The sequence below is a fragment of the Melospiza georgiana genome, chromosome 8, assembly GCF_028018845.1.
Source record: "Melospiza georgiana isolate bMelGeo1 chromosome 8, bMelGeo1.pri, whole genome shotgun sequence".
NCBI lineage: Eukaryota > Metazoa > Chordata > Aves > Passeriformes > Passerellidae > Melospiza > Melospiza georgiana.
In genome coordinates, this window is record NC_080437.1 from 1,242,895 (window position 1) to 1,385,263 (window position 142,369).

Below are 142,369 nucleotides of genomic sequence, written 5' to 3' on the forward strand. Positions count from 1 at the left end.
CAGTAGCACCACAGTCAGGGAAGGCAGGAGGTGTTGGCTTCAGCTCTGTGTCCCCAAACCCACAGAGAGTGACACAGCACACAGCACTGCACACTGCACACAGGGGACTTCAGTAGATTGTCACAACCCCAGCTTATATAATCAAGTAAAAGGGATCCAAGTTATGATAAAGGCTAGCAAGTATTTTAAGAAGAACTAGCATAAAAATAGCATTTTGGGTAATTTTGTGAGATTTCTGGGCTGGCCATTACCTAGAGGTACAAATCTTTTAGCACGTTGTCTTTGTAGACAGTGTTGGGCAAAGGACAGCCAATATAAGGAAATATTTCAAACCTGGTAAAACCCAAGCAGGTCTGTTGAACCTGTATTTCTAAACTAAGAACATCTGGATGTTACTGGCCAGTATGTGCACAGTAAGGATACCATGAAATTAATTTCAGATGATTGTACAAATCAGTCACTTGCTGACTGTTTGCTTTTATTTATACTACTGCCCCTTTATGCTCTGATCAGTGTGGTGGATACCCCAAAGGATGTAAGCCAAAGTGAGCTCCACTTAGGGCTCCTTCACCCTCCCAGTGCAATGCAAAGGACAGTAGCACAAATGAGAACCAGGGCCTCCATTCTTGCTTTAAGACAACTCCCCAACCCTAGACCCTTTTCCCATTACAATATAACAAAAATACAGATATACATGTAAAATATTGATCAGTCACAAAACTTCCCACGACAGCATTAAAACGTTCTGTGACAACAACTGCACGACTGAACACCCAGAGCAGCAGCTCCCTGGCCCCAGGGCACCAACAGGGGCACAGCTCAGCTGCTCTGGGGGGAACTCTGGAGCTTGGTGCCACCCTGCCCTGCCCACAGCTGAGCAATGTCTGCAAGGGGAGCAGGCTGTGGCCAAAAGCACCACTGGTGTCACACCAGACCTGTCACCCTCAGGTAGTGAGCACCCCAGCCCTGCACCCACTGCAGGGATGCTGCTGGAAGATGCTGGCATTGGAACTGAAGTGTGTGTGGAAAATGCCATATGTATGGCCCAGCAGAAGAAAGGGAAATACACTGTCTGGAGGAATTAAGGGTACAGCACCAAGAAACAACTTGTACCTTTTACAACTGAAGCTCAGCAGTACAGGGTTGAGCACCATGAGCAATTGTTGGGATGGTGAACTGGGAGCTGGATTGGAAAAAATCCCAAAGTCCTCATTCTCAGAGAGACAAAGAAACAGCAATGCTGCCACCTCAATACCCTCTAGTAAAAGGCAGTAACCACCTTCTTTTCTTCTCAAGCTCCTTCAATTCCATTTTTTGCCAGAGGAAGAACATTTTTTCCAAGCAGTCCTGTGTTAGTTCAGGCATTTAACATACATTGGATATCTCACAAAGACTGAGCTAAGGTTTACAGAAGATGCAAAGAAACACTCCTGCTCTTGCAATCATGCAGGGCTGCAGCAGCTGTCTGGTGTCAGGAATGGAGCAGAGCTGTTAAAAGTGGCTCAAAAGACAAGAGGACTCAGAGATGCAACCCACATGAAGAAATCCTGTAGTCTGAGAAGGAATGGCTTTTCCTTCTCAGGGGATGATGGTTTTGCCAAGTCTTGCAAAGTCTCTTTTGTTTGGCTACTTGCAGATACAAGAACAGATTGTAACAACTACACCAAAAAAAAATCTGAAAATTAACTGGAAAACTGATTATTTGATTTTAAAAAGTAAGAAAACAGTGACTGTGACAGATTATGAACTGGACATTAAAAAAATCCCACCTGTAATATTCCAGGCTCTGTATGAGAAAATGTCAAGTAAAAGCCCTGGAACCGTCACATCCAGAATACAAGATCAAGGAATCAGACTGGTGTGGCTTGGAAGGGACCTTACAGCTCACCTCCTTCCACCCCCTTCCACCACACCAGGTCACTTCAAGCCCTGTCCAACCTGGCCAGGGACACTTCCAGGGATGGAACATCCCCAGGCTCTCTGGGCAGCCTGTTCCAGGATATAAAATAAATGGATTTCAGGGGGAGAGTCCAAGGAGAACAGCTCAACAGGACACTGCTGAGGTGGAGATGGCTGATTTCACAAGCAGGACAGAGTGCAGGGGCTTCAGTGACACTGCTGAGGTGGAGGTGGCTGATTTCAGTGTGCAGGGGCTCCAATGACACTGCTGAGCTGGAGGTGGCTGATTGCACTCCAAGCAGGACAGAGTGCAGGGGCTCACGGGCAGGCTGGCAGCGCTAGTGCTGCTCATGCCCAGGGCTGAACCAGTCTGTGAAGGGAGAAACCCTTGAAGGAGTTACAAGCACTGCAAGCATCCAGCAGCAGGTGACAATAACTGAGCACAGCTGATGGTTTGGAAAGAGCTTGGAGAAAGGTGGCCAGAGAATCCAGTGTCAGCTGTACACAGTAAAAGTGGTACCCACTAATCCACACCAGCCACGTTAAGTGTTTTTCAGGGACACAACACAACATCATGTAGCACTAAGGCTTCATAATTCAGTCAAGAATGTGACAGTATTAAAAAGTTCTGCCTGTTCTCTAAAAGCACCAGAAAGGCTTTAACAGGGAAGTACAAACACAGCACATATTCAAGTGATCCATATGTAGCCTGGTGCCTGATCAGGTTCTATTAGAAATCCTTGGCCTTTCAGGAAACCTCAAATGTAAAACTCCCTCCTTGTTGTAATTATAATTTTGTAGCAACATCCTAAAGCAGAATGTGGACAACTTGTAAAGGCTGGCTAAGCATCAGGTAATCCCAGAAGAGACTGAAACCACTTCCTGAATTGCTGAGAGTAAGCAGCCACATTCTCTAGACTGCTGACACTGGCCACTGTTTAGATTCAAGGAGAATGTTAAGTGTGTCACAGACAAAATAAGCTACTGAATTTAAAGTCAGATGGCCAAAAGAAGTGTCAGTATCAAGAAGTACTGTGGTAACTACATGTACACAGAAGGCTGACTCAAAAACCAGCTGTACCTTCACAGCTTTGCCTGTGATTTAGCTGTGCTGTGCAGAGAACCACCAAGGCTGGAAACGACCTTGGAGACCATGGAGTGCCAGCAGCTCCAGCAGCAGCTCCAGCAGCACCAGCAGCTCCAGCAGCTCCAGCAGCTCCAGCAGCACCAGCAGCTCCAGCAGCACCAGCAGCTCCAGCAGCAGCTCCCTGTGCTCCCTGTGCTGGGGCAGAGGGCAGCAGGCTGCCCATGACAGCAGCACTTGCTGCCTTGTGTGTGTGTGCACATTGACAATGGGGGCCAACTCTCTCCCTCCTCTGGTGCTTTTGTAAACCAGACTATGCAGGCAGAGACCAAAGGAGAGATTTCTGCCCGTGGAGGAACTGTGGAAAGGGGTGAATTTGTACCCAATACCCACCATGAAACACCTCACTGGCCAGAGCAGTGCTGTGACACTGACATTGCAGGGCAGTGCCATACAAAGACATTCCCTCCACACCTCCCCCTGTAAGTCACATCAACACCTGCTAAAGCAGGAATTCCCAAAAGTGATGCACTGCTCCTCATCCCTAACTGCTACTGAGAGCAGCTCATCCCAGCTGACAGCTGGCAGACCCTTCACACAGGAGATCAAACCCAATTCCATGGAGCACACATCACACACACCCTAAGCTGAATTTCAGTGACCACAATCAGCCAGAAGGAGTTGGTCCCACACTGCCTGAATGTGACTGGTGTTAACACACACCAAGCATGCAAGTGGCCATGCAATTGAGTTTTCTCTATCTGAGAGCACAGCCATCTCCTTCTGATAGCCTAGAAATGACAGGATTTCTATGGAAAAGGAACAACCAAATGTATAAATGGATCACAAAGCTGGTGACTGCTTGATAAATGGAGCTAATTTCAACATTAGAGAAGCTACATGGGAAGTGAAAGAGCAAGAGTGACCTCTGAGTTGGCACAAATGTTGCTCCACTGTTGCCCACATCCATCCAATTGAAAACCTCATGGATGAGCCCTTTGCAGTCAGCAGGGCTGCAGCACTGTGAACAGGACCCAGATTTAATCCACCATATTCAGATAATACTGCAATGAAATTACAAAGGTCTTTAAAAAACCCATACAGTTGTATGGTAGAATCTTGAGTACTAGACAAGTTGTCATTTAGCCATGCTTAACACAAAATGTTGCTCCAGATTAACTGCAGTTATTTCTGTTCCACATCTAGAGGAGCACTGTCATAGGTAACACAAGGACTTTCACCAGCAGTTAGGATTCTTAGAAAGTCCTTAAAAAATCTGAATACAACTGTTACAGGTTGGAAGCTGCAAGTATTTGTAAGTAGTTAAAAAGCTCCTTGGATCTTGTGACTAAAGTATGTATAGAAATATTCCTATTTCCCCAATACACCAGCATGTGAGCAATCAGTAAATTCACTGTTTAACTGGACACAAGTGCAGGGAGTCCCTCAGGGAGCCAAACAAGCCCTGCTCCTCCCTCCCAGTGCAGGTGGGGCTGTGGGACTGGCCCCAGGGGACAGAGGGATGAGACACAATTCTGGCAAGGCAGAGGTGCCCTGTGCTGGATCGTGACAGTTTTTCCTGGCACACTGTAAGAACTGATCCAGAGACAAGCACACCCCACTGCCAGCCCACGCTGAACCCATGGGCAGGTTTTCCACCCAGAACATTGTGCCAGCTGATGGAAACCAAACAGAACATGCAGGCCTGACCAAGCCAGCTACCTTCATTTCTGATCCAGCTCCTGGTCTGGCTATCCAAGAAGGACTTGGGTTAAAACCCAAGAGCAAATTACAAGTGGTTGTGTGGGCTGCAAAGGAAAGAACAGACCCACAGAGTTGAAGATTTCAAGAGATAAACACTGTTATAAAATGATAACCTTACTGAAAACAATGCAATTTGTGTACAAGACTGATAAATATCCTGAAGTGTTACAAGAAATAGCACAGAGTTGTAGAAGCAGTAAACATTTGCATTTCCTATACTGCAGTACAGAACAGAAAGGATCAGCTTCTCAAAGCACAGCAGGAAGTGGAAGTGCCCAACCTGCCTGGCAGGAGATGCTGAAAAAGCAATTTAGGTGAAAGCCAAGGAAAGAGCACCGTGGGTGATCTGCTATTGTGTGGGTGATACATTTCTGTCATGTAAGTAACATTAATGAAGTAGTAACTGTGACTTTAGCACCTATCAGTTAATAGTATTAATTACGTTAAGATACACATTTCTTTGTTAGAATTGCCATTTCAAAAAAAGGTAGAGCTGGGCTACCTGTTTGAAGGGATCCTTTTAGATCCACCTTTCAGTGCCTCACTTCTTAGAGGGAAGCTGCTGGTTTTTCAATGGAACATTTTAATCTGAAGTTTCCAGTAAGTTAAATGTGGGCATTTGCAGGAGAAGATTCAAGTAAAAATGATCCACTTTAATGGTATGAACATTTTAAAAGGTAGAGATGGCTCTGTAGCTTACCAACTTTGTGTAGGAAATCTGTCACACCAGAGTGCTGAATCACAGCATTGCAGAAACTGAAGCTGTCAGGCCTATCAGTGAAACCAAGAAATGAATCTCTGCATGGTGGGACAAGAACATGGCTGAGCAGCTGTGGAATGTACAGCACCACTGACTGCATGGGCAGCTGCAATTCCTGCTCATCTTCGGCTCACCAAAAATATACAAGTTTGGAAATGGAAATCTAAGGCACACAAAATACCATAATGATTTGATGAATACTGTATATTACATAGTCAATAAGCATAAAACTGCTGGTACAAAACAATGCCATAATATTGGTTCTTTTTCATCATTATTTACAATCCCTTCATATCCTCTATCTGAACTAATATTAAGCTTTGAACTAAGATTTGCAGCATAGCCGGTTTTTACAGGTTTTACTTCAAACAGGTAAGATCCAAAGAACTGGTTCAATTCCTCCACCCTCTGCCATGAACAGCTTTGTCAGCCTGGCCAGGAATGTGCAGAACTGGAGCCAGGATCATGCCACAGGGATTGCTGCTGCAGCCCTGGCTCCAGAGGAGTCTCCTGGATCTGCCCTGCACCAAAGGATTTGTAGCACCAAGGTCCTGACTGGCTCTGCGTGTCAAACACCGACGCACCTCGTACCAAACTGCAACGGAGCTGCTGCACTTCAGCTCCTCTGGGGAAAAGCACCTTGTCTTGAAATGAAGCAGATCCAGACAGCTGATACTCCTCTGGACAGCACCACTGCAGTATAACTGTGTCAAGTATGTGATTAGCCCTGTGCCTGCAGGCCGAGGGGACAGCTGTGGCTGTGGCCGTGGCTGAGCAGCACCAGGGACCCTGGGCCAGGGCTCCTCCTGCCCCCAGCCAGCGCACGTGGAAGAAGCTGCAGGATGAGGTCAGTCCTTAGCTATGTTGGCATTTGGTAATTTGATTCAATAAATAAGTTTAAACAAGAAATACATAGGAGAGGAGAATCAGAAAGAAGAGTGGGATGCTACAGTATTTAAAAGCAATGGAGTGTCTGTTTTTCCTCTGGTTTAGCAAATACTCCTTTTGTGATATGTCACTTTCTCAACAGAAATGAAGAGCATAAATTTCAAGGAAGGATGCAACCTTTTCCATGTCAAATGTATAAATTGCTTCAAAAATTTACAAAACATTTTTGTAAAAAAACTGAACTCAGAAAGTTGGTGAATATAACAGATAGGTAATTTTTAGCAAAAACTTTGCTGCTAAATATTAGAAATTTTATTGTTTTCCAACACTTCCTTTGTATTTTTCCCAAATTAATTTTTTTTTCTATCAGAATAGATAAGGCAACTCTAGGGGGTAGCTTTTTATCCCAAAACAATCCTACCCCTGAGGCATTAGGAACATTTGGTTGCCATGTTAACTTAGAAGGCTGGAAACAAATGAGACTGATGCACTTATTGCTCATAGAAACCATAACAAATGCTGCCTTAAAAAACCAGGTAATATTCATAACTCCCAATAGCAACACACAGATTGACCAGACATCTCCTCTTCCACGTTTGTACACTCTCTTGGAAAAGAATAAAAAGGTTCTATAATTCATAACTGCTTGTTTATATGCAACATAAAATCTTCAGTGAAAAAGGGCAAGTTGAAAACAACCACATATGCTGTCAGCATACATCCTGCACCTGTAACACCATGGAACTCTGCACAGCAAGAACAAAATCATTCCTTCTGTAGAGTATGCACAAACCTTAGACAATATGATCCTTATACTATACTATTTCAAGTTAATTTTAAAAATAGAAAGTGCTTTTAAAATATATATTTACAGCTTAGAAACAACTTCCAGCCATCATTACCAATAACTTCATTCTACTGACGAATCTAAAGAACAAAATTAGTTGGTTTTCTAAAAGATTGGTCTGTAATTTGGACTATACAGCAATGGTTGGAAGTTGTTAAAGCAATGGCACCATGAAGTAATAATTCAGCTTATTTATTTTTAACTGTTTGATGTGGTTAAGCACCAAGAGCTGTGTAGAGCTATAACTGTATAACTTGATTTAACACCATAAAATGTGAACCTGTTAAAATAGCTATAAATGATTTTTGTAGTAAACACACGATTTAAAGCACCAAAATATAAATTCCTAAAGGTAATAAACTGAATGATTCAATCAAGGTTAATAACCTAACCAAAATCTTTCTTTAGAATGTATTAAAACTATACAACTTTTTTTTTTTTTTTTGCTTAAAATGTGCTTGAGCACCACCAAATGTTAAAGTCACAGTTTAAGAAGAAATCCCCCCCTTTTTTTGTTTTTACCTCAGCCTTAGAATGGTTGAGATGAGCGAAGAGCGAAGGACACGAGGCCTGTTCTGTGTGAGCCCACGCTACGCCCAGTGGTTGTAGGGCCCCGCCACTCGTGTCAGGGCGTACGAGGACACTGTGATCACGTTGTCCTTGGTCACTGTCAGTGCTCTGCGGGATGGAATTTGGTTGAACTCGTTGTTTTCATAAAAGATATCTCTGTTTTCACCTGGCTGCTTTGCTTTCCTGCTGCTGGAGCCCAGCTCGGCGTTCTCCGTTCCCACTCGTTCCGCCTCCTTTTCTTTCTCTCGCGCCCTCTCGGCCATCTTTGCTTCCCACATGGCTAAACCATGTTTTGGCTCATTTAAATTTTTGTGTTGGTAGAAAACCAAAGAAATTCTGGTGGGATGATTGCGGTTGGGTTTTTTGATCGGTGTGGTGGCGTGGAGCTCACGTCTCGCACATTCAATTAAGATAGAACCGTGAGAAGGGGCCACAGCAACCCCACCAATGTCATCATCCAAAAAATTGTGCTCGCTGTCTGACCATAACTCCTCAGCCTTTTCTTCAGAATCAGCTGCCTGTCCCAGTGCACTGCTTTGCTTTACATCAGCACAGTCCAAGTCACAGCTCTGTCCCCCATGGGAGCTGCCCCTTTCCACGGGGCACCCATGGGAGCAGCCGGCCGCAGGTCCGAGGGCATCCTGTGCCAAGGAGCTGGGTGGGAGCGCTGGGTCACAGGAGCTGACCTGCTCTGGGGGGGCACAGGTGTCCAGCTGAAGCTGGCAGCTCTGTCTGTCTGGCTGCTGTTCAAGTACTGTGGGCAGGGGCTCTGTGTGGGCCGGGGCGCCTGGAGCAGTGACCTCGGGCAGAACGGGCGGCACGCCGTTCACCTCCTCGTCCAGCACAATTCCAGTATAATCCTTCACTGACACATCAAAGCTCTTGCAGCTAACATAAGGTGGCACGTGAGGTTGCTTGGTACTGCATTCAAAATACCCGTAGGGAACTGAGAAATCCTGCTGAATGTTAGTCACTGCAGTTAGGCCAGACTTGTGTGTGAGAGATGGGTAAGGATGTAAACCATCCACCTTAAAGGGGGAGGAGGCCGTGTACTGCTTCAGTAAAGAGCAATTTTTAGTAGTGTTTGAAGTATGTTTCATGGCATAAAGGTGGTTGGAAGGCTCCATTTTTATTCCAGGTTTTAAAGCATCTGGTTTGTTCCCTAGAAGAAAGAAATGCACACCAAAGTTGTAAGTACTTCTCAATCAATAAAATACCTCTCTTATATTTGCATACTTGCTTTCTAACATGAAAAATGCACACTGATACAGATTTTTCAGAATTATTATTTTTAGCTTTCTAGGAGTATCTCTATGACTGTACACATCTCTCTTTATATAAATATATCGCATACATACACACACATATATTTATCATATATATATATGTATACACACACACACACACACATATATATATAATAATCTTGCTCAATTAATGCCTTAACCTTTTCCAGTCAGGCTGCTGGTATATAAAATAAAAAGGTATTTCACTGAGGGATGAAGAAACTAAACAGAAAAAATTAAATAATCAATTCACACAGCCCAGGCTTACAGAAATGCTTCCCAGCAGCTGACTGCTGGCCTTCAGTTTTTACATAATTGATGAAATTCAGTCTGAAATTCAGCCTGTGAATCAGTTAAAATTCTGGCCTGCCTTAACCCCACATTATGATCAAAGGAAAAAGCCTGTTTATGGATCTTGTCCATCACAGCAGAAACAGTTACTGCATTACAATGACTCATGCATTCCAATACTGACTCAGAAATTGCCTTAAAAAAAAAAGGTTTCTGCCAACATGCTCCAGGTAAACCCATCCTTAGAAAATGGATTTTGAGTCACTGCAAGGCAGTGATTTGGCTGCCTTGCACCTTCCCATCTAACTGCCTCACTAATTCAGGTCTCTGTGCAGGCATCCTAGTGCAGTTTGTGCCAGCCCTGAACCAGTCTGCAGCCACGGCTGGGCTGGGCTGGGACCAGGCTCCTCTCAAGGCTGCTCTCACCATGGGCAGGTTCACAGCCCATGGAATGAAGAATTCCACTGACTCTGCTGGCTCTGCACCCTGCCCTGCCACGGCTGTACGTGTGTTCTGATGGCAGCTGGCACCCACACAGCTCTTGCTTCCTCTCACAGAGGACTGTCAGTGTTTCTTTATTCCCTAAATACACAGAATTGTTAATTGTTTTACACAGTGTAGAAGCATAATTCGTTCTTCTACTCTGTCTCCTAGTAATTTATAAATCAGTGATGAATTAAAAACATTCCTCCCATAGGAATGCAGAAAAGTCAAAGTGGGATAATGACAGGCACAACAGTTAGTATGCAGAAACTGAAAGCTCTATGGGGACATGAGGAGGCCACACCAACTCTATAAAAACCTTTCTGTGAAATAAACCACAAAGTGTTTAATGACTTTAACAGCCCTCACCCCAGGACCTCTGCCCTAAAGACTTTAAACACAGCATTTGAGCATTGCATTCTCCATCACATCAGGAGAGAGACAGTTCTGTGAAAATAAGTTTTAACAACCCTCAGCACTCAGTTATGGAAGTGTAACAAATGCATTTTATTTGTTTTTTAAACGTTATTCCCCCAAAACAAAGATACTCTTTGAAACATTTACCTGTTACTCCTCCCCTTAAAAATGCTACATAGGTCTGTGTTCCAGCTTGCAAGGCAAGATGTATTTATTACCACCTGTGTGGCAGTTCTCTTTTGCAAAGTGGGCAGTTTGCCTTATCTCCCTCTGAGTGACCACAATCACTCATCTATCAGGAGGGGACACCTGCTGATAACAGCTATTGAATGTCACTGCATGGCTGATAAGAACTATAACATCCCATTGGGAGATGTGAGCCCAGGGGGAGGAGCCAAGCATGGCTACCCAGATATAATCCAGGGGGAGGAGCCAAGCATTGCTACCCAGATATAATCCAGGGGGAGGAGCCAAGCATTGCTACCCAGATATAATCCAGAGGGAGGAGCCAAGCATTGCTACCCAGATACAATCCAGGGGGAGGAGCCACGCATTACTACCCAGATATAATCCAGAGGGAGGAGCCAAGCATTGCTACCCAGATATAATCCAGGGGGAGGAGCCAAGCATTGCTGCCCAGATATAATCCAGAGGGAGGAGCCAAGCATTGCTACCCAGATATAATCCAGGGGGAGGAGCCAAGCATTGCTCCCCAGATATAATCCAGGGGGAGGAGCCAAGCATTGCTACCCAGATATAATTCAGGGGGAGAAGCCAAGCATTGCTACCCAGATATAATCCAGAGGGAGGAGCCAAGCATTGCTACCCAGATATAATCCAGAGGGAGGAGCCAAGCATTGCTACCCAGATACAATCCAGGGGGAGGAGCCACGCATTACTACCCAGATATAATCCAGAGGGAGGAGCCAAGCATTGCTACCCAGATATAATCCAGGGGGAGGAGCCAAGCATTGCTGCCCAGATATAATCCAGAGGGAGGAGCCAAGCATTGCTACCCAGATATAATCCAGGGGGAGGAGCCAAGCATTGCTACCCAGATATAATCCAGGGGGAGGAGCCAAGCATTGCTACCCAGATATAACCCAGGGGGAGGAGCCAAGCATTGCTACCCAGATATAATCCAGGGGGAGGAGCCAAGCATTGCTACCCAGATACAATCCAGAGGTTTTGAGACACCGGCACGGCTTTCTCCATGGGATTCCCCAGAGGAACAACAGCTGCCTCTCCTTCCACTGGATCTTCAGAGGAAGAATACATCCTTCTCTACAGATCCCCCTGCTCCAACAGAACCACCCCTGACACTGCAGGAGGGCTGAGCCACATTTTCAATGGGACTGCCACCAACACCCTGACCCACAGGGTGTCAGGTTGGGTTCTGACTCTGGCAGTGTTGGTTTAGTTTACTGCATTGTTTATTCTATCTTTTTATTCTCTTCCCTATTAAAGAACTGTTATTTCCTGCTCCCATATTTTTGTTGCCTGAGAGCCCCTTAGTTCAAAATTTATAGCAATTGGGGGGGGGTTGTTCATTTTCTCCATTTCAGGGGAGGCTCCTGCCTTCCTTAGCAGGCACCTGTTTTTCCAAACCAAGACAGTCTGGATGTCTCTTATGAAATGAAATTCAAAATTACAGCAGATGGGCTCGTTTCCCTCTCTTCCTCCTAACAGGCTGTGCTTTAATTGTATTTATTTTTCATCAGCTAATCAGAGTTTAAGTCCATGGCTTCTTCCATCTCTTCCTTCTTTTCTGCCTCTCAGGACTGGCCAGTCCCATGCAGCAGCCCTTCCCAGGAGGCCTGACCCAGGATGTGACACCAGGCACAGCCTGGCACAGCCCAGCCCTGGCACAGCCCTGCACTGCCCATAGGCACAGGGGGAGCCACCAGGGCCTCCTGGCACCTCCCTGGCTGCTGGCAGCCTGCCCTGCCCTGCTCCTGCCACAGCCCTGCAAGGGACAGGCTGCAGTGCCACTTGATAAAACCTGGGGTTTTTACACAGCTCTTGCTGGGCAGCAGTGTCCATGCCATTGCCAGGACAGGGGCGCAGCTCAGTTCTGAGAGAGCCATTGTCTGCCACAGGAATGGGGAACTCTTGTACTTCAAAGTGACAAAATTCAAGTGCTTATTTAGGTCAACATTCCAACAATGTTCTTTCAAGATGGTCAAACTGTCATTATTTATTAGAATAAGGGAACTTGGAAATACTTCACAGGTGTTCACAGACCACCAACAAACTATTTTTGGGTGATCACCTGAGGTTTATTCTGCCCCATGAGACAACACTGGCTGCAGTGACTTTTTCATTACCCCTAAAATGCAGAATATACAAGTGGTTTATTTTAAAGGGGCTTTTCCCTCCCATCAGATGTGTAACAGAACACAGAATCAGAACAGACTGGTAGAATTTCCCAAGTATCACTCACCTAAACAATGCAAAGCGTTGCCAAGATTTTCTGGGGCTTCAGTTTTCAGTTTTACTGGTGTTGAATACTTTTTATCTATTAATGGCTGCTTTTCACTCGGGGTCCTCCTTGTGTCTGGTTTCTTTTTCTTGGTAGCTCTGAGAGGCTCAGCCAACATCCTCACTTCCCTGGGGAACGCTGTGAGCACCTGGATGGCTCCGGCTTTGATCTTGGCCTCCAGGCCCTCCTCGGTGCCGAACTCGTCGGTCTGGGAGATCTTGTACAGCGGCAGCACGTGCAGCTGCTCATCGCTCGGGATCACCCCCACTCTCCTGTTGTCTTCCTTGGTCAGGGTGCACACCTGCCAGGGGCACAAGGGCCACAAATCATCCACAGCACAAAGCAGCAGCTAATAAAGGCTCAGGCACTCATCCTGGCCTCCACTGCTGACTCCTGCTCTGAGGCATCAACACCAGCGGGCTTTAAATGCAAACAGCTGACAAATAATTGGACAAATTATTTGTCAGACAAATAGCATCATCTGTGATGACACAGAAAAACTGTTATACTTTAAGATCAAGGCACATGTCTTGGACAAGAAAGTGAAATTTTGTCTCAGCTTACAGTATGCCAACCTTGGTAAATATAAACTCAGCTGTAAATATACTGTAAAGTTCCTAAGCATTCTGATTTTTTTAAAATATGTAAATACATCACTGATGTTCAGATTAATTCTAAAGGATTATAAAATATGAAAAATTATTTTTGCATTAAACAAAAAGTGTCTATGATCTGGAATTTATTCCATTATTTGGAATTGGTTTTGGTTTTGGTTGGTAAAAGAAAAACCCCAAACCAGCACAAACGGTCACTCATACTGCTCTATAGATTTTGCAAATCTCAGCTCTAACTCTCTCCCTCTCTCAACATTTCCTTAAATCAACACTCCACTGTAATTAACTCACAGGGCCCAGGAAATGTTCTCTTAGGCCACTGCCCTACTTCCTGTTATTCTGAGCTGTGAGATGCTGGAGCCCAGAGCAGACTGCTGATTATATCCAGTTTGATGAGCTCACATCAGAAATGTAATAAATATTCCAATTTACTGCAATAGTTTTCTTGTTGTCATTATAAATGCTGAACATTTCCAGCACTACTTGAGTTCCAGCTGTTACCAACACCAACCCATCCCCTAGAGAGCAGCACTGATACTGGCACTGCAATCCCTGGGGTCATTCCCAAGGGATGGCAACAGCTCTGTGTGCCTGAGCACTGGCACAAACATTCACCCCTGAGCACTGTCACAAACATTCAGCCCTGAGCACTGGCACAAACATTCACCCCTGAGCACTGTCACAAACATTCATCTTCTGCAGCTTTGGCACCTCCATTCCCAAGGCTGGAAAGCCATACATGGATACCATGGCTCAGGGAAGCTGCTGCCCCACAGGAGTCACTAACTACACACAGAAAGGAACAGGAGCAGCATCCAAGGATGAGATTCTATTCCCTAAATGGAAGCTTAGCATTCCATCATTCTGCAGGCTCAATTTGACACCTATCATAAACAGTCAATCCAATTTCCCAATCTTCTCACCATTCCTAACATTCCAGGGGAGAAGAATGTTATTATTTAGGGGATGAAAAAACTCAAACATTTTTTATTTCATAGCACAGCTTTTGCATAAAGGCATCACACAATTATTTATAGAAAAATAAAAGTACAGAAACACAAACTAAAAAATCCTGAACCAAAAACGTGGTGGCTTGGGCTTTATCAAAGCTCTATGCAAAGCTTGGCAGTTGCAGAGCAGCAAAAGGAGGAAATCTGGGGGGCAGAGAGGAGGAAGAGCTTTTCAGGAGGCAGTGGGAAGGATGCAGAGGGGCTCCAGGGCAGTTAGCAGCTGCTTTGTAGCACTCACTGAGGTACTCACCTCCTCTGGGCAGCCTCTGCACTAGGAGGCGGATTTAGAGAAAACAGAAGTTGTTCAGTGAGCAGGACTGGAACCTTGCTGCCTGTGGGCTCTGCCAGCCACGTTCCCACAGCCCAGGCCCAGCAGGGCTCCTGCTCCCCCCCTGCCTGGGCACCTCCTCCCTGCATGCAGCCCCCAGCTCAGCCCCAGGGACACGGCACAGCCCATAGCAACAGCCTCCAAATCCCAAAGACGATTCTGCTCCTGCCAAGCTCAGTGACACCAGCCTGAAACTGGCCAGCAGATGCCACTGTGTTCAGGGAGGGTGAGAGGGCTGCACACACAGAGAGCAGGATTATATAGGAGTGGTGTTTTTACAGAGCCCAGTGCACTGGCCGTGTGGGCACCCAGGACATCCCTCTGGCTGTCCAGGACAGCCCAGACCCTGCCAGGGGGCTCACAGACCCTGGCACAGAGCCCAGAATGCCCCTGTGGGTTTGATTGTGACCCATGGAGCAAGTTACCAACCTGAGATGGAGATCAGCAAGCCACAACAGCTTAGGTAGAATAATAATGAAGTTATCATGGGGTGGAAAAATAGATTTTAGGGGTTTTTGGTATGGGGATTCAGGGGGGCAAGATGGAGGGAACTGGGCATGTCCAGCCTTTCTGCTGCTTCTTCTTGGCCTCCATCTTCTGCTGTGATGTTGGCACTTTGGGATTGGTTTAGAGTAGAAGCTCACTGTCTAACATAGGTGATAGGTATTGGAAAGTGATTGTAAATATTGTACATGTAGTTTTTAGTATAAAGACATAACACCACCCCAGGGCAGGCAGAGTGCCTGGAACTGTCCTGCTGGATGGACCTCAGCAGGGCACGAGAAAATCTTTTATAGATAAGGAACAATAAACAACCTCGAGACCAAGAAATGAAGAGCCCTGACTCCTTCTTCAAGTGCCAGGCTGGAAAAAGAGACTTTTAACCTTCTCGGGGTCGCAGTGACCCAGAAAGACCCCAAGGTTTCCCCTTCTAAATGATAAACAAAAGCAGTAATAAAGTCAGCAAGGAGGGGCCTGGCTCCCTCTTGTTTTCACCAGAAAATGGGCAGTGGTCTCACAGAATACCATGTCCAGCCCAGGCACTAGTCTGAAAGAAGTCTCGAAGATTCAATCCACAATCTTTTTTATTTTGAATATTGAGACCCTCATCCAATTCACAATTACAAATTTCCAGGCATAGCCAACACCCTGTGGAACAAGAAAGATGAAGAACTGTTCTGAGGAACTGAACAAGATGAGAGCTGTACTGTATTGACACAACTGTGGTGCGAGTACTGTCAACTCCAGCACACCCTGGATATTAAATACTGACTTCAAATACATATTAGGAAATTAATGTATAACCAAAATGGTATCCAGATCTGAAGACTAGTACATCTACAGCCTAAATACCATAACACCAATTTTAATATATATATATACTTTCACAGTTAATGCCCCTTTAATATATTTTAACATAAAAGTGAGGGTGTTAGGGCAAACAGATAACTGAAAATAATGATATGAGAAAACCAGTCATAAATTCAGGTAGTACAGATTAGCTAAAAACTTACAGCTAAAGGGGGTAAATCATCAAATGAGAAACTTCTGCTTAAAAACTACTCCAATATTCAAATCTGCGCAAAATATTCCATTAAGAACTTAGGAGCCATTGCTGAGAAGTGAAAAGCAGAATTTTCCATTGGTGCTGACACTGCTGCAAACTGACCAGAATGAAACACAACCATGAGAAAGCCATCAAGTCTGCTAAAGGCCATTTACAGCATATCCTGAAGCTGCATATCCTGCTACTCTGCTTTTTCCAGAACAGGCAGCTAAACCATCCAGGATGCTCAAAGGCCAAAGAAGTGTTGGCCAAAAGGTTTGTTTAGCTTTCCAATGTGCTTGGTGATCAAACTCATCACCTATTCTGGGTTTAGTGATGTCATGGTAAAAGTTGCATGTTTATGAAACTTGATTATGAAACTATTCCCTTCATTTAAACTTCAAATGCACCAGGAACTCAGTGCAATCCCCTGCAGACATCCATGTGTAGCCACACAGCTCCCAGTGTGTTATTCTGGCTCTCTTTGATGTGCCTGTGTCCTCCTGAACCCCACATGTAGCAATGATGCAGCTTTTGCACTGTGTTGTAATAACAGATGGTTCCCATTCAGGTTTCAGCAGCCAAACAGCCTTTCCAAACCTGGGAGATGCAATCAGGCTCCTGCAGCCCTCCCTGAGCAGCTGGAGACACAGTGGGTGCCCCTGGGGGCTCAGGGGCTGCTGCAGCCCTGCCCACCATCATGGATAAAACATCTTTGCTTTTCCTTTGCAGCCAGGACAAACCACGTTGTTCTCTTGGCCTGCTCTACCCTGAACAAGAATATGCAGGTCAAAACTAGAGCAGGGAACCCCAAACATCTCTTCCTTTTGCCCACTTGATGGCCCCAGGCTGTGCCATCAGACACAGGTACAGCCCAAAATGCTCCCTGGGAGCTCAAGGTCAGCAGAGTGACCCTCTCACATTTCTCCATTTGCACAATAGAAAAATCAAACAGAAATTCCTCTTTACAGGCCCAGGGATTCATCCTCCTCCTGTCTGTGATAAACTGAAGCACCAACTGAAGCACCTGGAGCTGCTGCAGCCCCCAAAGTGAGCAGGGGGTGCAGACACTGGTGTGACCATGCACAGCCACCCTGTCAGCCACTGCAAAGGCCTGGAGCCCCCTGCCAGTGCTGTCATGTGCCAAAATACACCCAGGCATGGCAAAAGCAGAGGGTTTGGGGGTTTCCTGAACCCCAAAGAGTTTGTGGACAGACTGGTGATTATCAGTACTTAGCTCTACTGCCAGTAATGAATGACATATTGTGGGTGCCCTCAAAGCACAGATTTATCTTCCTCCCCTTGCTCCCAAAGTCTGCTGCAGAACTGCAGCTGGTCTGTCCTTCCTCAGCCCAGCACCAAGGGCCCCTGCCCCAAGGATGAGCAACACCCACACAAACTGCAGAACCAGCAGCAGCCTTTGTGCCCCAGTCACTTCTAAACCCCAGAAAGAACACTGCCAGTGCCTTAAATGGATCCCCACAGCTATGAAGAGCATGGCCCTTCACAGCTAACCTGATAAAGGAACAGAAGTCCTCACATTTCACAGGCTCCATCAATAACTACAAAGCTTTTATCTGTGTTGCCCATTTAGCTTCACATCCACAAGGAGCAAGCACCCTACACTGCAGCTGTAACACACATCAGTGGCCCTCAGGAGAACTTAAGAGATGGCAAAAGAGTCTAAGTAAAAATGAATGGTACATTTATTGCCTTAAAGGTTCTTTAAAAACTCACTTTGTAGGCAGAAATTATTTCTGCTTCTTTCAGACAAACACATTAGTTTACATCTCTGTAGAATTGTCATTGTACTCCAGAGCAAGCAGGGAGTGTTTGTTTTTAGCTTTCTACCAGAAGCAGGGTCAATTCAGAGCTTGACTCTGCTAGCCAGACACAATGTTTAGCAGCTCAAATCTTCAGTGCTAATTACCATGTAACAGCAATCCCCAATTTGTGTAGGTTAAGGTCTGCTATTCTCTCCTGGATCTCCAGAGGGCATTTCCAAGACACTTCCACTGCTAACACAAACTTTACAGGATGATTAATTTTCAGAGTCACATACAAATAGTGCAGCTGATCTAACACACAAACTGAGAAAAATGCAAGAATGTTTTAAAATATATTCTTTTAAGTGTACAGGAAACTTAATCCTTATTATTAACCTCATTTAAGTCCTTTGTTGAACTTATGACTCTGCCTGGTTTAAACAATTTGAACAGACTCTGGCTTTCTTTTTCTTTGGGTGGCCCATGCAGAATTCCTGTGGTACTTGCAGTAAAGGTGATTTACCAATGATGAAGGGAGAAAATGAAAAGGTGTCACAATAACAGAGCCGGCAGCATTTGCAATTATCAACTCACAAGGCATTTACTTCAACCTTTTTAGCCTAGAAGAACTTTAAATTTTATAAATAAAGATTTTGTGTTCCTGTAAGGGGAAAGGGAAGAAATCTTAACAACACTAACAAGATGACAAGTACACCCTGTAGGGACCTTAAAATGTAAGCTGTGACAAGCAGTTAAAAAAAAAAGTGAAACATAGTAAAGTGATGGATGCTGGAGGTTTCCAGTGCAGTGCAAATTGTTCTCATTCTGTTCATGACCACATGATGAGAAAGCAATCTCTGGGAGAACTGTCACCCCAGAATTGTACCTGCACTCAGTACATTTTACAGACAAAATGTAAATGTCCCCTCCATCATGATCAGGGATTTATAAGAAATCATCATGGATTTTAAGCCTTGTAGGCAGTCCCACAGCACCTTCTGGAACCAGACAGGAATGCAGGAGGTGCTGGTATCACATGCACCAATTTCTTTTTGTGTCCTAACCACCACATTTCCTATGGTATTACCAGACTTGGTTACAAGCCACAACTAACAACCCTAATTTTGATTGTCATGAAAATCTGGACTGAAGCAAGCCCAGCCTGTCCTGCCACCCTGCTTACAAAAACCAACGTTTTCTGCTTTAGGCATCCAATTCAAGTGAGTGTAACTGTGCACAGACAGGAACAGCAGACACAGCCCCAGCCCTCACTGGGGAGGCTGCACAGACCATGAGGAACCTCCCAACCCCAACTCACCCTCATAATGGCCCAATTCAAGCTGGTAAACTCGAGTGTTGAGACTTACAGCTGGTTTCTATTTACAAACAGCCCCTTGCTGCAAGGATACTAAAATAAAGAGAAATCCTATCTAAATAAAGAGAACACAGGTGTGCAGTATTAATTTGTGAGTGAGCTACCCATGAAAACCATACTGCAAGGCAGAGTATTCAGCAGTTATAATCAGTTGGTCATGTTCTGCAAAACTGAAAACATTTGGTAGAACTGGGTGGAAAGTGATAGTGATGAGCACACAATGACCCCACACAAGTTGTTCCATGTTTCTGAGATGTGGAACCACTTGCAAACACACCACACACAATCCACGAAGCATCAACACCAGCAAGGACCATGTGAAGCTGAAATGGCAGCAGGTGCTTACAGATAAATGCAGTTGTAGAACTATTCCCCAATAATTCCACAAAAAAGGTTTAATTGTCCCTCCAGCTGCTTCTGGCCATAACTTATGACTTTTTTGGGATCCTTTATGGTAAAATGAGTAGCAGACTCAGCTGCCATTTTGTCTCTAATTCAGGACGTAATGGAGCACTCAGAACATCTGAACTAAACTTCATCAAAAAGCATATAATATAGTTTGTCTGACAAGGAGGTCTCATTTTCAAGTTTAGAATCTTTAAGGGCATCAAATTCCTATGCTTCAGAAGCAATTTTGCAATGCATACTGCCAGCACTAAGCAAAAATAACAGTCAATTGATGACTGCATTCCTGGGATTCCCAGAGCTGCTTCCATACTTTAAAGGAATGGACCTTTGCTCCCCTTACAAACACAAATTAACATTAAAACAACTCTACCAGTCATTTCATTGCTGTCACATAGAAATGGTCAGTGTTAACTATAGATGTAAATGCAACACTTTATTGAATCACAGCAACACAGTAATTCAGTTTGCATTTCCAAAAACAAACAAACAAAAAAAATCTAGAGTAAGCAGAGATTTCAGATAATTTTTTTGCAGATATCCATCCTTTGATAGATAGGGAAGTTACTGTTGTTACCTGCACTGCTGTACAAGAAGTCATCCTCACTATTCAGAGCACTGGGATGCTCCAACTGCTCAAAGAACATGCCAGTTGTATCTTTTCTGCTTTGACCTTGTCCTTCTTCAACACTACGGTGTTAATTTCTCAAAGATCACTTAATTGAGTAATTCCCAACCAATTTTCTCACTGGCAATCCATCAAGGCATATAATACAACCACACCAATCTGTGGGTTTTCCTTTCATACTGAGATTTAAAGACTGTAATGGTCACCTGGCTCCACTCCAATTGATACTGTCTGCTTCCTGACCTGTATCTACACTAACATGGAGCCTGGTAGGTGCCAGTGCAAGAAAGAGTGAATTTGGTGAGCCTGGGGGAGGTAAGTTACTAATCAATCAGTTTGCTTTAGCTCTCCCTCTACAGAGGTCTGTACAGCTCCTTGGTTAATCATTTCCCTTTAGCATCAGCCCTTTCCCAGGAAAAACTGACCTGCCCTCTGGCCAGGCCTCTCCAGAGGACCAGCAGTCTTCAGAGAATGAAGGTATTTTGTAGGAGGGATCACTCCCATTCCCTTTCTGACCTTTTATGCAATAAAATGAACTCATGCCCTCTGTAGACAGTAACAAATGAGTCTTTAGAGAATGAAGGTATTTTGTAGGAGGGATCACTCCCATCCCCATTTTGATCTGTTATGCAATAAAATGAACTCACGTCCTCCGTAGACAGTAACAAATATATACAAACAAGATGAGCATCGATAATGGCAACAACCTGCAGTTAATTGTGAAACCCCTGCAATGAAGTGAGCCCCCAGCAGCAGCAGCAGCACTGGGTGAGAGCACAGTGAGGAGGGCAGGGTACGTACCACGGTGCTGCCGTTGTGCATGTTGTGCGTGTCCTTGTGGGCGTGGGCACAGAAGTCGATGCAGGCGGTGACACCCGAGAAGGGCCGGCCGTCCTTGCAGCCTAGCCGGCAGTCGGGGCCCATGTGCTCGTTTTCCACCTGCAGGGAGAGAGAGCAAACTGCAGACACTGAGAGTGCTGTGCAACCCCACCAGGCACCCACAGCCCTGGGACACCATCAGGGCAGCCAGGCAGACTCAGGGGTTTATGTTTTCCTATGAAACATGCAACATCTGTGGCTGGATGCCAACAAGATAATCAGGTCAGCCACAATCAAATGTCTTGGACAGAAAAACATTTTATTTACAGCATGATCTCTCAGCATTTCTCACAGATAAAAATATGGTGCTTACTTAAGCACCATGAGTAGCCTAAGCAGCTCAAGTAAAGAGGGGCAGTGTGTGGAAACCTGCCAAATGCACCAGGATTCCAAATGCAAAGCCACCAGGAACACCCTCTGGGGCTGCTCCTCGGATTGAAACTGTTCATCAGAGCTGGATCTCACACACCCACCTGGTTCTGGAAAGCTTCTGGAGCAAGCTTCTTATAAACCGGAGCCACATCAGTAGCCAACGTTTGCAAATTGTTTTCAAGAAGTTCCTCCTGCAGGGAAAGGCAACATTTGGTGCTGCAGCTTGCTTTGAAAGAATCTCAGCCAGTTTAGACATGCCCAACAGGTCAGCTTCTAGCCCATATTTTATTAAACTGACTTTGTTCTGCTGCCCTTTGTCACCAACCATAAATGCCTGCTTTTGCATGACTAACCCATCAAAGCTGTTAAACAGAAATCAGCCAAATAACAATAGAGAATACCTGCTAGGTCAGAGCAACCCAGCACTCAGGAACTGATTTCTGCATCACTTTCCATATGCAGCCAAGGAGTGAGGTGTGTTGCACACAAAACCACAGAAGTAACATCCAAGGAGAAAAATCACACCCCAAGCTGAGTGGGGATGGAAGCCCAGGCCTTCTGTTGGCGTTTTGCTTATGGGGCCTTAGTCTGTGCTGACACCATGTGAGAAACTGCTAACAGCATTTATCTTCAGCTCTTAGGTCTTCTCTCAGGCACTTTTCTCATTTTCTGATAACTGTTTTGTTCTTTGGAGGGGCAAAAATCAGGACTTAATGGAAATAACTACTAGATTCAGAAATAACATTCCCTTTATATGGCTAATCCATATAAACACAGAATTAGCTAGGTGGGCTTCTACAGCAGTGTCATATTTAAGCTCTTATTTGTAGAAACAATCCCTAAATTCTTATCCTAAGTTTTTGCTTTTCCAGGAAAATCACCAACCAACTGGGAAAGCAGAGGGCAGTGACAGACTCCCTAATTTCTTTTCCTCCCAGGACCAAGCTTTGAGAGAACTGCAGCTTCAGTTTCCCACAGTGCATAGTGGCAAAATGAAGCAAGCTGTTATTTTTTATTTAAAAAAACCCACTTATCAGCACACACTGTAAACACCAACATAAACACCAGCAGACTTAGCTTTTTTCAATGGGATGTTACATTACAAGATGATGCTGTATTTTTAACTTGTACTAAAGCCAGTTTTATCAGCTGTAAATGGCTACCACAAGGTTTTCTGAACCACATTGAAGCTAATGTGGTTAGTTAATGTGGTTAATTATCCATCCTACCAGGAGGATATCCACCCTAAGAACCATTCTTTCCTCAATATATTACACCCTTAACCTCCTCTCATTCAGCATCAGAAACCTACAGAGAAAATGCATGCACAGAATGCTCCATGCACAGCATTAGACAGGGGATAACCTAAACACACAGGCAATGGCAAAGGACAGAGAAGGAACAGGACCCCTAAAATGCAAGGATGCCCAAAAAATACATTTTCCTATTAAGTGGAAGTTTATAAAACAAATTCCCTCTTGTGACAAGCAGGGCTGGGTTTGGCTGCAGAGCCTCAAGAAGGAGCTCAGTGAGGAGGGCTGAGGGGCAGAGTGCTGTGCTGAGGCAGAAGCCCCCCTCAGCCCTAGTGAGGTTTGTGAGTACCCCAATGAGGTTTGTGAGCACCCTAGTGAGGTTTGTGAGCACCCCAATGAGGTTTGTGAGCACCCCAATGAGGTTTGTGAGCACCCTAGTGAGGTTTGTGAGTACCCAATGAGGTTTGTGAGCACCCCAGTGAGGTTTGTGAGCACCCCAGTGAGGTTTGTGAGCACCCCAATGAGGTTTGTGAGTACCCCAATGAGGTTTGTGAGCACCCTAGTGAGGTTTGTGAGTACCCAATGAGGTTTGTGAGTACCCCAATGAGGTTTGTGAACACCCTAGTGAGGTTTGTGAGCACCCTAGTGAGGTTTGTGAGTACCCTATTGAGGTTTGTGAGCACCCTAGTGAGGTTTGTGAGCACCCTAGTGAGGTTTGTGAGTACCCTAGTGAGGTTTGTGAGCACACTAGTGAGGTTTGTGAGTACCCTAGTGAGGTTTGTGAGCACCCCAATGAGGTTTGTGAGCACCCCAGTGAGGTTTGTGAGTACCCTAGTGAGGTTTGTGAGCACCCTAGTGAGGTTTGTGAGCACCCCAGTGAGGTTTGTGAGTACCCTAGTGAGGTTTGTGAGCACCCTAGTGAGGTTTGTGAGTACCCTAGTGAGGTTTATGAGTACCCTAGTGAGGTTTGTGAGTACCCCAATGAGGTTTGTGAGCACCCCAATGAGGTTTGTGAGCACCCCAGTGAGGTTTGTGAGTACCCTAGTGAGGTTTGTGAGCACCCTAGTGAGGTTTGTGAGTACCCTAGTGAGGTTTATGAGTACCCTAGTGAGGTTTGTGAGTACCCCAATGAGGTTTGTGAGCACCCTAGTGAGGTTTGTGAGTACCCTAGTGAGGTTTGTGAGCAACCTAGTGAGGTTTATGAGTACCCTAGTGAGGTTTGTGAGCACCCCAATGAGGTTTGTGAGCACCCTAGTGAGGTTTGTGAGTACCCTAGTGAGGTTTGTGAGTACCCTAGTGAGGTTTGTGATACCCCAATGAGGTTTGTGAGCACCCCAATGAGGTTTGTGAGCACCCTAGTGAGGTTTGTGAGCACCCTAGTGAGGTTTGTTTGTGAGCACCCCAATGAGGTTTGTGAGTACCCCAATGAGGTTTGTGAGCACCCTAGTGAGGTTTGTGAGTACCCCAATGAGGTTTGTGAGTACCCCAATGAGGTTTGTGAGTACCCTAGTGAGGTTTGTGAGTACCTCAGTGAGGTTTGTGAGTACCCCAATGAGGTTTGTGAGTACCCTAGTGAGGTCTGTGAGCACCCTAGTGAGGTTTGTGAGCACCCCATTGAGGTTTGTGAGCACCCCAGTGAGGTTTGTGAGTACCCTAGTGAGGTTTGTGAGCACCCCATTGAGGTTTGTGAGCACCCCAGTGAGGTTTGTGAGTACCCCAATGAGGTTTGTGAGTACCCCAATGAGGTTTGTGAGTACCCTAGTGAGGTTTGTGAGTACCCTAGTGAGGTTTGTGAGTACCCCAATGAGGTTTGTGAGTACCCTAGTGAGGTTTGTGAGCACCCTAGTGAGGTTTGTGAGTACCCTAGTGAGGTTTGTGAGTACCCCAATGAGGTTTGTGAGTACCCCAATGAGGTTTGTGAGCACCCTAGTGAGGTTTGTGACCACCCTAAATGAGGTTTGTGAGTACCTCAGTGAGGTTTGTGAGCACCCCAGTGAGGTTTGTGAGTACCCAATGAGGTTTGTGAGCACCCACACAGCCCAGGGGAGACTGAGGGCTTGCACTCAGGTGCATGAGAAACACCTCAGAAACCCTTTTAGGACAAGTCAGGAGCTGGGAGCAGTATTTACTGCAGTGAATCAAGTGACATCTCTCAAGAAGGGATGTCTCACACTGTGTGTACACAGAAAGATTTCTGCAGTGTAACCCCAGGAGTGCCCAAAACATGCCAGCTGTGCCAGCAAAGATGTGGCACTTTTACCTAGGAGATCCATAGGGAATGGGGTTGCACACACCTACAGTCACAACAAAAGGAACTGTGGAGTCACCCTGAGAGTCTCTGTTCACCAGGCAGTAGTTACCAGCCCACAACACCTTTATTCCTTCTTCAGAAAAATATTTCAATGTAAAGTAACTAATGTGGTTGGATTTTTTTAGAGGTTTGTTACTTCACATAAACCATCACTGCTTTCTGTGCTGCCTCACCTTTATGGCATCACTAACACTCATAAGCAGCAATTTTGGTATCATTTCACTGCACTTCATTTTAGTGTATTAATTCCTTCAAAACTATTTAAATAAAATATGCTGTCCACAAAAAAAAACAGTTTATTCTTGGTGACAGAGGGGAGCCCAGGCTGTCAGCTGGTCCTACAACAGGAAAGCAGTGCAACCCCAAGGTACAACATTTTCTGTTCCAAGGCAGAAGGCCTGAAACCCTGAGCTGCAGGCTTGGCCCTTAGAAAAGGCTGTTACTTACAAAGAATTAAAATTTCACACAGAGTTACACAGTGAGCTAAACAGGCATGCACAAAAGCATTCAGAATCATTTTATGGTATATAAATACATAGTAATCATTCCACTGAATGAAATCTCAGTGTCATTTATTCTAAATACTACAGTCACAAAAACTTTGTTGGTCAGTTACACATACATGTGGGAGAGAGAAGGGGTGGGGAATGTCTAATTCTGAAAATCATCAGAAAAGGCATTTTGAGAAAAAACATATCTTACTTGTTTAGGGTCATCAGTGAGAAGCCTAAATTTCCTGGGGTTTTTGCTCCTGGCAAACTTACAGCCATTGAAATACATACTCCATGAACAGCCAAATGAGAATGATGCTCCACAAGTTTCTGGGTCAAGTCCTTGACATGCACAAGAACGACTAGAAAAGGAAATAAAGACATAGCAGGTCAGCTGGCAACACAGCTCTTGGGTCTGGGTTTTTTTTAGGTCAGTGCTATTTTGCTATTTCTTTCATAACACAGAGCATAACAAAGGAATTTGTGAAATTCATGACTTGACCAGGTATTTTCCATTAAGAAAATACTCCTGTGTAGAGGGCTGACTTTTCTCCATGAAGACAGTCTCAACTTCCCCAACAGCCAAATTTGGGACAGAAATATAAACAGTTACAGCTATATAAATACAGCCATGCATTCATTTTGACTTATCCAGTTGGATAACATCTTCAACCAAGAAAATAGCCCTGCTACTTAACATTACCCTAAATCCAATAGTTCTTGTTTTATGTGCAGCAAAATAATTAACTCCAAATTGATTTGACTTTCTGAGTAGACCCTTTAAGAGCACAACCATTAGATTCAGGTTCCCTACAGCCCTCAGTCTGTTAAACGTGGGCTACACAGCAATCAGCACACAGGCAGCACTGCAGCTGCAGATATTCTCTAATCAATTTAAATTCCTCTCAGAGGCACAGAGGATGATCCTAATTTTGAGTGTTCAACCTCATATCTACTTTACCAAGTCCCCTTTCCTGGCAGCTCTGTTAGCACTGCTGTGAGCACAGGGCACACTGGTGCTGTTTGGGCAGAGCCAGGAGCAGCTCATGGCCACTGAGAGCCGTGGGCATGGCACACACAGCTGCCATGAGAGCCCTGGGCATGGCACACACAGCTGCCATGAGAGCTTTGGGCATGGCACACACAGCTCCTGCTGAGAGCCCTGGGCATGGCACACACAGCTGTCATGAGAGCTTTGGGCATGGCACACACAGCTGCCATGAGAGCCCTGGGCATGGCACACACAGCTGCCATGAGAGCTTTGGGCATCGCACACACTGAGAGCCTTGGGCATGGCACACAACTCCTGCTGAGAGCCTTTTCTCCAGGAAAGGCCAGCAGTGAGGTGTGATCCCACAGTGACAGCACTGCTCTGGCACTGTGGGTGTGCCAGCTGAGCTCCCAGCACTGCTCTGGCACTGTGGGTGTCCCAGCTGAGCTCTCAGCAGTGCTCTGGCACTGTGGGTGTCCCAGCTGAGCTCCCAGCACTGCTCTGGCACTGTGGGTGTCCCGGGTGAGCTCCCAGCAGTGCTCTGGCACTGTGGGTGTCCCGGGTGAGCTCCCAGCACTGCTCTGGCACTGTGGGTGTCCCGGGTGAGCTCCCAGCAGTGCTCTGGCACTGTGGGTGTCCCGGGTGAGCTCCCAGCACTGCTCTGGCACTGTGGGTGTCCCGGGTGAGCTCCCAGCAGCGCTCTGGCACCGCGGGTGTCCCGGGTGAGCCCCCAGCAGTGCTCTGGCACTGTGGGTGTCCCGGGTGAGCTCCCAGCACTGCTCTGGCACCGCGGGTGTCCCGGGTGAGCCCCTGTCCCTGAGGAGCAGCACTCACTCTTCGTTGAGGGCGCAGCGGCGGCTGGTGGGACAGCCGTACTTGCGCAGGCTCTGCCTCAGCTCCTCGTACAGCGTGTCTGCCAGCAGGTGTGGGATGCCCTCCCAGGCCAGGATCAGGATCACGATCACGGCCGTCTGGCAGTGGTGCCCCGCGCGCTGACGCACCAGGCACAGCAGCTTCTCCTCGTCGCTGCTCCTCCGGATCACCTGCAACAATGGCTGGGTTACTGTGAGCACGGGCATCACTGCAGGGGCTGCTCTCCTCTGGGACAAGGCACGCCTGCAAAAGCAAGGAGAAAAAGAAAGAGAGAGAGAGAAAGAGAGAGAGAGAAAGAGAGAGAGAAAGAGAGAGAGAGAAAGAGAGAGAGAGAAAGAGAGAAAGAGAGAGAGAAAGAGAGACAGAAAGAGAGAGAGAGAAAGAGAGAGAGAAAGAGAGAAAGAGAGAGAGAAAGAGAGAAAGAGAGAGAGAGAAAGAGACAAAGAGAGAGAGAAAGAGAGAAAGAGAGAGAGAGAAAGAGAGAGAGAAAGAGAGAGAAAGAGAGAGAGAGAGAAAGAGAGAGAGAAAAAGAGAGAAAGAGAGAGAAAGAGAGAGAGAGAGAAAGAGAGAGAGAAAAAGAGAGAAAGAGAGAAAGAGAGAGAAAGAGAGAGAGAAAGAGAGAGAAAGAGAAAGAGAGAAAGAGAGAGAGAGAAAGAGAGAGAAAGAGAGAAAGAGAGAGAAAGAGAGAGAAAAAAAGAAAAAGAAAAAAAAAACGAAAAAAGATAAAAAGAAAAAAGAAAAAAAAAAGAAAAAAGAAAAAAGGAAAAAAGGAATGCTGCCCAGAGAGTGTCCATTGCTAGCAGGACTGGGACAGCATCACACACTCATTTCTGGTGTAGTTTCTGGTGTAGAACATGATTTTGTGCTTTTTTTATTCCCTGCAGTAGAAATAGCAGTACATTTTACAGGAGGAGTAATAATTTAGGTGTTGTACACAAACAGTAAAGAAGATGCATTACAAGGAAAATAACCTCTAGAAGGACAACAGATCACCTGAGAACCCAACATTACCTTAAAAATGTGACAGAAAACAGTACCAAACATTCCAGAAGGCTCATACCTATGTGAAACCACACTCCCAAAGCACACACAGGCATGTGCTAGGGCAGCTACCACTGTTACAGATATCTAAGATGGTTCCCACCTTGCAGAGAAAAATTAGAAAAAAAAAATTATGGAACAGACTGTGCTCTTAGTGAGGGAAGGAATGTGACTTTTCAGAACATATCCCCAGACTACCTATATTAAAGTTCTTAGAGTGCTGAAGCTACCTGTATGATACACAGAACAACCTTATTCCTCACACACACACTAACCAGCATGGAACAGTACAGTACACCACTGAATAAAAATGGGAAAAATTATAGTCCTACCTCCACATATGTTTTTGCCACCATCTGAAACAGAGCTGCATTTAAGACCACCAAAAATGCATTAAAGCTAGGTAATACTAGAACACAGTCTTTGAAAACAGGTTTATGTATTCATCCAATGTGTTTTAGCCTGCACAAAACTTACAGCAAGTGTCTCTCTCTGTGCTCCCCAAGCCCTGCCCTGCAGCCCTCTGTGCAGCTGTGCTGCAATGCACCTGCTGCAGGCATGCAGCTGCTCAGCCAGGCTTCACCCAGCACCCTGCAGCAGGTAACAAACAGCACTGCGCACGGACCATGAAAGCAGGAAGGCAACAGCTCACCTGCTCTTTCAATACCTCCAAACAGCTGAGCCTTCAGATTCCCTATTGGACTGGTGTCACATCTGCTTTGCTGCCAGATGTGCAGCTGTCACTCATGTGTGACCCTTAGCCTGATCACCTCTGAACATCTAAGGCATTTGGACCCATCAAAAGCAGGGACCAGAGCACACTTGCAGTCCATCTGTAAATGAAAAGGTGTGCAACAGATGAGCAGCTGGAGAGAGCATCTGTGCAGGCTGAGCAGGAAGAAGCAAGCTTAAAGTTTGTGTCAGGAGATAAAGCATGGCCCCTTTAAAGTTAATCACATACTCTTACAATAACCTTAGGATTAATGAGAATATGAGCAAATGCCTCTGATAGACCATTCCTCAAAATGAGTCTCGGTTGTGACTCCCCAACAGTTCAGTATGTTTTATAAAGACAGAAAAGCAATCCAACTCATTCACCTTTAGGTGAGGTTTACAGAAATCTGTTAGGGCTGATGCACAGTACAGGTTACTATGTCAATGTGAGTTTTACATTGCTGAGGCAGCACAATTCCTTCAAGCCAGAACAATTTAATTTTATTACTCAGTGTGAAATGATGCTTTTACTTCTCTTTTTTAATTTAAAAAAAATTTATTTCTAGGCTGTAACTTCAGTAGCACAGTGTGGTACTGTACAACATCAGGCTGCCCTTTTGAAGTTCTCTTATACCTCTAAACTAGAACGTGTGTCCAGGAAAAATAACAAATGAACACAAAGAAAATTTATAGTTTCCTTTAAACCAAGACCACACTCTTCTGGAGTTCAACGTAGCTGGAATTTGCTTCATTATGTATGGAGGGGCTTGACAGCTGGCCTGCATGCAAAGCTCAGTTAATAGAAGAAATAATTCATGTTTTTTAAGTGCATCCATAGCAAGGAAGAAGACAAGGCCATCTGCATGGAAACAGATTAGAAAAGATACATGAAAATTTCTGTAAACTAGACTGTGTGCTTAAGTAGATGTGTATATGTGCCTTATTAAATTTCTGTAAAACTTTTGCCAATTATATTGATGCTAATTGCTTTGCACCAATGAATATTATAGGTTATTGTGATGCAGTTAATGACTTAAGATCACACTTTGTTAAGAGTATATAAGCTGGAGAACATGCAGAATAAAAAGCTTTTTTCTTCTTGGACCCTGATCACGTGTGTGTATGTCACATCCAACCTAACAATAACAATTGTGTACAACGGAGCTCTGAACTCTGGAACAATGCAGAAATCAGCTGGCAAACCTTGTGTCCAAAGGCTTTTGGTATTACTCATGATTTCTGTGATGTAGTTAGCAACAGTGATAAAGTAAATAACTTAATACTTCAGTTTGTTTAATTTTGGTCCCTAATGAATTTAAAAGGCATGAGAAAGTAATCATTTGTTAAGTGGGGGACCTTAAAAGCTAGGTTTTTAGAATGGGAAAATGAAAACCTTTCTCCTGCAATTGCTTTTCCACACAAGCTAACCATGACTGACTGTCTGACTCACACTGAAAAAATAACATAATCAACAAAACAGACTCGTAACAAGTTTGTGAAGCATTATGTAACACTGAAATGCAACTACAGCCTCAAGTTGACCCAAGGAAGGTTTAGATTGGCTCTGGTGCTGTAGTTGTGCACCCACCCCACCATGTCCTGCATTCCTGCAGCCATCCAGGTGTCCTTGTGGATGTGTACATCCAAGGGAAGGCAGCAACTCAAGTAATTCAATTTATCAGCTAGCCCAGAGGGGCTCAAACAGAACCTGAGAACATGAGCAAGCCCTCAAGGTGAGCCACAGCTAACTGAGACACAAACACAATCAGCAGCTCTTAGGGCAACACACCACAGCTACATCTTCTTCTACAGCCACAAAGGTCCAAGCTTAGCCACTTTTCTTACCAGAAAGCATGAGCCAAAATCTACAGCATATTTATTGAAAAGGTGCTTTATCCAGCAGAATTTGTTCCAGCAATTCAGCATCAAGTTATGGGATAAACAAGAGAAGTTCAGCTTGTTCACACCTGTGCATAAAAGGATAGTCAAGAGACAGAAAGGGATTCTAAAAACTGCAGAGTACAAGAATGAGGTCAGAGCAGCAGCCTGGCCAGCCTTACCCTGACCCTGAGCCTGGCCAACAGCAGCTGCCCATGGAGGAGCAGCAGAAAAGGCACTCATGGGATGTGAGATGGGTCTCAGGGAGGGCAGGCACATCCAGCCACCCCCCAGCAGCTCAGGGGATGTGCTCTCTCCCAGCTTCTTAAGGATTTGCCTTTTCTGCATTTCTCCACTCATTTTTAAATCCATGCAGCAATCTACCCCCCACTAAATTACCAGGAAAGCTTAGATACAGATTATGTGCAGGAAAAAACCATTGCCTTTTGCTCCTGCATAGCTCTCCTGCCAGTGCCCTCTAGCTCTGATCTCTGAGCCTGGCTAAGACCCTGCTGTGCAGCTCTCCACAGAGCCCTGAGAGAGAGAGCCCTGCTTTCCTCTCCCTTCCCAGTCCTGCTGGCCTCTCTGGACATGGGCACCAGACCCAGCCAGCCTGAGGCACAACACAGTCTGCACAGAGGCAGAACCATCCCATGGCTTCTTTGCTCCTCCCCAATGATTCCCAGCTGTTTGCTTTGCTGCTTCCATCACAGCTGAACAAGCTGATGTCTAGTGAATAGTTATCTTGAGCATGAACAGTGCTCCATCACTGTATATATGAAACCACAACACTGGTTTTTTGTGGGACTTTATATTTATTGAGTGAGTTTTAGCTATTATTCTAATGGCCATTTGTTGTGATTGCAAATCCTTCCTGCTCTTTATGATGCCTGTCCCTCCTCTTCATTATCCTAAACAACTTTTTATCATCAGCAGTTTGGCTCCTGTCTCCCACCTCTTTCAAACAATTTCTAAATGGTTTGCAATGAACAGCATCAGTAAAGTTACACTATCAATAAAACCTGCTTCAGCTGTCCAAATGCTCGAGTTCTACTTCCTTGGCAGGAGCTCTAGGACAAGGAATAAGAACACTGTGAATAAAAATGTCCTGAGACATAAGCCAGTCTATGTAAATTAGCACGTACAGGACTTGTGAAAGTAGCTCAGAGCCAGCCTGCAGAAGCTCAGTGCCCCAGATGCTGAATTACCACATGGATGAGAAATTACTTCCCAATTACCATCACCACAAGAGCTGTGTTAACTTCAACATGACAGAAACCAGACACTGCTAGCAAAGAGCCCAAAATTTTAACTGTGTTAAATACTCCTGTAAATTACTGGATAAACTCTCCCAAAACAAGAGAACCAACAAAAAGGTCCTTTTAAGGTATTTTTCATCTCCATGTGGCTCCACTGTAGTATTCCCTTCAACCCATTCTGAATCCCTTCAGTAAAACAAACTATGTCTGCTTTGCAGGGTACAAGCAATTGATTTGAAAGTGAGAACATACTTTGATGCTCCCTGTAATTTCCTGAAATAGGAAACTCATTTACAGCACTGTGCCTTCAAGTCTTCTAACCTGCAGATTTTGCCTCTGTACAGAGTCTGTGTATGGAGATCCCTCAACACAGGACAAGACCCTCCTAATTCCTTAATAATTAATAATACAATTCCTTCCACCAGGGCAGGGTGCTGTCCAAAACCTGCTGCTGCTCTGACAGACAGAGAACAAATGGCTCAGCTTGTCACAGAAGTGAGTCTGCCCTCCTTTTCCCTAATTGCCCCTTAAACATACACACTAAATCACATTAAAACTCTTTTCTTAGTGGAAAATGTTACAGCCTTTTATTCTCAGCATGTCTAGGAGATATTAAAATGGAAATAAGCTCCACTTTGCTGAATTTTCTCTTCTCGGTGCTGGCAGACTACATCAAAGAGTTGGCTCTGCACAGCTGCTGTCATTCCAATCCTGTAAAGTTCCTTAGTCATTTCTGCAGGAGTATCACTGATGTGCAATATCTGCAGCACTTCTGCAGCTGCTCCTGGCACTGCTGCAGTGCTTACAGATGAGCAGAGTGCAGCACACTCAGGATCAGGCATTTTGCAGTGGTTACAGATGAGCAGAGTGCAGCACACTCAGGGTCAGGGATTTTGCAGTGGTTACAGATGAGCAGAGTGCAGCACACTCAGGATAAGGCATTTTGCAGTGGTTACAGATGAGCACAGTGCAGCACACTCAGGGTCAGGGATGCTGCAGTGGTTACAGATGAGCAGAGTGCAGCACACTCAGGATAAGGGATTTTGCAGTGGTTACAGATGAGCAGAGTGCAGCACACTCAGGGTCAGGCATTTTGCAGTGGTTACAGGTGAGCAGAGTGCAGCACACTCAGGGTCAGGGATGCTGCAGTGGTTGCAGATGAGCAGAGTGCAGCACACTCAGGGTCAGGGATGTTGCAGTGCTCACAGATGAGCAGAGTGCAGCACACTCAGGGTCAGGGATGTTGCAGTGCTCACAGATGAGCAGAGTGCAGCACACTCAGGGTCAGGCATTTTGCAGTGCTCACAGATGAGCAGAGTGCAGCACACTCAGGGTCAGGGATGTTGCAGTGGTTACAGATGAGCAGAGTGCAGCACACTCAGGGTCAGGGATTTTGCAGTGGTTACAGGTGAGCAGAGTGCAGCACACTCAGGGTCAGGGATTTTGCAGTGGTTACAGATGAGCAGAGTGCAGCACACTCAGGATAAGGCATTTTGCAGTGCTCACAGATGAGCAGAGTGCAGCACACTCAGGGTCAGGGATTTTTCTGTGATCACACCACACTGCAGAGGTGAGGACAAAACCCACAGCTCAGCTCCCTGGGCCCTTCCCCTCCTCACTCCCCTCAGGCTTCCCCTTCTGCCACACTGCAGCCATGGAGAGCAGCACCTGGTTTGGGAGGGATGTTTGTTCAGAGGTCACATTGCTCTAAATAAACAGTGATAATATCAAAATTCTTGCTGCTTAATAATACTTACCCTTGTTTGCCTTAACATAGTTTTCTACTTCATTTTTACTTTATTACTTCTGCTAAAGAACAACTTTACTTCAGATGATGTTACAAACATTTCTGTCCCAAATAAACTCCTCTAATTCTGTATTTAACAGTGAAAATAGTGTCTGCACAGCTACACACACTCTCATAATGTGGCACGACACCATGGCAAGAAAGTGATGCTCTAATAAAACACCATGGAAAAAAGTGAAAAAACCCCCACCAACCACCCTCTCTATCTGCTAAAAATAATTTCCTTTAAGATTTCTCCTATGGAGTACATCACTTCATCACCAAGACAGTTCAAGAAATGCAATAAAAGCACCAAGTACAGCAGGCTGTTTAAGGCAGAATGGAACTGCACATCCCACCTACACCTGTGTCTAGGGGACAGTCAGTCCACTGAATTTACCTTGAAGTCTTTTGCAAATCTATTGTAGAAATTCCCCAGTCATGTTCCAAACTGCATGACAGCTTCAGCATCCCCCACCAAGCAGGGCTGCACCAGAACTCCTGAGCCCTGAACTGCCAAGCAGGAACAGAAATAACCCTCACAGAGCCATTTTCCTTCAATGGATTACTAATACCAATTAATAACTAAGAGTACTATAATAATAATAATAATATTAATACTAACAGTAACAGAGAGCCAAAGCAGGAATAACTTCTCCATTTCCTCACTTTCTCAATTCCCATTTTCAATGACTTTCTCAACTCAAACCAAACGACCAAACTGAAAAAAAAAAAATCTTCTCTGCATCTCTAGAACAGTTTATTGTTATTGAGTGTCACTCAGCACTTCACAAAATGTAGTTTCTGGCATTTAGTTACAAATTCCTACTGGTTCTGTGATCTAGAAAATCTTGATTATAACAGTGGGCCATCAAAGCATTACTCTAAAAACATTACTTTTAGTGGCTAATATCAGGTTTGTGTTTGTATAGGACTGTAATGAGGATTTTTATCTGTTCTTATTCCACTCCTATTTTTTTAATACAGCCTACTAATAAACAGCCAGCATAAAGAAAATAAGGATCTGTCAAGCTATAAATAAAAACTCAAAAAAGGCAAACAGTCCATGAGTGAAAGAGTCTAAGGAACAGCTTCCAAAAGGCATTAAAGCACCATAACACTGTATTTTCAAAGAAACTAGGGCTACCACCAGTATAACAGAATCTAAAAGGTCAACAGATCATCCAACTGTTAATAAAAACCTAAAAACAACCAAACAAACAAACAAAAAAAAAACAGGGAAAAAAGCATTTAGAGAAGATAAGGCTCAGATGTTCACAAACAAGAAGTTTGCAAAGATTCACAGGGGACACCCAAGAATTTTTTCCTGCAGTTAAAGCCCTGACAGAAGTGGTTAGAAGACAATCATAAAAAACCCCACAAAAGCCAAACTCCCACTCCCTGCCCCCAAAAATCAGGAGTTTGCCAAGTTCAGGTGACGCCCACAAAAGAAACTCAAGGATGAAACAAGTGCAGTATTAAATGTGATCTGCAGTTTTGATTTTTAACACCTTATTTAACACCAGAGGGCCTGCAGATTGCCAAGAGGAGGCAGCCCTGGGAAAAGCCCTGGAAAAGCCCCTGAAGCCATGCTCACATCAGCCTGGGCTCTGTGTGGGCAAGGCAGGCACCACTCAGCAGTGCTGATGCACAGGGACACTCACACTGCCCAAATCAGCATTTCTGTGGCTCTGCTTTTGGACACAGAGGGGCTCTGAGCTGGGCATTACCATGCAGGAATGAGACTCTGGCATGAGGATGGAAAGGGCCATGGAAATGCCAAATCACTGCTCTGCAACAGTGAAAAGCAAAAACAACTGCAAGGAATTGCTGGGAGTGGAGCACTGGCTGAAATCACTGCTGCCTGCACTTTAACTTGCAGCACAGGGAACAGGAAGGAAAGGGAGAAGATGACATTTATACAAGGCAGCTGAGCACAAAACCACTGCCTGCAGCTCAGGGAAGCACAAAGCTGTGAATTACTGCAAACCAAGTGAGTCTTCTGGGAGGGAACTGCCCTGCTCCTGCACCTCTGTGCTACTGATCAGCCACAGAGACACAAGATTGGCAAAAAGAACCTCGGCCTGCCCTGGAGGGCTTTTCTCATTTCTTCTCCCTCTTTTTTTTTTTTTTTTTTTTTTTTTTTTCCCAGAGCTGGAGCCTTAAAAATTGCATTGCAACTCCAAATGAAGGCAAAAGATAGCAATGATACCTTAGGTGATCCACGGAACCCACAGGAAATGGATTTAATCCAAAACCCAGCAAGCCCCAAATCTCATCCCCCTTCATTTCTCTAAAATACTACACAGCAGGATGATGAGCTGGACAAAGCACCAGAAACCCAGACACAAAAGAAGGAAGCATCCATCTACCCCAGCAAGTGTCCCAGGATGGGAAGCTTTTATTTTCTGACCACACACCCACACAGATATGCACACATTAGGAGTCTGTGGCAAAACCCTATTAATTCTGTTTTGACAAACAAATGAGACAACACAATTTGGGGTTTTTCCTTCTCCCCATCAAAGGTCAAACAATGTTGTTGCTGCCTCGTGCAGTAAAAACAATCAGAAGCTCATCTCCAAATCCATGTGGGTGTCAGTCTGACACCTACACACTGAACAGGCACAAGGTTTCCAACCCTGGGCAATATTTGCTAATATTTAACTAATAGGAGCATTCTTGTTCATATCCAGAGGGGCAAAGTATCACCCTAAAATATAATACATTAAAAATGGACTATATTTTGTAAAAATATAATGTATTGTAAAATAAAATCTATTGTAAATATACTGTATTGTAAAAATATAATGTATTGTAAAAATATAATGTATTGTAAAAATATAATGTATTGTAAAAATATAATGTATTGTAAAAATATAATGTATTGCAAAAATATAATGTATTGTAAAAATATACAAAATGTATTGTAAAATATACAAAATGTATTGTAAAATATACAAAATGTATTGTAAAAATATAATGTATTTGGAAAAATACATCTCTTTTGCATAAAAGAGATGCTTGGTATTAAAAGAGTGACAGAAGTAATTCTGCAAATTTATGGCACCCTGAAATCTAAGAAAGGAGCCTGTCCCAAAAGGTGTTTAGCACACCAGGTGCATCTTGGGAGTCACTTAAGAGAAAATAACTTAGGAGAAAATCTGTATTATGGAATATGGTCATTAACAGAAGAATGTATGGACACAGGTGTTTCAGAAAGCCTCCTTTAATTTTAAAATGTTAAAATATTTCTATTAAATCAAAAGGATAAAATAATCTAGTGAAAATAGGAAAAATTAATTGGGAAACAATAGTTTAATGTGATCAACAGGTTAAGTTCCATTCTTCTGTGCTGTTTGCTCCAGCAGAGCTCCATGGCAGTGCTGTCAGCACTGAGAGTCCCTGGGGAGCCCCAAGGCAAGAGCAGAGTGACTCTGTTCAAAGGGACACTGCAAATGAGTGAGTGAAAGTCCCCGTGCAGCTGCAGGTACCAAAGTACAGCAAAACTTTTCCAGACACTCTGAAACAAACCTCACCATCCAGTTTCTCTGGTTATAGCCAAAATACAAAATATGCTCCATAAAAGGATTAAAAATAGCACTGCCTATGAAAAATTAATGCAACACATTGAACTCAAAATGTGCATGTTACAGAGATGAAACAGCTCTGGAGATGTCAGGGATTCCTTCCCTCTCCTGTACTGCACAGTCACACACAACAGCAGACTTGGGAAAACATTCTTCCCTTTAGGTGTGAACCCACACCAGAGAAAGTCACTGCTCCCCAGAATTTCAGTTACAGGAACACTAAAGCTGGCTCTCACAAACATTTTACATGCAGCAAGGTGAAAATCTGACTGGGAGCAGGTCCCCATAGCTCAAACCAGCCCTCTCCATAGGCACCCCAGGGGTGTGTGACTGTCACACTGCTCACTCCTGTGGGACACCTCCAACACCACACACAGCACTGGCTGCAGAAAAATCAACCTTAACAGTTACCTTTAAATGCCTTCCTCCTTTTAGCTGCTCACAACTCTGTCTATGGTACAAATTTTAGCTCCTGTCCCCTGTTAAAACTAAGTGTTTTACTTAGCTGAAGCACTGAGAAAAATCTTTCCATTCTTTTTGGGTCAGTTGCTTATGAAATTAGTTTAATATTTTTTTTCTTGGATACTGGATTTGGTATTAAATATGAACTGAAGCACAAGCCATATGTGATTCCCTTCTGAAAAAACAGTTTATGTATTCAGGATAAAAAACACATTTTGACTGTTCCAAGCACAAGCAGTAAATGTTTAACATGCAAATTCCCTCACACACAATATGCAATAACCTTATTTTGCCACATGGTTACAAACACTGCCCTACCAACTGTACAGCTACCTTCACAGTTTTTTCAATCAACTCTGAAATCCCTAAATACAGCAATACATATTTTCTTTTAACAACCAAGTTCTTTCATTATTTTCCAAAACTCAAGTTTACAAGATTTCCAGTCTACTTTTTACCTCCCTCAGTGGTTTCAGCAAAGATTAAGGACAATCAATTCTTTCCAAGCTCTCTCCTGGAGCTTGTGTCTGTTACCTCATTTCCTGGCTCCTATGAAGCAATGTGAGACAAGACTTTGGTGAAAACTATCATCATAACATTTGCATTTTCAAACACTGAGTTCAGTTCCTCAAAAATAGTAATGAACCCCTTGGCATATGAGACTGAAATTCTTCCATCACTCTCTTTTCTTCAAGTGGTCACGCAACTGAGAAGGGTTTTAAAAACATTCCCAGAGAGTTTTCCAACTGCCCCAAGCAACCATCTCTTCTTTTCCCTCTTTCCCAACTCCCAATGACATATTTCAGAAAACACTCCAGCTCTCAGGGTGTTTCTACCCTTGTTCATCCCTGCTAGCTCTGTTAAGCCTCTTCCTTTCACACTCATTCAAACCACAGTAAATAACATACAGCACCATACCTTAAATTTAAAGAAAAAAGAAAAAAATTGTTTTCCTTCATCATTCAGGCAGGCTTTTCAATCAAAATCAGATCTTCATTAAAGATCAGATCTTCAATCAAAATCAGATCTTCATTAAAGATCAGATTAGATTTGAGGCCAAGGACCACAAATCATTTGAAGCCACACAAAACAACTTTATTGATTTAATATAAAAACTTACCCACTTGGCAATTGGACACCCCTGAGAGCTTTTTCCTTCCTTTCCTGTATAAACCACCACCTCAATTCTTACAGCACTTCCTTTTGCTCCATACCTGCATCAAAAAAAAGCTCATGACTAAAGCAAACTACTGTAGGCAATTTACAAAGATCAAACATTTTCAATAAAAGATTATTGAAATTATTTTTACTTAGAACAGAGAAAAACAAAGTATTTATAAAGCAAAAAAAAAAAATCCTTTTATTTAAAACCCTACTTGCAAGAGTAGTTTTTGACATCTCTCTTCTGATAAACTTCTGCCACTAAGGAAATGTTATCTGCATATAAATCCTAGTGCAATCAGTCACTATTATGACCTTTTTTTTTCCAGTTTGCCACAGCTTCTTTACAGGTAGGACACCAGAAAACCTTACTCTGCCAGCTGCTGATCTCTGTCCTTCCTATTGACTTCAAGGGCACCTCAGAACTCACTGCACTTGACCTCCAGCCCTGGGCTCAGGGAAGACACACGAGTTTGGACCTGCAGTGCTCATGCTCACCTCATGACATCTGAACAAGAAAACACTTTACAAATGAGTACTGACAAAAGTGCAACAAAACAAAGCTAAACACAGCACTTCCTTTCTCAAAGCTCTACTTCTTCCCTGTTTAGACAGCCAAAACCACAATGGCATTACAAGCTGGGTTTTTCCTCACCTGTTCTCCATAATTTCTCTCACAGCAGCCACACTTGGTCCTGTCCCGAGGTGTGTATAATAGGGGCCTTCATCTTTTTCTATAATTTGCTCTGGAAACAGGTAAAGAAAACTATGTTGGCACATCCAAAAATTGATTTACCCCATTAAAAGTAAACTTAGAAACAGTTTACAGAAATGCCTTCCAAATTAAATTAGAACACAAAGTTTGAGCCTGAATAAAGAGTATGACAGGCTTTTCTCTTCAGACACTCTGAAATTATTTTATGCTCCAATGATTGTGCTAGCATTTTTTAATGTTATAAAGTAAAACCCTAATTAAAGAATGCAAAACATTGCTGTAAAACTTTCATTAGAGGAGCTGCATGTAGTGACTACATAAAATTCCCAATGTCCTTGTTGGTAGGAACATTATTAATTCATTTCAGACATAGAGGAATTGAGGGCAGTACAACAAATCAACTGATAGTCATATCCTACAGAACAGAAACCATAACCCAGGCCTCTAAACAAGCCCTCTGTTGATTCAGAGCATGGAAGCCAGGTGACAATCTGCCTGCAGCCCATTTGCAGTGAGGCTCTGACCTGTCCCTCCATCTGGGTGCCTCCATGGTGACAGCACAGCATGTGTGACACCCTCAGCCTCAGCCAAGCCCTCCATCCAAGCCCAGCTTGCTGTGACACCTCCTGCTGCAACAGAGCCACTCTGCTCTCCCCACATGGCCAGAGGTGTCAGGAGCCTGGGCCTGGACTCTTCCGAGCCATCAGGACTGACAGTGGCAGCAGCAAGGCCACCCCAGCCATGCTCTCCTGCTTGTCCAACAGATTTAAACAAGAACAATACACTGGGACACTGCTGCCAGCCCACTCAGGCACAAACCAGTTCTAGACCATCAAATTCATGACCTGAAACAATGCAGGGAAGTGCACATAAAGCACAGGTCAGCAATGGCAGAGCAAGGAACAAAAATTCCCCTTCCTCCAGGTTTAAATTTCACTGGAGGATTTAAAGCTGCCAGCTGCAGTACAAACCTACTCAATTGTGCTGTGCTCTGCAGGCCCAAAGAACACCAAGCAAAAGTTGCAAAGAGGGGAAAGAAAATTTCCTCCTGTCTTCCACTGGTGAAACTCTGATCCCTGTGCAACAGCTGTCACATCCACTTCCTCACAAGAGAGGAAGCAACGTGAGCACACCTCCATTTGAAACGTACAGGCAAAAGTTAGCAAAACCACTTACCAACACAGTCACAAGTTGGCAATTCAGATTGTCCTTTTTTGGTAGGTGTGTCTATTAAATTTTTTGTAGGGGTATCAAGAAACTTCATGGGTGATTCAAGGAAACTGCTGAGCGTGTTTTTTGCTGGGGAACACCCTGAGTCGCCTGTGCTCGGGGCGTGGTCAGCACCCAATGTGGTTGATGTCAGAACGGTCACCTCACCCACACACTCCACATTGCTGAGAGCTCCAGCAGCACCGGGCACCTGGGCCCCAGCACGGGGAGCAGGCAGCACCTGGCACTTCGGCTCTACCTGCAGTGTGACCTGCTGCCCACGGGCTGTGCTCTCACTACACACTTGGTTAGCTCTCAGGTTACACCGGTTAACGCTTGCTGGCAAAGGAGGCGCCTGACTGACATTTGCTGTTTGCTGTACCTGAGAATTACATTTTTCTGTAAACATCTGTAGGTTTTCAGTTGGCCTTTTCAACAAGGATGCTGTTTTCAGCTGAGAACCAGCCAGAGGATTACGGGAGGACAGGTCGCTGTGCTGGCTACGTGCAGCAACTTCATTTTTCATTGGATCAGCACCTAGTGGGTCACTGGAGCCCACAGTTTTCATTTGCTCATTCACCACTTCACAGCCAAACAACCTGTCTTTTTTTTTCTCCTGTGGTGCCTCAGGTAAGCACCTGTGGAATTTTATCTGTGCTTGTGGAAGAAACAATCTAGTTTTTTCTTGTGATGCTAAAGTGTTTTGACTGAGCGCTCTCTGTACTTTGGTTCTCGGAGATTTTTTTTCAGATGGAGCTACCCTGGAGTCCTGTGGCATGGTCTGACCAAGCTTATGCAGTTTTGATGATATCCAAATGTCCTGCAGTTCACTATGCTGGCATGACAACAGCTCTAGCTGGTTTTGATTATTTTGTTGATAGCGTGCTTCTTGAGGCTTCTTTCTGTGTCTCTGTTTCCATGGCACACCATTTCCTTTCTTATTGGTTGCTTGCTGCTGCTTTAACAGCAAGGAACTATAATTACGCCTAAAAAATACAGATTCTTTTTTCTGCAACACTTCTTGGTTATATTTTGGCTGCCTCTCATGTGATATTAGATTAAGCAGGGATGCCTTTATGTTGTTCTTGTGCTCTGGATTCGTCTGGTTTGATTCAATCAGGGCTGCCAGTTGAGTTAGCTGTGCAGCCACGTCCTCTTCATCCTGGCTGTGAATTCCTCCTTCTTTAACCAAAGAACCACCTTCCAATTTCACATCACCACACGATGGCTTTTGCTCTAACTGGCCAGGAGCTCCCAAGTTGTTCCCTGTATGCTGGACATCACATGAAGCACTGCAGTACCCTGGGAGGGGGACTGGATCAGGAGCACAACTTTTGCTGGAATCGAATCCCAAAAACGATGCTGCATTAGATGTTAGGTCAGATAAAGGTTTGGTATCTCTTGAGGGTAGCTGTAATTTATACACCTCCCCAGCTGGATTGGCAGGTTTATCACACAACTCAGACACTGAACTTTGGCCATTGTACAACACTGCCTTATTAGGGAGCTGCTTCTGCGGGTGGGCACAGTGAGCCAAGAGCGGCTGCTCATTCTGTAAGTAAGTGTCTTTGATTTCTTGTAATGCAGAGGATGTAAAGGAGGATGAGATATCCCTTTTAAAACTGTGGAGCAAGTGGGAAGCTGCTTCTCCTGTGTGTTCAGTACTTTCACTTTTAGCTGGTGAAGTTGTTTCTAAAGGAGCTTCAGATAACTGTGTTAAAGCTTCAATAGCTACAACCTGCTCCAGAGTTAAATTTCTGGTTTTAATCAGGGACAAGAAAGTGGGCTGGAGTGCAGTATTCTCAGGCTGTGTCTCCACACTTGGTACTGTAAGGCCATCCTTCCCTGCCTGCAGCTCCCCTTCAGGCAGCAGAGGACAACTCAAGCTGTCTTGCACATCCAAGCTGGAACCTGTCTGCAAAGCTGACTGATCAGAACACTCAGAGATGCTGCAGGTGCAGTTTTCCTCTTTCATTGAAACATTCCCTTGGTTTTCTGGGTGAACGCAGCCAGTGCCACCTGTCAGAGTGCTTACTATGTTACTCAGAGTGCCACCCGTTGGCCACTGCAGGTGGGAGCTGCTTGTCAGGTCTGTCCTTTCCTCTGCAGGTGCATTGTTCAGTGAGGGAACTGCTTCTGGTGGTGAATAATGCAGGGTGCTGATGCCATTTCTGAAGGGGTGCACCACGGGCTTTTTTGGCTCAGGGAGGTGACAGGGAGGGGCTGCCCTGTGGCTGTGCTCAGCGTGGTTCAAGTGTTGGGTGCCTGTCACAGCTCCGGGGATGTCACCATTGACCTGGACACCAAAGGATGGCTTCTCTGCATGTGCCCACCTCTCTGCTTCCAGGCCAGTCATGCTCTCCTTCTCCTCACACTGCACATTCTCAATGGGCACTGCTTGGCTTGTCTTCACCCTGTATTTTTCACCATGACCACATATACTGCATTCCATGAGTTCTGGTCTGCGGCCATTGACTGCTTTGTTTTCTAAATTTGCCTATAAAACAACAATAAAAAACCCTTGTTGTAACAGCTGTTCAGAGCACATTCAAAATAAGAAGCTTCATATTTACAGCAATTAAACCCTACTTGGACAGATACAAGGAATATCCCAATTAGGCACAGACACTGGAAAATAAACAAAACAGGAAGTTATAAAACAACCTGAAGGCTAAAGACCCTATCAATTTTTAGAACCATTTTTCCCCACTGCTGAGGGACAGAGGAGGAAACTGGCTCAGTGTGGTGGGGTAGACTAATGAAATGGACAGCCAGATAAAGGATGCTAGCATTTAGAACGAGATGTAAGGATTCCATTTTGAATTCACTTGCATGAGCAGATTAAAAAAGGGTAAAAAAAAATGATGTTAAAAGTAAGACTGAAATCCAAGGCATTACATTACAAAGTTCAGCAGTAATTTGGCATAATTGCATTCATTTGGCTAGACCAATAAACTGGCTTAACCAATACCTCTTGGTTGGATACTCTAGCTAATCCTGAAAACCAACCATTCTTGCTTCAAGTCCCTAAATAATTACAAACCTTAATTTCATTAAGCAGAAATGACAGAAAGCCAATTTACATCAGCTCACTTGGAAGTTACTCTTTAAACAGTTGTTTAGCTTCTGTATTTAGATGGAAAATTCCAGGTTTCTCCACAGTCTCTCACGAAAGCTATTCAAAACTGTATTTTAAATGCTACATTTTAGTGTTTTGTTAAATATGTTCTTCATCTTCACTGATATTATACAGTTCATGTGGTTGAAGCAATGTCAAAATCTAGACAGTCAGAACATTGTGCCCTGGAAAGAATACATATATATATAGATTTTAAGATAGTATTATGGATATGAAGTAAGGAGTTATACAAAGTAAAAAGAAAACTAATTAAGGCAGAAAGTTATGCAGAACTGTAATTAAGGCAGGAATCCAAGTTTTCTTATGCTATTCAGATTTTATTTATATTACATTTCCTTTAAAAATAATTTAAAATCACAGTGGATAGTGCTGTTCCTTTATCTGATTGCAACATTTAAGAGTTCTTCAGTCCCCTGTAACCTTAAGCTACACTTAAAAGAAAACCAGGACTGCTTTTCAGATCAAATATCAGCACCAGGAGGAGCTAACAAATCCTATGTAGGCACAGCACCTCACAGCAGTGCCCAGAAAATCCCACCACTATGAACCACTCAGTTAACTCAGAGATGGTTCTGTGCTCATACCAACAAAGGCCATGGACTTCTGGCAAAACTCAGGAAAATCAATGCAAAACAGATTTATGATTAATTATAACCATAGAGATGGAACTGTCACTTAACTTCAGAAAGAAGTAGAATTGTTGGTCTTTCTTAAGCAAAAGTACATCTAACATCTCTACTAACCCAGAAGATTCCCAACCATGTAAAATTTTTATTAAAAATTATTTAATCAGACAATGAGGAGGCTGCAGGCATAAAATCAAAGAGATGAAAACTAACTCCCCATCAAGTGTACATTTTCAACACAACACCACATTTTGTGTTCCATTCATCATTACAGGGATTGTTCACTACATTGAAGAATCTAATAACTCAAGTCTGGTAATTTGGGAGTAATGAGAGGCATAGGGAAGGAAAAGGCTTCATCCACAATTAGCAGACATGAGAAGATCTGATACAGAATCCACTGACAGCACTCAGTACAAAAATGCCACCACATTCCTCCCAACTAGCCTGTTCCTCAGTAAAGTACTTTATCTGATCAAAAGCACTGCTATGCTCAGAAATACTCAGGATATTCCATGATCTGCTAGTGCTGCACAAGTGCAGTGCTGTGTCCCTACAGAACTCCAGGGATCCCAGCAGCAAAGGTAGGCTTGCCTAAAAATAATAAAAATCTTCATACTTTGTATTTTCCTAACATTACTAGAAGCTGCCCACATGCAATGAGGAAGGAAAATCCCCAGATGAATCACATCACTGGCATGAGTCAGTTATTTCACATTCTATTTTTCCACACGAAGGCAAAATATTGTCATTAAATCAGCTGTTATTGTTTTAATTAAACCCTGCCTTTCCAGCACTGTGCTGCTTTATCTCCTGTTACTGAACTGCAGAGGATACTAAAAGACACATTTCTTTTCCTCACAAAGAGAAAAGGCCCCTGGATAGTCTGTTAGCACGAGCAGTTAGTATTTCCAGCACAGAGAGAAGTGCAGACACACTAGCAGGGACAGAGCTCATTTGGTTCTTCCCCTCTGCCTAGGAACAATCAGTCCCCAAGTCCTGAACCTGCATGTGAAAACCCCAGTGAGAAGCACAGGCAAGGATATCACAGCCCCAGACAACAGTGACAGCACTCCCAGAGGTGAGCACAGAGCTAGGAACAATCAGTCCCCAAGTCCTGAACCTGCATGTGAAAACCCCAGAGAGAGGCACAGGCAAGGATATCACAGCCCCCAACAACAGTGACAGCACTCCCAGAGGTGAGCACAGACCTGATCTGTTTCTGAGCCTCTCACACAAATGCAATGAAAGCTGAGGAATAAAGCAGATCAATAGCAGTCATTTCCTCTCTCATTAAGGAAAGCTCTACCCTGCCAGCAGACACAGCCACTCACACATCATGCTCAAGCTCAGGCTCTGAGCTAGTTTGTGCCATTGGGACAGGAACCACAGAGCTGCTGTGGCCATGACTCTTCTACTGAAACTCCAACCAAATTCTATCTCATATATACACACACAAGAATTCCTCTGTGAGCTAATGCTTCAGCACACACCTACAGCCACTTACAGCAACCATCTGACATTCTGAAGTTGGATTTACTATTAGAACTTCTCCTTTAACACGTGATGCCCCCGAGGTAATGCAGAATTCACCAACTCCCAATCAAAATGCAATGTTTAAGTTAACCCAAAGATAATCCCATATCTGAGCAGCAAGCAGGCCATTGATTTGTGTGTCTCTTTTCAGACCTCCACAGGTGATAACAACACACACTCCACTAAAGGACACCACCATGATCAATTACTCTCATAAATGAGAAACAACAGATGATGCCCTGTCCAACTACTGATAAAATGCCTCTAGAAGCAAGTCTTGATGAGTTACACAACTGTGCCAAAGCCCCCAGCCTGCCCTCCCTGTCAGATTCTGCTCAGGTCCCAACAGCCCAAACAATAACTGCACCCCCTGCTTGTGCCAAAACTGGGGTGACCCAAAAGACCCAAATCTTCCAGGGTCACCACATTCACCAGAACAAAAGGATGAGCGGGTTAGAAGCACCTGCCAGCTGCAGTGCCACGGGTAAGCCTGGATCCTGCTGCAGGGTCTGCAGCCACACAGCCAGCCCCATGCGTCCCTCCAAGCTGGGACAGAGCTGGCAGCTCCTCAGAGAGCCAAAAGCACAATATAATGTCAGTGCTGTTCCAGAAAAACTGTTTGGAGAAGACCCCAAATGTATTTAATCTAACATTCAAACAAGGCGTTTGGCTCACGGTCCAACAGTCAGGTATCACTGCCTCGCCAAGAGACAAGAAAGCACCACCCAGCTGAGCAGCAATTTACTCTTCTGGCATTTATTCCTGCTGTCTTCCCTGGTACATGCAGAAATTCCTGCAGAAATTCAGCAGAATCAAGGACTTGCACTGGACAGGCCCAACATACAGGGACAAGGAGACAGGACAGGCACCAGGGAGAGGCAGCTGCTTCTGCCAAGGGCTGTGCAGGAAGCCATGCGCTGCTTAGAACACACAGATGTAAGGGGGTGCTGTGGGAGCTGTAGGTCACCTCCTGAATACAGCTCATTTTCTTCTTGGGTTTCTTTTAAATTAAAGGCAGATACAGTGATACAACTCAGAACAAACTTCTGTTTGTGCCCCCATGCCATGTCTGATACTGCAGTAATGCAGCCAGCAGCTGCATGCTATGGGTTGCTGCCCAAGGCTGCAGCCTGAGCAGGGTGTCCAGGCAGGCTCCCAAACCAGAGAACAGCAGAGCAGGGGCCAAGCTGAAGCTGGGGAATGTTCCCATCCATCTCACCACAGGAATACACCAGGTACCAGCACGCTGAAGGAGTCTCTCAGGGTCCCACACCCCTGCAGTGCCCCAGCTAAGGCACATTTTCTATAAATCTAAATGCACAGAAACAGATTGAAGCCCTTTGTTAATGTAACACAGCCTGATGTACGAGGGGCTTTGTTCTGCAAGAGAGCAGTGTTCACAGATGGCACTGAGGGACAGCACAGCACTGGGCAAAACCATGTAGACAAGTTTTACCACAGAAGCTGGTCTAGACAGAAACTCAGAGAACAAGAGGTTCTGCAAATCTGGGGAAAGGAACCTGACCTGGGGCACAACATTCAGGCTTTCCTGGAGGCATCCCACTCACTTCCAGCTTCCCTGAGTATCAACCCACCCACTCAGCAACCTGAGCATCACAGCAGGGAGTGTTTCACACTGGATCCTAGTACAGCTGCAGAGTCTGCTCCAGCTGCTGTTGCTTTTATATCCATATTTCTAGCCACAACAGCAAAGAACGTTCTCCAAGCTGCAGCCTAGCTCTCAGTTTTGTCTCCATTTAATCTACATTTATATTCTCCTTGCCATGTTCTTGAAACACCAGCCAACCTCCCCACCAGAAAAGCTCCTCATTGTCTCTTTCCAGGAGGAATTAGCACATTATGGCCCCAAAGTCTTTATACCTTTGTTCTCTTCCTTTTCTCTCCTACACCACTACCAGAGCAGAGCCCTCCCACCCACCCAGTGCAACAGCTTCAGTGAGACCGCTCAGATCTACAGTATCAGACCCCAAAGGATACACTTACTACAAAATTAAACACTGCAGGATACTAATTCTGACTGCAAAGGCTTCAAATGGTGGCTCCCATTGAAATGCATTTATTGAATGACTACCTGGAAAGGGGCTCTCTCAGCCACAAACTCAAATTGTTGTTTCCATCAACTCCTGTATCTATCTTGTAAAAGCTACAAACAGGAGCAAGGAAAAACAGGGTGAAGGAGACCCCATTCTTCTACACAGGCATCCAAAGTTGATTTGTTAAGAAAGAAAAAGCCCCAAACATTACAGCACTTTTTCTGCCACAGAAGCAAATATAAACAAGCAGCTTGCCTGGTCATTTTTGTTTTCCTTGGGTTTTGGGTTTGGTTTGGTTTGTTTTTTACTGGTGTTTTGAATTACTCAATCATTTGTCATCAACATTGAAACCAAGCACTCAAAGAGACCCTGGCAGCTCTGGAAAATATAGCACTCAATTAAGCCAGCAAAGAAAAATGATACAATCTGCAACAATATGTATCCCTAAGAGAACTTTGCCCCAGTGTGCTTTAGCTCTAAAGCAGAGATGAAAGAAACTCAGTCTCTGAATTTGCCCACCCTAGCTGATGTCTCCTGCGGTTCACTCATTTATGAAACCATCAGCGCAGGGTTCAGGAAGAGCTGCCCGGCCCTTCCTGCAAATGGAGAATCACCAAGTGCTCAAAGAGAGGCTCGGGAAGCAAATCACAGCCACGGGCAGCCCCCTTAGCAACGATCTGACAGAGCAGCCAATTAACACCTAGAAAACAGCCAATCGTCCAGAGACAGACATGGTGCCTGGTAAATGAACCTGGCAGGCCAGCCACCTCACTACAGCCAGAGGGATGCTCTGTGTTAGCAAGAGCCTGGGACTGCAGCACAAAAGGCAGGTTTGCACCTTGGAAAGCAGGGGGACATTAACATGGGCAATACAGCTGCACAGTAACTACAGAAACTCCCGCACAGCCTTATGGCTGAAAGGGCTGCTGAGACCCTTGGGTGCATAAATAACAATATCATCAGGAAAAGAGTGCTTACTTTCAGGCCTGCACTTGGCACTTTTGCACCTGCTGGCAGAATAAAGCATCCTGCTCTGGCATCCCCAATTCAGGCAAGACATTGATATGCTGGAGAGGGCTCCCAGGAGCACAGCAATGACAAAGGACTGAAACATCTTGAAGTGAAAGCCTCAAGTTCACTCTCTACTCACTCTCTCCAATTTAGCAAAGAGAAAGAAAATTGAAAAGCCACAAACTCCTGCTCAGTCTATGTGGAAAAGAATGCTGATAACAGAGGGCTCCTTGTTCTAGCACACAAAAGTTTAACAAGACTCAATGACTTTAAGTTAAGGCTGGAGAAGTCTGCCCTTGAACTATGGTGCACTTTTTTGCAACAAGACAGAGAGAGTAAAGCATTTTTTAAAGCATCTTGTTAGATGTTTGGATACACTTTTCATCCATGGGCATGTTCAAATTCAAGTCCTTTCAGCTATCTTTTTAAAAAGTTATGTTTAAGCCAAACAAAAGAATACAGTCTTACAACCTCCCAGCACAAGAACAAGTGTTCATAGTGGTCTTTCCTGGGTTTACCACATGTGAACCAAACTGAGACAATTTCTCTTCAGGTTCAGGGCAGTGAAGATCCAAACTGCTGAACTAACAACATAACTTTCCACAGTTCCTGTAGTCTAAGCAGAAGATATTCAGCTCTTCAATTCAGGACCACAGTCTGTGCCCCACCACCTGTTGTACAAGCAATCACATCATTTACAAGTTGGTAGCAGCTCTCAGACCAAACTGCTAAGGACACACAACACCATTCCAGCCTGGTTTTAAAGCTGATGAGGGGCCACAAGATAAAAAGGAGTAACATACTCTTTAGAAATAGAAAACTCAGTGACAGGAGCAGCTTAACTCAGATTAAAAAAAAAAAAAAAAAAAAAAAAAGAAATAGTCATGCTGACCTCTTAAGGCACCAGGCTATGAGGAAGGCCTATTCAGGATTTTTCATCTATGTTTTGCTTACTCTCATGAGGAAAAAAAGCCTAAAAAAAGGCAAATTGTGTTTCCTTTTCTGCCTGAGAGCTTGCTCACCTATGGTTTAAGTAAAGCTGAAGGCAGAATCTGCACTGTAACTTCCACTTGCTCTTCACAGGAGCAGCAGCTTTCACTGCAGGCTGGGACAGCAGCACTGCAGGGCTCAGACAGGATCGTCTGCCACAAAAGTGAATGCTCTGCATTTACAAACACACAGCACTCTGCCCTCTTATTCACGAGTCCAGCAAACCCCTTCTCTTAGGAAAATTAAATGTACAGCCCCATTTTACTATAGGGCACTGCTTAAACTATAATGCCATACAGACAGCACCAACAAAACACTGAGAAAGGAATTCATCAAGACACAAACCACTCAATTGTAAGTCAGCTCCAAAAACCCCTAATATTCTAGAAGGCTTTAATATTAAAAGTTGTTAGGACAACAAGGACAGCCTTATTGCCTATAGCCTATAAATGAATTTTACAGAAATGAATGAAAAGGGATTATTGTTAGTTGATTAAATGCTGCCTTCCTTTTTCTTCATGTCACTTAAGTTTCATACATTTAACATTTAAAAAGAAAGCATGAATTCTTCTTACCTCCCCAGTGAAATCCTATAATTAAGAATTTATTTTAGTACAAATCAGATCTCTTGGTCTCTAGAAAAGCAAGGTTCCTGCTAATGCCAGTGTGCTGTCACAGAATCAGTTAAATTAACTTTCCCATAATCAGTAACACTAAACAAAACTCTTGGTATAACATGGCAGAAAGAAAAAAACAAACCACAAATGTTGAGTCTGCTGCCACTCAGGTAAGTTTAGGGCTCCTCCATGCTTTTCTCCCACATCAATTGCTAAAAGCAATAAACAAACTTGCTTGGCAATGTGGTATCAGATCCTAACCAGGGAGCAGCCATTTCCAAAGGATTTTTTAGGTGTTACTGTCAATGAAGGTATGGCCAGCAGCACTCTGAGAACTGATCATGGCATTGGCAGAGCCAGCTCAGTTATTTCAGTGTCTGCACCACACACAGCAAGGACAAGAATGGAATAAAGCTCATTATGCAGTACTGAATGCAAACAATACCAACAAAGCAACACAGCTGGAAGAGAAACCCGTGTTTATTTTGTAATTCCTCATAAAGAACATCTAAACAATGTATCAATCAACACACCTACACAACTGACCTTCATCTCCACATGCCCGCTTTCCTCCCTTTCCAAAAGCAATGCTACTTCCACTGGATATTTTATGACACTTTTGATCACAAACACATTTTCTAGTTTTTCAAAGCTCCACTTCTAAATACAATGAAGTATTCAGAAGGAAGGCCCTACACTAAAAGAGACCATGAGAGTCAAGATCCACAAATAAATCCTGATTCAAAACAGGCCAAGCCCTCCAAAGCCACTGTGATGGTGAGGTCCAGCCTGGCCTCACCCAACACTTGCCTGCCCTGAGGAGGGGCACTGTGCTCACAGCTGCTCTGCCCCAGCAATGGAGGAGTTAAACCAGAATCCCTGCTCCTCCCTGGCCCCTCTCCAGGGCAGTTCTCCTCTCCTCCCTCAATGCTTTGGGGAGCTGTGGGGCAAACAGCAGCACAGGGACATGGAGAGGGAGCTGCACAGGATCAGGGAGCCCGAGAGGAATGGGGGCAAAGGCAGCACAGCATCTCTGCACACCAGGAAAGAATTCCTAAGGGACAGGAGTTCCCACTCCACCAGAAACCGGGAAAATCGAGGATTAGAAAACAGAGTAAGACTAATAATTTACAGATCACTCACAAAGGCTTTCTTTGTTAGGGCTCTATTCAAAACCATCCACATCCATGAGTGGTGCTGGCTGAACTGCACAAACAACATGCAAGTGCTTCACACGTCCATGAGTGCACTCATGTGCAAGTGCTGGAAAGCTGAGGGGCAAATGCCCTGTGCTAAACCACAACCACAACCGTGCCTGCTCACATCAAGGGGTTGCATGAGGTTACCAAATGCAAAAAAAATATTAAAGATTTAATCCCATTCTGACAGGTGTACATTCAGCTCGATAAAGGTGAAAAAGAGAACATTTCTTTCAAAAAATGTTGAAAAAAATCCAAGTAACAGCTAAGTTAATTATCTTATTTTTAAAAATACAAGTGAACTGGTTTGCGTAGAATGCTTTGATACCAAAAGTAAGGCCTACCTATCAAAAAACAGGAGCAAAAAGACAGGGAGTAAGAAACAAGAAGAAACTTTCAATCCATACTCAAAGCAATTTCAATTGGGATTTATTGAAGGAATATGCTCCAAGGTGATAAAGTCTATTAAAAGAAAACACCACAACAAATATGAGAAGTCCTTTCCAATTTGTATTGTACCATTCTTCCTTCTTTCCCTGTAAAATTCCACTGCAGTGCAACTCCATCCATTGACTTGCTCATATCTCAGTTCAAAAGGGAAAAAAGTAATAAAATTTAATTTCATCCAGCTAAAAATTTTGGCAGATATTATACACTAAAAATAAACACCATAATTCAGAATAAATGTTCCACATCAGTTCAATCCTTGCTCACTCCAAGCATCATCATGAAATTTAGCACTTGTATTCCTAAACCTTGTTAACACATGTATGACCTTGATCAAAAAAGTGTATTTTTAGTTTCTTTAAGCTGCAAAACTAAAACTGCATCATAAAAAGGGCAACAGCAGGTCTGCCAAGCCAACTTAATGTTTTCAAGTTGCTTTTTTACAAGACTATGCTTTGCACATCTGGAAAAGAACAATTAAGAGGGTGCTCAATCAGCTATTTGCAGCCTCGATGGAAATAAAACTTTGATGTTCCTGGAACGGTGTTTATAAACAGCCCAGAGTTGTGGACACTGAGTCATGCGTGGCTTTGGCTTGCCCTCAGCTGAGGGGATGCTGCAGAGGGTGAGCAGGCACCGTGGGCACTGCTGCAGGGTTGATGCACAAACACAGCTCAGGCTGTGCAGGCAGCCACAGCATCACCCAGCACTGCACACCTCACTCGGGGTTTCTCCCAGGCTCCTCCCTAATTTTCCCCTCCCTTTCTTTCTCCTTCCTTTTGCTTTGTTGCTGTTTTGGGTTTCTTCAATCTCCACCAGGGCCACAAACCCCGGCAGCCACCCAAAGGCAGCCCTGGCTCCCCAGAACCCCGGGAGTTTAATGCCAGGGATGGTGTCTCATTGATCCTCTGTGGGCTCAGAGCTTTCCTCACCTTCCTCTCTGCTCCTGCAGATTTCCCTGACACCACAACACATGTGCAACTGCCCCATTCTTCTGAGCTCTGTGGTGATAACGACCTTGGAAGTGACTGCAAGCATTTCCTAGTCCTTGGGAAGAGGTGCACTGCACTGCCCAAACTCAGCCACACCACCAGTAAGTGGCTAAAAAGGATGATGTTAAGTGAAGCAGGATGTAAAATGTGACTCTGGAAACACAGGCAAATTAATTTTTAAGTATGAATCCCTTCTATATAGGTTTTCCATTAGCAGGAATAAAACTAAAGAAGTGTCTGCTCAGCTGGGAAAAGAACACAATATAAACCCTAAGGAAAACTAAGTATATTCCTTCCCTTGTATCCATTACTGGGAGCTTACAAAGCTTCCTTTCTTTAATGAGCACTTGCCTGCTAGAAGTGATGAATATTTCAGATGCTCTTTCAAAATAAACATGGAGAACCTAATACAGTATTTATGGCACAGATGAATTTCCCAAACAAGCTGCCCAATAACCAGAAAGGAGAATTAAGACATGAGTATAGAAAGCTATAAATACTACACAAAAGGCACAGTGTAATAGCGTGCATCACTTTTAGTCCTGTTTGTATCTGTCCAACCCATTTGCACCTGGAAAGCACTGCTGCTTTTCCCCTGTACAGAATTTGGGAATGGCCTGGTCCTCAGCAGCACAGTTAGAACATGAACCCTCTAAGTAAATAAATGTGCATCTATCAAAACTTAGGAGAGTTAGGAAAAACCCCAGAGCTCCATGTATTATTGGAAGAAAGTACAACAAATCCTCCTTTAAGGAGCCTAAGAATAGTACTTGAAGAAAATACAAATTAAAAAGGACACATCCTGTTTGAATTTTGAAAATGTCAGTGGTCAGATGCCCTCAGCCACAGCCAATCATAAAATCAAACACTGAAGTCATAATTCAACAGAGAGAACACCATCACTTTTCATGGTCTTTACACGGTGTCCCAGCAGCAGCAGAAACCAGCTCAGAGCCAGGTAACACAAAGCCACACTTGTAAAATGCCCTAGGAAAGAAGTGTGCAGAGCATGCAGCTTCTTGGAAGTTTGCTGCAGTGGAACTCAGGTGCCCGGCCTCCCTTCTCCCATCCAAAACCAAAGGCAGCCCCATGCAGCATTCCATGAGATGTCTCAGAGCTACTGTGCCCTCCTGCGTGGATGCAAGGAGACAAACTCTTAGGAAATACACCCCAGCACCACAAAACAAATACAAATACCAGAAAACACAAAGCCAGTACCTAAAACCAGAGAGGAACTATCACAGAATCAGCTCAGCAAAGAAAAAGTCAAACACAAAGCAGCCCAGGCCCAACGACTGACATGGATATTACACACACAGAACCAGACAAGCCTTTCCATTCAAGAGTCAAGGGTGGAAAAAAACTCTTCAGAGGCTTTTTGGAAAGGGCAGGAATGACAGACTCCTATTACATAGCAACCTGCTGGGCCACCACATCACAAACAGTGGCAAAAGGCGCTCCAGAGGAAAATCTCGAGACCAACTATGAGCCACGAGTGCAGACAGACACCCATCTGTCTGTGACCAAAAACCCACATTTTCCACTCTTCACACCAATTACACATCATAAACTGACTCCTTTACAAACACTCCTTATTTTGCATGCTACTGTCAACAGCACAAAAGACAGAATGAGCAAACTCTTCAAGTTTTAGCTACACCCATGTGGTACATTACAAAGAGCAGCAGTATTAAAATGAATAATTAAAATCATACCCAGAACAACAAAAATACAAATATTTCAATGGCTGATTTGAATGCAGAACAAGCCCACTAACATTTGCCAGTGTTGTAAAACCACTGCTTGCACAACTACTCCACATGAAAACACAGACACCCTTCAGGTTGGACAAGTTATCTGCTCCTTACTTAATCTTAACTTTGGTTTGTCTTACCAAACTTTCTGTAACTGTAACAATGACAACACAACTGTTAAGAAATTGGGATGATTTCAAGTAAAATGATACTGCAGACCAGTCAGCATTTATAAATACTATATCCAACAATTTCTGAAATGTGTACTGAAACAATACTAAACTATCTTATTACATTTAGCTAGAATAGTTCAACAACATAAGTTTAACAACATACTTTTTGTTTGAATTTTCACTAGCTTCATCTTACCCACACCATCCATCTTACTTGTCCCATTCACCCTCCAACATGTTAGTTTGCAACACAGAATTAATGACTTACTTCTATTCAAAACAGTCTAAAGATTAACTGAGAGAAGCAATATCAATGTACTACCTGTTACTCAAAAAAAACAAACCCAAACAACCCAAAACATTAGCCATGAGTGCAGCGAGTCTGTATTTTGGTATGAAAACTAAGATATTGGCATTTGCAAGACCAATCTTTTGTTATCATGAAAGATAGCCATTTTAAAAGTGTGGAAGGAATATGTTACCACTGAAACTGAAGGCTGTTGTAAGTTTACAGGATTTTCAGTTTCAGTTGAGGTATTCTAAAGCTTAAAGAAAGGGAGAATATCAAAACTTCAGTAAAGTAACTGTAAAAATTCCACTTTTGTTAACTTGGCTCGCAGTTTAACGTTGACTTCCCCCATGAAATTTCAGCTGCCATAAAACCTGTATGCTAAAAACATTTAACTGTTACGTTTGAAAGTATAAAACTAGGAGCAGAAGAAATTAAAGGGAACGTTCAATGCAGGGGAAAGCAAACTTTTGGTCTGCAGACTTGTGCAGGGAGGTTCAAATATGTCTACAACATGCTGGAGAGAAAGAGGAAAGAAAGGACATGTTCTGTGCTTTTAAAATTAGCTAATCTGCTTAATAGCTGGAAAGCGCCGCTACCCAGCCTTTAACCCTTTGCCTTCCTGGGCCGTATGACAAGAAAATGCTGCTCAAAACGGGAGGGGATAAATATCAAAGCAATCATCGGTTACCTTTAAAACTCTTTGCTTCCTCCTCTGAGGCCTTTTGTTTTCTGTTAGGACCTAAAAAAACATCAAATTGCAGAATGTAAGTTGTGGTCACAAAGGCAGGCGGACACCTCCGATTTTTATTATGGAACAGCGATTTTTCTGCAGTACCCCGAGTGCTTTACACGCGGCCCTCGCACGGGCCGGCGGCGGCTCCCGGCGGCCCGTCCGCCGCCCCCGCGGCGCCCCTCACATGGCGGGCGCCCCGCGTTCCCCCTCACGGCGGCGGCGCCCCTGCCCCGCCATCTTTGCTTCCTGCCGCAGCGGCGGCCGCGCGCGGCCCCGCGGGAGCGCGCAGCGCCGCGCAGCGCCCCCCGGCGGCCGCGCAGCCGCCCGCCCGAACAAAGGGGCTCCGCAAAGGCCGCCCGCAAAGGCCGGCACGGACCCGCCGCGCCCCGGGCACAGCCCCGGCGGTGCGGGCCGCCCCTCGCGGGCACCGGGGCCGGGGTCGGTGGGCTCGGCTGGGGCCGCGAGGAGAACGGGGTCAGCCGAGGACACGGGCCCCGCGCACCCGCACGCGTGCGCACACGGGGCGGCGCAGCCTCGACCCTCCCCTGAGCGGCACGGGGCGTGAGGCACCGGGCACCACAGCCGCGACCCTCCCCTGAGCGGCAGCGGGCATGAGGCACCGAGCACCAAAGCCCCGACCCTCTCCAGAGCGGCAGCGGGCATGAGGCACCGGGCACCACAGCCCCGACCCTCTCCTGAGCGGCAGCGGGCATGAGGCACCGGGCACCACAGCCCCGACCCTCTCCTGAGGGGCACCAGGCACCACAGCCCCGACCCTCTCCTGAGCGGCAGCGGGCGTGAGGCACCGGGCGGCATAGCCCTGGCCCTCTCCTGAGGGGCACCACAGCCCCGACCCTCTCCTGAGCGGCACCGGGCACCACAGCCCCGACCCTTTCCTGAGGGGCACCGGGCACCACAGCCCCGAGGCTCTCCTGAGCGGCAGCAGGCGTGAGGCACCGGGCGGCATAGCCCTGGCCCTCTCCTGAGGGGCACCACAGCCCCGACCCTCTCCTGAGGGGCACCGGGCACCACAGCCCCGAGCCTCTCCTGAGGGGCACCGGGCGTGCAGCATCGGGCACCACAGCCCCGAGCCTCTCCTGAGGGGCACCGGGCACCACAGCCTCGACCTTCTCCTGAGGGGCACCGGGCGTGCAGCACCGACCCTCTCCTGAGGGGCACCACAGCCCCGGTCCTCTCCTGAGGGGCACCGGGCGTGAGGAACCGGGCGGCGCAGCCCCGACCCTCTCCAGAGCGGCAGGGGGCACCACAGCCCCGACCCTTTCCTGAGGGACACCGGGCACCACAGCCCCGACCCTCTCCTGAGGGGCACCGGGCGTGAGGCACCGAGCACCACAGCCCCGACCCTCTCCTGAGCAGCACCGGGCGTGCAGCACCGACCCTCTCCTGAGGGGCACCGGGCGTGCAGCACCGGGCACCGGCGGCCGGATCGCCCTGCCAAGAGTGAAATCGCCGCTGCCCGGTGGAGTTCGCAGCAAAGGCCCTGCCTGCACCTGCTCTCCCCAGCCGAGGGGCCGCGGCTGCAGCAGCCCCTCCAAAGTCCCAGCCCGGGGCCGGGAGCCCAGCGCCCACCGCAGCCCGGCTCCAACAGACTCCTCTCGCTTCACCTGCTCCTACAGCACTGTGAAAAATGCGAATTTTATGATTGGCTTTTGGCAAATATTCAAATGAATATTATATGTGTTGTGTTAGAAAGTAATGCTGTATTAATTCACTTAAGTAGCGTGTTAAATATAGTTTTGGGTTATAAAAAAATGTTAAAATAGAAACTATGCCATGTAGAATACTTTTTTTAAAGAAAGGACTTGCAGCGAGATAGCAGCCACAGGACACCTGAATCTTTCAGAGAAAAAGAATTTATTGCCCTCTTATTGAAGAACCGAACTTCTTCCCTCCTCGAAGGTGCTGTTAGGATTCGGAGGAAGAAGCTGACAGTGCCCAGACAGAATCCTGTGTCTGAATGGAATTTATGCACCATGGATGAGGTGTATGAATATGCAACAGGCTGTTGTTTTTAAGGGTTAATCCTCTGTTTACGGGGGTCGTGCTGCCCAGAAAAAGGTACCCGGCCGTCCGTAACTCTTTGTCTCTAGTGTCTCATATTGTCCTAATTCAATTTGTCCAAATTATTATTCCTCTAATTGTATTACTATTTTTATAACCATTTTATTACTATTAAACTTTTAAAATTTTAAAACCAAGTGATTGGCGTTTTTCACAAGCACCCAACAGAACAAATTACTGCACACGGACTGCCATGGAACTGGCCACCATTTAAACACCAAATACAATTGTTTTCCCCACAACTCCACCTGCTGCACACATCGGAGGGATCACAGCGAGCCCTCACTCCCTAACCAGGGACAACAAACCAACCACAGCACATCTCACACTGCAGGCACCCAAGCACTCCCTGAATTCCCAACGATTGACATCTAAACCAGAATGCTGGCCATGGATTTATGCACTAAAGATAAAAACCAGTAAGAACACCTTCTCATCAGCTACAAACTGCAATCTGTTTTCTTATCTAATGCTACACCCTGATGTAATTATTGTCCACTTATTGGTCCAAATCAATTAAACAGCAGAAATGCTCACACAACTCATTCCCCAGTGTAGCAATTAAACCAGAGAAAGCTGTCACCCATTTTTTGTTGTCTGATGCTACCTTGTATCTAAGTTCTTCATTAGTTGCATCAGAACGATGCATTAAATAGGATTTAGGGTAAGGCAAAATTAAAATACTGATTTGTATTGTTCCCCCCAAATTACCCACATCTGCAAGGGTCATTTTTGCACATTAAGAATGAGAGAGTGCAAATCACACACACTTAGTGATCTGATTCTTCTTGGTAGTTTTGGCTACTTGGATGCCTTTCAATGCAGGGTGAAAAGGAGCAGTATTTTGTTTGCTCAGAAACCCAAGACCCCATATTGTGATTGAGTTCCTGGACAGCAGTTTCAGGTTTCCTTGCAACCTCATGTTAGAGGTCCTCAGACACAAGGAAGGAAAGAAATCTCTTCAAATAATTTCCCCTTAAAGGTTTGAGAACCTACACAGAAAATAAGGAGCAGTGAAGAGACAATTTTTGTTAAATACAGCCTGTGAAAATAACTGGAGCACACACTGATCCTCCTCACTGTAATTCAGCCTGCATTATGGTCCCCACCCAGGAGCACAGACACGGCACAGGGCTGGGAGCTGTGATTGTTTCACACTCCCACAGAACGAGTGTCAGTGTAAAACACAGGAGAACTGCACAGCTCCAGCTCCCTGCCCTGCAGCTCCGCTCATTGCACCTTCCCAAACTCCTCTGGCTCTGTGCTACCCCTCACAAAACTCTCAAGTATCCTACTCAGGAGGGCTTTTATGTGCACTCCTTTTAAGATTCAACTGGCTTAAATATTTCTGGAGTCTATTGTAAAATAAATACCACAAAGTCTAAATTTCTTGATTATAGCTGGGCCTGGCTAGAACACAAGAATTCCATTTTGCTTTTTTTTTTTTTTTCTTTCAGATTTCAGCACTTGATTTTGTTCCAAAGCAGAGCAAAACTTTCAAAATTCAAGAAGAGAAAGATAAAACATGGGAGACCAAAGTCCAAGCCCCTGGTCTGCATCAGGCAAAAATCCCTTACCACCAACATGTTCTATTAATTCTCATGCCCTTTTTAAGTTTTAAACAGAAATTTCATTTCTCAAGCCTCGAGAAGCTTCCCCAAAAATAGTTGCATTAAGACAGATAGTAGCTGTGAAAGGTTCCTGTTCATTCAGCATTTTCCATTCAAGGAATGGCTGCTGGAAAGCTCCCAAGCAACTTGAATTGCAGCATCCTTTTTCAATATGTCTGGGTTTTCCAGCAGCGTGTTAAACACCCACGGACAAGCAGGCCCTTACTGTTATTTAATATTTCATGTTACTCAGATTACAGCAATTAAATAAGATGTCTCAAGACACCTTGGGCAACCCAAGTGAACCAACACTCAGTGACCTCATTTTTTTGGCCAGTTTGTTGACAGTTTGTTTAGGTCCCCCTAAATCCAGCTATTTAGTTCTAACAGGAATTAAAACTCTCCCCAGCGGATAATTTCAACCCAAGAGGGCTCCCTGCTTAGGCAGGACCCTCAAACATGGGCACCTTGCTTTGATAAGCCCTGCAAAATGATGCCTCAGGTTTTAGCTTTTATATTTTTCACATTCTGTGCTGCTTTAGTGTAGTGGAACAAAATAGCTGTAAAAAGCCCTCAGTAACTGCAATGCTGTTTCAGAAAACAGCAGTCTTTAAAGATAAGACCAAAATGTGGCAGCATCATAATCCTGTGTGGGTAAGCATCTCAAACTCTTCACTGTGAAGTATTCCTGCATTATTCATTCTGAGAGGGACAGTAACCCAAGATAAAGCCTTTTCCCTCTTCTCATGAAAGCTTCCTTACATTTTATTTACTGGGCCGCCCTTTCAAAAAATTCAATAAGCAAGAAAATGTTTTTCCCTTATATATTTTAGGATTCTTCTTTACCAGCTCCAAACCAAACAGGCACAGTGGGAATTCCTCAGGAAGAGGGGCATTATATGCAATGATATTGCTCCACACAGGGGCTGGGAACTAGAGCCCACCATGCCTCATATCCAGACTCTCATGATGTCACATCCCTGCAAAACCCATTACACTCAGGAAGGTACAATATCACCTAATGTTTATATGGCTGCTATTTTTAAATGGCATTTTTAAATCCAATACAGTTTTCAAATCTTTATCTGGATGATGTGTGAATTAATGAAAATAACAGTAACCTAACTATTGCCAGCTCCAAACATGCAGCTGATACTCTCCAAGGGCTAAGTGCTGGTGCACACGTGGGCATGGGTGCTGGAAAATGCACTTCAGTTCACATTCATGGCTTACACCAGCCAGGCCTTACTCCCTGACACTGGAAATCCACCTCAGATCTTAAAGAAAACCAACACTTGTCCTTTCCTAAGCAGCAGGTATGGACTGCTTGCAGTTTAGGAAAGAAAAAGTGTTGGTTTTCTTTTCCACAGTGGCTATGAAGCCATTTGTTGCACACAGCTCTCACTGACTTCACCGGGACTTTTGCATTTTTTAGTTAGAATGGGGAGAGATAATTCCTTTAAGGCAAAACAGCAACATTTCAACTATGCTCCTGCTCTATCCCCCCACACCCTCCTCCCAGTGAATCACCTCCAAAAAATGCTTACATTCCACCAACATGAGAGAAAGCATGACTCTTCTGAACAAGGAACACACTGAAGCCAATCTCATTTCATTATTTATGTTCACTTTCCATACCATGGACAGAGACCTCCAGTTTCAGGTTTTCCTCAGCTGCTTTCTATTTGAAACACATTGCTGCCACAGGAGTCCCAGTACTACCAGCCTGGGAAAACAATGGAATTCCCTGCAATCTTATCTAAAGGACAGCTGCTAAACTGAGTGATAGCATTCCCCATCCCCCAACACCTTGAAAGAGCTGATACAACACTGTAGAAATACTTTCTCATTTCCTCACAGCACAGTTTCTAGAGACTAAAAATGAACCAAGGCCTCTTTCTAGGAATATCTGAAAAGACACCAGGTTTCATTCAAATACAATTTTGTAAGAAAATACCTGACATGTTCTTAAATGTCAGGAATACTTCATTTCCTCCATGCAGCACCCTGAAATTTCATACAAAATTTCACAAGAAATGAAGGAGGCTTCTGGTGCAGCTCTGAATGTATCATACAGAATGTGGCCACTCAGATGAAATAAAAGCAGCCAAAGGAAAGAATAAAAACAAGGAATCTCTCATAAAGAAAGTAAAAGGAGTGCCCAGAGAGGACAAAGGTGAAGAGGCAAAGCTAATCTGCAAGGAGTAGGTCAGGCTGAGCAACAAGAAAAGCAGTATGTTCAGCCTGGAAAACAAAGGCTGACAGAGAAGCTGGAGTGCTTCCTTTCACTGACCCTGCCAAAACCCTTTCTAAAACATGGCTTTTAGATCCCTTCCTACCTCAGCTCCACAAACCCTCTCCCATGAACTTCTCTTCAATCCCACTGGCTAAATACACAGAAGGACAATGTCACTACTCTCTTGCTGTAAAAGGTCAGGATGAGTCTCTACCACCTTTATTGTTTTAATTTCCATCTGAAGTCACATTACAGCTGTCCCTCTCCTCGCTTACTTTTTAAGAGCATTAAGGAGCAGCTGATACAGAAAGAGGTTTGTGAATGAATTCTGAGCCAAACTGTTTAAGCACACTTCCCTGAACATCACACCTTAAAATACACTCCCCCCACAAAGGGGAATACACCATATCCCCTCGCTGCTCCAGGACTCTGCTTTGTGCTCACCTACCTGAGAACAGAATGGATTTCTCTGCCAAGCCTGGTGAGCACAGCACAGAGCAGGGCAAGCAGGAGCTCTCCTGAGGCCTCTGCAGCTGACAGGAATTCCTACCTGCTCTAAGAACACAGCATTTCCATGGAACTGCTCCTCTCAGAGCACAGCTGGTGTGCAGAGACTGCAACCTCAGTCTCCCACATCCCAAGGCAGATGGGATTTAACTACCAAGACAGCCTCTCCCCTCTGTGCTTCAGGTACCATTGGGTGCCATGAAGAGAACACTCCTAGCAGGACCCAGCACTGCAGAGTCTCACTGCAGCTCAGAGGTCAGGGAATTCAGCTGGGATGTGGGGAATCTACCTTCAGCTCCCTACTTACCTGATTTAAAGCCTGATCTTGAAACTGAAATCCCTCAGGAGCTCAGTGCTGTTATCACATGGGCATACAGACTGTCTTTTCCCCTCCTCTTTGTTCCAAAAGTTATCACCTGGGTTATAAAAGGCTGATGGGTCAGAAAAATGAGTGAGAAACACAGAAAAAGAAAGGATGTATGGGGAGTGTTGTAAAAGAGAAAGGGAGAGAGGAAAGAGAAGTGAAATGAGAGAAACAGAAGAACAGACAATTAGAAAGGCAGAGAGATGTGAAAGGGGAAAATGCAGCTACAACTTGGTCCTGAAGTTTATAAATTGATTTCCACCAAATCTGTCATCACAAGCAAATTACTGTAACTGAACCAAAGAGCAGAAAACATGCCTTCCTTAGCTTTTAGCCTTCAGTATTTTGAAATACCAACACTCTCCCTTGTAATTCACCATCTCCTAAGACTACCCTCAGTCTCCCTCCTTCCCGCATTCCGTGCCTAAATCTTCCTCATTTCTTTATGCACTCCAATTGATCCATTCTTTTGGCCAACATACCAACACCTGGAACACAGAGTTAAAGCCACATTTACCTTTGATTTGACACATTTATATAACAGGAACAAGACTGACTCCAGCTCACCCTAACCTACAGCTCTGTAGATGACAAGAGGAAGTTACTGCACAACCTGTTAGCACCAACGGGAACCCTGACTCTCTGAAGCTGTCATGTGGCCAGCACTTCCCTTTGCACAATTTTAAGATGCACCTCAAGCCTCAGAAGAGCGGCTTAATTTGCAACTCCTTTGCCTTACCTCGAAAGGCAGCATGACCGGCGGCGGTGGCTTTTTCAGCTCCTCACATTTTCTCTTTTTGCATATCCGGTGGCTGGTTTTGCGCTTCCTGCAGCAGCTGCACTCCTCGCAGTTGGTTTTGCGCAGACAGGGCTCGCACACCCCGCACCGCCTCCGCTTCTTCTTCTCCAGCATGGGGAGCAGAGATGAGTATGGAAGAGGGCAACCACCAGCTGGATTTTTAACAGAGTATGGCCCTGAGGCCTCAGCTGCTCCAGTGCTGTTGCTCACGTTGTTGTCCTGAACCAAATTCAAGCTTGCTCCGACACTTCCCAGCTGTGATGAATAATCATTATGCTGCAGTCTTGAGTCAGCTGGCAAATCTGCATTTATGGCTTTTGCTGAGGCAAGAGCAGAGATTTCCATGCTTGAAGGCAACTCTGAAACAAAACCTGCAGAGAATTGTCCAGAGCTTTCAGCAGAGATTTTATCAACTGTGCTTTTTCCTAAATCTGAAGATAAAGTGGGGACATACCCTGAATTCAAAATTAATGTCTCTGCATCAATACATTTAACAAGCTGTTCAATGTCCTCTACTTCAATGTTGTTTAAAGAGGTATTGGAGACTGGTTCACATACTCTAAATATGTTCTTTGCGTCAAATTCTGAATTCTCTTTTGTAAAGCTCAAATCTGAATTTGAATCAAGCTCTCTGTGAATGGGTACAAAATCCACAACCAGTTTCATGGGGTACTCTGCAAGTGAGCTCGCACCTTCAAAATGTAAAAGCAAGTTGGATTCAGAGGCAGCTACAGAACTGGAATTTGAACCAATGTCTTTATTCTCAGATTCCAAACCCCAGCCTGCCTTCAAGCAGGAATCTGCCAGTGACCTTGCATCTTCTAATAAATGTTCTTGTGAGTTAAACTCAGAGGTAACTAGGGATGCAGAATGCAAGTCTTGCTCTTGCCTAGGTAGCACCATGTCCAACCCCGCTCCAATGTGGAATTTGGCAAGTGTGACTGACTCTATCAGCACTGCAGAGCTGAGGCCTGAGGTATCAACAGAGCTGGAGTCAGGTTCTGTACTGTTGGGCACCACATTGAAGGGAGCCTCTGCAAGCACCTTTGAGTTTGATTCAGAGGCAATTCCAGAGTCAGAAGGAGAAGATGGAAGCACCAGGGCAGCACTTTCAACAAATGCTTCAGCCAAACTACCTGTATCAAGGTCACTGAGTATCTGCTCACAGGGCAGGTCTTCAAGCTTAGCTTTCATCTCTGAGGCTTCTGTACCATCATCAGTTAGGTGAGTGTTTGGAATGGAGTCATCTGTTTCAGATACTTCTGCCTCCTGGTGCTGGCTGGCACATGGGATTACAGGCTCCTCCTCACCTGCAGCACACAGCCAGCCCTCCACAGGCAGAGCAGCTAACTCCTCTGGAGCTACACCTTCTTTCAAAGCTCTTTCACCTGTTTCAGCACTTTTCTCTTCTACCACTGCCAGGGCATCTTGTTCATGTTTTTCCCTTGTTTCCAGCCTTTTTTGTGCTGCAGCTTTCCTGGGCTTTGCAGTTATTGGAGTTTGGGCCAAGCTTCTGGAGAAGGATCGGTTCCGGAGAGCCATGGTGAAGCCATTGATGCTGAAAGAATCCTGGCTGTGGAAGAGGATACTGTCAGCCTTCTCCAAACTCACCCAAGAGGCTCCAGACAAGGTCACATTGCTCCTGAGAAGTCTACCTGAAGAGCTCATGATTGGTTTCTTTTCTTGCTGTTTTTTCTTAACATCTTTTTCTTGCCCTGGCTTTTTACCTTTTCCGGAACTAACAGCTTTTGTGGAAGCCTTTGTGCTTTTCTTTCTCACTTGGCTAGATTTCTTTTTGCCCTGGTTAGTTTTCCTTTTGCCAAACTCTTCTTTTTTGGCTGATCTGGAAGGCCTGGCATGGTGAGCCATGTCTGTGGAGCAGGAGCAATGTCAAGAGGAGAGATGGAAAAAAATCATGAGCTCTTGAGAGACCTCTTCAGTAGGAAACTGCATACTCCCATTGCTGCCTTCTGTGCTCATACAATGCCAACTCTGAAACAGAAAAAGATACAAAACAGCATTAATAGACTTCTAATTTAAAAAAGGTGCACATATATTCAGCTCACCATTTTTGATATTAAAAAATACGGAAGTAGAATCAGAAATAGCAATATTGGGTGTTATGTTCAACTGGCACAAATGCTTTTAAAATATTAGCATACTATAAAATAAAAAGGTTGTCTAAAGACCTGTAACACAAATAAAAAAGCAAACTGAACTCAACTGATCAGGCAACACCACATATTTACTATTTTATGTCAGCACTAAAAAGTTTGAGTTTCCTCAATTTTATTAACAGTTCATTAACCAATACACTTCCCCTGACTAAGGAGAAGTTAATATTTATCAGTGTAAGGACACTGAGGAACAAAAGAACAAAGCTGAGTTTATTTTTTGTGCATACTCAATATATCATCACAGGGAATCCACCATTCTTTCACCACCCACTGGCAGCCCACCATGGTGAATTTCCATATAAAATGGGATAAGTAGCTCCCCAAAGAGATCAACCTGCGATTTTTACAGGGGAACTGGACTAGGGAAGAATGATCTTTCCCAGTGTTACCTTCCTCAATACCTTCACAATGTATTACATTCCAGCCCTTAATTCCATACTGTGCCTATATCATGTTTTATGCAAGGCAGATGTCTCTGCTTCATCACTAAGACTTAACTTGCCTTCAAAAAACCACCACACATCTGTCCCAAGCTTTTATCCCCAGTCACAACTGCAATGCACAGGCCCCCCAAACAAACTGAATCATCTCAAAAGATACAACAAAACCAGTGCCCACCCAACACACAATGAACAGGCTGAATCAATAGCATCCCTCCTCCACAGCAACACTCCCAGCCTGGAGGGACCAAGCAGACACGTGCAGCTGTTTACAGTCACGGCTGAAGCTTCAAAGGTCACACAAGACACCTGAACAGCTCCCACAGAAGCTCTCTATACAAGCTGGTCAGACAGTGAAACAGTAAAACAAACACAACACTGAAAGGAAGGTCCTGCCCCTGCCCTTCTCTGGAGGCACATGGGGGAAGGGGACGTGGCCATCAGGAGCCACTCCATGAATCAGAAAGGGCATCACAGCAGCAGGCCCTTGAGATAGCTGTTGGCAGCCTGCAAAAGCCTCTCCAGCGCCTTGGGGCTGTGACAGAGCCTGGGATCTCACTCCAAAGGATGGCCTGGAGGGCTGCAGAACCAGCTGGAAGCAAGCAGCAGGCACATCTGCAGCCATGGCAGAGGCAGGAGAAACCTGAGCTACTTCCAGAGCCCACAGCCAGGAGACCAAGGAAAAAAGCAAGCCATCAACAAAGGCCAGGCAACACAGCAATGTCTGAATCAGGAGGGGGATGGAAGAGATAAAGTCTTTTCTCTTTATCAGCCCTAAAACAGGAGCAGAATGACCAGGGAATACAGGAGGCCTGCAGTGGAAACAGCTAATGGATTTTTGAGAATGCTGCATGCGAGTGATGCTTTGCTCATATTGTTTGCTTACACAAGCAGCTGTTCCTGTGCAAGTTCAGGAAGCATCACCATCAAAATTATCAATCAGAAGCTTAATTTCTGATTTCATAATTTGAAAATTGCAAAATAATTGCTCCAGGACTGAAGAGGCAAGATCATCCTGAAATTCTTTGGTTGGTTCTGTCATAAAAAAAAAAAAAAAAAAAAAAAATTTAATACAGAGAAACACACCTGTCTGGCAAGAATGTAGAAAACTACCAAAGCTAAAGCATTGCTTCTCTTCAGGGCCAAAATTACAGAGGCTATGAACACAGTGGTTCAATACTTCCCCTTTTTTTTGCTAAAAAAAGAATGCTGATATTCATAGGAAATTGCCTGGCTTTAAATGCTGCATTATAAAAGATGGCAAAGGCTTTGTCTGACTCAGAGATGACAACACAGGGTCACAAGAACATCAACACTTGAATCCATTTTGTTTCATTTTTGTCACTGGAATGACTTTAGGTTTTTCAGAAGAGATCTGAATAGATCCCCAAAGGAAATTTTTTGGGGGGTAGGGGTGGATGCCTCACTTTAGTTATATTTGTCTGGGACTGAGTGCCTGACCTGCAGGGTGATCTTACAGTCTCGGGCAAAATGGTTGTTAGCAAGAGATCTCTGCTCCCCTTAAAAAAACCCAGTCTTGAATGCCAGTCTGCCAAAACCACCTTAACTGCTCACTAAAAGCTGCCTTGACATTTTAAATAACCTGTCCTGTAAGTTACATGGCTATTTTTTGTGTCCCCTTCCACAGCCAGCACCAGAGTATTAGGTGGCTGCAAGGTTGGTTTTCAAGTTTTGTTTCCTGTAACACTAGGAAATATTTTACCTTCCCTTTTCCATTTAAAGCACTGGCAAGGACTGTTGAGATCTGCAGCAGTTGCAAATCATCTCATGCTGCTTCTAAAGGACAACAAGTGGCTTTACCACATTGCTCATATTTCACAACAAGGAATTCATTATATTTCCAAAACATCTACGTAGACTCAACAGGATTATAAAACATAAACCTCACAGGGCAATATAATAACTTGTCAGTTTTCTATCATCCTGGAGAGAAACAAATGTATTGAATGCTTTCTCCTGAAAGCCCAACCAGGTGAGACCTGCCATGCATCCCCAGGATGTAAAAGGGGCAATGGGTGACAGGAGGCTTTGCAGGGAACTGCCCTAGATAACATCAGTGCATCCTGAAGCTGTTTCTTGAGGCAACTTATCTCTCCTAATCCACGTGCAAAGCTGAAAGCTGGGTTTAAGGCCAGTTGCTTAAGTTTTGCTGATTCGTGGTAATAAATTAAGAACAATTCTACTGACTGCTATAATCCTCAACAAACACTGCTAGAAAAGCTAATCAAAGGCTAAATCTTCTAGTCCTGTCTCCTCTCAAAATTCCAAACAATTATAATGAGAACACTACCTACAAAGCAATTAAGAAATTTAACCCTATACTGTCAGAACGCCCTCAGAAAAAACCAAAACCAGAACCAACAAGCCCCCGACCAAAAAAACCAAACCCAAACCCACCCACAATGTTTCACTTTACATAAATGGGCAAAAAAAAAGATAAATTTTCACTCTAGAGACTGTGTCAACCAAGATTCTGTTACATAACTTGATTCTTGTTGGAAGATGGCAGGGGAAAAAGAAAGATATTAGAAGATGTGTCCTCATAAAAGATGATGGCAGCTTTTTACGATGTTGTGAAAAATGGTGAGTGACCCCTGAACAAACAGAGCAGTATAGGGGAAAAATGACACAGTCACTAGTTTCACTAGTCACCTGGTTTCACTACAGTCAGATGTACTTAAGTACATTTTGTTTCAGTGCTTAGGTATCTTTTAAAAAGCCCCTTGAGATTTGCCCTTAGCAGAAACAGATCTGGAGGTTTCCATAGGAGGCACTCAACAACATGCAGGTCCCAAGCAATAAGGGCCACAATGTGACTGAGCTGTCACACAAGCTCAGATGCACAGTTTAGAAGCCAAAACCACCTCATCTTCTGGCAGCAAATGCTCTAGAGAAAGATGCAAGAGCCACCAGAGACAGACAAGAAAAAATCTGACCCTCAGGTGCAGAAGCATGTCAGGTATCTGCAGATTCCTCCCAGCTCAGCAAAGGCAGCCTGCTTTCCAATCTGGCCTAGCTCCACTCGTTGCTCTGTAGAACACTTTGTATATGAAAAGAAGGGAAATGGGTTAGGAGGGGAGAGCCAGCTTCAATTTTCCCTTTCCCCCTTCTTTAATCCTTGAATACACATTTGGCCTCGGGTAAGAAACAAAGGCAACACTTCTCATCTGCCATGTCAGCACCGTGAGTAACTCCATGCACAGAGGCCTCCCCACTCCATTCTCCTCCACAGAGGTTTTCTGCTCTGTGTTACAGGACCATGGCATTCTTCAGCAGCTGGACATATTCCATCCACGCAGATTCAACTTTGGCCCAAGGTAACACTTTCCAGTAGCACAGGGATGTGGGACAGGCACTGCAGGATGCCACCCCAGCCTCACAAAGGCACACAAAGCACAGTCCTTTGCTCTCTCATCAGCAACACAGGATGGTGCTGAGCAGACCAAGCACCAAGGCCTCCATCCTAAATTTCTGTCCCTGCTGGCCCCAGAAGCCACCTCTGTGTGTGGAGGATGAGGCAGAGGTGCCAGCCCACTGCACAAGGAGCTGGGAAATGGGCACACTCCATGAATCCAGCAGGAGATGGCCATGGGCAGCACTGTGCAATGCCTTCATGCACCTTGGAGCCTCCACAGTGAGTCACACAGATAAAAGGATACCACAAAAAAATCCTCCTCCCAGTTTGGAGAAAGCTCTATCAGAACAATTAGGGGAAAAAACAACAAAAAAAATAGAACTGCGGCAAGGAACCGCACATGCCTAAACCACAAACCAGATTAAGGCTCAGACAAACAACTTGAAGCAAAAATCAACTGTGAAGACTCACACCACATGTGCATCATCCTCCCTCCAGCCAGGCAGCAGCATGGGCTCACTTTAACCTATGTGCAGTCAGCCAAGCACTGACCTTCACAGGGGGAATGCTAAATGTAAAAATACACCAAGGAATTTCTAAAGGCTCATCAAAGAAAACCCCATCCACCAGAACGCTCCAGATACATCTGAATACAAAAAAGCAAGCAAACCAAACAAAACACCCTGGCTCATCATATGCCTCTCTAATTCTGCATTTATGCTGTTAAAACACTTCATTTCTTTTTGATAATATGACCACATTCTTCAGGGGGTTTGCCTTTTCTTAAAAACAAAAAAACCCACAAAAACTCCCAACACCATTAACTGAATCACCTTATCTCAAACTCAGCTAAAAGAGGGGGGAGGTGGAGGGAAGAACCTTCAGGCAAAGATTAAGCCTGGAAAATTTCAGCCTGAAAGGTGTTTTGAAATTTTAACTATCTGAAAACAGAAAGCAGGATGGAAGTGCTTAGGCCAGCTTCAACAGCCACGGGTACCATGCCAGTCATAATAAAACACCATTAGTGAAGATTTTAAATTAGTACACAGTGAATTAGGTCTTACAGAAACTGTGAATATCAAAGCTCCTTGGTACATCTCACCTTGAGCTCTTTCCCATTACCTGCTTTGCACAACCCAGTCTGCCCTTGTCTCCCCCAAGCACAACAAACTCTTATCCTGAGGGACTGACCCTCATCCCAAGAGCAGCCACCACCCTCCCTTGTGCTACCTCAGAAAAGCATAAACCAGCTCTCCCCTCCTTTACAGTCAGGGTCGGCCAGGCTACCTGCCCAGACCAACACTAAATGCTAAATTTTCCCAATTCAATCTGTTTTCCTAATTCGTGTTGACTGACACAACAAAACCAGGGTAATTACACCACAGAATAGCTTTCTGCCTTTCCGCAAGAGTACCTCAAAACTCACTAAGCACAGCTGGGGAGAACTACTATTACGTGGAATATTACTATTATTATTGTTTTCACAGGTTTTTCCATGGTCTTGAAAATTTAAAGCGACACCTCTGCCGTAGCACTCCACTCAGCCATGTTTAAACACCGAATGCTGCGATCTTTGTCCATTTTGCCGTTATTGCACTGTAATTTCTAGAAGAAGAGCTCTTTAGACAGACGCTGAAGAGCCGGCCAGCTTGTTCCCAGGAGCCGAGTCCCACCGCCTCACTGGTGCGCTCACGCCCTGCTCCACATTCCCCTCTCCTCCTTAAAGGAGTCGCAATCTCACCACGCTGCCTAGGCCGGCATACCAGAGATGCGGACTCCATTGCCCTTTAAATATCTTTGGGGGTGCAGCAGGATGGGCTGGCGGAGGGCAGGACGGGCTGGGCACACAACTGGAGCGTCTCCTTTGACTGCTGCTGTGCCTGGGCCGGGATAAGGGCCGGCTACTCCCTGCTGCTGCCCGGCCCTGGGCCAGGTTAGCTGCTCCTGCCTCCCAGCAGCCGTACCTGGGCCAGGTTAGCTGCTCCTGGCTGGGCAAGGTTAGCTGCTCCTGGCTCCCAGCAGCCACACCTGGGCCAGGTTAGCTGCTCCTGCCTCCCAGCAGCCGTACCTGGCAAGGTTTGCTGCTCCTGGCTCCCAGCAGGCCAGGCCGCCGCCTCCTTTCTCGTCACCCATTCGAGGAACCTCATCCTTCTCCCCGGGCTCTTTCACGGGCACGGCAGGGAGCGCTCCCGCCAGTACCAAGCCTCCAGCTGCCATAAGAGCAGCAGCTCTCGTCCCCCGGCTCCAGGAGCAGCTGCACAAGCCCTCAGCCCTGCAGGGCTCCGGCTCCTGTGGCGCAGGCAGGCGGACCCCGGGGGAGGAAGGGGCCGGCAGGGCGCTCCTGGGGGGAGGCAGCGGCTCCTCGTGGCCCGGCCCCGCCGCTGGCCGTGCCTCCCCAGCGCCGGGAGCCCTCCCTGGGGCTCACACAATGGGGCCGAGCCCGGCGGCGGCGCTGGGGACCCGCAGCGCCCATCCGGACGCGCCCGGCTGCTCCCGCGGCACGGGCGGGGAGGAGCCGCGGGGACGCTGCCCCAGCCCCGCACGGCGGCGGCGGCACCTCCGCGGGGGGATGCTGCACAGCCCTCGCTCGCTGGCAGCGGGCTGCGGGGTTTTTCGGCTGCCCGGGGGCCCTGCGGCCGGGCAGGGTCCCGTTTAATTGTTCCCTGTCCTCCACGCAGGCTGCAGGCAGTTTCTCTTGCCTGGCGGGTTTTTCCAGGCAGGCTCTGGCTGCTGCAGCTCCAACACGCTCCAGCACAGCCAGGGAGAGCGGACTCCTTCGTTTTTTCGGTCAACGCGCTCCGTTTTGCATTTGAATAAGCCCCAGCCTGCCTTCCTCCTCGGCTCGCAGCGGCCCGAGCCGCGGGGCTCCGAGCCCGGCCGCGGCGGTGCCTCTGCCTCCCCCTCCCCGCTCTCCCGAAGCTCAACTTTGCGACCAGCCAAGGGGATAAGAGAGGGGGGAGCGGAAAAGCAGAGGGATCCAAAGAAAGGAAAGAAGAAAGGTGGGGTTCCGCGAGCAGAGGTCCCGCCGTTCCCCTCCCGCCCGCAGCAGCCCCGGCAGCCGTCCCGCACACGTACCAGGGCTGCGGCGCGGCCGGCCCGCAGCTCTCGGCGAGGGGCGATGCCGGCATGGCTCGGAGCGGGGCGCGGGTCACGGCCCGGGCCGCCGCGGGCGGGCGGCTCCCATGGCGCGGCGAGCAGCCCCGGGCCGCGAAACGTGCTCGGCGCTCCGGCGGCGGCGCCCCCGGCCGGACCCTCCGGGAGGGAGCGGGGAGGGGGCGGCCCGGCGGGGCGCTCGCCGCTCCGAGCCCTCCCGGCAGGCGGCAAAACGCGCCCTGGATCCCCGCGGCCGGAGCGGGATTCGCCGCCCCCCGCAGCCCACCCGCGGCCCCGGGGGACCCGGAGCGGCCCCGGGACACCCCCAGGGCTGCCCGCCAGAGCCGCCGTGGGCGCGCCGGGCTGCTAACGCCGGGGGTTATTCAACAACAACAACAACAACATGAAATGACGGCAGTAAGAGAAAAGGTAAATTATCCCGATACTTGCGGAGGCTGTGCTTTGACGCCGCATACCCCCGGTCAGCCGCGGTGGTGGCACTCTATAAAATCACCCTTTTCTCTTTAGCCTGGGAGAGGGAAAGCCGGGCCAGCCGTGACAGGCGAGGGGCTCCCGGGGGCCAAACCCCCTTCCCCTTACATGTGCCATCCAGGAGGAGCCTCGAACACCGGCGTCCAGCAGGGCCCGGCCATCCCACGCGTGGATAAACGCTCCCAGAAGCATGGGGAAGATGCTGGCTGAGAAGGAAGATCTGCTGAGCCGCCCTCTCCCTCCTGCAAGGAGGTAAAACATAATGAGCCTCGCTCTTTTCCCATCCCCCACCTCATTCATTAAGAGACACTGACGATATTTGCTGCTCCTGCCCAGAGGGAAACAAACGGGTGAGTAAAATGTTATGGTAAGAGGAACAGTCAGTCCACTGACCGACTTCTTCCAGCCCTCATTATCACCAGAGCCTTTTGTGAAAAGCAGGCCACCAAATCTAACATCTCTTCAGACTGAAAAACAGATGTTGGAAATAGGATCTGTGAAACAATATACCCAAGCAGTAATTTTTAAAAAGGCTTCATTATTATTAAGTCTGTAGCTGTTGCAATATAAAGCACTTCAAGCGTGAGCCAGCAGAGAGGCTTTTCTGCTGCACACAAGTGAGCAGCACTCTCCACATCCACCCATTCCTAGAGATGCTTTAAATGCCAGCGTTTTGCTGGTTTAAGTGCCATGTGATGAAGGAGAAGCACAGATCTGCACACTCCTTGTCACTGCTGCTCCTCGGTGATGGTGGGGAGGTGGCCGATCACCAATTTGCACCTCCACACTCTTCCCACCTGCCCTACATCAAGAGAGAAATAGAGTCTGGGAATCTTAGCTAAGCTCACAAGCACTTCAGTTGAAACAAGGTGAAACCTGCACCACAGACACCTGAATTTTGTGGCAGGGAATTTTGGCAATGCACAAGTTCTCTTTGCTGGGTGTAACCATTCCATCTCTTCCTCAGGGCTGGATATCAAGACTTATATCATTCCAAAGACTTGTCCTGCCAAGATATAAGGTAGCACAAGCTATTTTTGTAAGATAAAACCACAGGTGATTTGAGAGGTAAACGAACTATTGCTCTTAAACTGCTGCACACAGTAGAAATTGAAGGAACTGGAACTCAATGATAAAACCCCACATAATCAGAGTATGTTTCTTGGGGAGATAGCAGTAAGTTAAAGGTTATGTGCTTGCAGAGTAAGAAATTAGTAACTTGAGGGAAAGCAACAAACAATGAGGGCTAAGGTTTATTTAGAATAACAGGAGCACCCAAGCATCAACACACACAATCACAGCTCCATTAAAAACATGCTGAAGGCCAGGAAACAAACAAGAACTAGTAATTGTTCATTTTCACACCTACAGACCTATGTGCTCATGGTCTGAGGGCTTCCATCCTGGGAAGCAAGTAGCACCAGGTCACAATCTTTTCTGGCTACAGTAAGATACTCAGCCTAGCAAGACAAGCTGAGTTGAGATGTTTAGAAAAAGATCCCACAGAAATGACTGTGTGGGCAATAAAACAGCAGATGAAATCTTTTCACTGAAATGCAAAGTGAGACACCTGGAATGAAACATGGAAATCACAGCTTCTGACTGAACTCCTACCATTCAAAACAGAGACCCTGGTACTGTGAAGGTGCTGCAGTGAAGCTGTTCTGTGCGCTCGAGTGGAGTGTCAGGGAGCATTACAAAAGAAGGGGAGAAGTGAACAGAAACATCCCCACACCATCATTATTTAGCCCACATCTCTGTGCACTTATATCTCAAATATAATGTGCAGGTCTGGTTGGCTTAAAAGGTGCAAAGGGAAACTTGAAAAACACATAATAACATAGCAATTATCCCTAAAAGCACATGGAGCAGCTAAATGCACCACTATTTCCACCCTAGAAAGGCAGCAATCTGGATGAAATTCCAACCAATACACTTAAAACAAAACCAGCATGGAAAGTAATATCAGAGAGAGCTACTCATTCACTCAATGTGTGTTTAGAGAAGCAATGAACTCTTTCTCTAAAGAGAAAGATAAAGCAGAGGATATCAAGGCAATAGATCAAACACGTAATCAGAACATAGACAGCAACCTCATACAACGTGTTTTCAAACCACAGAACTCCTTACTACAGCACACTGAAGAGACAAAACACTTCAGGGAGTTTCTTTAAAGCAAAAATAATGGAAGAAAGTTAAACCAAAACCACACAAGACAGAAGTGCTGTTTTAACTAAACGTTACTTGAAGCTGAAAGCGTGCACTGAGGGCCCTGGATGCTGCCCAAGCCTCCTTCCCTGTGAACGTGCTACTGCCTGTTTTTCTGGGGAAGGTTTTGAGCTGCTGGACCTTTGGTCTCACACAGTGCTCCTACCCCTATGCTATCCTCCAGGATAAAATCAAGTTAACACCCAGCTATAGAATGAATAAAACTGAACAGCGTGGTATGAAGCAATAAAGTGCACAAACCTGTAAGTAGCTCTGCACTGCAGGCAGCTCTGGCAAAATTCAATCCGTGGTAAACACGAGGGAGCTGTGAGGGGCAGCTGCTCACTGAGACAGGGAGCCCCACACAAGAGCCAGCAGGACAAGGACCTCAGCAGCCAGCCCCACTGTACACACACAGGGTAAACAGAACAGGCCCAGGGACACCATCTGCATGCAGGCACAAGGCCAGGTAACAAAACAGCTTCCAGAAGATGAGGTAGGGCTGAAGTTTGACCAAGAACCCAAGCTGCTGGTCTGGAGACCCATAGACTAAGGAAAAATACAACCCAGATGAATACTGAACAGAGTCCATACAGTCTAAAAGGGGCCAAGCCCAAACTAAGGCTCTAAATAAACAAAACTGATTCCTCAGCCAGGGTAGAGCTTAAATGGAGCTCCTGGGCAAAGGATGTGGGTGGAGACTCCAGATGCAGCTGGTCAGGTCCATTCAGACCTCTTAGTGCCCTCAGGGCCTTGACCCTGGAAGCAGAACTATCCAGGTATGCCTGAATCAGTCCTGCAGTCATCTGCATCAGACCTCTGCAAAGGATCAGTCCAAGCTAAGAAAGGTTAGATTGATGCTGAACTTTAGCTCTTCACAAACCAAAAGCCCTGAGAATTACACTGCAAAGACACCTAAACTGCTTTTTAAGGGACAGGTTTGATCTAACCAGGCCTATCTTAGCTAGCCCTGCTTCCCTTGGAGTGGAAAGATGATACTCAAACATTTGGGTTGTTTGCTTGTGAGATTACAAAACACAGATTACAGCTTCCACTTCTATCAAAGCCTGCCTCACATTCATTAGCTTGGAATCCAGCATGACAAAGTGCCCAGATGTGACCAGCTGTGTGCCACACTGGTGTGGGGTGCTGTGCCTGTGAATGCAGGTGAACACAGGCCAAACACTGTCAATGCCTTTGGATCTCTAATACAGACAATCAGATAAAGCACCCACAGCATTGTTAGTTGGCACTGTCTGAAAGAGTGAAGTCTCAAACAACATGAGTTTAATGCAGAAACTCTTGAATTCTAATTGTGGTTTTGACAACCACTTCCTCATTTAGTCTTTCTTGGCCCTGGTTCTGTAGATAGTATCTACCTGCCGGGTTGGCACTGAAAGCAGGTTAACATTTGTAGGCACACAGAACACAGATACTTTAGGTGTTAACACCATTTTGTGTGAAATAAGGCCAGAAGGGACTATGATTTCATCTTTTCATACCCATGATACAGGCCCATTGCATTTATTCTAAATATTTCCTGACAGATGTTCCTGTCCTGCAGTGGACAGCAGTTTGCTGCCAGTTTCTATTTCCATTGGAAATCTTGGCCCTTGCTTCAGTGCATGATTGTGCATGAGTGATAAAAAGCATGACAGCAGAATGATTGTGCAGTACCTTGCTGGTAAACACTACATCTGGTGGGACATGGTGAGTTGTGCCTGCACAGACCCAAGTTTTGGATGCTTCACATGTGCTGCACGTTTGCAGTAAGCCATGTGTACAGGGGTCACACAGGGCACACCTCCTCCTGGCTCCTGAAAGAAAGGAAGGCACCTGCTTAGCCAGAGAAATTTGGCACCACTGTGTTTGCAGACTCAGTAACTGATCAGTCAGATACTTCTGTTCATTAAAGACTTCACTGACTGGGCTTGTCAGGGTCCTGAGGGTGTCAACAAGGCTCCCTGGCCCTGAGCAGCCTCACCTGGGGCCTCCACCCACACCTGATTCGTGGGCCCTGAACTCCCTCTAAGCTCAGGCCTGGCCAGGTAATTGCTCCTTGTCTAAGCTCTGGTGTAGGTGTGTTTGTTTTGTGTGTTGGTTCTGGGCTTGTTTGTTGCCTGGACTTGGTTTCTAGGTGACCCTCAAGCTTGTCTCTAGCTTAGCTTTGGGCTTTATCTTCTGTTCTTGTCTGTGTGGCTGTGCCACGGAGCTGCCCTGTGCTGTCCCTGTGGCTGAGGCTGTTCCCAGCCCCAGCTCTGTCTGTCCTGCAGGACTGTGCTGTCAGTGAGTCCTGCTGCTGTGCTGTGCTGTGCTGTGCTCCTCTTTGGCTCCTTGCTCACCTCCCAGCTCTGTCTGTCCTGCAGGACTGTGCTGTCAGTGAGTCCTGCTGCTGTGCTGTGCTGTGCTGTGCTCCTCTTTGGCTCCTTGCTCACCTCCCAGCTCTGTCTGTGCTGCAGGACTGTGCTGTCAGTGAGTCCTGCTGCTGTGCTGTGCTGTGCTCCTGTTTGGCTCCTTGCTGACCTGCCCTCAGGAAGAAGCACTTCAGCTACTTGCTGACAGAGGTGAAGAGAGTTCAGGACAGCACAGTCCCGAGGAACTGAGGTTTGCTAGGCTTGTAACCTGCAAGCTGTGATTTTTGTGGCAGGAGAAGAATGATTATCATGTGGGGAAAGTTATCTGATGTCTGTAGATATGGTGTGGGGCAAGGGAACAGGCAACTAGATAGTTATTACATCAGATCATTAATTAGTAAAGCCTTAAAAAGCTTACAGAGGTATGACACCTGATGGTAACTAGTACAGCTATCCCAAAACAGGGCTTGGTGTACACCAGCATTTAAGAGCACTGAAAATAATCTTTTTGGCAACCACTACTGCAAGGACAGCTTACCTAACTAGAACCTTAATAGTCTATTTTAATTGATATATATTCAAAATGTGTTTAGAAAACCAAGCATCTTTAGCAACAGGAAAACCAGAAACAAATTACAATTGATAAAACTATCTACCTGCTTGATTTTTTAAAAATTTGTAGCTCTGCTCCTGAGTATTGTAATTTTAATGTCTTCCCCTGCTGATTGATTTACTGGGGGAGGATGCCATAGTGTCACACATGAGTGTAACCCAAACAACATTAAAATTTCTGATGACTTTTAAAGAATGCATCATAAAAGAGATGCCACCAGAGAAATTTTGTAAAAGGTGTAAACATTTTGAGGTAAAAAGATGAAGTGACAGCTGGGAGGATGTTAGGATTTAAAGGTGCAAGTGAACTACTTCAGTCTCTAATACAGAAAATAGACCTTGAAAGCACTTTATACCAGTAAGTATTAAAAAAAAAAAAAAAAAACCAACAAAGCTAGGCACATAAAGCTCATTGCTGAATTCCTTTGTGTGTTAGTATATCCATGCAAGATGTTCTGTTTAGTTTTGCAACGCAAATTTTTCCCTAAACAGTTTGCACCCTTCCCTAAATTATGAGGGCTGACAAAGCATCTTCTTGAAATATCCTGCCTGTAGCTAAGAGAAGTGACAGCCCATCTTTGTGATTATTGATTTTTCTGGTCTGTGGTGAAACTCCAGAAACGTGATGACTTTCAGCTGTTAGTGCAGTTGCAATGCTTTCTGTGTGCAATCACTAAATTGGGCTCCTACAGCTGGAGCTGTTAACACAGTATGGTTGCTGTGGTGGGAGGAGGCTTTTCCTGAGCAAAAACCAAAAGAATACAAATTGGGTGGAGAAAATGGCATCAACAGGGACTTGCAAAACCTGCTTCAGTAACTCACAGAGCAGTTGCTTTTCTGGTAGAGACTTACAAAGAGTGACTTCAATAAAAAATTATTTTTGCAGGTATAGTACAAAAGGTAAAGAGGCTTGAGGGTTTTCTGCTGTAAAGGTCTCATTTAATGGTTTGCAGAGGAAATCTATTCTTTTTTTAGTTGTGGGAAAGAATGAATATTGTAGCAGCCATTTCTCACATATATAAATGAGGCAATGGTCAAATAAAATTAAATTAAGTTTTTTTGATTCTGACACATACTTGATTTTAAGGAATATAATCTGTTAAAGGAAAAAATGAGTAATTTTTCTTGAAGGCAATCTGACACAAGCAGGAAGCAAAAATCTGGCAATTCTTTTTTGAAAGTGATTCCTTTTACTTGTGCAAGCATTGAGATCTGTTTGACTGGTTTATTTGTGTTAGAAGACTAACTTTTTAAAAAGGCATATTGGTATGTGAAATACTTTAAATACGAGGTCAAGATGTATGGGGCAGAAAGTATACAAGGAATAGGTGAGTAACTGCAGAAAAATAATGGAAAAACTGACAGCATGAGCTCTCTCACCAGCTGTCACCAGGTGTGTGCTCTCTCCTTGCTCCATGCACCAGCATCCAGAGGGTCACTTGCGAGTTTTTGCTTCAGGAGCTGAGGACAAAAGGTCAAATACCTCCTGGTATTTATTATTATGAAGGAAAGCCTTATACACTGTAATCAACAGAGACATTGCAGAAAATCTAAAATAACGTCCAAAATGTTGACAGCTGTGGAATCATAATGTTTGATCTTTCTGGTTCTAAAACTGCTGATTTTTCTTTTTTCAATGTTTCCTCTTCTGATGCATTTTGAAACTTGCATATAAATAATCATACTGACTTTTTTTTTTCTGGGTATGAAACCAGAACTGTAGACAAAAGAAATATTCATATTCTAGCCCGAAGTTTAAGTAGCCATTTAAATGGCTAAAAAGAAATCGATGCATTTTACAGTTCAGTCTAATTAGAGCTGTTTTGGTTATGGGCGCCCATAGGTGTAAATACAGGTATTTGTTGGTGAAATGGGCGGGTGGCTGTTCCCGGGGCACTACCAAAGGGCCCCCACGCCGCACGGTGCCCCGAGCAGGTACAGGGCGGGCTCCGGCGGGGCTGCCGGCCTTTCCCCGGCTGGCTGAAGGGGCGGCCCGGCCCGGCTGACGCGATCCGCAGGCGCCGCGGCTCGGCGGGGCCGGCCCGAGCTCCAGCTCCGCCCCTGCGGCGCGGCGGGGGCTCCGCGCTGCCCCGAGCGCCGGCAGCCGCCGCCTGAGGGAGCCGCCGCCTGCCCGAGGGAGCCGGCCCGGCCCTGCCCCATGGCTTCCCCGGCGGCGGCGGGGCCCGGAGCCGCGCTGCCCCCGGCCGCGGCGCGCCGAGACTTCTACTGGCTGCGCTCCTTCATCGCCGGAGGTGGGTGCCCGTGCCCCGGGCGGGGACTGCCGCTGCCCCCGTGGAACCGCCGCCCGGTCTGGTCCCCTGGGGCAGCACGGAGCTCGCTTCTCCTTTTTCCCCTATGGAGTGGCGCCGTGCACGCCCGGGACTCGCACGTGTGTCAGACCCAGCTCGGAGCCCCGGCCAGCCGCAATGAAATGATCCCGGAGCCCGAGCCCTCGTTAGGCTGCTCGGGGAGGGCGGATTATCCCTGTCCTCACACTGCTGAGGCTGCTGTTCCCAAGATGAAGGTGCCGTGAAGGGGCGAGACAGCCTGGCAAACATACTGCCACATTGATGACCTTATAGAGACAAAGCCTGTTTGCTCTGTAAGGTGTTGTCTCAGGTGACTGATTTGCTGGGGGTAGGGGAAGGTTGTGTTTATTTACAGTTTTCCATCATGCCGCACTCTCTGTTGGATCTGAAGTAGCACAGGGTACACGGCAGACACGTACCCACCTCCTTGGGAACACCGGCAAGGGCTGTTTCCCGCAAAGGGAAGGAGGAAATAGGATGGAAAACTCTTGAGTAACTTTCAGGAAAGTTCCTCCTGCAATGACCTTAGCAGCGGAGACGGACAGTGGCCTGGGCTTTTGTAAACAGGAAAAGCAGCTTAAATGTTTCACTAAGGCTTTAGGGGCTTTGTAGCATCTACTGGAAGCTGTTTACTTGTCATTGGGGTTTTTTCCAGTTCCTGATTGAGTTAGCTACCTTAGAAAAAGCCCTTATTTAACTGCTGATCTAAAGAACTTTTTTCATCCTGTCACTCTTCTGTTTCTCCCCTGGAAAGGTGTCGCAGGATGTTGTGCCAAAACAACCACTGCACCACTGGATCGAGTAAAGATTTTGCTGCAAGCTCATAACCACCATTACAAACACCTAGGTAAGATGGCTGCTAATTTTGGTTTGAAATGCAGTGTGTGTGGTTTGGGTGTATTAATTTACTCAGCGATGAGGCTGATAAAAAAGGTGCTCATCAGACAGGAGGCTGTATCTGTCTGGTCAGGCTGTGTGCCATGTTTTGTTACCGTTTGAGAAGACAAACATAAAGCCATGTGTAAGCTGTGGTATCAATGGATGTGTTGGAGTTTGAGATGTCAGAGCAATCCTCAATAAGGCATGTAAGAGCTAGGCTCGATCTGTTTGCAGCAGGAGATTGGCCATGACAGCTCCAAGGCTTGGATGGTTTCGGTGGGAACTGTCCTGTGGGGACCCCTGCAGCTCAGACAGGCCTGGCTGCTGGGCACTGCACCGAGCAGAGCGTTTGTGCCCGCTGGGAGGTGCAGCTGATGTGTGCTGGGCATCTGTGTTGCATCATGGTGAGAGCAAACTCACGTGTGCACAGCTGTTCCCTGCGGGCTCGAACAGTGCCCTCTTGTGCAGGGTGTGTGAGCCATTTATGTCAGATGTTACTGAAATGTGGCATAACTTTTGCTCCAAAATTTAAGTGTTGCAATTTTCAGAGGGAAAAAATATTTTGAGTTGGCTAATTTTGCATGTAACTGAACTTGTTATTAACTTAGCCGCTAAAGATAATATTTTTAAAAGTTGGAAAAATAAATCATTGCTAAATCATAAAATTCAGTGGATAAATATATTTGCTGTGGCAAAAAGGGAAACACAAACAATGTGTTTTAGTAACACAGACACAAGTATACACTCAAGTCAATGAATTGAAAGGTGAAATAATTGGTTTGACTGGGATTTTAAATCTTCAATTTGCTTTGTATTGTGCTGTGGTTGGCAAGTAAAATCTTATGTTCTTCCCTATTTTGGGAGTCAGGTATGATGCTGATTATCTGAACTGTGTCTGACTTGAATGTGTGTGCATGTTACAAGTAGGCAAAAAAGGAGAATTATGTGGATGAGGTACCTGTAAGTGCAGAGACACCATGGTTCTGTTCGTCCAAGTCCTCCCTGTGTGTTTTTACACCTTTGCATTGTGGAGCTTGTGGGTCTCACTGTTCTAGGAAACAGAAACAGTAACTCATCATTGCAGCATAGAGAGAAATTCTGGTCTTGGCATAAGTAAGTTCAGAGGCAGGTAATGGGCATGACATCTTAAAAGTAAATTTGCTACTAAATATGTAATATCTTAATATACAATGCTATAGTAAGTATATAATGATATAGTAGAAAGGTGCACTAATCTATTCATATTCTTAGAATCCTAGAAACTAATAGATACTTATTTTGTTTAAATTTCAAATGAAAGTTTGTCAGCCACTCTCTCCTTCCTGCCTGAAAGCAAGAATCATTTTCATTTTCGGTTTTTATTTAGTAGTTGCATAGGAATTAAAACTGTTTGATTATCACAGTTAATTCTTTTATTGAATCAAACTAAAAAGTGAATTTGATAGCAACTGTACATAGCTAATGTTTCCAGTAAAACTATAGGTTTTGTCCAAGCTCTGTGTGATGTTGCATTATTTCCCACCGATTAAAAGTAGGATTGCTTCTTGTTGCAACAACTCTGAGATAAAGAGTGTGAGATGATTAAGTTGTAAGTAATGAGAGTCTTCAATAATTGTGTTTGATTTCCTCAGTGATGGCATTTAATCTGTAATTTAGCATGTAGCAATGTCATTTTGCCATGGTTTTAGCCTTTAAAGCATTATTTATTTATTTGTTTAGAGTTGAACTGCAAGTCAGGCAGTTTCCCCCTGTGCTGCTGGCCTTAGGCCGCTGTGGGTGAGTGTTGGCATCTGCAGGAGCCTTGCTCACAGTCCAGGCCGGTCCTGGGGCCTCCCTGCAGAGCTTCCCTGAGTCTGGGAGAGGAGAAAACTGATCCAGCTTCACCTGAAGGCTCCCCTCCGGCAGTGTTTGGGCAGTGAAAGTGGATTTTCCACTTTACCTGAGCAGCACCATGCAGCCTCAGCTTTATGTGCTTACTTTCTTCACAGCAGCACTTCCTTGATTTTTGGTTTCCTTCCCCAGAGTGTTAAACACCTTTTTTTGTATTGCTGCAGGAGTATTTTCTACGTTGTGTGCTGTCCCCAAAAAGGAAGGGTACCTTGGGCTGTACAAAGGAAACGGGGCGATGATGATCAGGATCTTTCCCTATGGCGCTATTCAGTTCATGGCATTTGACCAATATAAAAAGGTAGCTGAATTTATCATTTTCCTTTTCTTTTTGTTTTTCCCTGCCTGCAATGAGTACAGACTGATTTCTAAATATTTGTATTGCTGAGAATAATACCCTTTCTTTAATGGAAACAAAAGGTAATTTAAAGTCTACTGCTATTTGTATTGCTATGAGATAGCCCTTTGTGAATAATGTAGCAAAAATGTAGAATGAAACATTATTGTATTTATTTGGGATTTCTAGTGCTTCATGGATAAAAGGACTTAAACTTGAAAGGTCTGCTGGATGTGACATTATTATGTCAGGCTGTAGATAAAAATGACCTTGAAGATAAAAATGCTCATTTCAGAGTTCTGAAACCCTAAAATTTGTCAATTCTTTTCTGTTTTCCTGCATTTACTCTTTCATAAGAAATCTTTGCAGCATCTCATGGAGGTTAGTTGTTAGCATGAACATATTTTAAACATTGCTGTTTGTAGTAAAAAATACCATTTAGCTATTAGCAAGGAGAAGTTTCATGTTTGAAAGGTCAGATTTAGTACCCAGCCAAGGAAATGGTACAATATTTACTGAGGACAATGGGATTGAAATTGTGATTCCCTTCCCTAAGAGCAAATTTCAGCAGACTGATACAAAGAAGTTGCTGTAATTGGTTTTGTAGGTTCTTTTCTTTGTGCTGTAATCATGAATGCTGTTGATCTGTACATATTTTATGTTATGTGGAATGAAAGACTGCATGCCATGCTTTGTAATTGAAATGATTTATGAATCTGCAATTTCAAGAACCCAGTTAGCATCGTAGCACTTTCTTTTATCAATTAATTGACCAGAAACCTTCACAATATTTTGCATGGATATGTAAAAGAAAATTAATTCTTAAAGGGGGAGGATACTAATGATCTTTATAGCAGAAAGTCTCAGTTATTTGATAAAAAGCCTGGAAGGTAATTTCTAACTTCCTTCCAGGCTGTAATTAACTTACTCTGAAATGTTGTCCTTTATCTCTTCTTTTTTATTTCTCCTTTTTTTTCTTTCCTTTTTCTTTTTTTCCTTTTAATCCAGTTAAAATCTTTATGGGAGTATTTCACATGATGTGCATGTAAGAAAAATTGACTCTTCTTACTTTTCAATTTTGTTCAGTGTCCTTTGCTCTCTATATACTAAGTTTGCCTTGTTTAACACATATTAATGATAACTAAATAAACAATTAATCTAATTTCTGAAGTGAATAGTACAAATACTTTCAACTTACTGTTTTGCTTTGTTAGTAGATTCTTAGTACTTTGATGTTTTTAATAAGAAATTGGAAACGGCAGCAGTGGAAACAGTGTTAAAAAATTCTAACAGTAATTAAATGTTCTGGATTGAATTTATAGCATTGTAAACTTCTTGGGAGCTGCTGCAGAGTTTGCACTAATGTGCTAATGAGCTTTGTGCTGTGCTTTGCTGTGTTTTCTGATACCTGATTGCTGACACTGTTCCATGTTGTGCAGGTAATAAAGAACCAGCTTGGGATTTCTGGGCACGTGCATCGATTGATGGCTGGATCCATGGCAGGTAAGGGTTTGTGCTTGCATTTCAGACGTGCCTTTGGCTCACAGTTAATATTCCTTCAGAGCATCATTTCCTGTGGGGTTGGGTCAAACTCCTGCACATTTGGATTAAGCAAATATACTAGTAAATGGTTAATTTAATGTGGTTGCCTAATTGAAATCTGTTTGTCTAAGAGTATTCTTTAAAAAATGTTTGTGCAAGCTGTGAATTCGGTGCTATGTTATGAAGCACAGTTTTTTAATAGTCTTGTATTAACAAGTGTAAAAACCAGTGTGATCAATATGAAGTAAAAAGCTGCAGGTTCTGGTAGAATTAGCTCATCAGCCCCTCTGCCACTGCTGCTAGGTTGAATATAAGCCCACAGAAATAGGGAGATTTGTGGCTTCTCAAATGAGAATTTTCTTTGGATTTGCCAGAAATGTCTGTACTTTTCCATGCAGGATTTTCATGATGCTCTTTAGGTCATATTCGTGAATGTTAAAATCTCTCATTTATTAATTAGTGCAGTAGCAGCAGAAAAACCTATCAGCAAACTGCCAGTGTATAGTATGATTATTTATTTGTTTTCCTCTTGCTAGTCATTGAGTCAAATGTAGCTAAGGAAAAAACAGGGGAAGGTGAGTAATAGTGAGCTGAGCTTTAATTGAAGTGATTCTTCTTTGTAAAATAGGCTAAGAACTGCCTAGTGACAGTCCTCAGATAGTCACAGGTATTCATGTTTAGCTGCTTTTGGAAAAAAAAATTGGGATTTTTTAATACTACCTTCAGTTAAACTAGGAAAATCTCATTAAAATATTCAGACTTTGTTTGGCATCAGAGGAAAGAGAATGAAATTAAACAGTGGGAAGAGTGCTAAAAACTAACAAAGCCTGTTTGCTAAGGTATGTTCCAGAATTTGGCTGGCTTTCTATCTGAAAAGTCAAAAAAACCCTTAAATCCATCTATGGGGATTTTTTCTTCCTTTTTTTCCTTTCCCCTGGCTCTAACTGTCCTAAGGAACATTTTACAATATACTTCTCCCCTCCAAAGATGATGATGATGATGATTATTATTATTATTATTATCATTATTATTAGCTTTTCCAGGAGCTTTGTCAGAGACTGGGAACCTGACTGGGAGGCACTGTGAAAACACTGAATAATCAGCCTAACCTGTCAGTGTTGGATGGGGTGCAATTCTTCCCATAAATAAATGAATAGCATCTGGCATTGTTGTAAGCACCTTACTGCTTAAATCTGGTTTGTGTGGTTAGAATAACAGAAATAAATCAATGTACAGTGCTATCTGGCAAGCACAATCTGCTTTATGAAGTGTGTTTAAGTGCCATAGACTCAGTAGTTCCATTTTTAGAGCCCAAAAAGTGAGGAGCTGAGCTTGACTTGGGGGTGAGATGAACACAGCAGACAAGTATTTATACAGTGTCCCATGTATTTGTTTTCTAGGTGGCATTCTGCTTCTTGGGGTGTTGTTTAGATGATAAGAGGCAGAGGGTTTATCTGAAGTATATCAAGGAGATGAGGGGGTGAAGGAGGCACTAGAAGAGCAGAGTTTGAAATCTGGTACAGAAGTTTTCTTGGTTTGCAAACAAAACAGAGAAGACTTGAAAGCAATTGGTAATACTTCTTGCTCTCCCTCCTGTGCTGGCTGCAGTAAAGGATGGCACACTGACACTAAAGGAGGTGATGTGCTGCTGCACAGGGCATTCACAGTTCCATGGGTGCAGGATTGAGTTGAGATAAATAACCTGTATTTCTCTGGGCTTTTTGTTCCCCCTGCAGCATCCAGCCAGGCAGCTGGCAGCTTTCACTGTCTGCTTTCACCCCCAAACTCAAATCTTGTTCATGCCAGTGTTTCCAACCAGACTGGTGCTCAGCAGAGCTGAGTCAGCTCCAAGTGGTGGGAAACACTGAAGTGTCTTCTGTAAGTGATAAACAGGATCAGAAGCATATCCACAGGGAAAACAAGGCAGTGAGGATGGGGGCAGTGGAGGGAGAGGAAATAAAAGCCTATTGTAATGCTTACATTTAAGGAGACCCAGTTAAAATTACTGTGGAAACTCTAACTCTGAATTTCCTGAGTCTTGTGTGATTCAAATTTCAGCTGTAACACTTCATTAACAGATAAGTAGGGTATAGCTTCTTTTAAGGAAAGAGAGCTGGGCAGAAGAGAAATCATAGAAGTTGGTTGGGTTTAGGAAAGAAAATTATCAAATAACATCAAAAATGAACAAGTAACATTAAATAAAACATCACAGAATGATTTTATAAATTAATTTTTAAAGTTTTCTAATAAAAAATCCAAATCAAAACATAGAAATGTGTATTTCCTCTTTTGCACTTGATTAGCTTCAAAATAACAAGGCCAAAAAAGACTAGATGTTATCTAGAATAAACTCAAGTCCCATTAAACTACTACAGAAAGTATGCTTTTGTTTCTAGCTTTTTACTTTTACTAAAAGTGATTGAAAATAGTACTGACCTAGCACTGTCTGGGAGGATGTTGGCTGTCTCCATTTTAAATAGTATGTAATTAACAGTTGCCCACTTCAGTTGGCATTTTTAAAAAATCTGGTCTAGTTCTTCACATATGCTATGGAAGGAAACAGAATTATTATTTATTTGGCACAAAGAAATATTAGGACTGATAAATGAGGCATTCTTTAACCCGATTAATATTTTTTTCATCAGCAGTTTCTGTGTTTGTTGTTTCTGAAGCTTTGTTTTGTTCAGAAGGTGCCACTTGGATAATTTAATCTTTACATTAGCTAAGGAGCAAATCTGCAGTTCAAGGCTGTGTCTTGTGCTTATCACTTTTGAACTTTATTCCTCTGAATCTCCTGGCAGTGCTTAATTTCATCTCTGGGGCTCCTGATATGGTACAAAGAGCATGATACAGAAATAATAAAAACTTGCACACCAGCTGTGTTTGCAATGTAAATGTATTTCACTTGTGGGTTTTCTTGCTCCAGATAGGTTTTTATTTTTATTTCCAAAGAAGTTCACTAAGAACAGAGGGACAGCACTGAAATTGGGAGACAGATGAATCCCTGTGGAGCTAATCTCATTGTGAGCTGCCAAAGCCTGGGAGGGAGTCAAGGACAGCCCAATGTGCTTCAGTGTCCTTAGTCTGTGTGACCCAGTGTCCTGTCCCCAGGATGGTCAGAGGTGCTTGGGGACAAGGTGGGAAGTGGAGGAGGGCCTTTCCCTGGCTGCTGGGTCAGCACTGGCAGTGAGGAGGTGTGAAGGGAGGAGCTGCATTCCCCTGCTCAGGTTATTTCAGAGCAGTGCCAAGGGCAGTGTGTGTCTCTGAACTGCTGGTGCACATTCAATCTGTCCTGTTTCACCTCCCCAGCAGAGACTTTTGGCTTAGCTACCATTGGTGGGGACAGACTTTGCCTTTTCAAGGCTGGGATTGAGCCTTAAGGTGCTGAGGTGTGGCTTCTCATAAGGCACTATTGAAGGAGCAGAGATGAGTGATTTTGTAGGCTTCACCTCAATGACTTTGTGTCCCACAGCTGGCTCCCTTCCTCTTGGAAAGGACAGTGTCTCTCCTGAGCCCCAAAAGCCATCCTGAGCCCTTGTGTGTGCATTTTCCTTGGATGAACAGTAAAGCAGGAACATGCCTCTCCTAGCTGCTACAAGACACCATATATTGTGGCTCTTTTACTTTCATTTGTTTTTCAAAAATTCATAGCTAGAGGACTTGAAGAAAATATATTTACAAGCTTCTATTTAAATCCTCACTCTACAAACTGTTCATCTGTGTTGTGTTTTTTTTTTTTTTTTTTTTTTTTAATTGTTCTGTTTTCAGAGTGTGCTCACTAAAGAGTGCATTCCCCAAGCTCCTGCTTGGTCTGTTGCTAGCCTTTGTTCAGAGGAAGTGCCTGGATGGATTTCAGTGCAGGACTGGAAAGAGAAGAGGGGGTAAAGTCTCTTTTCTGAAATGGGATGGCTTCCCTGTCCCATCTTAAGCTCTGTAAAAGTGCTTTACCCCTCCCTTAATTTGTTTTAAACTGTTTGAATTGATCTATTTGATGATATTTCTGGATATCTCAGGGAATCCATTGGGGAAGGGCTCTAGACTGAGGGCCTGCATTTAATGTATGTCAGTGGAAGCAGTCTTGAAGTTGCTTTAGTGTTTTGCAGCTTCCAACTTTTGAATCCTGTGGGTGAGAGAACCTCAGAAATAAACTGCAGATGTCTGCTTTTTGTTCAGAGGACTTTCCAAAATCTCCAAAAGAGGTGTTTTTTTCTTCTAAAATGAATTACTGATGGGATAATCCAGAGTCCCACAAAGTTGGTTCCCAACTGAGAGCTGACCAGTGTCAGATTTTTGGATAGCTCACTTAGAGTGTTTTTATCTCACCATGTAATCCTGATAACTTTCAGATCATTCAGTTTATCAGAGCAGTGGTTTTTTGTTTTTGGGTTTTTTTTTTTAACTCCAGGCATAAAAGTTAAGCAGAGCTTGTCGGCAGGGGCTGTGTTGCATTTGGATTTTGTTATTGGTTTGTATTGTTTTTCTGTTCCCCCTGTTAAGGATTTGTGTTGGCCTTGTGGAAAGGAGGGGAGATGATACACCCACAAAAAGAGGTGTCATTAAGAAACTATTAAGACTTAAAAGGAAGTGACATTTTCCTGACAAAAACACGTGACAATTTTATTTCCACCAAAAGTGTACTTCTCTTCTCTAGGACCAATTTAAAAAGCTCCATTTGGCTAAATCAGAGCAGTTTCTAGAAAACAGTGCCAGTTACAAAGGTTTTTACTTTCTTTTCTGCCTTTCCCTAGAATTTTTTTTGTTTGATGTTGGTTCTCTGGTGGGGTTTTTTGGGTTTTTTTTTTGGTGACTGTGGTGTACCATCAGAAAATGACCACTGTTGTTAGTGAAGAGTTTTAACTATTCCTTCCAAAGACTCTGTCAGCCATGGAGTGGTTTGCCTCAATACCTACCTGGAAGGAATTAGTTACTCAGGCAAGTGTTAGAATTGTTCTTTTCTGTGCTGGAGTTGTGCTTCCAGAACTGCAAGCTGCTCAGCATTTCAGCTGTTCTGAAGCAGCTCCTAACTGGATTAGTTCTAAGATTTGATTTTTTTTTTTTCCTTTTATTTTGCATCTTAAGTCCAGAAAACTTTTCTGCTCAGTTTTAAAACAGAAGTGCTGATGTAACATGAGCTATTAAAATGCAGTAATGCAACACAGTTAAGTACTTCTCATCAGTATGAGCCTGGCTCTATTTTAGATGTAATTAGAATGATTTAGTGTGTCATTAGGATATGTTTCATATTTTCAGATAGAGTAGATAGATACATGTATCTATACTCAATAATGACACCAAATTCTGACAGGCCTGTTTGGAATACAAGATGTAAATTTGGTGGTTTGAGGTGTTTTTTTAGTATGGTAGGATTAGGTTTCATGGTTGCAATCCAGTAAAGCTGATGTACTTAACCAGCCTGGTTCTTATGAGCTGTGGTGAATACAGTCAGGCCCAGAAATGCTGGGAAATCCAGGCCTAGGTGAGGTGTGCTGCTTCAGTGACCACCAAGTACAAACACATCCTTTGTGTGTTGCTGGAGTTGTTCCTGTTTACTGATTGTAAGTGACTGTAAGTGTTTCTGTAACTAAATAGTTTGTACCTGCTATTGTATTCACTGCCAGAAAAGGAAATTCTACTTTTCAAAATAATCCTAGAATCAGCTAAGGTGTAGGTGAGTTTTGTTTGCCTGTTTTGTTTTTGTTTTTAATAAAGGTATTACAGCAGTGATTTGTACTTACCCTCTTGATATGGTTAGAGTTCGCCTGGCGTTCCAAGTAAAAGGGGAACACAAGTACATGGGAATTATCCATGCATTCAAGATGATTTACACAAAGGTATTTTTTCTTTTCATCTTCAGTTCTGAAAAAGCAAAATATGCTCTTAAATAATGTTGCACTTCATAGAACATAATGGCTTAGTGTGAAATAAGTGACTTCATTGTGTGCACTTGGGATTTTTTAATGTAAAAAGTTCTTTGGATGCTGCTTTTGCCTTAGGCTGCTGAGCTGTAGCTCAGGCTCCTGTACGTGGGAGGTCAGAAACAGCAGAGAAGCTGCTTTCCAAGAAAGGTAGTGATGTTCCCAAACAGATTTGGGGAGGAGGGCTGTGTATAATGCATAAATGTTCCCAGTTCCAATGTTGGGGGTAGATTCTTTGCCTTGCTGTTTGCTTATCTCCTCTGGAGCCGGGCAGTTGTCCCTTCAGTTCCTCAGGCACAGGAGGCAGAATGTGACACGAGCTCCTTGGTGGTGGCTGGTGCTGGGCAGATTGCTGTCATGGGAGTCTTGATGAGCAGGGGGGACTCAGGACACTTGTGTTTCCTGCTACAAAGGCTGCTGTGTTTTTCTTTCAAAGGAAGGTGGTTTGAGTGGCTTCTACAGAGGGCTGATGCCAACTGTGGTGGGAATGGCACCGTATGCGGGTAAGTTAAAACCAGGACGTGCCAGTCCTTCAGCAGTTCTGTGCACTTCTAAATTTGTTTAATATATTTGCATACCCAGTTAATTAGCTTCTGTCCAAATCACCTTCAGTGATGCTCCTTAAAACGTGTCTTCACCAGTCCAAGCCTGGCTTTTCTGCAGTTTGGAGCTGAGAGTGAGCAAGGTAAAGCAGTGGTTGTGTTGTATTCCCGTTTCCCCAAGGAGACAAGGAGGCTGTTTCTCTCCAGCAGGGAGATCGATCCTCGGCAGTGGTTGTGTTGTATTCCCAGTTTCCCCAAGGAGACAGGGAGGCTGTTTCTCTCCAGCAGGGAGATCGATCCTCGGCGGCTCTGGGAATGCGGCCTCGGAGCCCCCTTGGCTCCCTCTCCTGGTGGCTTTTCTGTAAACGCTCCCGCGTGTGGAACCGAGCAGCCCGGCTCACATACCCTCGTTTGGAAAGGCTGAGACACGGCCCTCACTGAGGAAGCTCTCAGGAGCAATTCTCAGCACCAATTCAATTCTTTGATTCTTGACAGCAATCCAGTACCTTAAAACTCACAGTCTAGCTTATTTCAAGTGTTCTTGTAGCATTATGTATAAACACAAATCCATTTGGACAGAAGTTTCTGTAGAAGTTCAAAATATTGTTTCTCTGTTTTTCTGCATAAGAAAAAACTTCCAAAAGAACTGTGAAATAGTTTCATTTTGTAAATGCAGCTTTCTGTTTATGATGATACTTTTTACTGCAAGTACATAATGTGAAATTTCCTTTCAGGTTTTTCCTTTTTTACCTTTGGTACCTTGAAGAGCATTGGGCTCGCCCAGGCCCCTCAGCTGCTTGGCCGGCCCTCGCTGGATAACCCCGAGGTGCTGGTGTTGAGAACTCACGTGAACCTGCTGTGTGGGGGCGTAGCCGGGGCCATCGCTCAGACCGTGTCGTAAGTGGGGATGGGGCTGTTTCCTCTCTGCACCCCTTCAGGCTAAAGAAACTTTGCTCTGACACAATTATCAGTAAGGTTTTTAAGTTAACCAAATACTGAAATGCAGGCGTTTCCTGTTGTTTCACTTACTAAATACCCATTTAATCTTTGGGGTCTTTTAAGAGTTATCCGGTGAGTCAATTAAACAAATCCAGGCAAATCTCTTAAAACCCACTGGAATCTTTTTTAGTAACAATTTTGTTTCTTGCCTTGTTTGGAAAGCTAAAAATTTTGACCCTGAACATAATTTGCAGAACTTTATGATTCCAATTTACCTTCAAACCTATGTAACCTGTGAAACCATAGGATTAAAAAAAAGCCAAAACCATTCAAGTCTTTGATATTGTATTTGGCATTTTTATTACTTTGCTTGCTTTTTCCTTTCTCACCCTGTCCTTGTTCTATTTTATTTTGTCCATAAAATAAGTTAATTTCATGGACTTACACAGCATGGATTTTCCCCTACATCACCGCATTGTAAATATCACTGCCTGTTCATCTTTAAGCTGTTAATTATATTTTCAATGCAGGTGTGTTCTCCCTTCAGCACTTTACAGACTCTTTTATACTCTCATCTGATCTTCATGTCTCTTCCTTACTAGTGCCAAATGGAATGCATTAAGAGCTTTGGTTTGCTGTTTTTGGTTGTGTAAGGGGAGTCTCCCTTTGTGGAGAGCTTTCAGCAGTGCTGAGAGTCTGAGCTGCATTGCTGGCTCAGTGCAAGCAGAGCTGGGAGGCTGCCCGTGGGTTTGTTTTCCTGTTTAAGCACATTGCAGCAGCTGTCCCTGCTGTCCCCTGTGCAGGTATCCCCTGGATGTGACTCGGAGGCGGATGCAGCTGGGAGCGGTTCTGCCGGACTCTGACAAGTGCCTGTGAGTATTTCCTCTTCATCTGCTCTGACTTCTTCGTGTCTGAGCTAAGGTCAGCTCTCAATTTCAAACTTGAAAACAGCCACCCCCACCCCCTGAACTATTATGATTTCTTAATTCTTTTAATAAAGAAGTTTCCCTGCAGACAAAAGTTACCACTCTCAATCTGGGCTTAAGAAATACCTGAAATAACAATGGCACCCTTGTTAGTAATCCTGTATCTCTACTGGTAAAATAGGTTTTTGTATTTTAATGCAACTTGTGCTACCTTTAGTATCAGCAAGCTCTCTGAATGCTTCTACTGAAATGAAGTAGTTTCAGAGTGTATTTTAATGGTGCAGAATCTGTTCCATAGGATGATTTTGCATAATAAAATTTTATTTGAGCTTTTTGCCCTCCTACACCCCACACATTGTTGAGGTTCCTCCAGTAGAAGTGGAAGCACCATAATAACGTAGAAATCATAATGTTAAATCAACTGTCATCTCAAGCAACTTTCTGAATTTCAAATTGTCCCAATCTAATTCCATATTCTGGGACAGTTTTCTCTTGGTTAGTTTCAATCTTGTGGAATTGTGTAAGTCTGAACCCAGTGCAATTCACTGGGAATCTCCTGAGTGGAAGGTTGGATCCTACCAAGAGCAGGCTGGGTGACCTTTCACAAACAACCTCAGTGTTGCTTAACTGTGAAGGTTCTGTTCTGTTTTCTTCACCAGCCTTTTTGTTTTTCTTGGTTGTTTTCCACTCCTGATGATTTTTAAATAAAAATGTGTTCATTGTTCTCAGGGTTTTACTTGTTGCACTTGTGAGGACTCCTTTTACAGAGCTGAGGCTTGTCCATTTAACAGTTTTGTTGTGACCATACAGAGAGCTGTGCTCTGAAGGAGACACAGGTCTGTCTTTAGAGGGTGAGAGGATAAAGCAGGCAGGAAGTCTGGAAGCTTTGGAACATAGGGAAGGTGCTCTCCAGGAGCCCTGTCTGCAATAACATGGGAATACCAAGCACTTCAGGTGCTTTCCATTTCATGTCTGCTTAGTTTCAATACAAGTATGTGAAGAAAGTTCTCTTTGCACATACAGTGCAATTTCTGCTTTTAAAAAGGTAAAATATTATGTTCTAAGATTATTATTTGTAAAAGGAATTTATGCTTCTCTGCTCTTCCCTGCCAGTTAGGCAAGAGAATGTGTGGAGTCATTCTGGTGGAAAACACTGTAATAGATCTTGTAGGGCAGGTGTTTTCTGACCAACACTTGTTTAGCTGGGACTGCACCATCCTCTTTTGAATTCCCAGCTCTTGGGCTTAAATTTCTTGTGGAAGTGCAGGTTGTCACTTTAGTCCTATGTGTGGCTTTTTAGTCCTATGTGTGGCTTTTTGGTCCCGCGTGGCTTTGCTGTGTGGAACGCCGTGGGTTTTTCTCCACGATCTCCTAAAACCCAGGTCAATGTTGCAGTAAGATGATTTTGGTGCTGACCGTGTGCCCCTGCTGTTCCCTTGGCAGTACCATGGTGCAGACCCTGAGATACGTGTACCAGCAGCACGGGGTGCGACGGGGGCTCTACCGGGGGCTCTCCCTGAATTACATCCGCTGCGTCCCCTCCCAGGCCGTGGCTTTCACCACCTATGAGCTCATGAAACAATTCTTGCACCTCAGCTGATCGTTTGTCTTAAAGACTTTTCTGTACAACTACACTATCAATCCTCAAATGATACTGGTGAATAAATGACTTGAAGTTTAACAAAAAAAGCTCTCTGTTACTGGGGACCTGCTGTGTCTGACACCTTTATTTGCCAAAATGTGGTGATTTCCTGGAGTCAGAGCCGGGGGACACATCCACATAAACACGAGCTAGCTCTGAACACTTTTTTGCACTTGATCTTTTAGGCTTCATTAGATGAATTTTAGGAGTGGCACAGTTCTGGAGATCCATGTTTTACACAAGCTCCAAGCTGTTAGTTATTTAGCTTTATCACCATTCCAGGAGTTACATGCTGCTGATTATGCTGCCTTTGAAGCTAGTGATTAGGTACCTGTTCTTGAAAAATGGAATGGAATAAACTGATTTGAACACAATGCAGTGGTTTTGGCACTCAGATCCTTGCCAGGTCTGCAGAAGCTGAGCTGGGCAGAGCACACTTCAGGCAGCCTTTTATTGTTCTGTGTGCAAGAACAGGAATTGCTGCCCACAAGGGATCTTCAGCCATTTCAGCCACAACCAGCAAGATGCATTCTGCAGTATTGGGCAGCTTGCAGTTTGGAAATTTCAGTGTACATTGTATTCTAAGAAATGCTGTACTACACAAATACAAGTGGGGGGAAATTCACAGGCATGAGTGCTAGAGAAGATCCCCTTGTGGCAGGTGGTGGGGCTGATCTCAGAAAGCTTTTCTGTGGAGCTGCATGTTCTTGGTCTGGTGTGTTCAAGGCTGAGTATGCTGTGAGTATGTACTGTCCCAGTACTAGCTGGTGTAAACAGGTTTTCCCTCCCTTAAACCACCGTGCCAAAGAAACTGCATGCTGCTGCAATTGCTTATTTAGGCACAGGGACCACGTGCAGCCTCACACAGAAAAGGAAATGAAGATTGTGTTGGCCTCTGTAGGTGTGTGTGTGCTGTTTGCTCCCCGAGCCATGGTGTGCAATGGATTATTGCATGTTGGCCTCCTCCTGTGATGCCTTTTCCACAAGGAATTATTTTATACGGGATTGGTACTCTTGATTTTACTCACTTGATTCAGGAAACTGTAAAGCATTTACTTCACGTAAGTTATTTATTTATTGTAAATATTTTAGTGTCTTCTCAGAATTGGCAAATGGTGATGTTGAGTGCTGGATGGTAAGACTGATTTGCTTAATTTTGACAAATTTAACAAATTGGATTTTCAGTTATATATTCAATACCAACTTCTGTGGCTCAATTTTTCCCCCAGTTTCTTAAAAATACGTATTTCTTTGAAATTTACAGTGTAGCAATGGGCAGAGAATGAAATGTATCTGGATATATTTTATTAAAATTTTTGAACCAGTGTCCTTGTGTGATCTGTGTGTGTTGCTGCCAGGAAGAATACATATTTCTGGAATGATCTGTTTGCCCTAATAGGTAAATATGCACAACATTGTCATTCTCAATTAAGTGACAGTAAATATGCTTTTTCTTCTGATCTTCAGTTTCCCAAAAAGGAAAGCTAGCCAATATCACAGTGAGCTTTTACATTTTAAAGTTCTTGCAGCAGAGATAAACCCACTGTATTAGAAAACTGAAGTGCCTTTCTTTTCTCTACATTGATTTGCTGTGTGAGCAAATAAGCCAGTTCTTTTTCATGTGAATACTGTTAGGAATTATTAAATTAAGAGTTTTACATCTTTATTCTACTAACAGGGGTGTGTTTGAGGAGTGTCATGGTAAGTTAAGCAGTTGTAAGGCAGAATAAAGCAGAACCCAGCATGTTCACGCCTGAGAGGAAGAGAACATAAAAAGTGTCACCTAAATTCTTGAGTCTGAATGTGAAAAACACACCTACTTGATGGAACTGTGCTGTATTTTCAGAATTACTTTTTCAAAATAAAATTTAACAGTGTATGGAAGTGTTTTAATACTGATTCCTGAATTTACACAGTTATGCTTGGAGAATGCAACTTTAAGATCTATCAGCAAACATTTTTTACAAGCTCTGATTTCAGAACACTTGTGTCCAACTTTCTCCCTAGAGACTTCCCACAATTGTTGGATTTTAGATAACTTCAAAAAGAGATATTTAAAGCCTATTTTGTACTTCATAAACCTATTCTGCTGAAATATTTATTTTCTGGTGTATGGGAGATGTATAGGCAGCATGAAAGAGGCTACAGCACAAAGGTTTAGCAAGTGTTCAATGCATTTACGTAATTTCTATGTCACACCACATTATGACTGCACTTAATTATATCAACAAGCAACTATAAAATTATAATTAAGCTTCTCTTAGAGAATAATGTTGCAATGGGAAGCAGCATTAATGTAGTTTATTGCATATATTTCAGGACTATCCCAAATAAAACTGTAAAGGCCTAACTTAAGCATGTTCTCACCTTTTAAAATTCATCAGTGTGAACTCGATCCTTCTGTTGGGATGTCTGACCATGGGCCAAAGGTGTCCTTTCTGCAGCAGAGTGAGATCTGTGTATCTGAAACTTCAGCACCATGTCAGAACGCCAGCGGCCACACATCTTTCTGAGGGGAAGGGTTGGACTCTCGGGCTCAGAGTGGCCCATAAGCGAACTGGGAGCGGAAGGCACGTCTAATATTACCCCGTATCACCGCACCGGTAACAGAGGTGGGGCCGGGGGCGGGACAGCCCCTGACAAAGTGGGAATTACCGGCGGGCACGGCTGCAGGCACGGCCCTCAGCGCCCCCGGCCCTCAGCGCCCCTCGCGCTCCCTCACGGCGCGGGCCCCGCCCCTCCCGGGGCCGCCGCGCGAGGAGCCGCGCGCCGGTTCGCGCCTTCAGCCCGCGCGCGGGGACCGCCCCCTCCGCCGCCTCCCATTGGCTGCGCTGGGCGCCCTGGGCGGGGCTGGCGGAGCGCGCGGCAACGCTGCCGGGGCGCGGGGCTTAGGGAGCCGAGCCGAGCCGAGCTGAGCTGAGCTGAGCTGAGCTGAGCTGAGCTGAGCTGAGCTGAGCTGAGCTCCGCACGGGAGCTGCCCATGGCCGAGAGGTAGCGGCCGAGCGCGGGGAGCCGCAGCTGGGCGGAGACGGCCGGGAGCGCGGGGGGTTTGAACTTGAGAACCGCTCCCGGCTCTGGGCGCGGGGAGGCGGGGGCCAGCGAGATGGAGTTCCTGAGGGCTGTGAGGGCCGGCGGGACGGGGCTGTGAGGGCCCGCGGGACGGGGCTGTGAGGGCCGGCGGGACGGGGCTGTGAGGGCCGGCGGGATGGGCTGTGAGGGCCGGCGGGACGGGGCTGTGAGGGCCGCGGGACGGGGCTGTGAGGGCCGGCGGGATGGGCTGTGAGGGCCGGCGGGACGGGGCTGTGAGGGCCGGCGGGACGGGGCTGTGAGGGCCGGCGGGACGGGGCTGTGAGGGCCGGCGGGACGGGGTTCCTGAGGGCCCGCGGAACGGGGCTGTTGAGGGCCGGCGGGACGGGGCTGTGAGGGCCGGCGGGATGTGCTGTGAGGGCCGGCGGGATGGGCTGTGAGGGCAGGCGGGACGGGGCTGTTGAGGACCGGCGGGACGGGGCTGTTGAGGGCCGGCGGGATGTGCTGTGAGGGCAGGCGGGACGGGGCTGTGAGGGCAGGCGGGACGGGGCTGTTGAGGACCGGCGGGATGGGGCTGTGAGGGCCGGCGGGACGGGGCTGTGAGGGCAGGCGGGATGGGGCTGTGAGGGCCGGCGGGACGGGGCTGTGAGGGCCGGCGGGACGGGGCTGTGAGGGCCCGCAGGACGGGGCTGTGAGGGCCGGCGGGACGGGGCTGTGAGGGCAGGCGGGACGGGGCTGTGAGGGCCCGCAGGACGGGGCTGTGAGGGCCGGCGGGACGTGCTGTGAGGGCCGGCGGGACGTGCTGTGAGGGCGGGCGGGATGTGCTGTGAGGGCCGGCGGGACGGGGCTGTGAGGGCCGGCGGGACGGGGCTGTGAGACACAAACTTTCTCCCAAGCACAGGGTTTGCAGTACAGTTATAATTAGTTTACTGGTGCTTATGGATATGTGGACACAAAAATGAAGCGCTAACTGTAATAAATAGCAACTTGCTTATATTTATAGAGATTTCCCACGCTCTACCCGCAAAGAACTAAAAAAAAAAAAAAAAAACCAACAAAAAACCAAAAAAGAAACCAAACAAAATACTTATAAAAATTGAAGGGGAGTAAAATTTGGTTTATATTTGAAGCTTTCCCTCTTTTTGCATGTAGGTTGGCTGTTTTCTTTGTAATTAGTTTGTAATTTCAGTTTTCAGATGAAAGTGGCTGACTCGCCTGATGCGATCCTGAGGAATGGGCTGAACAACAGATACCGTGTGCTGGAGGTCAGCGTGATCCAGAGGAATGGAAGTGACCCTGAGAAGCACCTGACAATTACAGCCTCCCCCTCACGGGAAAGTACAGAGCTGTGCATCCTTAGGAATGGCTGGTAATCCACACAGATGTTTGAAAAGAGAATGAAATACTGGATTTTGTTTGTGTTGTCTGTGAGTTGAATTTTACAGCCTTAAAAGAGACAGGGGATCCTGAAGGAGTCTTTGTTTAATGTAATATTATCAGTGTGCTAGCGTAATGGGTATCATCTTGAGGGACCTGATCTCAGGTAATGTGTGTTGAGTGGGCGCTGCTACCTTGCAGTTTTGTCATTGTAAAAATGCCTTTTTTCACTCTCAGGACTTCTTTAGGTCAACTCCTGAAAAGAATCCAGCCCAGAAAGAAGGCTGAATCTGCTCTGTCGGTGTGTTATTTCTGCTACACTGTGTCTGTCATTCGCAAGCGCTGACTGTGGGCTGTGTTCCCTTGCAGGGAGTCTGTCCCCGTGGTTCCAGGGGACATTGTTCACTTGGAAGGGGAGTGCAGCTGTGGCACGTGGGTGGTCGGTGCCCAGAGTGGGTACCTGGTGCTGTACCCAGACCTGCTGCTCTCGGGCACCGCCATCTCCAGCAGCATCCGCTGCATGAGGAGGGCAGTGCTGAGCGAACGCTTCAGGGTGAGTGCTCCTTCCACACTGCCTGCCAGCTCCTGCTCCCCTGGCCCTGCTGCCTCGGCTCAGTGACACACCTGCCTCTTGGAAATGGCATTATTAGCAATTCATGATGTTTACAACACAGAATCGTTTGGGGTGGAAACTGCCTCTGGTTGAGCTTCTCTTGTCTTTTTGAGAATTGCACCTGAAATAATGCGATACACTTAAAGGCAGCTACTGGGCTAAATAAATGGTCTTTCCACTTGTAATTCTGATAATTTTTTTGATAATCTCTTGCCGCATTTTTTGTGGATATGAATCCTTTGTGAGGGATATGCCTCCTGCCATCAATATGAAAATATAACCACACTTGGCCAAGTTATCAGCTTGTGAAAAATGTGGCTAATTCAGTTAATGATTGGTGTGGGCTAACTCTGGAGTCTGAATCCAGCTGCTGGATCTTGGAAAGAGAAGTGGTATTATCCTTGCTGATATATGAGAGATATTTGTGGTAGTGTCCTTGCTGATAAACAGAGCAGCAACAGCTGCCAGTCTGAGCTGATGAAAACTTCCAGACATGATAGGAATACAAATCCAAATTAATAAGGGGATTTTAATGGAGTGGTAAACAGCCTGGCTGGGAACCTGTGACTGGAACAAGAAAATGAAGTACAGGAGATTAAGACCATGAAATGGTTTTCAACCCTTCATTAGAGGAGTAAGGGGGATAAAATAATTGTTGGGACAGTGCACAGTGTCCTGACTGGGATAGCACCATCCCCCTGTTGTGAGAGAAATCTGTGAGAGATCCATAATACCACAGTGTTTGGTAGTGACTCCTGTCAAGGTCATTCACTACCACTTTCAGTTCTTGTGAGTCTCCAGAGCCCAGCCCTGCTGGTGGCTTCTGAGCCATCCTGGTGACACGTGGGATGTTTTCTGTGAGCTGGTAGCAGGCAGGAAACTGCTTCATGCCAGAAATCTGTGTAAGATTGCAAAGGAATGTATTTGCACTGGGAAACGCATGCAGGCAGAACTTTCTGACAGTTTTATTTGAATCTGTGCTCTTGTTTCTTGCCTGCCAGTCACAAAGGATTGTATCCTGACACTGTCAGGGTTGGGATAGAGCAATAGGTGAGACCCCTTCAGTTCAGGCAGGTTTGGCCAGATAATCACTAGTGAGGTGAGAGCTGTCGTGATCTTGTAGCTAAGTGAGTGCAGGCTGTGATGTGCAGCACAGCAAATGCAGGAATTTGCCAGAGGAGTTGGCATGAAATGGGCACAGACCTTCAGCCACGGTGCCATCCCTTCTGTTGCAGGGCTCTGAACCAGGCTCGCCCCAAATGCTCGTTGGGACAATTCTTCATGACATCTTCCAGCAGTCAGTCACCAACGACCTGGCACCAGAAAAGGTGCAAGAGCTAGCAAATAAAATTGTGTATGGACAGAAGTACCTCAAGGAAATGTAAGTAGCATTGCAGCTGCCTTTTATGTGTGGAAGACAGGGCAGGAACACTTTGGAGTAGCAATTTCTGTTGTACTTTAAAAAGTGTAGCACTGGTATCAGGAGAGTGTTCTGCCAAATGACTTTGCTTAATGGAAATTAGGGATCTTTTAGAAAGATAATTCCCCATTTTATAGCTTAATTTTATTTGCCTTCCCTGCTGAGCTACTTCTGTATATCTGAACTACTCTTTAGGAGTAACTGTATGTGGCAGGGGTCTTTTTTACTTTTAGGCCAAGCAGGTTGCAGTGTCTGTGTCTGTAACATTTTAGATTTCCAGGCACCTCCCAAAGCTGATTTGAGTGGGACAAATAGTTAATTATGATCCTCAGCAATGAACCTGGAACCTTGTGACTGACCAAAATTGAATTTCTGTTAATTTTATATCCTTATCAGGTTAAAGTCTCAGTTGTTAGAAGACCTTTAACTTGTTTTCTCAGCAGAGCTAATAGAAATGCTAGGCAATGCTTAGTATTTCCCTCAGAAAGTGCAAGATGAATGGCTGTTAGTTTTAACATTTTACTGCAGGCTGGATTAAAACACAATTCTACTCATGTAAAATAAAAATCATTATATATAGACTTTTAAATTGTATGTTGGGCAATATCACTATCTGTTGAGTCACAAGTTAAAGCTGTAGTGGCAAGATTTATAACTCTTAGTTCTGTTATGAAGACAATATTTTGAATTGTGGCTGCTGAAATGCCTTCATGTCCCTCTGGGCCTCCATGAAACTTAATTTGCAATTCCTTTTTGCATATGTAGGCTACTGTTTATTGGGAATGAAAAATAAATTGCATAAGGCTGCTGCCTGTGGTCATTTGCACTCCTATGAACCTTTTTGTGCAAAATCCACTCTGTTGCTGTAGAATAATGACATTATTTCCAGTGGTTGCCAGCACTGAATTGTCTAATGCCACACAATTACATTCTGTGTCATGTTCTGCCAAAATGCATGTAAGGAGCAGATGAGGATATCCAGACTAAAAGCAAATGGTCTTTTAATTTTTTGTTCAACCTTGCATGAATTGTAGGAATAGCCATATTTCAATGCATGAGTCTGGTAGTCCTTTCCTGCAGTCAGACTGCTAATTCTGTTTCATCACATCTGCCACACTGATGCTCTCACTGTGCTGTACCTGTTGTTTCAAAGGTTTCACCAGAAATGGATGTTCTGGTGTAGATGTTCAGTTAATAGTTTTATGAATTGAGTTGAACCTCTATGTAACTGTTGTCATCTACAGTTTATAGATATTTATAAGAACTTGACAGTTACTTCCAATGATCTTGTTGCTACTCCAGGCAAATCTCTTTAGACCACAGCAGATTTAATACTTTGTTTCCTTCATGTGCATGTCTTTTTTGTTTTTAGGTATCTCTTAAATGTGAAACAAGCACAAATAATGCAAGAAATAGAAGAATATTTGCCATCGTTTTTTAAGTGGGCAGAAGACTTCATGCACAATCCAGCAAACCAAAACAAAATGCAACTAAAACTGTAAGAAGCCAGAATTAAATTTTAAACCCTTCTATGTTGTATATCTTGTTTAGTTCACTTGAAATTTTTGGAACTCCTTATGCACATCTGTTGGGTGATTTGGAGCTAATTCATGGCCCCACTGGTTGTAGAGCTGCCCTTGTGCTGCTTGTTCAGCTGCCTTTGTGAGTACTGGGCAGGACATGAAGCCTGACGGGGAACTGACTTCAAAATCTTTAAATCCTTGCAAGCAGCATGGTACAAACCAGAGCTTTTAGTGAGTAGAGGAGCAAGGGTATTTGAGCTGCTGACCAAAGCAGGAGTTACTGTAGGTATGAGCAAGACTGCAAATCAGAATGTGAAACTATTAATGAAATGGAGTTCTTGACTAATAAAAGATTTCTTTGGTGAAATGGTGACTTTACTCAAATGCTGCTGAGCTCTTCTTGTCCGTGGCTTCTTGCTGTCAATTTTAACTACAGAGTGTTAAAGTTTCAGTGAAATGGCAGGTCTGAGCAAAACCTGTGTGCTACTGTCAAGTGTATGACAGAATGTGGTTATTGAGAAAAGACCAAAAACTTTAAAAACAGTTTAAAGTCTCATTTTAACTTTGAAATTTAGGTGAATAGCGAAACAACTGAAGTTAGTTTCTGATATGTTGCTTCCTCTATTAATGGGAAGATTACTTTGAGTGAGACTTGATGCATTTTATTTCTCAAGTTAGTGCCTAAAGGGCATTTGTAATGCAGAAATATTATGTATTTAGTTGCTATACATTTTAATGTCTAAATATTAATAATTAAGGGAAATTGTTAACTTCTGGCTTAATTTTCTTCTTAGGTCAAATGGTGGGAAAACAGAAGATGTATCTTCTAAGATAGAGGTTGTAGATATCCTGGACATTGAGGAGAACATCTGGTCTCCCAGGTTTGGGCTGAAGGGCAAGATTGATGTTACAGCCAGGGTGAAAATCCACTGCCAGGCTGGAGTGCAGTCTCGGGTAATGCCTTTGGAGCTCAAGTCTGGCAAGGAATCCAACTCCATTGAGCACAGGAGTCAGGTACAGGCACCCCATGGCCCATTTCACTGTCAGGGCTCTGTGTGCTTTTTTGTTAGGTGACCTGTTTTCTCTTATGAGTATGAAACACTTTGTATGTGTTACAATCTAAATTCATGGATGGCTCACCCTGGCGTGCCCAAAGCTGCTGGTATAAAATCCAAGTGAACTTAGTAGTAAGAAGTGTATACATTTACCACCTGCAAGCACACTTAGGGGTTTTTTATCCTGAAATGTCTGTTCTCCAGTCTCTTCTTACTACATTCAAATATGAGGTTGAAGCAAACTGTTTCAGGAACTAGTTATACATATTTCTATATAGCTGGCCTGATTTAGAGAGGTGGTAGCCTTGATATAAGGTTTTAAAGATGCCTTTTAATTTAAATCCTTGGTGAAGTTCTTACTACTTGCAGCTTCTGGAAGACTTGTGATAATAATGGCTGTTTAGCCATATAAATTGTGGAAGAACTAAATACAGTTTAGAAAGTGTTTTGGTTTTAATGCTGTGCTGGTTTTGACTGGGTTAGCAATGGTTTTGCTCACAGGAGATGAGTGTGGGCTGTGTTTTGGGTTTGTGCTGAGCACAGGTTGATAACACTGGGATGTTGCTGCTGGGGCTGGGCAGGGCTCACACAGAGCCAAGGCCTTTCCTGGGGGTGATGGAAGTGAGGGGACACAGGCAGCACAGGGGACCCCAGGATCAAAGGGGTGTCCCAGGCCGTGCAGCTGCTCAGCACACTCACTGCCTGGGGTGGGGGAAAGGAGGAAGGGTGGGGGCACTGCAGGGTTTGCAGTGATGCAGTTTTGCCTTCCCAAGGCACCATTGCATGTGATGGGCCCTGCTCTCCTGGGGGTGGCTGAGCACCTGCCCTACCACGGGAAGCTGTGAATGAATTCCTTGTTTTGCTTTGCTTGCATGTGTGGCTTTTCTTTTCCATTGTAAACTGTGTTTATCTGAACCCTCAGCAGGGGTGGGGAGGTGGGTGAGCAGCTGTGTGGTGCTTGGGGGTGAGCCACAACAACTATACTGGAATGATGTGTATTGTAAATATGTATTTGTGTGTCATGTTTGCAGGTTATTCTGTACACATTGCTGAGCTTAGAGCGGAGGGCAGATCCTGAAGCTGGATTTCTTCTTTATCTGAAAACTGGAACGATGTATCCTGTGTCTGCAGCTCGCATGGACCGGAGAGGTAAAGCTGCTCCCCTTCTCTGGAGACCCCCATTCTCTTAAATATCACTAAAATCTGTCTTTAGAACTGTAAAGCTTACTCTTATGAAAATAGCTGTACTTGGGGATGCTTCACTTGTTACAATACTTGGAGATACTTCACTCATTACTAAGAGTTTACTTCACTCATTACTAACATTTATGTTAAAAATTCAGTTGTTTTATTAATACAGTGCAAAGGACTTTGTGAATAATCAGTTCTTAGTTGGCTAAAAAGTTGATAGCTAATTACTTTTGAGGTTACAAGCAAAACCATCAGCTAAGTTTATCCTTTTCTTGACAGAATTAATGAAGTTGAGAAATCATGTGGCCTTCTACTTAACACACAGTACCTATAAACCTGATGTGGGAAGGCAGAATTCACAGCTTGCTGCTTTGCCTCCTGTGATTGATGACAGTCAAACATGTAAATACTGTTCACAAATGCACAACTGCTTTCTATACAGCAGGTAAAAAAAAAAAGTCTGACTAATGTTTTTAAATGAGATTGAGTAATTGTATCTTTTGATATAATAATTTCATTTTTGTGGTTGACAGTTTTGTGTATACCAGAGACTTTTCCACCCCAAAAGAATCTTCCACAGATTTCTCTACAACTTTTATGGTTCAGCTCCTGATCTCACAGAGACTTAATATGTTTGCTCAGGTACACTTTTTACAAGACAAAATCTGAGATAAGTCTCAACAAAATACAAAATACCAATAACAGGTCTGTTTAAAAAGCTATATTCTTGCAGCTCTCTGCTGCAAGATATCTCTGGGCCTGAGTTCTGGCTGGAGAAGCACTTTTTCAGCTTCACTCTGTAGAGGATTGTTTCCCTGTAAGGTATGACACACGTAATACCTTGATACTACTCTGCTGAAGTGTTATTGCATCTCCTGGTCAACAGAAGTAGTGAGCAAATATTCCATAAAATTTCACACAAACTTACTGAATTGTTTCAATTAGTTACAAGTCTTAGTCTCTATACTGCACAAAGAGCAACCAGAATTGTATGTAGAAGAGATCAAATGAGCTTTGTTAGAAAAGGAGAGCCTTGGGGGTGGTCTTGTGGAAATAGAATGCCTGATTGTTTTTAAAATTAGAGGGGTCAAGGTGTGTGTTGAGAGAGCTTTGTGGGTATCCCTGATATGCTTCTGTGAAATCCTGCTTCTGATACTCAGTTGTTGCAGCAGCAGGATATGGCTGGAGAGCTATTTACTTCTGAAGAAGCTTTTCTCTGGTCGTGTTTTTAATGTATGATTTGGTATTATGTCTATTGATATTTAACTTTGAAACAAGTATTAAATCTCCCTTGCTTAGCTAAATATCAAAATAGTATACAGTAGTTACAATAAAAGGAGTAAAAGGTGAGCTCTCTAAATGTATATGTTACTATCTTTGAAATGCCTTTATTTGGTCTTTGATTAACTTACTGCCCTTCAAAATGATAGAGATGATGTGAAGTTACCCATACAAGGTTATGCATCTGAACAAAGGATGCAGGTTCTACTTCATTCAAGTAATGATAAATTGATCTGTCTGGTATGTTGCAGTGGGTATTTGGATTGTTGCTATGTGCAGCTGGGCTTGCAGGTGAGAAAGGATCAGGCTGAGCCTTTGTGTGGCTGGTTCTCTCCCCAGGGCCGTGGAGCAGAAGATGCCCAGTGTGGCCTTTCCTGCAGCTTTGGTGCCTGCCATTGACAGAGAGACCCAGCACCTGAAACCCTCCCACCTGGAGTATTTCAGCCTCTGGTATCTGATGTTGACCTTGGAGCTGCAAAGTGGAGAGCATAAAAAGGGATACAAAAATATATGGATGACACCTTCTTTGGAAAGGTAAAGTTTAATTTCCAAACTCATGCCAATGATGCTTCCTTCCTTCTTTTGTTTGTTTTGTATTTTGGTTTTGATGGTTGCTTGTGGGTGGTATGGTTTTTTAATTTGTGGGGTTTTATTCTTAATAGTTCTCTTACAGAGAGGATCTTACTATTAAAATATTTCTGCTTTAATACCTTCAGAGAGAAGGCTGGAGACTGTGTTGGAAACATGGTCAGAGTTGATGAAGTCCATGAAGTTTCTGAGGGACAGTATCTGCATTTTTTCCAGCGTAGAAACGGTGCCATACCTGGGACAAACCTGTTGGTTGGTGATCGAGTGGTTGTGAGTGGAGAGGAAAAGGGTTTGCTTGGTTTGGCTACTGGCTATGTTAGAGAAGCCAGTGGAACAAAAGTCTCCTGTTTGTTGGGCAGGTAATAGGATAAAAAGAAAAGTCTGTTTGCAAACACTCTGGCACTGGCTTGAGGAAGGGTGCTGCTAGGTGTCCAAAAAGCTGTGACATGTCCTGACTCTTCCTGCTGGTGATGCCTCAGGTTTAGCTTTTATATTTTCCACATTCTGTGCTGCTTTAGTGTGTGGGTCTGGGCTTCATATTAGGGGATGATGAGCACTCTGCACAAAGTAGGCAGACAAAACAATTCTTTCTCTAGCTGGGGACCAAGGACAAATGATCCACATCTCAGCCCAAGAGCACAAACAACTGGACTGAAAAGAGAAAAACAAGCAGGGTGGGACTGCATGGGCTGGAGCTGGAATTGGACAATGAACTGCAAGGTGCAAATGGAGCAAAACTTATGAGAGACCCCTTGACCAGGTGTCCATTTTGTGACCATTTTGGTTCACCTTGGGTGCAGCCCTGGCTGGGCTCTCGTGCTGCCCAGGGTGGAGCCATTGAGGAGATCCTTTTAATAAATCCCTGCTTTATTCTTTAGCTCCATCTAGTCTCTGTTCCAGGCCAGCCTTCACAAGGCACCAGTGGCTTTGCAGTATTACCCTTCAGAAATTCTCTTGTCTTGATTGAAACTGTCAGTACCTGCTGTGTATGCCTGTCTGTCTATTTAACCAGGTTGTTTGAATAAAAGCACATTATAACTCCATTTCCTTGCATCTCTAGCATGAATCTATATGGATACAGTGATTACTGTGTTAATAGTAACTTTCATTGCTCAGTCTATATTGTCTTTAAATTGGGCTTATGTTTTATAATCCATCACTGGGATCATGCTTTCTTTAGATCAGTTAATAGTGTATTTCAATCAGCTGTTGCTTCACTCTGGGATCTCTGGAAGATATCATTTAACATGTAGCAATAAGTCTTTAATCTACATACAGCTGGTAAACAAAATTATTTCATCCATGTTCTTGTCATCCTTCAGGAATTTGTCCAACCTCCCCAAGAACACTGTATTCAGGTTGGATCATGATGAAGGAGATGTTGGTACAGGAGTCCCTTTTAAAAATCTTTCTAAATTGATGAAAGATTGCCCAGTCAGGTACGAAAAATCAACTTAATTTCACTCTTTCAGTATTTTCAGATGAAGTTTCTCAACTGGTAACTCTTATTTGAGCTCAGTTTTGGCTTTTTTTTAATCCACAGTGAAAGGCTCCGCAACCTGATCATTGATTTCCAGAAACCATGTTTTATTCAGCACTTGAGCTCTGTCCTTCCTCCTGAAGCAAAGGAAACTGTTGCAAATATTTTAAAAGGTACAAAATTACTTTCCCCAAAATGCTCTGCTTAGTAGCGTGTTTCTACAGCCAAAGTGTTTATCATGCTATAAATGTAAGGCGTTTTCCCTACTTTGGGGCCCTGTGATAGTTCTCAGCTTAAAAATTAAAACCAAGTTCTTACCTTGCATGTCTTCCAACTAGCTGAAGACTCATTTAATCACAGGGAGACCTGATCAGATCCTTGTTCACAACTTTATTTGACTGTTGCTAGAGGCTGCAGTGTGCAGTTGCAGACAGAGGGCCCTGTGATTCCCTCTGTAACCTTTACAGGAGGAGGGGACAGAGACAGCTCTTGGGATGGAGGGAGAGGAAGGAGATGGGCTTTGGGAAATATTTACTTGTGTAATCAATCACTCTTCCTAAGCTGTTGACAAGTGTCAACACAGTGTCATGCTTTGTGGCATTGATTTAAAAACAAAACTTGTTTAGGTGTGAGGCAGCATCTTGTATTTGGTGGAAATATTTCCTTGTGCTCTGACAGATCTGCCTGTGAAAACAGAAATTTAACTGAATTGTATTAGAGTAAATCAAATTTTTTATAAAAACTCAGTTTGAAGTCTTACTTTCCCTGAGCTTTTCTTAGTCCAGATAGCTGAAATGTGCTGCTTGTTTGCATCAGGCTGGGGCAAACCAGCTCTGCTGTGATGTTTATTCCAAACAACATTCTGCTGCATGTGCAGCTCATCAGCCCTTGCTGTGAGCTGTGTGTTTGGTGTGAAAGTGGTATGATCAAACACAAGTGCCCAGACACAATATGTGGAGGTGGTCAATTAAGATATTAGGAAAAAAAACCACAAAAGGTCTAAAAATAAAAATGTCTCCAGTGACTTATTTCTAGGACCTTTTACTACTTATATTGTGTATTATGTTTAATGTCATGCCTTCATTTTGCTCAGTTCTTGCCTCTATTAAGGGCTTTAGTGAAGGAGGAAATTACAATTTTGCTGTGACTTTAGTAATGATTACAATTATGATGAAGTGGAGTAATTTAATTTTGCTTTTTCTTCTGAAAGGTCTAAATAAGCCTCAGAAACAGGCAATGAAGCAAGTGCTGCTTTCAAAGGACTACACACTTATTGTGGGCATGCCTGGAACAGGAAAAACAACTACAATATGTGCTCTAGTAAGATCATGTACCTTGGAGTTTTAATTTTTTGGTGAGATTTAGAGGGTAGAATTAAACCAGCTGTGTAGTGTCATGAATTAATCTGACTGTATATGTATAATTTCAAGGAAGAAAACACACTTCTTTTTGCTTAACCTGTATTTGGTAGAACTAAAATTGGACTTTGTGGAGTAGGATGGTCAATTGCTTGTGTAGGAATGTATGTGGGAGGGAGGAGAGTGAAGTGTGATATTTAATCATTTCTGTGATGCTTTAGTGTTAAAATTCTTTGGCTCCAGATATCAGCAAGTGTTCAAATCCTGAGTTATAGCTCAAAAGAGGAAGTAGCCAGTAGTACTGGCTTGAGCAGCCTCTGTGGATTGTGTGAACCTGTGGGGCTGCATCCTTGTGCACTCTGCCACCATCTCCTCTAGCTGCTGCTGCTCTTCTCCCCAGGAGAGAGCTCTGGGAGCATGCTGCACTCAGGCTGTGGGCTGAGGGAGGTTTTCATGGAAGAGCAGTGATTCTCTGCTTCCATTTGCCATCAGCTCGTGGAAGGAGGAGGCTGGAGAGCTGCTGCTGTCTCCAAATCAGCCCACTGCCCTCCAGTGGCTGCATTGCCATGGGAGCAGTGCTGTGGGAACAGGCTGGAACAGGCTGCATGGCTGCTGCTGTCTCCAGATCAGCTCACTGCCCTCCAGTGGCTGCATTGCCATGGGAGCAGTGCTGTGGGAACAGGCTGGAACAGGCTGCATGGCTGCTGCTTACCCTGGGGATCTTAGAGTGCAGTTCCTTGGGAGTGCACATCCAGGTTGGGCTCTGTGTGAGCAGCCCTGTGAGGCTGCTGGCCATGGGAGCCCTCAGGACTGCTGCCCACAATGTCAGCTGGCACATCTGGCCAGGGAGACTGGTACAGACCAGGTGCTGTTTATTACTGCCTCCCTCCAAAACCCCTTGTGTTTTCCACCTTAGCAGACCTGGGATTGTTGATTCTTGCAGATGAATCCTTTTCTGCTTCTCCTTAACAGCTTCTCCTTTTCTTTCCCTTTGCTGCTCATTAGGTGAGAATTCTTTCTGCTTGTGGCTTTAGTGTCCTCCTGACCAGTTTTACACACACAGCTGTGGACAATGTCCTGCTGAAGTTGGCCAAATTCAAAGTTGGTTTCTTGCGCTTGGGCCGAGCTCAGAAGGTTCACCCAGACATTCAGAAATATACAGAAGAAGAAATCTGCAGGTCCAGATCAATTAAGTCTGTAACAGATTTGGAAGAGGTCTATAATAGTCAGGTGAGAAAATTTTTTTTTTTGCTAGCCCTTCAAATTATTAAAGATACTTACATTAGTATTTTGTTTGGATGCTCCAGAGAAGGACCCCATCCCAAATGTGTGTACTGCTGTAAGAAATCTGAGCTGAAAGAGATACTCAACCTCTGCATTGTTTCAATTTCTTTATAGCCACTAATGACCTACATTAAGTCTGCAAGTTGAGAAGCTTTGTTTATGTCCACACAAAGTAACTCAGCATTGTAAGTAATAAGGCCCAAAGACTCCAGTGCTTCTATCTGAGGTTTTGTGAATGGGCTGCTGCAGCCTCCTTTAGCATTCTTTACATTCTTTACATTGTGCCTCCTGCTCCCACTGGTGCTCCTTGTGCCCTCACTACAATCAGCAGATGGGGAGAGGAAGAGGAATGCTGTGGAGCTCACCTGGCCAAAGCCTTATTTCTGATTGAAATATGAGTGCTGTCTGTGTGAATGTCAATGCTAACCATAATGGCAGCTGGGTCATACGAGTCAGTGGCAGCTTTAAATTAAATTCACTGAAAGAATAAAGTTTGATGGGAGTTGCAGTAAATGCCAACTTCACAAAAGCTGCCATTTGCTTTTTATTGATAAGTATTGCTGGGGAATGACTGAAGTCAAAAGGGGAATGACTTGGCATTTCTTATTTTGGTCATTTTGGGTTGCAGTGGAAACACAGCACAGAAGAACTGTGCTGCTGTTGTTGTTTTATCTTTTCCTCAGTATTGAAAAAAAACCCAAACCACCTGATTTTTCACTGTAGTCATTTCAGCACACTCCATGAATTGCCCATGAATAGAACCTGGCATCACTCTGAACACATGACAGGAACAAGTTGTAGGCTACAGTCTGCTCTAAAGCTGGTTTTGTTTGTCACTTGCAATTGATACAAGAACATATCAGGCCAACATATATCTAAGTGATGCTGATCTGATTTCAAGGCTAAATACTTTGATTTCTGTGATTTTACCGTTTAGTTCAGTTTAATGAGAATTAGTTTTTCTTTTGATATGGAGAATACAGTGCTAAAGGATATAAAATGTACCTTATCCTTGAATGTGTCTCCATTTTCAGCCAGTGGTAGCAACCTCTTGCATGGGAGTGAATCACCCCATCTTTGCTCAGAAGCAATTTGACTTCTGCATTGTTGATGAAGCTTCCCAAATCAGCCAGCTCGTCTGCCTGGGCCCACTGTTCTGCTCCAAAAGGTTTGTGCTGGTGGGGGATCATCAGCAGCTGCCTCCTCTTGTGCTGAATGCAGAAGCAAGGTAAGAGAGAATGCTGCTGGACAGTTCCTAGTCACAGTTTCAAGGAAGGCTCTTGCAGTGTTCTGATTGACACATTTTCATTTTTGTCTTTGTGTTATAACAGAGATCTTGGCATGAGTGAAAGCCTATTTAAAAGGCTGGAACAAAACCAAAATGCTGTTGTCCAATTAACTGTGCAATACAGGATGAATAGGTACTTTCAACATTTATTTTTTGAAATGTGTTATTGATGTGGGATCGAAATGGTGAGATTTTTACGCCTTTTCTTGTTTTTTAAATCTTTAGTAAGATTATGTCATTGAGTAACATGCTGGTCTATGAAGGCAAACTGGAATGTGGCTCAGAGAAGGTGTCAAATGCCACTGTTAACTTGCCCAACCTAAAGAAATTGAAACTGGACCTTGGGGATGCTTCTAAGTCATGGCTGAAAGAAGTCCTTGATCCAGACACAGCTGTGTGTTTTCTGAACACAGAGAAGGTAAAGTTCATTGTGTTCTTTCAGCATGTAAAACTTCATTCAGCTTAGGTGGGGTAAAACAGGGAACTTCAGGCAGTGTTCTTGCAGCATCATGTGAAGTGTGCAGCACACAAAAACATCCTTGGCATTGTTGGCAGAGCTGGGCAGGGTGGTACAGCTGCTGCTGGAAATGTCACACCTGAGAACAGCTGAAAACTTGAATTTAGATACTATTGCAGAAAATATTAAATGGACTTTGAACTTAGTTCTTCCTATTCAAGGTGTGCAGCCATTCTGGGTGTCCTTGTTTCCATTGGCTGAGGGTCAGTGTGGCAAAGCTGTGAGCCAGTGGCAGCAAAAACTGCAATTCTCCATGCTGTAATGCAGACATTCTGTACATTGAAGTGTAAGGGATGGATAAATTGCTTTAGGTCCTTTCATGAAGACCCAGAATTCTGCTGGGAAATAAAATGCTAGTGCAGATAAAAATTCTGCAAAGAAACTGAAATGCAGGAAAAATGAAGAAGAGTTTAAACACATGGGGGAAAAAGATGAATAAATTAGTACCTGTTTGTGGTCTCCAGTACTTGTCACTGTACTTGGTGATTGGATTATGATTTGAGTCTTTCTTCCTCCTTAACAGGTTTGTGTTGATTCCTATTAATACTGTGTTTTGACAATAATATAATATAATTTTGATATAATTATCAGCTTTTATGATCTTTTATGCTGACCCTAGTCAGAACTCACCAGTGTTTCTATGCTCTCTGACATTGTACAGGATTCATGTTTTTTTCCAGCAGTTTGATAGAATCTCTTCAATGACCTAAAAACAAGCAGTGTTTACTTTGATGGCTTACAGAAATTTCTAAAAATGTCTAAACCAAACAGAGACATTTTCCAGGAATGCCTCGACAGCTGCAGTTCCTTTCCCAGCAAGGCAGACAGTTGGTCCCAGGGAAGAGGCCTGTTAATGGGAATCTGGCTGAACCACTGTTCATCTAGTAATTATAGCAAATTGCTAATGAAAAAGTAGAGCTTCTGGTACATTTTTTTCCCTAGAAAGCCCATCTCAAGTGTAAGACAGAGAGCCAGGAGGAGAATTTTTATTTCCAAAATATTCTAGATTTGATAAAACACGAGGCTGTAATGTCATTTCTCCCTTTGGACTTGCTGTCAGAACTGCATGTGTTGTGGCAGTCATGGAGGGAGAAATGAAAAACCTCACTGAACATGACAACAAACAGAACCAGCTTTTATTTCCTTTGACTTCATAGTAGGGTTTTCCTCCCTGTATTGTTTATAGTGTAAGCAAGAAATGTTTGTATCCCTCCCTCTCAAGTCTACTTCATAAGCAGAGAGAGAAGGAAGAGGAAAAAACACCATGACACCACCAGGAAGCTTGCATTTATTATGCTGGCTTTAAAAAAAAAAAGAAGAAAAAGCCTCTATTGTTTTCTGCTTAACAATGCAACAAGTTTGTGACAGCAGTGGGAAATCTATTTATTTCTATTCTGCCAGCCCCTGTGTCAGTCTGCACTTCTCTGACAGCTTGGTGGTTTGAAAAATGACATCCTTGATTTAGGGCAAATCTCTGAGAATTTCTAGGCCCAAGTTGTTTTTGTTGGTGGTTCTGCTGGTGTCCTATGGGAACAGGAGAAATAGAAATGTAAGCATGTGTTATCAAAAGCATGACACAGCTTTTAGGACTTCTTTCCTGAAATTATTTTTGTGTTGTTTTTAGCTGCACTAATGCAAGTGTGGTCAGAAATTAACTGTGCAGTTAAACAGTGCCCTTCAGGGGGTTTGGAGGCTTCCAAACACACTTTCATTGCTATTGGTGCTACTTCAACTCCAGAGAAGGCGGGAGTCAAGCAAAGAGAAAAAATTACCAAACTGTGACACACAGTGACAGGAGTTTACATCCTGAGCTTGTCAGCCTCATTCATACGTGACATAGAAATGGCAGGTAATAGTTAAGAAATGGTAAATTCAGTGCATATTTAAAGGTTGGGAGTTTATACTACAATTTATATTACCATTTTGGATAGTTCTTGCTGTAGGTGTAAATGTTGGCTTTCAAACATGTAAAAAAATTATCCTTTCTGCCATGGAAAGAAGAAAATTCACTGTAAATAATGCTGTATGGAGAGTGTTAAAGCAGAAGTCCCATGTAGAATATCATTAGCTCTCTTGCCTTAGCAGCAGGAAAATGTCGATTTTTTGATTTGTCATGTGTAGTGCTGAACTGTAAAGTCAGAGGATTAAGTCTGGCAATTTCTTAAGGTGACAAGCTAGTGTTAGAAATTTATTTTGGGGATTGTTCCAATTTGTGTTGCAAGTGCAGTATTCTGAAGTTAATTCACAGTGCAGACTCTTCTGTTTAGTAAAATTTAGCATTTAACTTTATTTCTTTATTTCATACCATCAGTATAAATCCACATACGACTCAGTGAGTTAGGGACAGAACACAGTACCCCATTACAGACAGCAAAAGTCATTGTTTTCTGTTTGTATTTTCCAAGGTCCCAGCACCAGAACATGCAGAAAAAGGTGGCATAAGCAATGTGACAGAAGCTAAAATAGTGCTTTTCCTCACATCCTTATTTATTAAGGTATCTTTTACTTTATTACCTGGTTTGGAGGGAGACTTTAATATTTTTACTTTGCTTTAGTAGTGGTGGCTGTATGTGTTGGGGGATAATCTTCAGGATAAATTGAAGGTTGGTTTCATGTCAGTGTAGTGGGGAGCCTGAGGTTTGCATTCCCTTCCCTGTCCTTGCCTGCTTGGATCTGACAGGCAAAAAACAAAAGCTGGATGCCAAATTCTTTTAAGAGATGAGGGAGGGGAGAGGATTTGCTTTTGTTCCTTCTTTCATCCAGAAATACAGAGCAGGAGCTTCAAGTGTTCACCTAGCAGTCTAAAGAAGAAAGAAAACATGAGTTACTCCAAGTTCCCAAACTTTGTCTTAACTTGGCATAAAGACAGATATCCTTGAAATCCTCATTTTTCTATTTCCTTTAGTTAATATTTGTTACACTTAGAGTTCCTTTAATTTAGATACAATACCTTGCGGCACTGCCAATAAAAAAAATTAATTAGAAGAATCTTTCTGACCGTACTGAGTTTCCCAAGCCAACTGCAGTGACAGATTTTTTCTCTGCTTTCTCCTTCATTCAGGCTGGCTGTAAGCCCTCAGACATTGGCATCATCTCACCCTACAGACATCAGTTAAAAACAATCACTGACTTGATGGCAAAATGGAAGGAGAACAGAGTGGAAGTGAACACAGTTGACAAATACCAAGGAAGAGACAAAAGTATCATAATTGTGTCCTTTGTTAGGAACAGCATTGATGAAAATGTAAGTTGGTCATTTTAACTTTGTTCCTGTTGGGATCTCTGCTGGTCACAGTGACCCCAAGAAAAGTTAGAAAGTCTCTTTTCCCAGCCTGGCACTTGAAGAAGGAGTCAGGGCTCTTCATTTCTCGGTCTCAAGGTTGTTTATTGTTCCTTATCTATAAAATTCTTTCTCCTGTCCTGCTAAGATCTGCTCACCAAGACAGTCCAGGCATTCTGCCTGCCCTGGGGTGGTGTTATGTCTTTATACTAAAAACTACATGTACAATGTTTACAATCACTTTCCAATACCTATCACCCATGTTAGACAGTGAACTTCTACTCTAAACCAATCTGCAAGTGCCAACATCACAGCAGGAGATGGAGACCAAGAAGAAGAAGAAGAAGACTGGACACACCCAAATCCATCCATCTTGCCTCCTGAACCCCCATTCTAAAACCCCCAAAATCTACTTTTTCACCTTGTGATAAATTCATTGTCATTCTACTTAATTTGCCATGGCCTGCAGATCTTCATACAGGGTTGGTAATTTGCTCCATGGGTCACAATCAAACCCACAGGGGCATTCTGGACTCTGTGCCAGGGTCTGTGAGGCCCCTGGCAGGGTCTGGGCTGCTCAGCACAGCCAGAGGGACGCCCTGGCTCCTGACATGTTCCAGTCAGTTTCAGTGGTTCAGATGCATTTTGAAGATGAGTGGTTTATGTCCATAAGTTTTTCCTACTGATGGTTTAATAAGGAAAATAAAAGCAAGTGGCGTTTCCTTTGCAGCTGGGCTCCCTGCTGAAGGACTGGCGCCGCCTGAACGTGGCCATCACCAGAGCCAAGCACAAGCTGGTCATGGTGGGCTGTGTTCCCTCCCTGAGCTGCTATCCTCCCCTGGAGAAGCTCCTCTGCCACTTGCAGTCCCAGGCAATGATATCCTTTTGCTCCATGCTGCTTTGGGAAAGGGGAAAGCTGGGATCGACTCGCTGAGGTTTGAGGGGAGAATGGGAAGATCTTTGATTAGTTAGGTTGTACTTTTAACAGGGATTGGCAGCACACAAAATGTGCTGGTTAGATTTGCCAGAAATGCACTTGAGATCAAGCTAGTGGATGGGTTTAGACCTTCTCTGTCTCCAACAGCAGAAAAAGTCAATGCTGACTTGCAAGTCAACTTGGCCATAATTTTTTGATTTCGAGGCCTGAATTTTTAATTTTTAATGCTTTTGCATTTTTTCCTGTGATCATTTTGAGTTTCTTGGCATCTTAACATCAGCGTGATTGCTTTCTTCCACTCAACACATCTGCTTCATGAATAATCTTGGTGGAAAGGAAAACAGTGTCACTTTCAGATGACTTGGTAATTTTTTCTTTCTCTCTGGCATTGTACTGAATAAGCTTTAGCTATTGCTGTTTCCATCTCCTGTTTAAACAGGAAAGAACCTTGTTAGCTGCTTTCTTTGCAAACACCCATGCATATTCAAACAGGTTTTGTGAAAGCCAAGGGTTGATAAAATGCTTCCTTAACTTGCTACATCTTGAATCTTCCAGTCGGGGCTCACGAAAGTATCCACAAGTGTAACATCTTATGAGTGGGAAGATGGAAAGTTCTACAGGACTTTGTATCTTCACACTGCAACACTTTTCTGCTGCTGTTTAATGTAAATAGCTGGGAATTGGGGTGTCAGCGCTGATGTGCACTCCTCAGCCTGCAGGCAGCCAAAACAGGAAGCATTCACTCATTTGGAAGTTTCCTTTCAGCAGGGTAACAGACATTTCTTGAAAAAGCTGATGGTTACAGCAGTAAAGCACTCAGCTTACTGGTGACAAACCAGCATATGAAGCACTCTGTTCCTTCCTGCTGGATATTGCTGTGTTCTCTCCCCTTGATGAGCAGTTACCTGCAGAAGGGACTGGGACAGCACCTGAAGAGGAAGGGAGTGTAAACCAGTGTTGTACTGAGTCAGTATTCTGGGCTCAATTTGGTTTTAAAAACTTGAAGATGTCGTTTACATACAATAATTCCGTTTGCCAGAATTCCTAATAAAGGTGCTGTGTTGTGCTGTTTGGAAAAAAAAAAAAAACCAACAGAAAAAACTTCTTCCTCTTCTTCAAAACCTCACATTGTCCTTTGAAGTCTACTCCTGCTTTTAAAAATGCTGAAGTCTTTTATATTTATATACATAATGTAATTAATCTCCCATGTGAAGATCCCTTGATGACATTTCTAATCTCTTGATTTTGCACACCTCAGGGAGAAATGTGGTGCTGATTAATTTCATCCCCTGTATGTGCTCAGCAGATCAATCTGAAGTGAAATGCTTCATGGTAGAACTCTTGTTTTCAGTTCATCTGATCTGTAGCCTTCAAAACAAAAAGGAAACAAAGCTAGACTTGCAGCTCACTGAGTAAGAAGCTTACATGCTCAGGTTGTAGTTTTTAAAGATGATGGCATATAAACAACAGAAAACACCTTTTACTTGAGACATCTCTGTTAGTTTCTTTATGCTACCTCATATTCTGCACCAAAGAGGCTGAGAAGTTTCTTTGCAAGGCTGCTGGTAGAAACACAATTTTTTTTGGTTCTTCAGAATCATTAGCATTTGTTTTCTCTTGGTTCAATGTCAAGTAGCTGTGTGCATACAGTTGCAGACAAACTTGTTAAATGTGGGCATTTTCACTGTTTTAAACTGCTCCCTAACTTTTTGTAATGTTCGAACTAATAAAAGTTTGCTGTTGGTTTCATTAAAGTTGTTTATACTTCGTTGACATTTCATTTTATACAAAGCAAATATTTAGAATGATGCAACAATACTTTGAAAAGTTGACAGGATATTCTCCTTTTTCAGGTGAAAATACATGCTTCATCAACTGTGCCTGTGCTCTGGGTCTTTTAAAAGATGAAAAAATAGGGTAAAATATGCTCTTTATTATAGTAGTGACATTAGAGTGCTTTTTTAGAAGAGATTTTCTTTCTGTGTTTAGGATCTGTGTGTAGAAAGCTCTTAAGATTTCATTAATCTGTTTTCTTACACCAAGCAATGCTTATCCAGGATTGCTTGGTGTAAGAAACCATCCAGGAAATGGTTTGCATTCTATTAAAAACTTAATAGATAAATTGAGGGTATTGCCATTCCATCATGAAGTTGCATGAGAAACAAACAGAAGAATCCACTTACAAAATGCATCCTTCCCTGTCATGTGGTAAAAATTACACTGAGCAGCAAACCCTGAGCCTACAGATGAAACCATGTTTTGCTCTGCTAGTCTCAAACAAAATTGAGATGTGATTCTCTAAAACACTCTGTGTTTCAATGAATGTACAGCAGGTGAGCATCTTCTAGCAGTAAAGGATCACTTCTTCTGGGTGCTGCTGGAAAACATGCAGATGCATGCCTCTGATGGGATTCCCAGAAATGAATAAAAAAGGAACTAAAGGAAGTTGGTTTATGCCAGGCTAGCAGGATCAGAGTGTGACTATTTCGGAATTGTTTAATATTTAAATGTATAAGTTCCTTTTTCCATGTAAGAGGTGGGAAGGGTGGCTCTAAGAAGGGTCCCTGTCACCATGGGCTGTGGTCTGTCCCTTGTCCTGAGGTCCTTCCCTGCAGGCCCAGGCAGTGACACCCTCCGTGCTGTTAAGGCAGTCTCTAAAGCTGGGTAAGGAAAATAACACTTTCTTATTTTTCAGGTTGCTGGTTAGCCTTGCCCAAAAAGGTGAGAGGAAAGAATATCAATTAAGCAAAGCATCCTGTAGTGCTTAGGGTGCAGCAAGCATCAGCTGAGATCCCATCTGGCTGTGACAAGCCTGCTTGGTGACAAACAGCTCCGTGAGTTTTGGCTCTCTTCCAGCCAGATTCACATTCCAGGGCTTTTGAAAATGAAACCCCAAAATTTAATTTTTTTTTTTTTTAAATGCTGGTTTTGGTTCCCCACCAGATTACCTTTGAAAGTACTAAACTCACAGATTATTCTTTTCTAGAAGAATATTATTTATTCTGATACATATTACAGAATTATTATCTGGAATAAATACTGGGGATTGAAGCTTCATGTCACGACAGAAGGGCAGAGAAGCCTCGAGGCTTCCTGTGCCCACGGCTGCCCTGGCGCTCTTGGCCGCTGTCGGGGCGGGGGCGGTGCCCGGGGCGGCGAGGGCATTATCGCGATAGGGGCGGGGGCGGTGCCCGGGGCGGCGGGGGCATTATCGCGATAGGGGCGGGGGCGGTGCCCGGGGCGGCGGGGGCATTATCGCGATAGGGGCGGGGGCGGTGCCCGGGGCGGCGGGGGCATTATCGCGATAGGGGCGGGTCCTCCCGCCGCCGGGGGCGCCGCGCGGCGCGGGCTGAGGGCGGGAGGAGCCCCGTGCGGGCCCTGAGGGAGCGGCCGCGGCGGCGGCGGCTCCTCCTCTCCAGCCATGGGTGAGCGGGGCTGCGGCGCCGGGAGCGGGGCGGGGGCCGCGGGGCCGCGGGCGGGGAGCGGGGCCGGGGGAGCGGGGCCGGGGGAGCGGGGCCGTGCGGGGCCCGCAGCGCGGGCGGTGCCCCGGGTGCGCAGGGCTGCGGGCTGCGGGCGGGAGAGGCCGGCGCTGCCGCAGGGACGGCGCCCGCAGCCCCCGGCCCGAGCCCGGTCGCGGAGCCGAGCCGCCTCACGGGCCGAGGCTCGCCCCTCGGAGCCGGCCGTGCTGGCCAGGCTGGTGCTGGCTGCGAACAGCCCTGCCGGGGCTGCTGCTGCTGCTGCTCCGGGAACAGAGCCCTGCGGAGCTTGCTCTGCTCTCTGTAATACCCCTTGTTCTGCTCCCTGTGATACCCCCTGCTCTGCCCCCGTAATACCCCTCGTTCTGCCCCCTGTAATACCCCTCATTGTGTTCCCTGTAATACCCCTCGTTCTGCCCCCTGTAATACCCCTCATTGTGCTCCCTGTAATACCCCTCGCTCTGCCCCCAGTAATACCCCCTGCTCTGCCCCCAGTAATACCCCCTGCTCTGCCCCCTGTAATACCCCTAGCTCTGCCCCCTGTAATACCCCCTGCTCTGCCCCCTGTAATACCCCTCGCTCTGCTCCCTGTGATACCCCAGACGGTACCCCAGTGGTGGCTGGGATGTAGGATTTCACACGCGGTGTTAAATTCTAAATCTTGATTTTAAATTTTAAAAAACCTGTTCGCCATTTATATTTTCAAGAAGCAGGTGAAGAAAAGCATGCGGGTAGATGGCTCTTTAAAACAGACCTAAGATGCATTTCGCCTCAGAAAGAGCAGGCAAGGGCTGGTAATTGGAAGGACAGCAGACATAGAAGTCTGTCTGAGGAGGATCGGCTCCAGAAGTCAGAATGAGGTCACCTGACAAAGGAATTTTCATGATGCCTTTGGGGAAATAGGCAGGATGTGTAGCAAGGCAGAGCTCCCCACCTGAAGTCTGCATTGAGCAAGGCGTTTCCTCCTCTAGCACTTGTATTTAATGCTGTCAGTAGCAAGGCTAATAAAAAAGCAGGACGTGTGCCCTGCCTGCAGAAAGGTGCTGCTGTTGCAGCCTCCTCCTGTCCCGGGGATGCTGTGCTGCTGCTGCTCTGGCAGGGCTGGTGAGTCCCCAGCAGCTGAGCAGGAAGGAAGGAGCGGGCAAAGCACTGAGCTGTGGCTGCTGCCTGGGTACAGCTCTGCCATGGCCCTGTCTCTCATTACCTTACTGTTTCTCATGTCTCCTGGGCTTTTCTGTTGAAGTTCTGGGGAACTATGAAAGCAGTTTTTAAGGCACGTACATAATCTCAATCATTATTTTTCCTAAAAAGCAGAGGGGTAGTTGGGTATTTGGCAGGCAACTAGGGACACAGAATATTAGAAAGTAGCTTTCAGGGTTTCTAATACCCAATCCCTAAGTACCTGAAGTCTGCAGGAAATGAGACAAGTCATTTCACTGCTGTTGGGGAACTGAGAAAATGCCCATCTGTTATGATGCTTTGGGTTCTTTGTGCTTTCTGACATGCAGACAGATACAGTCTGTATCAGATACCAATACTCAGATTTGCAAAGGAACAGGCTCACATTTTTTTTCTGTCACAAGCCTTTCTAGATATTTTGACATCTGTGTCTCAATGTCTTTTAAAAAGTTTAGTTTTTTGCTTCACTTGTTGGATTTAATTAAGCAGGAAATCATCAACTCTTTTGTTTCTTTCCAGGTTACTTTGATGATAGTGAATAAACAGAGGCTTGTTTTGTCTCTGAGAAAATAGGGTCTGGCCTAAATGTTTGAATTGCTTCATTATAAATGAAAATAAGCTTAAGAATTTCCTGAGCACTCTGTTCTCAGTAGCAGGATTTCTAAGAAGAGGAACCTTGTCCATTCTGTCAGACTAAGATGATTGTAAAAAGCTATGGATTTTTTTACTGATAAGATTTAATCCTCAAATGTATTTTTGCAGTATACACTTCGTAATGTTTACCAAAAACTTCAAGTTTAAGCAAAACCTTTAATTCTTAAGATTTTCTGGGTAGAAATTACTTTGTGACTAGGTGAGAAACTGAATTTTCAGTGTGTAATATTTTCCAGAAAATGCTCCTGGTTTAGTGGCAGTGACTCTGAACAGCCTGAGAAGGAAAGTGTGTTTGTGTCACTGTGCAGTTAAAGCTACATTGGACAGTGATTGCATAGAAAATTATGAAAAGTATGATTGTATATAAAAGTATGTATATAAAAGGCTGCTCATGTAGGTAGGCTGTGATACAGAAATAAATCCATAAATTAACAGGAGGGCTGCTTTGATACCGTGGAGGGCATGGGTGCAGCCATGCAGAGGTGCTGTGTTAATTGTGGTGACTTGGCTGCTTCTGAGAGCTGCTGGGACAGCATGGTGCCTGAGAACTGGCATTGCCAGCCTGGGCTTTCCCCACTAAACCCATTAAAACACTGAGAATGTGCTTTGGGTTGGATGCTCCTCTATGGCATGGTGGTTTATAGCCCTACTGGATCTGTTCTGCTGAGTTTATTGGGTTTATTAGTCTTAAGGTAAGTTTTCCTTTTAACAAGGTGGATGTGAAGCACTTTATTTCATTATGTCACTCCTAAAACTTGATCCATAACATGTTTTTCTCTGTTGTCTTAGCTGTAAAGGACCCCACAGCTGTAGAAAGAGCAAATTTATTAAACATGGCCAAACTGAGTATCAAAGGACTCATTGAATCAGCCTTGAGCTTTGGGCGCACGCTGGACTCTGACTACCCACCTTTGCAGCAGTTCTTTGTTGTCATGGAGCACTGCCTGAAGCACGGCCTGAAAGGTGTGCAAATTGCTCTAGCTGCATATTTCTCATCCCAAACATGCCATTTTTCTTCCTTTCTTTCTGGAAGTAGACTTTTAAAGGTGTAATGTTGCATAAAAAAAAAAGTAAATAGTCACCTTTTATAATGAATAGCGTAATTATTAATTCTTCACCACATATATTTCCACATTTACCAACTTGTCATTTTGTGCAGCACTTGTTGTAAGAGGTCCAGGGTTTACCAACTGCATGTATGTATGTAGTGTGTATTTTTAGCTTTTTATTTTTATTTTTTTTTTTTTTCTTGCATATAATTTTTAAATTCACAGCAAAGTAATTTGGAAGTTGGCTTTGGATACTGCTGAGCTGACCAGTGTCTCAGTTAAGAGTTACCTGGAACTCTGGACTCAGCAGTTAACCCTTGCACACACCAGATATTATGAAGAAAGCTACTGCAGTAATTTAAATTAATTTGGTTACTTGATTTTTCTTTTCATAGTAAGAAAATCCTTTCTGAGTTACAATAAAACCATCTGGGGTCCTCTGGAACTTGTGGAGAAATTATATCCAGAAGCTGAGGAAATAGCAGCAAGTGTCAGAGATTTGCCTGGCCTTAAGTAAGTAGTATTGTTAAAATGCAGCAGGAAAACAAAGGATCTGACTGAGAATCATGATTTCCTTTGGCATTAACCAAGCCTTTGAACAGCTAGTGCCTGATGCTGGGGAGAGCACAGGTGAATGCAAAAAGGAGCAGGTTGTGTGTCAGTCACTGCAGTCTGGAGCTGCAGCAGACATTGGTGAGGGCAGTCAGCAAAGGCTCCATCAAACCACAAGGTGACACACCAGAGAGGAAAGAATTTGGCAGCTTTTGAGATTATTGCCTGCACAGTCCTACTCAGCTGTAAATTTATTCTCTTCCCATTCCAGTGCACTCTGCTTTTGTGTTTAGCTTTATAATTGGCCATCCACGAAATTCCAAAAGGGTTTGGTTGCCCTGACTGGTGCAGGGCAGCACAAGGGTTCTAATTTATAGCTTTAGACCTTATCTAAAGCACACAGGCATGTAAATTATTATTTACTCTTGTGGCAGAGGAAGTAATAACCTTTGCCAGGTGTGTTACTCTCTTCCTATCCTAGCACAGCTTGGGAGGGTTTTTCTTTTTCATTGCTGTGCTCACCACTTGTAAGTATGCGTGCACTAGAAGAGGAAGTTCTGCAGGTCCAGCTGTAATTTGCTGGATATCAGTGTTTGCCAGTTACTTTTCATCTTTTCATCTTTTTTTGGCACTGTCTTCCCAAGATAGCCCTGAAGTTGCACACAGTTAAAGGTAGGCTTGAGTAGAGCCAGAGTAGGATTGGGAAGGGAAGCTGCCATGGTGGCTGGTGATGGGCATTTGGTTCATTTTCTTGCAATTCCCCTCAACTCTCAACAAACAAATGGCAGAAAGGAGTCTCAGCTGCTGCAAGCATATTGCTTCAGCAGCAAACAGGACTTTCAAGATCATCAGGCTCTAGTGCAGTCTGTACTCATATTTTTCTGGGTCTGCTCCCAAGCTCAGCTGAGAAGTTGGAAATCTTTGTTGCCTCAAAGCTTGGAGTCAAAGCCTAAACATTATGGCTGTCCACATGGTGATGCTCAGCTAATAGCTTAAAATACCCCTTCAGAAACAGCAGTTGCTCCACCAGTAGATTGATAAGGTGTTAAAGAGCATGATGTGATCAATATTTTGTTAATTTGGGCCTTTGTTTCAGGACTCCGCTGGGCCGCGCCCGGGCCTGGCTGCGCTTGGCGCTGATGCAGAAGAAAATGGCCGATTATCTTCGCTGTCTAATCATTCAGAGAGACCTCCTCAGGTAAACAACTCACTCGAGTCTGTTTGCAATTTGTTTGTGGAGGTTTGGTCTCCTAAAAAATAATCCTGCATTGTCCCACTGTGCACTGGGGAGGAGGTGACTTCATCCCTACCGTGCGCGTGGTTTCACTGAGCTGCCATTGCAAGGAGGGCTCTTGCTTTGAGCTCTGCTGTCACAGTTCCAACACTGGCATTGCTCTCTTCTGGTGTAACTTCTCCTGTCTGGTGGAGTCATTCAAGCACAATGGAGAAGGATGCTTCTTCATTTCAGTTTTATAAGCTATACGTATTTTTAAAACTGACTTGGTGCCTAGGTAACAGTGGTATGTCAGGATGTCATTGGTGTTCAGCAGCTATGGATTTTTCCAGTGACAAGAGAGTTTGTTACATAGAATCTAAACTTTTATTTAAAAAGTGCAAGGAGAAGAAAGTGCTGATATTCTCTTGTTCAGTGAAGAATTTATGTTTGTAGTGATTTTGGTGCAAAACTATGACAAATATTTAAAAAACCTTTTTAGCATTTCAGGACTTTAAGTTTCTTTTTTATCCATATAATCTCTTCCTTGGGTCCTTGAATTTCAAGCATGTATTCACTAAATTCCAGGCATTTTTTTTCACAAAAGGTAATTCTTTTGCCATTCTTCCTTTGCATTGCTTGCAGTGCTTCTTAACAACATAAGAGTTGTCTGACCCAGTGTGGCCAAACATCTATTCCTTGCAGTATCCTCTTCAACACTGGCTAAAAGAAGGTGTAGGGAGGAGCCTTTTCTCTTTTTTTTTTTTGTTTGGTTTTTTGTTTTGTTTTTGTTTTTTGTTTTTGTTTGTTTGTTTATTTATTTTCTTTTAAAGTCAAAGTAAATCTTGTCACCCTCCCCACAGCGTCCCAGCCATCTGGAGCCTAAGGCAGTATCCTTGTTTTTAATAGCCTCTGAGAAAAACTGTGCACTTTGAATTTTTAAATATTTATGAGGTGAAAGTATGGGCAGGGCCAGCCCATCTTTATGGATGCTGTAGCAAGGTTGCAGTAAGAGAAAATTCAGATGTGTCTGTCACTTCTGAATAATTTATTGGATGTATATAGAATGAACATACCAGTAAGGTGCAATTTTCTCCTTCCCACAGTGAGTTTTATGAGTATCATGCCCTGATGATGGAGGAGGAGGGAGCAGTGATTGTTGGGCTCTTAGTTGGGCTGAACGTGATCGATGCCAACCTGTGTGTGAAGGGAGAAGACCTGGATTCACAAGTAAGTCTGTCCAGGTAAAATTCCTTTACAGGCAGTCCATGAGAGTTTTCTGTACTTTTGTTTGTGGGTTTTGTTACTTCAGAGTGGTGGCTTGTTGGAAATCCCACCTCAGACTGCTCAGGGTGTGATGATCCAGCTCCAGGCTCTGTGGGCCTGTTGCCTTAACCTCACTATCAGCAGGGTCAGACCTTGGAATGGAGATAATGGGCAGAGTGCAAGGGTGAAGCTTTGTGCTCTGTCCTCAGATGGGAGCAGCTGCAGCAAGGCAGAGTTCTTCCCATCTGACTTGTGTGACCCAGCCTTTTCTTGTGTGGGGCAAGGATAGTGCCATGATCAGTTTACCCTGCTTGGTTCATGTATTGCTGTTCTGGAACATCATAGGCATGGTACAGGGACCTGAAACAAACACTCTTATGAGTGACTTTTGTGACTACTTTGATTCTGTAAAGCAAGACTTGGAATTCTTCCTGCTTTGAATGGGCTTTGACTTTTAACCCTGATCTCTTCTTCCAAGAAAATATTAACAGATTCTGTTTCGAGGCAGATGCACAGGTATTTGTAAATAAATGTAGACTCTGTTCAGCCCTGATTGGTTTTTTTCAGCTTCTTTGTGGAAAAAATCATAGTAGCTTAAGTGATTATAACTGTATAATATATTTGATGAAAAACCAGCTCCTCTGGGAAAGAGAAGTTACAGCTAACTGTGTGTGTGCTTTTGAATCCCATGGTTAACTTGTCCTCAGTTGTTTGTTCTGGTTACTGTGTGATGTTAGTCTCAGGCACTGGTCTTGTGTAAAAGAAGGTATAACATTGACAGGCCTGTAATTACAGAAAACTTATCAACTTGCTCTTAGTGTTGAGAATTAAATATTTGTATTATAGACCACAAAATCTGTTGCTGGCTACAGCTCTGTTATACTGGGTGGCCTTGCTGCATGAGAGAGAAATCTCAGTTTGAGGAGGTGGTAGTGGCAGATGAGATCTGATTGGAGTGTGTCCCAATTTGACATTTGTAACATGTCCAGAATAATTCTGTTTGTGAGGAGTAGTGTAAAGAAAGCACCTCCTCAGAGAGGCCAGAAGCTGCAGGTTTTATTGAGCAGAAAGGTAAATTTCTGAACCTTGATGGAAGTCACAGCCAGGAGCATCATTTTGGTATGTTGAAAAAATGCTACTCAATGGTTAAATATGTTTATGCACATTTCTAGTGAATTGAAATAAAGTAACTTTTATAGATAGAACATTTTACCTTATTTATTAGGGATGGTATTTTGCTTTAATCAGAAAAACATGTTTTTAGAAAGTATTTTGAGAAGAGAATTTTTAGAAAAGACACAGAAAGAACAAACAGGATGCTGACAAGAGAGCACTGTATAAACCAAGTAAATATTAAACTTTGTAAAGTCTTGTTTTAAGTGTTATAGTTCAGGTTTTTCAGCTTCTGGCTGAAACTGGATGAACCTTAAAAATGCTGTAACTGAGGTTTTATCAATTGCATCAATACAAGGCTGTAAATAGCAGCAGCACTTATTTGTGTGATATGGAACTGCACCTTTGCTCTCCCCTAGGTTGGGGTGATCGATTTCTCTGTGTATTTGAAGAGTGATGATGACATTGGGGGCAAAGAAAGGTATGTCCTCTCAAAGTACCTGCTATTCTCTATGTTAGCAAATGATTTCTTGGCTGGGCCTGTTCTTTTAGAAATAAGTCAGGTTCCCTAAGAATGAAGTGTTCTGATCCTGAGAAGAATGCCCCAGTGTGTTGCTGTGTGTTATTACTTAGCTGGAGGAGTATTTGCAGTCTGAAGCAAACCTCAGCAGCATCAGCTCCTGCCCCCAAGCAGGGGAGGCTTGCCAGGAGGCACTGAAAAGGAACCTGCAGGCCTTTAAGGCCTCAGCCTGGGATTCAGTCAGGCTTCCAAAGAACCAGAGTTATGGCAGAGTAAATGAACATCCTTATCCTTCTCAGACTGCTATATTTCATGTAGAGAAATTGTTTGCAGTTACAGCATTGGATGTGTTTGTGTCTCACTGATATGTGTGTTGTTATCTTCATGAGTATGAGATGAAGTTGTTTCCTTTCTTTTTAAAACCACAATTGAGATGGACATTTTCATATGTATATTTTCAGTCCATAGCTTAGTACACAATTTTGTTAATTTTGTTTTGTGCTTGCTTTAGAAATGTACAGATTGCTGCAATATTGGACCAAAAGAATTATGTTGAGGAACTAAACAGGCAACTGAAGTAAGTATTACTTTGAAGTATGGGTGTCAGGCCAGGCTTCCAGGTAAATAAATGCCTTTTGTTCCAGAGCTTTGTGAGAGAACTTCAGAGAAAGAGCTGCAAATTCTCCGTGTTTAGACTGAAGATTTAGTGAAGTAGGAAAAGACACTCTCCTGCAGAGCTCAGTGTCAGTTTTCATGCTTTTGGACAATCAAAACCTTTATTCTTCAAAGAAACACAAAACCAACAGGCCAGAGCTGTGAAGGTCCTCATGAATCATAACTTCACAGGAATAAAAAGCTGGGTCTGGATTCTGTGTTCCACTTAACAGTTTGCCAGAAGTGGTTTTGAGTGTTCTGGTGAATCCATATGACTTTATTTCTTTGCCTTGCAGAATATTTTAGTTTGTGGCTTTAATGCCTAGGACTGAAACTGAATAAACTCACTGCTTGCTAGAAGCTACTTATATGTGGTAGGCTGAGGTTCCTGTTGAACAATTTTCAGGAAAGCAGCATTTTCCTCTTGCTTTGCTGGATGGAACAAACCTAGTCCACCACTGTGCTTGTTACTGTGCAAATAGAAGAACAGTGAAATAGAAATTCTCTGAGAATTATTGTACAAAATTAAAGTCTGAGGGGCTAAAGGGCTACAAAACCCCAACAAACCACAACCAAGCAGTAAAGCCAGAAAGAACTTCTGTAGAATCTCTAGCACAAAAAGGATCTAGGTAATTTTTGAAACGTAATAATATTTTTAAATTTTTAATGCTGGTAATCTGGATCATTGGTTACTGTAAGGCTCCTGTTGGAGTAAGGATGTTCTGCTTTGAAATGGTGTCACTGAGCAGAAACCTTCAACACCACAGAACAGCAGAGCACATCAAATATGAGCAAAATGAAAGCCAAGGAGGAGAAAGGAGCCATCACAAATAAGAGCAGTGGTGTTTGTTTGATGTCATTATCCAGGTGAGCTTCTGTGTGCTCTTGTACTCTGGTTTATGCACAGAATTTCCTGTCAGATCAGGGATTCAGCAACTCCTATTTTATTTCAGTTCAGTTGTTTGTGTTCAGACATCCTAAAATGCATTAATCACTCTGCCCTGCTGTTCCAAATGAACTGGCAACTACTGAGGACACCACAGAGAAATATGGGAAAAAGTAAATGGTGTTACAGAATAGGTTTTCTCTTTCCCTGTGTGTGAAATGCAGCCTAAAAAAGAAGGTGCTTTCTGCAGAAATAGGCAATCAGGTTATGGAAAAGGCCTGGATGTAGTTTGATACTATAAAAAGCAACAGAGTAATAAAAGGCAATAAAACTCTGGTGAGACTCCTACATGAAGTCAAGAAGCATCAAGAAAGAGCCTGAGGACAAATCTCAAAAAATGCAGAGAAACAAATGATTTTATAAAAGAAATGTATTTTGGAGGAAGAGAATCTGGAGAATGGTTTTGTTCCATAGGGGAGAACTCATTTATCTTTTGTCTGCAATATGGTTGTGAGGATAAAGGAAAGGGAGAGTGCATGGGAAGTTCTGGCCAAGCAGGAGTTTAGGTGACAGGGGTGGCATTGGGAATTGGAAAGCAGCATATAAATGTTCAACAAAGGAGAGTAATTTTCTTATATTTAGGAAAAGTTCCAGTAATGGGAACAGACCTCACAGCTCTTAACCATTAATCACTGTACCTTGCATTAAAGCTTTTGAGCTTGGTTGGATGGGTTTTGATGTAATCTTGAATAGCATTGTTTCTTTTTCCCTTTCAGTAGCACAGTTAGCAGTCTCCATGCAAGAGTTGACTCACTGGAGAAATCAAACACTAAACTGATTGAAGAGGTACTTTTTTATTTTAGTAATGTGTAGCATATTGTTTTCTCTGAAAGACAGTTTTTCTAAATGTACATACATTATTTTAAGCTATGGAAGCTCTGGATATAATATATTCTTATACCTTTATTTTGGCTTAAAGGAGAGGGGCAGCAGCTGCAGGGACTTGAAGTCAGTTTGCCAGGCAGCCCCTAGCATCAGTACATCAATTCTGTAGAACATTGCAATTTCCAGCTTTGGACAGAATGAGAAGAGAATCCTTTCTCAGTGCCAGCTGTCAGTCTGATTTGTGCAGATGACTGGTCTAGAATGGATGGCACCAGTTGCTACAAAGAGACAGAAAATAGTTCACCAAGCAATTTCTGTTCCAGTCCTCAGCTTTAGCCAAAGGATTGCTTCTTGCTTGGTTACTGGATGCTGATACCCAGCTTTCAGACTTGTCTGGTTCTGCTTTGTGTTTATAGCCTGTATTTCTGGTTATCTGTGATGCTTGACTAGTTTCCAGTATTTTTAGCTTTATAAGAGAGAGCACACCTTTTTTAGTTAATGAAGGGGAAAATTGAAAACGCTAAATTGAGCTGCTGAAGGGACAGCTAGCTCACTCTGGGAGTAATGTATCCAGACAGAGTGAAAGCAACTTTCCTGTGTTAATTCTCAGAGTATTCTGGTTCCTTTATGAGTTTTCAGCCCAACTGTCCACCTATTTTGATCCTTTGGCCTATAATTCTGACATTAAGCTGTATATTGTAGGCCCAAGTTATATGTTTGTTGTTCATATGGGGGAGGCTTTCTTATGTAAGCTGCTCCATATGACATATTAAGATGCCCAAAAAAGAAAATGAGAACTGGATGAACTTGAAGCCAAGTGGAAAGCAGAAGCTGAGGATGAGGAAAAAGAATTGAGGGTCTTTAAGTCTTAATGGAACCATGAAAAGAAAGCATGTTCTTCTCCAGACATGAAACAGTGAAGTGTCCTGAACACACTGCTGCTGTGTAGTGAAAGTGACTCATTATTAAACCCAGGAGATTCATGCTTTCTTTAAAAACAGCTAATCCTCTGTTTGGCAGGCAGGGAGAATAGAGCAGATGTCTTGGTCTTGCATTAATCAGAACATTTTATCCTTTATTTCTACTCTCAAAAGTGGTCACAGTGCTTTTTTTTTATTTGTTTCTTTTCAGTTAGCAATAGCAAAAAACAATATAATTAAACTTCAAGAAGAAAACCATCAATTAAGGAGTGAAAATACTCTGATTTTAATGAAAACACAGCATCATCTAGAGGTATGTTAGTTTTACCACTTTTAATATCGTAACATAACATGTTTAATTTTTGTTCAAAAGTTTGTACATCTCAACTTCAAGTAAGCTTAACTTGTCCAAATCTGATACAACTTTTATAAGGACAAGGGCTTATTAAATCTGTGGAGCTTTCTAAATGGCATAAGTAAATTAAAGTTGTAGGACACAAGATTGTTTTACAGCATATGCATGGGTAGTGTATTCAAGTGACACCCAAGGAGGACAGTACTGTGGCGTGGATGTTTTGCTGGTTTTATTCAGTTCTCATTAAAAAGCCAATAGCAACAGAGCAGAGACAGCTCTTTCCATGTTTGCCCTGTGCTTGGAGGACGTGTTTGTAAGTTTTTCTTCATATTCCCCACAAGTGTTAGATTGTCACAGTTGAGACTGCCACGAGAGAGTATCACCACACGCTTTCAGAAGGCTGCAGGCATCTGCTCTTCTTGTTCTTCAGCCCAACCTTTTATACCCTCATGTTCATGCACTGCACCTGTGTGCCCTGTGTTCCCTTAGCGAGGGAATTGTGGTCCATGCAGTTATTAGGGCAGATAGCTTTGGGGCTTGGATTGTGTTCAGAGTGAGGAAGATGGTTGCAGTTATTATAGTGTATAGGTAGAAGTTGAGGAAGGTAAGCTCATTGCTGTCAGCGCTGCTCACCTGGGGACGGGGCCTCAGCCCCGCTGCCAGTCACCACCACCTGCGTCCCCACATGAAACTGATGCCATCAAGGTGCAGAATTTGTGCAGGAGGAAGCAGAGGCTGTGTGTGTGTTTGCAGGCAGCCAAGGTGGACGTGGAGGCCGAGCTGCAGACGTACAAGCACTCGAGGCAGGGCCTGGATGAGATGTACAGCGAGGCGCGCCGGCAGCTGCGCGAGGAGGCTCAGCTGCGCCAGGTGGGTGCTCCTGCACAGCAGCCCCGCTCCCCTTGGGGTTAGTGCTGCCTTGCACTGCCTGCAGCAGCATTTCTCTGAAGGCAGCTTCCACAGAGCATCAATATTTCTGTAGTAATATTGCTGAGGAACGGTAAAAAACACGTTGTTCTTGGATAAATTTTTAGGTAAGCTTTTAGCAACACTGTATGCTCTCTCTCTCTCTCTATGCTAAATCTTTCCTGTGAAAGTACAAATACTTCACTTCTATTTTTGTAATTAATGCTTAGGCAACTCTGTACATGTGAAAAACGCTAATCGCTTGTTTTTAAAATTTTAAAAGTTTAATAGTAATAAAATGGTTATAAAAATAGTAAAACAATTAGAGTGATAATAATTTGGACAATTTGAATTAGAACAATATGAGACAATAGAGTTACAGACAGTCCGGGTACCTTTTTCTGGGCAGCACAAGCCCGAAAAAGGACACACAGTTAACAGAGGATTAACTCTTAAAACCAACAGCCTGTTGCATATTCATACACCTCATCCATGGTGCATAAATTCCATTCAAACACAGGATTCTGTCTGGGCAGTGTCAGCTTCTTCCTCTGGATCCTAACAGCGCCTTCAAGGTGGGAAGAAGTTCGTTTCTTCTGATAGAGGGCAATAAATTGTTTTTTTCTGAAAGATTCAGGTGTTCTGTGGCTGCTATCTCGCTGCAAGCCCTTTCATTACAAAAAAAAGTATCCTACATAGCATCATTTCTATTTTAACATTTTTTGTAACCTAAAACTATATTTAACACACTACTTAAGAGAACTAATACAGCATTGCTTTCTAACACAACACATATAATATTCATTTGAATATTTGCAAAAAGCCAATCATAAAATACACATTTTTCACAGTACACCATTCTTATAATGTGAGTTGTCTTCTCCCAAAGTTAAAAAAACCCGTTGGCCAGTTAGTATATGATTGTCACATTTAGGGATAATTTGCAAAGGTGAAGAGGGGCAGAATTTCTGAAGTGGTAAAGTAGGTGGTGCTGCAGCACTGTTAGAGTTTCAAGCCAGAAATAAATAATTCCATAATGATTTAAATCCATTGTGTGGCATTGTGTTGTGTTTTCCAGGATATGGAGAACGAGCTGGTGGTTCAAGTCAGCATGAAACACGAGATAGAGCTGGCCATGAAGCTGCTGGAGAAGGACATCCATGAGAAGCAGGACACCCTCATCGGCCTGCGGCAGCAGCTTGATGAAGTTAAAGCCATTAACGTGGAAATGTACCAAAAGCTGCAGGTAAAGGACAACCTGCTGTGCAGCTGCTGAAGGGCTTACAGGGACAGAAATGCATTATTACCATTCTGGGCAGTTGCTGGAGTTTTGGTTTCCTTGTGCTTCTTAGGTCAGCTTGACATTTTGGAACATTACCTATGTAAACGTGGTTTCATACAAAGAAGTTCTTAAGGCAGTCACTTACTGGGTTTAGGGAAGAAAAGAGCATGAGGATAAGATCATAGCCTAATAATACCCTATGTGAAGTAAAGAGAGTAATAATGTACTGTAACAAAGACATTTTTTGGCCTGTGTTGTATAAAACAACCAGAAGAATGTAGGTACATAGTGAGGAGTTGAAGAGAAGCCCTGACCTTCCTAAGTAGGGAAAGGAAGACAAGAATATATTAAATGGAAAAAGCTAATTACAATTTTGGGTTTATTTTTAAACCTATTAACAAATTAAGAAAATCTCCTAACAATTAAAATGCCTTTTGTGCGAGAATATGTATCTCAGGGACCCCAAATGCAGTTAACAAATTACCAGATACCAGTGAATTACTTATGTAAAACATGAATTTGATTTAGGGAACAAATTCTGAAAACCAGCACAAGAACCCAGTCAAATCTGTGGCAGAATGAGAGGAAAAAATTGGGATGCTGTGGAGGATAATTGAAGTGATGGACAGAGGATTCTACTTTCCAGTCTGCAAATGTGAGGAAACTGGACCAGAGGATGAGAAATATAAATAGAGCTGGAGAGAAAAGTAAGAGAATGTTCTCCAGTGTTAGGATCTGGGGAGTGGGGGGTTGATTTGCAGGAGAATCTTGGTGATTTTCTGGACTAATCTATTTTCTCTTCACTGGTAAGGTTCTAATGGGCTACTTGGTCAGTGAATTTAACTTTGACTTCTAAAGTGATTAACTAAGGAAGGAAATTAAATAGCATTAAATATTAAATTAAATATTAAATAGCATTTACACTTGCAGAGTATAAAACTACAAATTTTCTAGGCATAAGATTTTACATACTGTTCTCAAGGGTTTTTGGAAAGCAATCCTTAAAGAGAATCAAAACTTGATTTTTGCCATGTGCCCTTTTGGATACTGAAGAAAAAGCCCCCCCAAGGTAATGGTGCAATGATACCAATTTCAGTTTTAACCTCTTTTGTAACACAGGTTTCTGAAGATGCCATGAAAGAGAAGAATGAAATAATCAGTCGATTAGAGGATAAGACCAATCAGATTAATGCAACTATGAAACAACTAGAGCAAAGGTACAGCCCCATCTTTGTTTCTCTTTATTCACAACTCCACTCCCTTGCATCTTACTGCATTCCCACAGCTGCCATTGAAATGTCATTTTCAGCTAGAGCATTTAAACCAAACCTTCCTGAAACTCCTGATTAGTTATTTGCTGTTGGACTGTTTTTTTTCTGTTTGACAAACACGCTCACTTTAAATACAAACTTAATCTTTCAGTTTTCTCCCTCTACCATTGTTCTTCTGGTCCTAGGTTTTTATGCTGATATCAAAAGTCATTCTTTCAGTTGTTTCAAAATTCTGATTCCTTATTGCCTACTTTCCCCCTCCCTGAATGAAATGCAATAGAAACTGAAGCATTAATCTTGCTTATACTTAAGCACATGCTTAATATAAACATTAATGCCTTCAAGGATCACTGGTTGTTTGCTGAAGCTGTTATAATTGTTGTCCATTGCTTTGGAAGTGCCATTATTTTCAATGACTTAATGAGTTTTCACACTGAAAGGTTGAAAAGTGAAAGACTAAAATTCCAGAATATAAATCTACATTATGGTTGGACTGCATGTACTACATAATAATACTAAGATGTGATTCACATGTTTTAATTTAGTGGCCTTATATGCAACATTGATCTTTCTAATTGTAAAATATAACATGTCCATAAGCCCCGTCATGTTGGTGTTTGACATGTCTTTTTTTTCATTTAAATCTGATTATGAAAAACATGCTTATGTATTAAAAAAATTAGTGACATGAATATTCTTTTATTGACATCCTTTTTTCCTCTTTTTTCTTTTCCTTTTTATCCTTTTATCCCAATTTTTGTTTTTACTGTTTTGCTGCCTTCATCTGTCTTTGATTTTTGTCCACTGCATTCATGAAGTGACAAAGATCTGTTAACTCAAACTAGGACTATTGCAATGTCATTCGTCAAATGTGCCAGCAATGAGGCTCAGCACCAGTACAAACTTGTCAAGGATATTTCATTCTGAGAGCTCCTCCACACCTCTTGTGTTCAAATAATTGCTGATAAAACAGGACTTCAGAGGTTTCCAGTTCAAATTTGAAAGTGGTATTAGAAATCCTGCACTGTAACTGATCGTAGCTGGGTTCTGGTTTGTTTTCTGAAAGAACATCACCTCCGATCTCACTTTACCCCTCCTAAAAAAAACAAAAAAAAGAAAAAAAAAGTAAATTACTGCACTATTATTAAGCAAATGTAAGCTAGTTTTCTAATGCTATTGAATCACTTCTTTGTCAAATTTTATTTTAAGAGGTTAGATATCTTTATTTGACTGTACATTTTTATGACACTTAAATCACTAATTAGTGATTTTCCCGGTTCTTTGGTACTAAGAGATTTACAAAGTAGCCCTTCTGGCTAAACCTCCCCTTGTCCCTGCTTACTCCTTTCACTTTTAGGCTGTATTTACCCCAAAGCACGCTGTCTGTTGGGTTCTGTGGCTGCAAGGAGCTGGAGCTGAGCTCCCTCCCAAGGCTGGGTGTAAGGAGGGAGGGTGGTGCCAGCATCAGAGCAGTGAAGGGATGCCAGCCTCTGCCAAAGCTCCACCTCCCCGGTGTCCTGGGGTAGAACGCTCTCCTGGAGTCACAGTGTGCTTGGAGCCTGATTGCTGAGTGCTCCAGCAAACCCTGTGGCTGCTGTGCACTCTGGCAGGAGGAGCAGTGAGCAGGATTTGCAGTCAGGGCCCTGAACCTGCCCAACCCGTTTGTCAGCTGAGGTCTCTGCCCTGGGATCAGCACTGTGCTTGTGCCCAAAGCCTTCCCCTGCCTCCATCTGCTGTGAGCTGCTGCTTGCCTGCACTGCAGGAGAGGAGCTCAGCTGCTCACTGCCCTCAATACACTCCCTGATGTTTGCTCTGAGGGCTGCAGTGGATGTTGAGTGGGAAAATGGCCTTAGAGTTTTGCAGCAGAAGGGGATGTTTGTAAAAGTGGGGGCAGGATGCAGTCCTACAGAAAGGGTTTCTGTTGCATGGTTATTCCTTGGTTTGGAAGCAGAAACAGCCTTTAACATGAGCTGGCTACTGAAAAGTAACTATCTTCTAATTATCTTCAAAGAAAACCCAAACCAGAAACACAGATTAGAACAACAGGAAGACCATGACAGAAATGGAAGCCTTATCCACCTCAATGTTATCTATGCAAACAAGTGTTTCCCACAGAATCATCTGCATGCCAAATCCAGCTCAGCATCTGCCTGAACCCAGCAGTGCAGCCAGCCCTGGTGCTGGGCTGGGGATCATGCTGCAGCTTTAGGGTAGCAAGCTCTCTTCCTGCCCTGCTTGTGGGAGTTGATTTGGTGATTTAGGGAAGGGTTTGATGTGCTTTTGGTGTTGGTGTGTTGTGTAGCTTCAGCTCCTGCACTGGGGAGGATCCTGCTCTGTCCCTGCATTCTCCTTCCAGGGCTTGGCCTCTGCACTGCCACTGCAGATGTGGTGGGAGCATCCCTCAGGCCCCTGGGGCAGCTGAGTGAGATAGTGCACCCTCGATAAGGGGGTTTAATTCCAGCCCTGTTCACCTGTTTACCAGCAGCTTTTGGGAACTCCCTGTGCTGCGACTCCATCAGCAGAAGCACAAATGCAGACACATTGCTGACACATCTTGTTTTTAGCTGACTCTGGCAGCTGGGAGTCACTCTGTGCTCAGGGAGTCAGCCATCTCCCTGGTTCCTCACTTACCTGAGAGGCCCTTGAGGCAGCTGTGCAGAACACAGAGCATCAGGTGGGGACGTTCACTGGGATTTTGCAGGCTCCTGTATTCTCCAGACAGGTGGAACCATGATATAGCACAAATCCCCTTTTAGTACACTTACTTTTGTTACAATGCACCCACCACAGAGGGACCACAGTGAACCAGTGCATTCCAAGGGAAGTGCCAGCTGAACAAACCTAGAATTCAGAAAGAAATTATTAAATCAAACAACAATCCCTCATTTCTTGATTAATCACTTTGATTTGTCTATAGTATGGAGCTATTTTCACCAGTGTAAGAATGCATTATTTTTAATACAGACTATTTAAATGAATTATGGTGTAGTTGAGGTAGTTCTGTAAATGTAGTGGGAGCTGTCAGGGTGTGTTTTGTTGCTAGGCTAGTCAAGTCTCTTGCTGTCTGATTGCAGTGCTCTGTAGCAACCTTATGCCTCAGTTGTTTTGAGCTGCTTTTGCACAACTCCTGCTCTGCCCTGTCCTAAAGGGTGATCAGTGCAAGCCAAGGACTCTCACAGACCTTACTTGGGGGAAAAAGCTTCAGAAATAACACATGAACGTATGCTAGAGGAAAAAGAAAAGCTTCAGTTCTAAAATCTGTATCATGCTTTGGCACCTGTTATTCATGAGCATAAATAAAACAATTATTACTTACAGTGATCACTCTCTGACTGTATGCAAACCCAGGAGCTAATTCTCTAGGCATTGTATGGATTTCTCGTTTGAGTTTGTGAGTTTCCCCCAAACTTTGTTTTTATTTAGAAATGTTTCTATTTCCCCATTTTTCTTTTATTTGTCTTCTTCACCCTCTACACCCTAGTTCTAGCTTCAGTTTTACCCAAAGTTGATTTGAATTACACCAGATTGCAGCAAGCAGAGAAGGCTCAAATGGAGGCTGAGGCTGAGGATGAGAAACTTAAACAGGAGTATGTGAATAAATCTGAAAGCCTGCAGAACGAATTCTCCCAGAAGGAGAAACAGCTGTGAGTATTTCTTACCTGTTTGGAAAAGTGCATGGCAGTAAACATTCTGCATTTGCAATATGTCCTCTGTCCTAGTGCAGGCTGCTTGTTGTTAAATGGTTTTGAACAGAATGCAAATACCAAAGATCTTTGTGTCAGGTCCTGGCAAGGCAGAAGAAAATCTGTCATTCCAAGGAAGCCAGGCTGGCTTTGGGTGCCTCTGAAATGACATACAGCTTGAAAGGAAGGGAAAAACAGCTTTACTTCTTGGCTAAAAGTACCAATTTAATTCAGGAGGAAGTTATCCTGAGTGGGGGAAAGCATGTAGTGGAGTAGTGGTAAAACACACTTTGAACAAAGCCCACAAGTGTGGAGTAGTGTAAACTTTAACAGAAATGGCACAACAATAGTTAGATTGATCCAGATTAAGGATGAGGTAGTAGTGGTTTAGCTACCACTGCACAGGAAATAAAAAGTGAAAATCCAGTGGAGTCATAACAGTTAAAAGCTAATTTAAAAGCCAGCCCTCTGTCTTTTTCCTGTTACATCCTTCAGTACTAATTTAAATCAGTGCATAAAGTTAGAAGCTCCCTGTAAGGAGAGGTGCTTTCTCTCTTTGGGAAGATAAAACATCAGTTATTGAAGTAATTCTTTGATACAAAGATTGGAGCTTAAAAATTAGTGATTTCCAGCCCAGTTGTTAGCCCTGCCCTGCCTCTCTCAGAACTCTGAATTTCACTCCACTTGTTCAACTGTCATGACAAATGTTCACTTTACTACCACAGTCACCTCTGCAGATTTGGGCAAAAGAACAGTTCACACCCCAGCCTTAGAATTCTGCAATTCTGAAACCTCCAGGTCATGTTCACTTCTTTTCCAGCCAGATGCTGAGGTAGTGTCCCAACATGTAAGTCTTTCCTTTAAAAGTGGGTTTGCTTTTAAAACAGGAAAATCAATGTGGCTGTAGGTTTCCCATCAAAACACCTTGCATGAACACTCTCAGATTTTATTTCCTCTTTTCCTGTGGTGACACAGTTTGAATCCAGAAGGTTGAACAGTGTGCTTCCACCCCCATAACATTCTGAACACCAAGTCTTCCATGAAACCAAGAGATTTGGTTTAAAATTCCAGCTGGAATGGCTCTTCTGTCAGAGTAGCCCTGACTCCTTTAGCTGGAGTTCAGTTAAGCCAATAGAATCTGTATCCCTGTTTATCCCTGTGCAGAAACCTCAATAAAAATAGTAATTCAAAGTCCTTCCTCCTTTATTTTCAGTTCTGTTCAAAATGCCATAAACCTTAGTCTAAAATAGAAGATTCACATCTAAGGGTGTAAAATGAAATAACTTTTATGATATCAGAGATACCTGCAATAATTGTCTGCATCACCAATGACACTGTGGCTGGTTGGTTTGGTTTATTTTAGAAACAAGCTGTATAAAGTTAAGGGGCTTTGCCTTAGGCTTGTTTTAAAAATACTTCAGAATTTTGTGGTTTATTTCAAAGGTCAGCTCTTCAAAATTATGCCATACTCCTGGTCCTTTAAATAAACTTACTTTGAAAAGCATTTTCTAAATGACAGTGCTTTGTTTATTACACTGATACCTAAAATATCATTATATTGACACGTTATTTCTGTTTTAGAAAACATGTAACTTAATTGTTATGGTAATAGTCTATTGCACCCAGCAATAAACTCAGTTTTGTTTTCAAAAGTGATACTGTCGTGCACAGGGATTTTTGTTTTGTTTTCCCTGTTCTAGACTTCAGCTGGAAACGGACCTGAAGATAGAAAAGGAGTGGAGGCAAACCCTGGAGGATGATCTTCAGAAGGAAAAGGAAACTGTGTCTCATCTGAGAGCAGAGACCCAAGAAATAGTTACCCTTAAGAAAGTAAATGCTGCAGCAAAGTTTGACTATAGTAATTTAGAAAAGGACTGCAATGTTATTTATGGACTTAGACATGGTATTGTAAAGAATTTCTGCAAATATATGAGAAAGATTACATTAATGTGTTCTCACAAATAGAATGATGAAAAAAATGGGCTTTTAACTCCCCATTTAGTCTTCAGGTCACAGTTCAGTACTTT

The 142,369-nt window shown here is 44.0% G+C and overlaps 4 protein-coding genes across 12 annotated transcripts in view; 3 read left to right on the forward strand and 1 right to left on the reverse strand.

The window, feature by feature from the left end:
• Window positions 1-4,617: 4,617 nt before the first annotated feature.
• Window positions 4,618-66,521, reverse strand: TET1 (tet methylcytosine dioxygenase 1). 4 transcript variants are annotated; one of them, XM_058028768.1, is made up of 11 exons: window positions 64,530-66,521; window positions 56,947-56,997; window positions 41,396-43,925; window positions 40,160-40,250; window positions 39,464-39,557; window positions 27,575-27,783; window positions 25,961-26,111; window positions 21,796-21,885; window positions 21,245-21,382; window positions 12,733-13,072; window positions 4,618-8,974 (listed from the first exon to the last, which is right to left on the reverse strand). In XM_058028768.1, the coding sequence occupies exons 1-11, from the start codon at window positions 66,456-66,458 to the stop codon at window positions 7,833-7,835; spliced, it is 6,765 nt and encodes a 2,254-aa protein (XP_057884751.1). In that variant the 5' UTR covers window positions 66,459-66,521; the 3' UTR covers window positions 4,618-7,832. The 4 variants fall into 4 exon arrangements, with proteins under 4 accessions (XP_057884751.1, XP_057884753.1, XP_057884752.1 ...); XM_058028770.1 differs by lacking the exon at window positions 64,530-66,521 and adding an exon at window positions 63,734-63,763; XM_058028769.1 differs by lacking the exon at window positions 64,530-66,521 and adding an exon at window positions 57,094-57,160.
• A 14,978-nt stretch (window positions 66,522-81,499) lies between these two features.
• Window positions 81,500-97,585, forward strand: SLC25A16 (solute carrier family 25 member 16). The gene is made up of 9 exons (XM_058029125.1): window positions 81,500-81,593; window positions 82,405-82,497; window positions 84,584-84,717; window positions 86,193-86,256; window positions 92,005-92,126; window positions 92,647-92,713; window positions 93,487-93,649; window positions 94,495-94,563; window positions 96,061-97,585. Exons 1-9 carry the CDS (start codon window positions 81,500-81,502, stop codon window positions 96,215-96,217), a joined length of 963 nt encoding a protein of 320 aa, XP_057885108.1. The 3' UTR covers window positions 96,218-97,585.
• A 2,130-nt stretch (window positions 97,586-99,715) lies between these two features.
• DNA2 (DNA replication helicase/nuclease 2) lies at window positions 99,716-119,074 on the forward strand. The gene is made up of 21 exons (XM_058029246.1): window positions 99,716-99,792; window positions 100,476-100,655; window positions 101,033-101,216; window positions 102,512-102,657; window positions 104,069-104,194; window positions 105,014-105,233; window positions 106,306-106,423; window positions 106,745-106,910; window positions 108,086-108,280; window positions 108,463-108,693; window positions 109,657-109,773; window positions 109,878-109,987; window positions 111,025-111,134; window positions 112,178-112,402; window positions 113,491-113,684; window positions 113,788-113,877; window positions 113,970-114,162; window positions 116,667-116,756; window positions 117,323-117,505; window positions 118,272-118,418; window positions 119,018-119,074. The coding sequence occupies exons 1-21, from the start codon at window positions 99,716-99,718 to the stop codon at window positions 119,072-119,074; spliced, it is 3,159 nt and encodes a 1,052-aa protein (XP_057885229.1).
• A 2,742-nt stretch (window positions 119,075-121,816) lies between these two features.
• Window positions 121,817-142,369, forward strand: part of RUFY2 (RUN and FYVE domain containing 2) — a 26,126-nt gene continuing 5,573 nt past the window's right edge. For 2 of the 6 annotated variants that reach the window (XR_009114724.1, XM_058028891.1), the window contains exons 1-14: window positions 121,817-121,903; window positions 124,577-124,750; window positions 125,232-125,349; window positions 126,485-126,586; window positions 127,708-127,831; window positions 129,400-129,461; window positions 130,012-130,077; window positions 131,817-131,886; window positions 133,057-133,158; window positions 133,954-134,070; window positions 135,185-135,352; window positions 136,508-136,605; window positions 140,184-140,303; window positions 142,043-142,172. Coding sequence is in view for 5 of the 6 variants with exons in the window: in XM_058028891.1 (XP_057884874.1) it covers window positions 121,900-121,903; window positions 124,577-124,750; window positions 125,232-125,349; window positions 126,485-126,586; window positions 127,708-127,831; window positions 129,400-129,461; window positions 130,012-130,077; window positions 131,817-131,886; window positions 133,057-133,158; window positions 133,954-134,070; window positions 135,185-135,352; window positions 136,508-136,605; window positions 140,184-140,303; window positions 142,043-142,172 (1,455 nt within the window). In the remaining variant the exon portion in view is untranslated. Of the gene's footprint in view, window positions 121,904-122,659; window positions 123,059-124,401; window positions 124,480-124,576; window positions 124,751-125,231; window positions 125,350-126,484; window positions 126,587-127,707; window positions 127,832-129,399; window positions 129,462-130,011; window positions 130,078-131,816; window positions 131,887-133,056; window positions 133,159-133,953; window positions 134,071-135,184; window positions 135,353-136,507; window positions 136,606-137,477; window positions 138,587-140,183; window positions 140,304-142,042; window positions 142,173-142,369 lie in introns of those variants that run through there. The other 4 variants (XM_058028892.1, XM_058028896.1, XM_058028893.1 and 1 more) reach the window with 4 other exon arrangements.

Coding starts and splice junctions, on each gene's coding strand:
- TET1 (XM_058028768.1), bottom strand. CDS start 66,458: ATGGCTCACCATGCCAGGCCTTCCAGATCAGCCAAAAAAGAAGAGTTT. Junction 40,251..41,395: donor GCCAACTTGTGACTGTGTTG/GTAAGTGGTTTT, acceptor ACCTGTTTCCAG/AGCAAATTATAGAAAAAGAT. Junction 26,112..27,574: donor CGCTGCGCCCTCAACGAAGA/GTGAGTGCTGCT, acceptor TTCCTTTTCTAG/TCGTTCTTGTGCATGTCAAG.
- SLC25A16 (XM_058029125.1), top strand. CDS start 81,500: ATGGCTTCCCCGGCGGCGGCGGGGCCCGGAGCCGCGCTGCCCCCGGCC. Junction 81,594..82,404: donor GCGCTCCTTCATCGCCGGAG/GTGGGTGCCCGT, acceptor TCCCCTGGAAAG/GTGTCGCAGGATGTTGTGCC. Junction 92,714..93,486: donor GGGAATGGCACCGTATGCGG/GTAAGTTAAAAC, acceptor ATTTCCTTTCAG/GTTTTTCCTTTTTTACCTTT.
- DNA2 (XM_058029246.1), top strand. CDS start 99,716: ATGGGCTGTGAGGGCAGGCGGGACGGGGCTGTTGAGGACCGGCGGGAC. Junction 100,656..101,032: donor TGCATCCTTAGGAATGGCTG/GTAATCCACACA, acceptor GTTCCCTTGCAG/GGAGTCTGTCCCCGTGGTTC. Junction 104,195..105,013: donor AACAAAATGCAACTAAAACT/GTAAGAAGCCAG, acceptor TTTTCTTCTTAG/GTCAAATGGTGGGAAAACAG.